Source organism: Natrix helvetica, assembly GCF_964273705.1.
Source record: "Natrix helvetica genome assembly, chromosome: Z".
Taxonomy (NCBI): Eukaryota; Metazoa; Chordata; class Lepidosauria; order Squamata; family Natricidae; genus Natrix; species Natrix helvetica.
The window spans coordinates 46,649,116-46,793,294 of NC_138554.1; the positions used below are offsets into that span (position 1 = coordinate 46,649,116).

Sequence of the window (144,179 nt, forward strand, 5' to 3'; positions counted from 1 at the left end):
GTAAAAGTCCTTCCCTACAAGTTGCTGAGCTGAAGGAAGCATGGTCTTTTCCAGGACTTCAGCATACTGCTTGGAATTCATGATTCCCTGCATGATTTGTATCCGACCAATACCAGAAGCAGCGATACAGCCCCAGATCATCATGTGCAATGGATGCTTCACAGATAGATTTAGGCAGTATGGCCTAAATTATTCAGCTGGAAATCTAAACAACTTATTGCACTGATCCCCAGTCAAGCAGAAATTGCTCTCGTCACTGAAGATGACCTTGGTCCACTGTTCGTTGGTCCACTTGGCATACTTCTTGGCCCACACATGTCCACGAGAGCGGTGAGCATCTGTGAGCAAAGATTTACCTTGAGCCCTGCAGCCTTTGAACCCTCTGGCAAGCAGTTTGTGACGCACTGTGCTTGTGCACACTGTTACATCACATATTTCACCCCAAATTCTTGTAATCTGAGGTGAGGCGAGCTTCCTGTCAGCCATTGAAATGCATTGCAGAGCCCGATCTTGCCGTTTTGTCAACTTTCTTGGTCTTCCAGAGCGGAGCCTGTGATCAACTGAACCAGTTATTTGGTATTTTTCAACCACTTTGCTCCCTGTGATGCGATGCATTTCACTCTCTTGGCTATTTCTGTACAGGAGTAACCCTCTTCATGAAGCACAATGATGCGATGCTGCTGCTCAGTACTGGTGAAAGCAAAGGCCTTCATTTTTGCCCGCAGCCAGAGCTAAATTAAATTTCTCGATGCTTTTTGTTAGATTCTGTGGCAAAAGACAAGACTCGTACAGCTGAGGTAACTGGAATTATTATTATTATTATTATTATTATTATTATTATTATTATTATTATTAACGAACAATTTATTAACAGGAACGGAACAGAGCACAACTATTTACAATTCAGCACCATGCCCTGCTTGACAGCTATTTATACTCAAGCTGTTAAGCAGGGCAGCCAATAGGAAGACGGCAGAAAACCTGCTCTCAGCTCGGTGCATAGGCGCAAGCCTCTGGTTGCTGGGCTGACAGTTGGGCTATCATTCGTATGTTGAGGACTTACGGCCGGTCGCAAGTCAAGGACTTGGGATCAGTCGCAAGTCGAGGACATAACACTCCTTCCCTCCCAGTGAGAATGCCTGCGTGGAGGTGGCGCATGTGTACTCACTTAAATGGGCAGGGTGCTGCCGGACCCACTCTGAACGCCTCAGTATCGGGTTGGCAGGTAGAGAGGGCCTGTTGTAGCTCCTCCCCCATGGGAGTGGAGCTCTGGGTGATATCACCTAAGCCCAATCAGGAGGCTGTCGTGGATCTTCAGGTAAGTGCTGGCGAGGCGACGTGGCGGATTGAGACGTGGATTGGTCCAGCTGCCAGGAGGTGGTAGCTTCGTAGGGCAGGCCTGACTGGGGGAAGGCCGCAGTGGATAGGCGGTGCCTCAGTTGGTCCACGTGGAGCCAACACACTCTCCCATCTGGAAGGCCGACTCTGTAGGAACAGGGGCCGGTTACTTGGATGATGGTGGCAGGCATCCACCAAGAGTCCCCTGAAAAATTCCCGGATGTCCCTGGATGGTGGCCTCAGTGGTGGTGGATGCCATGAGCAGGAGCTCAACCCACCGGGAGTAGGCATCCACCACCACTAAGAAGTTCTGGCCATGGAAGGGGCCCGCAAAGTCCACATGAACCCTGGACCATGGCCCTCTTGGCAAGTCCCTGTCCCTAGGAGGCGTGGCCGGAGGGGCTGGCCAGGACTCTTGGCATGGGGCACAGCAACAGACCCAGGTCGCAATGGCCTCATCCATCTTGGACCACGAGACATAACTGCGAGCCAAAGCCTTCATGTGAGCTTACTGACGTAAGCATGGCTTTGACAGCCGCAAATGCATGCGCTTCACGGATGCCCCAGCGCCAGGCTGCCGATCAGTCGAGCAACCGATGGAGCGGCTCAGCAAGTGATGCCTTGTAAGGTAGAAATGGTGTGTAAAAATTCAAGAGGCCAAGGAATGTCTGCAGCTCCACCTTGGAGGTAGGAGTGGGGGCGTTTCTTATGGCCTCTATCTTAGAGGGGGTGGGGTGGATGCCCTGGGCATCCACAAGGAAGCCTAGGAATTCAACCCTGGGCACAGCAAAGGAGCAATTACTGTGCTTCAGTTTTAAGCCCATGCCCCTAAAATGCCTGGAGGCGCTTGTTGATCATTGACTTATAGTCGGCGCAGATCCTGATGGACCCGTCAGCTTTAATGGGGACCACAATTGGGGTCTCCCATTTCGAGTAGTCAACGGGTTCCAAGATGGCCTGTGCCAAGAACTTGTCGAGCTCGGCATCAACTTTGGGCTTCAAGGCAAACGGCACCCTGTGAGCCTTAAGGAGGACAGGTGCAACATGGGGGTCTAGTTTTAGGGAGATGGGGGTCCCCCTATATTTGCCAAGCTTACCATCGAAGACATCAGCAAACTCAGCAATGATGCCTTCGACTGAGTCAAATGTAGGAGAGGTCTGGTGAACCCCAAGGAGGGATAGCCCTAGGGGAGGGAACCAATCAAAGCCCAAGAGGCCGGCAGGGGCTTCCCCACAACTAGAATGGACAGTTTGCTATGGAATTGGCCGTAGTCTACCCAGACAGTCATGATACGCAGGGTAGGAATCTCAGTCCCCTGGTAGTCCTTTAGGGTGGTGTCCACAGGAGATAGCTGGTCGCGAATCACATCTGGGCAGAGGTGGTTCAGGGTGTTCCAGAAAAGCAGGGATCTTGAGGATCCTGAGTCCACCTCCATCACGCAGGGGGCGCCGGTGGAGAGTGGCATTGCGGTTGGCTGCCATTTGGGTGGTAGTCAGCTGGGACTGGCGGCGGAAGGGTGGCTTGGCAGACATGGGGAAGGAGCCCTTTTTTATTGCAGCGGCAGCAAACCGCTGCTTTGAAAGGGCAGGCTGTGCAGGCATGGATGCTGCCACAGCCCAGGCATTGCCCAGCAGGTCTGGCAGGAGTTTGGGTGGCTCTCCTTCCAGGCTGCGCCCTAAGGCGATCGACCTGGTCCTCCTTTTTTTTTTTTTTAAGAATTTTATTGGTTTTTTTAACATTTATAAGGGAAAAGGTAAATGGAAAGGTATACAAATTTTGGCAGTTGCAAAGTGTGGCAGGCGCCCCCTCCCTCCAAACTCATAGAGTACATCTGAGTATAAAACATTAATACATAATCATATATAATCAGCATGTTAATTCTATTAATATTTTCAATCAGTTTATACATTGTAGTATATGTTCCACATATAATTCCATTACTACTTTCGGTCAGTTTATAACAATGAGATTTTCTTATTCATTTTTGTGATCTGAGCTTTCTTGGTATTGCCCCTTCTCCCCCCGCTGGCAGTGCTCCGGCCCCTCCCGTGTCCTGCATATCCGTTGTAGGATCTTCTGTTTTTTCTAGGTTTGTTTTGTTTTTTTCCATAAAGGCCTGTGCCTCTATGGGTGTGTTAATTCTAATTCTTGTCTCCTCCCAGAATATCAGCATACCTTCAGGCATCAACCATCTAAACCACACCCCCTTCTGGTATAATTTATTCGCCAATTGCGAATAATTTTTCCTTTTTTCCCCAATTTTCTTGGGGATCTGTTTCAAGATGGTTATTTCCCTGTCGTGGTATGTCAGTGCCTGCCCCCTTTGTACACCCAGAATTTCGTCTCTTGTGCTTTTTCTAAGAAATTTAATATGGACCTCCCTGGGTACATTGTGTGTTCTGGCATAAGCTGAGTTCACTCTATAAACCAGATCTATCTCCCATTCCATCTGTTGTTTTTCTTTGTGTATATATTCAGCCAAAATATTAGTCATAATGTCCCTTATATTTTCCCCATCTGCTTCTATGACATTTTGAAATCTAAGATAAAAGGACATTCTCTCAAATTCTGTTTTCATTTGCTGGGTATCAAGTTCTTTGTTTCCCTTCTGCACCGCTTCTACCCCCCCCCCCTCACCTCCGCCACCCCACCCTCCACAAGGTCCAGTCTCTGTGAGTTCTTATAGATTTGGACTTGATTCTCTTTAATTTGTTCCTTCATTTCCTTTAATTGTTTCTTAATTTCTTTCTGGCCCTGTATAAGTTGCTGAAGCATTTGTTGCAAATCCATCTCTGTACTCTTAGGTTGCATCAGGTCTGTGATCTTTGATTGTGTGGCAGGACTGGATGTTGCAGATGTCGGGGCAGAAGTAGCAAAGCCAGGTTTTCCAGGGGGTGGTCTTTTAGGAGACATAGTTTATAAGGTAGAGAGATCAGTCAGTATGGAAAATGGACAGCTGGAGAAGCAGAGCAGCCAGATGAGTCCAGGAGGCAGAAGATCCAGGCAGAAGAGAATTTCTCTAATCAGTCTGGCAATAGAGAAAAGTTTTTCCCCCAGAGAGTTCAAAGAATAACAATCCACAAGAGATTCTTCTGGGTGGCACGGAGACAAAGACCGGAAGCCTGAATTTTAAAGGTGGAGTCAGGTTTCACAGTTCATGAAGACAACGGAAGTGTGCCATCTTGCCCTGCCAGCTTTGGGCTCAGAGGCATAACAAAGTTTTAAAAGTTCCCAAAGTCTTCAGATCATCCATAAGTTATGGAGCTAAATTCAATGAAAAATCACTTTTGCAGGGGTGAGGCATCATTGGTTGGCTCTCCCCCCTCCTCCTTCCCCTGGGGCTGAGAGCAGAATTGTTCCAAGCCGCTTATCCAAGGGGGGGGAATCCCCCTCCCTCTAGCCGCGCCTCCAAAGAAATCCGAAAGTTAAAGTTTTAAAATGCTGAAAGGTCCTTCAAGTCAAGAAAGGGAATGAAGGGGGGAAGCGCCTCACCACACCGCCGCTTCCTTCTATTGTTTCATTGTCCGATCAGCCTGTTGCGAAGACGCGAAGCGCCCTCCGAAATTGCTCCCCGATGCCTAGAGCGAAGCGGGGGGGCCCCCCACCAGCCGCCGCCGATGCCAGGATCCCCCGCGAAGCCGCTCCTCCGGCAGGACGCCTCTCCGTGGCGTCCTGTGCCCCCCAAGAAGTGGGGAAGCCCACCGGGGAGCCGGAGCGGGCAAAGGACTTGCCCGTCGCCGTTAGCCGCCGGAACCGGAAGTCGACCTGGTCCTCCTTGAGGTCATCCAGAGGGGCCAGTTCGTTGATGAGGCAGGTGCACAGCTGAGGGGTGAACAGCTGCTGACAATGTTGTATCTTGGTAGTGGACCGTTCAGAAACCTCCAAAGCCCTGACTTCGTTCACTGCCGCTTGCTAGCCCGACTGGACTAGCAACCTCCGCTTGAGGCGGATGTCACGGACCCTAAAGACAAACTGTTCTACCAGCGAGTCATCGAGGTCGTGGAACTCGCATTGGATTGCAGCAGTGCGTAATGATTGTAGGAATTGGTTAACCGTTTCTGTGTCCTTTTGGACGCATAGATGGAACACATAGCGGCGGGCAATGTGCAATGGCATTGGTGCGTAGTGGTTTTTTTAGTTTTGAAATCAAGGTATCCCACGACAAGGCATTGACAGCCAGTGGTGAAGCGAGAGCTCTTGCGATGTTAAACATCTCCGGCCCGCAACAGCTGAGGAAAAAACTGCATTTCCTATCCTCTGGAAGCTGGTGGTAGTTATTAGCAATCAGGAAACATTTGAAGCATTCTAGGAAGCCGGCCCACTCCGTGGCGAAACTGAACGGTGCAAAGTGAGGCAATGAAGCCATAGTCACTACCAGCTGAGGAGATTTTAAAGAGAAGAGAGAGGAAAATAACCTTTTTCTTCTTCTTCTAGATCAGTGGTTCTTAACCTATGGATCGGGACCCCTATGGGGGTCGAACGACCCTTTCACAGGGGTTGCCTAAGACCATTGGAAAAGACATATTTTTGAAAAAATATGGAAAATATAAAATAATCTTATGGTTGGGGGTCACCACAACATGAGGAACTGTATTAAAGGGTTGCGGCATTAGGAAGGTTGAGAACCACTGTTCTAGATGCTGTGAGAGTGAGTCATCTTTCAGGATCCCACCTTCATCGCCAGTGTTAGATTCTGTGGCGAAAGACAAGACTCGTACAGCTGAGGTAACTGGAATGAACAATTTATTAACAGGAACGGAATAGAGCACAACTATTTACAATTCAGCACCATGCCCTGCTTGACAGCTATTTATACTCAAGCTGTCAAGCAGGGCAGCCAATAGGAAGATAGCAGAAAGCCCGCTCTCAACCCCGGTGCGTCTTAACCAATAGGCGCAAGCCTCTGGTTGCTGGGCTGACAGTCAGGCTGTCATTCTTATGTCGAGGACTTGCGGCCAGTCACAAGTGAAGGACTTGGGACCAGTCGTAAGTTGAGGACATAACACTTTTCATGCCTATATATAGTCAGAGAGTATGACAACATTAATTGGCTCATAGATTTAGCCTCTGGGCATTTTGATTGGTCAGCCAAAGCTTGCTTCTGATTGGCTACTTTTGATCCTAACATTCTTGAAAATTCAAGTTGTGTTTGTTTTAGCACATAAACTCACTCAAAACCTTCAAAAGGCTTTGGTTATATTAATAGAAATTATGCATCTTAATCTGACTATAGAAATTTTCATCAAAGTACTAATTTTGCGTGGTTTCTATGAATGAAAAATTGATTGAACATGTAAATACAGCTTAAAACTGAAAGCGTGCAGGACTTTTTCACCCAGCTGTAAATAGCCAGCTTCTGGTGCAGCCCATCAAGAGGGACAAGACTGCTTCCTCATAGGTAGTAGTCAAGCTGACCTTGGCTATTCCTGCTTTTTTTCTGCCCTACATGTTCTTTGATCTGGTGAAGACGGCAGTTCCTCCTCCTCATCACTAACTGGCTGCAGCTGTGTGCTTTCCCCACCTGAAGCTTCAGGGCTGTCCTGCTGCAGCTGTGCTTCAGCCCAATTACTCTCAGATGGCTGCTCGGCGTCATTGTCCAACTCCCATCCTGACATGCCTGGGACTGTCTCATTGTCCTCTGAACTGACATCTGGTTATCTGAGGATACGTCTGGAGGAGTCATCACAAATGGGTGTTGGAGATTCTGGTACAGAACTTCCAACTGTGGCATCACATTTGAGGGAACTCTGAATAAGATGTTTTCTTGAGGCATATTTTCTTGGCCACACTTCCAGACCACCTCCAAACCTCTAATGCTTTGATTTACTAACTTCAGTATCACCACTCCATCTGGCTACTGCTACTCAGAGTTTGAAAACTTTTATTGTTTAAATTGAATCACAACCCAGATATGGTCCCAGATGTGGCTGCATGACACTTACAACATACTACTTGATTCTAAGGTTGGTTTCATTTGTATCTAAGCCCTATGGCTAGCTGTAATAATGCATTTGTGCAATGAAGTTCACCATATATGGGGAAAAAGCTTTCTGCTCCTGGAGACATATTTTCCTTCATATTTTCCCTCTATCAGTTGCAATCTAGCAATGATGTGTCCTGATACTCAGAACCAGATTTTCTTTCCCCTGGTTGCATTCCAGATATAACCAGTTGCATGTTCAAATAAATTAAGTTAACCATATCCTTTTGCTCTTTCATGTCTACAGAATAGAGAAAGTAGAAGGAAGTAGCTGGCTAGGTATGAAATGAACTCATCTCTAGAGGGTTTAAGTAACTTCCTGATCCTATAGCCTGGGGATGCTGCTGCTTGGAAATTGGAGCTATGAAAAAAGCATAGAGATACTTCAGTGATGCTGGGGTTGGTTCAGGAGGATTTAGACCTAAAAAGAAAAATAGTGTGATAAAGCTTACAGTACATTTTCCCATAGCTATGCTGGTGTGAGCAAAACCGCTTTCTCTGGGGGAACATTTTCTATAATGCATAGAGCTTTTCCAGACATCTCCTAGGAATAGATTGCTTCTGTAATGGCTACTACCAGAGACTCCAGCCAGAAAGTCAGATGTCATCTTTAACACCCCTAATGCTGATTGATACTAATTCAGAATATTTTAGTTGCATCTATCATTTCTGCAAGACAGGGTGCATACAGAGGTTTTTCAACTGGTTTGCCATCCAAGCATTCCTGTCTGGACTCAGATTTATTTCTTTTCAGCAAAGATAGCTGTACTGTTTCTATTGTTGAGTTGTAAAATTGTTCAGAGCACTAAGAATTCTGGAATTCTACACTATATTTACATCTTCTTAATAGAATTATGCATGCATGCATGTATGTACGTATTTATGTATATGTATAGAGAGGGGGGAGAGGGAGAGAGGGAGATTGGATAGCTCTAGTACAACTTATACAATCTAATTATTTTCCAGATGTGTGGACAAAGCACCAAAATTTCCCAACCAGTATGGCCATTATTGAGAAATGTATGAGCTGAGTTCCACTTGTCTTGGGGGACATTCAGGTTTGAAAAGGCTTTTCTACTGTCATCGTAGAGTTCAGAAACGGGGGACAAGGAAGGCTCCCCAAATCTGGATTTCATAACCTTATTTTGATATTGCTTTATAATCACAGGCTGTCTGAATTTTGTACATGTGGGTTAAGCTTCAGACAGAATAGGAAAAAAAACATCCAGAAGAAATTTAGAAGAAAAAATATGAAAGCAATGAGTATTTCTTAGAAAAATAGGGTATTTTTTGCAGTACTAAATCATCTCTGAGGGTTCAAAAAAGTAGGTTGAATAAATCCCACCGGTCTACAAACAATATTTTCAATATTTAATTGTCTCCATATCCCTCCATTCTATCTTGAACACCAGGGAACCAGCAGATTCTGATTTGATTGGTTGATGATGTGCCATCAGATCGGTGTTGACTCTTAGCAATCACATAGGTTGATTTTTCTCCATGAAAATTCTAATTAAATGATAATTTAAAAATCCCACTCACTCTCCTTGCAAAAAATAACAAAAAATAGAAAAATCTATTAAATTGACAATTGCAACTGTAAAGTTTGATAAAATGTTTGAAATATTTACGGTAAAAATTTTTTTTTAAAAAAACCACACATCTTCCCACAATAGGATGGACCAGAGCATCTTTCCCCTTTCTGCTGCCCAGATGCTAAAGGTGTTCAGATACACATGCACATACCTTAGTTTTTAAAATCTATTTGATCTCACATTGAAAGATGCCTTCAAATAGAGAAATGCCACTTGGCAACTGTTCAGGCATGTTAATGCCCTCCGAGAAGTAGGATACTACAATTATGTCTACTTTTTTAAAGATCAGCTTCTAATTTTATGTACAACTTCTGAATGTAAGGGATAGTGATAGGAATTCCCATTTAATGGATTTTCTGGAGCCACCAAATAACTGAAGTCTACTTTCTGAACTGATGAAGCTACTTGTGATCAGAAGGGCTTATAGTGGATGAACTTTTGTTGTTGTTGTTGTTGTTTATAGCCCGTAGAGCAGTGTTTTCAAATTTGTAGGATGGTTAATTTTTGGATCTGAAGTCCACACATTTTAAAGTGACCTAGGTTGATAAAAATTGCTTTAGGCCATTCAAGATTTTATGTTTTATTACATTTGCATTCCACTTTTCATAAAAAGACCTCAAAGCAGCATTCTGCTTTGTGATTCTCTCTCCCGCTTCCTTGACAACATTGCCTCCCACATTTTATTCTTACCGCAACCTCCTGAGACAGGTTAGGCTGCGAGACAATTTTTCATTCAGAATCATACATTGAAGATTATGGTTGAGAGGAGATTTGAATACTGAGTCTTTCCAGCCCTATCTTCCCTAAAACAATATCTAGAGATGCCTCCTTTGACGTTTGCAAATTCCTGATCTCATTTATTAAAAGTTAACTTTGAAAAGATCAATAGGAAACCATATTTCAAACAAAGAAAGTATAAGCCTCTTTATTTTATGCTTTTATTGCAATTAGCTAATTAAGCAAAAATAAGAAAAATATTTGCATGAAAAGGTTATATAATATCAACATATACCATTTCTCAAAGGTAGGATTTGAAATTTATGTCATGAACAAGATAACCAAATTTCTTTGTATAGATGCCTTGAAAGTCTTACTCGTTGCTCCTTTGTTTTAAAAAACAAAAACAAAAATTCAACTATGTCTAATTTAAAAATTAATCAATTACTGCAAACCAGGTGTAGAATGTGTCTTTCCAATATTTTTTGAAAATCCCTGATCCATGTAAAATCCACAATTCTTGATGTCTTGATATACCTAAAATGCTTGGAATATAGCCAATTATAGGCATCCTTAACTAGTTAATGACTAGTCTAAAACCATGTCGGCAATCCTGTGAATTTCAGCCTAAGACGTAACAATAATAGCACAAATACAGTCTATGTGAGTTAATGATCCAAATTCTAAATTGTATCACCAATAGTGAGACAACTATATGTGGCATTTTATGGTCTTTTATTATCTCATTTTAAGAGAAAAAGGTTAATTTCACATTAAACTTATCTTTAAAAGTTTCCACTAATTCCAAACACACCTACTCATTTCTTTATCAAATCTAGGTACTGCCCATTTCACTCCTCAGTCTTATTATTCCAAAATTCACAATTCGTTTATAAAATATGTGGGCACCTATCTTAAGTAAATAATCCTGGGTGGCCCACAGCACAAAACAATAAAATAACATAAATCTAAACATAACAAATATAAAATCCCAAAGCTAAGGCACCTTTGGGGGTATCCTCATTCACAAATTCATTAATATCAGGCTCTGCTAACTACCAGCTCTAATGATTGTGGGAAAAGCCAGAGTTTTACAGCTTTCCACAAGGCCAGCACAGTAAATATCAATGTCATAAACTTCCTTCAATATCCTGTGAAAAGAATTTGGTAGCATAGTGTCAATCCCCAAATCCCAGGCATGATGAAAGAAACAAGATTCGTGAAGATTTTGATAAGGAAATGGAATGTAACAATTAAGATAAAGTACAAAAATCTTAGAAATGTGATAGGAATGACTAATCTTTATTTATTTATTGGAATGTTTTAGATCTCTTCTTTTGAGGCTTTTTGTAAGAGAGCAGCTATAGAAGAGATTAACTTCTAACAATCTTCTCTCCAATCTGTTGGCTGTTTATATTTAATATTCCTCCCATCACTCCCATTTATCAGAAGAACTCTCTAACTATTTGAAACTTCAGAGTTATCAATGGCATCAGCACAAAACAGCCCAAAATATTATAGCATAAATGGAAGAAACTGCCAAGCAACAATCTGATGTTTAACTGGTCCAAAGAAATATTATGAAAGACCCAATTTATCCCATAAACAGATTTGCCAGCTACTTTAAAACTTATTTATGTCACAGTGTATGTTTTTCACAGATAAAAGGATTAAAGTTATATCTGCAACTGAATATTTATTATATGCACAGGTATATGCATATACTGATACAACTCAAGTCAGTTCATTTTATTATGGGCATAGATCAGTTCAAAATAAATTCAAAAGTAAAACATATACAATAATGACAAGTGAAAATCAACAATAGTATACAAAATTTTGAAATCTATATATGGTCAGTTAATAAAACATAATAAAACTAAAAATTAGTTATTAATTTGTTTGGACAAAAAGACACATAAAAGCTGCTAAATGATATGCTATCATGGATACTCCAGATCATAAAATAGTATTTACAGTGGGGCAAAAAAGTATTTAGTCAGCCACCAATTGTGCAAGTTCTCCCACTTAAAAAGATGAGAGAGGCCTGTAATTGGCATCATAGGTAGACCTCAACTATGAGAGACAAAATGTTAAAAAAAAACCAATCAATCATATTGGCTGATTTGGAAAGAATTTATTTGCAAATTATGGTGGAAAATAAGTATTTGGTCAATATCAAAAGTTCATCTCAATACTTTGTTATATATCCTTTGTTGGCAATGACAGATGTCTAACGTTTCCTGTAAGTCTTCACAAGGTTGGCACACACTGTTGCTGGTATGTTGGCCCATTCCTCCATGCAGATCTCCTCTAGAGCAGTGATGTTTTGGGGCTGTCGCTGGGCAACATGGACTTTCAACTCCCTCCAAAGGTTTTCTATGGGGTTGAGATCTGAAAACTGGCTAGGCCACTCCAGGACCTTGAAATGCTTCTTACAAAGCCACTCCTTCGTTGCCCGGGCAGTATGTTTGGGATCATTGTCATGTTGAAAGACCCAGCCATGTTTCATCTTCAATGCTCTTGCTGATGGAAGGAGGTTTGCACTCAAAATCTCATGATACATGGCCCCATTCATTCTGTCCTGTACACAGATCAGTCGTCCTGGTCCCTTTGCAGAGAAACAGCCCCAAAGTATGATGTTGCCACCCCCATGCTTCACAGTAGGTATGGATGCAACTCAGCATTCTCTCTCCTCCAAACACGAGTTGTGTTTCTACTAAACAGTTCTATTTTGGTTTCATCTGACCATATGACATTCTCCCAATCCTCTTCTGGATCATCCAAATGCTCTCTAGCAAACTTCAGACAGGCCTGGACATGTACTGGCTTAAGCAAGGGGACACGTCTGGCACTGCAGGATCTGAGTCCCTGGTGGCATAGTGTGTTACTGATGGTAGCCTTTGTTACATTGGTCCCAGCTGTCTGCAGGTCATTCACTAGGTCCCCCTGTGTGGTCCTGGGATTTTTGCTCACCGTTCTTGTGATCATTTTGACCCCATGGGGTGAGATCTTGCGTGGAGCCCCAGATCGAGGGAGATTATCAGTGGTCTTGTATGTCTTCCATTTTCTAATTATTGCTCCCACAGTTGATTTGTTCACACTAAGCTGCTTGCCTATTGCAGATTCAGTCTTCCCAGCCTGGTGCAGGTCTACAATTTTGTTTCTGGTGTCCTTCGACAGCTCTTTAGTCTTCACCATAGTGGAGTTTGGAGTGTGCCTGTTTGAGGTTGTGGACAGGTGTCTTTATACTGATAACAAGTTCAAACAGGTGCCATTGATACAGGTAATGAGTGCAGGACAGAGGAGCCTCTTAAAGAAGAAGGTACAGGTCTGTGAGAGCCAGAAATCTTGCTTTTTTGTAGGTGACCAAATACTTATTTTCCACCATAATTTGCAAATAAATTCTTTCCAAATCAGCCAATGTGATTGATTGGTTTTTTTTAACATTTTGTCTCTCATAGTTGAGGTCTACCTATGATGCCAATTACAGGCCTCTCTCATCTTTTTAAGTGGGAAAACTTGCACAATTGGTGGCTGACTAAATACTTTTTTGCCCCACTGTAGCTGTGTTCATTGAGACAGAGTCAGACTGGTTGTAAATAAATATAAAAGGAATCTGAGCAAGCAGGATATCTGTCTGAGAATGGGGATAACAGATCCTGGAATGAAACTGTTAAATGGGAAAAGTACAATAAAATATGTCCTCAAATCTCAGTGTTTTTGATTAAACAGAATGTCTTGATATTAGTGACAGTTGTTAGTGACAGTTGTTCAATCTAGTCAAATCTAGTTAAAGAGAAAGTTCTCTGAAATGTAGGGGCTGTTATTTAATTAATAAATCATATGTGTTAGAATGGGTGAAAGAGATGTCAAAGCATAGGCATGGTTACACATTGAACCGTGAATGCAAGTTTAAAACTGGCACAATTTCAATATGTTACAGAAAGGTGTTCAAGCTGAGTCCCAAAAGAAGCAAATTCTGAAGCTCCTTATCGCAACAAATAACCAAGATAATATCCACTGTACCAGGTTGCCCTATTATGAGCATAGGCCACCAATCATTTTTGAAAGGCAGGTGTTAGCTTCTGCTTATTTCCAGAGAGTTGTAAATGCAGTCTCCACATGTATTCCTATCAATATTATTTTCCAGATTGTGTTGACTCAAGTGCTGCTATTTGCATTTTGATCAGGTACTTGTAAAGGACTGCAGGGATGACCTTGTGAAGGAATGGATGAACCACGAAGAGAGGAGAAACAGCAACTGAGTCCCAGGGAAGTAGGAAGTATGCGAGAGAGAAAACCTCAAAATAACCACATCTTGGTTTGTGGGTATAAAATGGGGAAGAGAGAAACCGACAAATTTTAAAGATTCTTTTATTATACCCTGCAATAATAAAGTAGCATTCCTGGAGCCCTTGCAATGTGTGTTTCCTAACCTGGCATGCTTTGAATGGCTGATACTATGGGGCAAAGTCAAAGTCCTTCAAAATGTCACTTTTTGTTCTCAGTCCTATGCTACAACTACTATGGTGACTCCAGAGTCTCAAAGCACAGTGCTTATAACAGTTGCTTGATATGTAGAATATTACTAATTGCAATTTTGTACAAACTTCCTTAATATTCTTTTTCTTTCCGTGACATTTTTTAAATTTTATTTTTTGTTCCCTAAGCTTTTCTATTGGCTTTTTTATCTTTTTTTTCAGCAAAGGTTATGAATGCACTATTTCATCATTTTCCCACCATATTGAATCTCTTGCAAGTGTGTCTTCCAAAGTATCATACCTTGGACAATTTTTTCTCAGAACTTAGCTGGTATTAGCATAGGACAAGAGTAACTTCAGGGTGGAGTGACGATTTGCTCCATATCAAAACAAAGTCCAATGATAAATTTTTAAAAATTAAATTTTCCTTCCAGAAAAAAAGTGCAATTTACATAATGAAGCCCTGAGGAATGCTCCATAATAAAAAATTATTTACAGTCCTATAAATTCACTCAAAATCATATGGAGAAAAAAACAGGAAGAACTCTTACCTCTGAATTATGTCCTTCTTAACCACATTTTTCCTGCCTTGTATATGCAAAAATAGTAGACCATTCATTTAGATCTTCTTTCATTTGCATTAATATTAAAAAGTTCAATTTTACCAACGAAGAAAGCTTTCTAGGAACCTCATATCAAATTACACACAGGAGTAATCCCTCCCCCAAATAATTCAGCTTGAAATATTACTGATATGCAGTGGCTTCTACTCTGATTTATTCCAATTTATAGACTATCAGAAAGGATACCACACTCATATATTAGCAAAATGAGATTAGGAAAGCTTTTAGGGCTGAGATTCTATTCTACTTTCAGATTTAATTATAGGTGTAGGTGTCTTGAAGAGAAAGATAAAATAAGCTTAATAACTGCTTCTGTAATAACTGTGGTAATGTCATGTTCTGATAATAAAATTTTTTCTCATCTGTTAATGAGAGGTTGGAATTATACAGTTTATAATAAAAAATTAAAAGTCATTGATAGATTGTACTAGACATTTATACTTTCCTATATGTATCACAGATAAAAGAGACACTACTACACTGTTTAATTTGTTGAAATAAGCAGTTGCTTATTAGATGTCTTTTTCTTTACCTAGTATTGTTATCTGGTACAATGTAATAATAATTCTCTTTTCTGCCATTTCATGTATTAAGTTCATATTTAGCAGAGGCCAAATAGCTATATAGTTTAGAAGATAAATGTGTGTGTGTGTGTGTGTGTGTGTGTGTGTGTGTGTGTATGTACATACGTATGTATGTATGTATATGTTTTTGTAGATTTTCATGGGTACAGGTATGCAGGTCTTGGTGTATTCGGGTCTTTTCCCGTGTAAGATTGACAGTATATTGGTGACGTTTCAACGAGGTCACACATAATCTTCAGGCTGGTGCCTTTGGCTTCGTGCTTGTGTGAGCAAAGCGTGATCGGAGCTGCTGTTTTTCTATAAATATAGGTGGGTGGGTGTGGAATGTTGGCTTTGTTGCTTTAAACAGATTGGTTGGCTGTGTTATCACATCTTGATCGGTTGATGGAATTGATGTTTGGTGAGGGTGATTGGTGATGGTGTCCTGTCTTCTGAGTCCTGTGCTGGTTTTTGTGGCTGGGACCTCAGTCAAAAACCTCAGCCACTGAAAGGATCCTGAAAAGAACTGAATTAGCCCTAATCAGAAACGAACTCCACAGGAAAAGTTTCCAACTAGACCAAACCAATAGGGACCTACTCACTCTTCACCTCAAACTCGGCAACAAAATCCAGCCAGCACTTTGGGACAAACCCAAACAACTAGCCCTCTGGAGAGCCGAAACAGAAACCTCCCACAAGACAGACACACACACTAACACACACTCCCTTTTCCAGCACCTTAAAGCAACAGGACATGAAATTGATTTTGAAGGAACCAAATTACTCTCCAAAACTGAACACTTCAACAAAAGAATAATTATGGAAGCTATCGAAACAGAGAAACACCCCCACACATGAATAAACGTGATGATACCTCCCACCTACCAGACATCTGGAAACTAGCCCTAGTCAATAAACGAGTCCCAGCCACAAAAAACAACACAGGACCCAGAACAACACAGGACACCATCACCAATCACCCTCACCAAACATCAATTCCATCAACCAATCAAGACATGACAACACAGCCAACCAATCTGTTTAAAGCAACAAAGCCAACATTCCACACACCCCCACCTATATTTATAGAAAAACGGCAGCTTTGCTTGCACAAGAACGAAGCCAAAGGCACCAGCCTGAAAATGACGAGTGTGACCTCGTTGAAACGTCGCCAAGATACTGTAAATCTTACACGGGAAAAGACCCGAATACGCCAAGACCTGCATATATGTATATGTATATTTACCTTTCTCTACTCTCGTGTATAATATTCTTTTCTATGTGTGCTTCAGGGCCCCACATATATCACAGAAATGTTCTCAGAGAATGAAACCAATAGAACTGAAACTTTTCTGCTAAAGCAAACGTCAAACATTTTGGTCTCACGATCTGTTTACGTTCTTAACAATGATAAGGACCCACAAAGTTTTAGTTTTGGTAGGGTATATCTATCAATATGTTTTAAAATTGTTTTAAAATTAAAATCTGAGAAATTTAAAAATATTTATCTATTTCACTTTGTGGAACTCCTGAAAGGGTCTCAGGAATCACACTTTGAGGACTGTGGTACTAGTGATGTCACCATTTTGTTTTTAGTAAATCAGTATTTCATATTGGACCAAACCTATTGGACAACCACTTTCAGGAATTAATTATAATTTACTAAAATTCCAGACATGCTCACTAGTTAACAAAAGCTAGAAGCTCCCACCAAACAATATACATAATGTGTTTTTGTGAAAAACGATGCTTAGACTTCTTCTGTTTGAAGTCCTTTGCTTCCCTCTTCAAACCAACTATTCTATAAGGGCGTGGAGTCACCCAACTGCCTGAATCCTATAGCAGAAATATACCTTTGCTCTGGAATAAATAAAATATACTCATGAATTCTGATGAGACAGAATGAACTAACTGGGGAAAAAAGTTAGATTGAATCACACAGAATCATATTAACTATCCTTGCTAACTATCTGTTAACCACTTTTTCCAGATTACTGTGGTATTGTAGATAGTCATGAATAGGCATAAATAGCCTCATGAAACTTTCGACTGCCAGTCCTCAAGCTCAGTGGTATTCTTATGCTACAAATTAAAGACTACAAGGACAATCATGTCACCTTGGAAAACTCAAAACCTATAGGCGAAAGGCTGACCTCATCATAAGCAGGGAAAGAGATTAATCCAAAGAATGCAGTCAGCGTCAATATTTCAACCAACCCATTAAGTGCAGTCAATTTTAGTTGGGGCTGTTCTACTCTAATGCATAATTCAGTAGTGCAGCCCTAGCAGGGGGTTATCTTCTCTGCAACCTTATGGCCTTTTAATAGAAGCACTTCATGCAGTGGGATGGGTGGCATGAAGAGTCAAAGTATAAAACTCTAGATTACATTAAGCGGCACATTTCGTGAGTAAACCACATGGCATTGGGGAGAATACATGCTGCCTCTTTGCCCACAAAAGCCATTCCAACCTCTGAGCAAAAGCTTGCCTAGCTTAGTAAAAAGCACAACTGTTTGATGACTAGCTGTGCACAAAGGAAATTGCTGCCTTTCTTTCATCAGACAAAAACGGTTCTTCCTCCAGGGAGATTTGGTTTGATGGTTAAGGGTGGGAGATTTCTAGAAGGGCAGAAAATGTCTCTCTGTATGTGCAAATGATAGTAAAGATGGCACAGATGAGGCAGTGTTAGTAAATGAGGTGGAACAGTGTGTTCATTAAAAGAAACAAACTAGGAATGGCAAGAAGAAATCTGAATTCTGAGAAATAAAATAATTGAGATCACTTAACTGATTTGCCACTTAACATTTAATTACTGTGTTTCCCCGAAAATACGACAGGGTCTTATTTTCTTTTTACCTACAAAATATGGCTTGGGCTTTATTATGGGGGGAGGGTTTATTGTTTTGGGGTTGCCGGGTGGCTGCTCTCTTGCGAGCGGGCTCCCAAAGAGCCAGGCACAGCCTCATGGGCGAATGACTGTGCTGCGCTGTCGCAGCAGCGCAACACAACAGCCATGAAGTGACCATGCTCATGAGCAGCCATCCGGCAAACTCCCTTTGCAGCCAGGCACAACGCCATTCACTGACCTAGGGGTATTGCCAAGCCGCGTGAGCGCCTGTTCGCCGCTGCCCGGCTCCTGAGCCTTGGCGCCTTCCAAATGCCAGTGAATGGCGCTCTGCATGGCTGCAGAGGGAGGTTGCGCGAGTGGCTGTTCCGCTCTTGTTCACCCACCTCCCAGCCTCACAATGCATGGCCCAGCTCTCATTACAGAGCCACGGCACCTCCACCACTGCCACCATCCCAGCCTGGCTTTTTCCATGGTTTTCAACCTGAGTCTTTCGGCAGTGGCCGCTCTGGATGCACACTCTATGGTTGTGGGCCAGCTGCCTGCAGAGCATACAACCATAGAGCGTGTGCCCATAGCACCCCCTGCTGAAACACTAGGGTTGGAAGCCGCGAAAAAAGCCAGGCTGGGATTGCAGCGGCAGAGGTGCTGTGGCTCCGTAATGACAGCTGGGCCATACATCGTGAGGCTGGGAGGTGGGTGAGCGAGAGCAGAACAGCCGCTTGCGCAACCTCCCTCTCCAGTCACGCAGAGCACCATTCACTGGCATTTGGAAGGTGCCAAGCCGCGGGAGGCGGGAGGCAGCAAGCAGGCGCTCACACGGCTTGGCGATACCCCTAGGTCAGTGAATGGTGCTGTGCCTGGCTGCAAAGAGGGTTTGCCGGATGGCTGCTTGTGAGCGTGGTCACTTCATGGCTGTTGTGTTGCACTGCTGCGACAGTGCAACACAGCCATTTGCCCATGAGGCTGAGCCTGGTTCTTTGGGAGCCCGCTCGCAAGAGAGCAGCCACCCGGCAACCCCCCTCTTCAGCTGGGCACAGCACCACTCACCAACCTGGTGGTATCCTGAAAGCGCCAAGCAACGCGATCACCTTTGCCTCCTCCCGGGTTCCCGTGGCTTGGCACTTTCGGGATACTGTTAGGTTGGTGAGCAGCGCTCTGCCTGGCCGGAGGTTGGGGGTTGTCCAGGGGGCTTATATGCGGGAGGAGGGCCTATATTTTTGCCCACCAGAAAAATGTAGCATGGCTGTATTATGAGGACATGTCGTATTTTCGGGGAATCACGGTAATAGATAAGGGCTAGAAACAAACAGAGATTCTGCCATTTGGGAATCTTCACAAATCCATCAGAATGCAATATTAGCATCTTTCTCAGAATTTCAAATGTTATAAGGAAATAAAAAGGTAAAGGTTCCCCTTGCATGTGTTCTAGTCATTCCCGATTCTAGAGGGCAGTGCTCATCTCACTTTCAAAGCCCAAGAGCCAGCGCTGTCCAAAGACGTCTCCGTGGTCATGTGGCCAGCATGCCTAAATGCCGAAGGTGAATGAAACACTGTTACCTTCCCACCAAAGGTGGTTTCTATTTTTCTACTTATATTTTTACATGCTTTTGAACTACTAGGTTGGCAGAAGGTGGGACAAGTAACAGGAGCTCACTTCATTACTTGGCGCTAGGGATTCAAACTGCCGAACTGCCGACCTTTCTGATCTACAAGCTCAGCCACTGAGCCACTCAGCCCTTTTATAAGGATATAAACATACCCATGTTTCCCCTAAATAAGACAGGATCTTATTTTCTTTTGACCTCCGAAGTAAGCACTTGGCCTTATTTTCAGGGAAGTCTTGTTATTTTTGAGGTGCAGGAGGTGGTGAGCATGGTCACCTCATGGCTGCTGCTGTGTTGCAATATTTTCAGGGGAGGGTTTATTTTAGTGCATGCCCTTAAAAGCATGATTGGACTTATTATCCAGGGACATCTTATTTTCAGGGAAACAGGGTAGGATATAAACATAGACTTTTCTTTTAATTTGCATCGTATCTGAACTGTAACCCCTTTTTTTTTGTTTCCTCCCCTCAGACTCATTGCTGCTAATCAAGGTGGAGGATGACAAAAGTGTTAAAATACTTATGAACATTCATGCAGGTTAACATTACTGATCAAAGAGACTGGAGCCAGGTCTTTTATTGGTTGCTGTACACATGTAAAACTTGACTTAAAGGATTACCACAGTAACAATACAACACCAGAAGCATGCATAATTCATTGATTATAAACAAGAATTCAATCCACTATACTGCTCCCTACAAGGCATAGATGATCTTTTATTTATAGTCTAGATGTTGAACTATTGGCAACCATGCAGCAACTAGCAATTGGTTGGGCAATGATGATAGCTCAAGAATTGCAACACAGCGAGTGAAGGAGGAGCTGACGTAACGACACAATGTGCGATCTTGGAGTGCTAAGATCGCAGTCAATACTTTTGGTGCTGGACAGTCCTTTTGGACCTAAACCATCCCAAAGAGATGGTGACAGGGAAGAGTACATCCTGCTGATCTGAGGGACACCACCTGATTGATTCAGGAGAATCTCTTTTTGCCGGTGACAGAAGCGCAGCCGTTGAAGCTGCTGAAGTTGGGACAGCTCCGGAACGGGAGGAAAACGGAAAGGGAAAGTGTCCACCTGGAGAGGAAATCTTATTATTATAAAAGAGACTATCCCCCCAAAAAATAAAGCTAAGTTAAATTTGAAAACAGAAGAGAACAAGCTGCGAAATTAAGCTACATTAGACAGTGTGTTATCCTTTTTTAAAATTTTCTTTTACGGATGGAACTTTTGCAAACGTTTCCTATTCTTTAAATTGAACTGATTAGTTTTTCTTCTTCTACTTTTTATATTTTTTTTACACCTATAGATTAAAATCTTTTTCCTTATTTTTATAATGCTGGATTGGATGGGTATTTTTTTTTTTTGCTCTATTTAAGAATTTTGTTTTCTTTAAGCCTGGAATATAAAGAAGATATAAAAGGAATAGAAGGGCTGTAATAACAGAGGGAAAGGAAGTAACACTGCCATTTGGAGGCTGGAGGCTTGGAAGGCTTTGAAATATTTTTTTCTTTTTTCTCTTTGATCATTTGACTCTGTATTTCAAGGTTTCTCAGCTTGTTTACAGAGCATGATAGTGAGAAGAGCATGGGTTGTTTATACAGGTGCTCTTTGTGAGCTTTATTGGCAGCTGGAGTGGAGTGAAAACAAAGCCTTGTCTTGAAAGATTATAAATGAACGCTTTAAATTTAATAAAAAGTTTTGAATGCCAGAGTGGCAGTGTTTACAAGTTGGAAGAATGGCGCAACATGAAAAAGAAACCTTAATATAGCAAAAGATTATGTTTGAAATTCAAAAATTATTAGAACAGAGAAAATTGAGAAGAGATTGGAGAACATAGATCGTAGAACAGTAAAATTTGATGGGAAAATTGGAAATTGAAAGAGTGGAATATGGAAAGGGGAGATAGATGGACTGGAGCTCTACCCCAGATTTCAAAGTATAGAAGAAGAAAAGAGAGAAGAATTGATGGAACTGAGAGAATTTTTGTCAGAAGCACTAGTGATAACCATAAGCTGATCAAAGAAGCAGATGGAGGGTTTCAAGCTTATACAAGATATGCAATAAGCAATAAGTTGCGAAGAGAAGTCCATACAAAACTTACTAAGGAAATAACCAGAATACTAATGCCACAAATGGCAAGAGACATAAGACTGCACTATTACTGGAAAGACACAGGTTGATGTAATGAAAGCTTATAATAAAAAATTAAGTCAAATTTAGTTAAATTTAGAGCATTATGTATAAAATGAAGTGATAATGAATACAGTTAAATGATAATAATGCATATATATGTATTGGTTTGATAAGAGGAAATTTGATATAAATTGCAAATGGTGACTACGAAAGGTTTAGAAACTGTTATTAAATATAAGTAATTTTTATTTAGAACATGTTATAAAGATGTAATGTTACTGGATGATATTGGGGAGAGCTAATGGAATGCCATTATGTGGTTTTGCTTTAAATCTGGAATATTTTATATAAAAGGATGTAAAAACAATTATAGTCAAATGAAGGTTGAGGTATAATGATAGTAATATATATATATATATATATATATATATATATATATATATATATATATATATATATATATATATATATATATATATATATATATATATATATATATATATATATATATATATATATATATATATATATATATATATATATATATATATATATATATATATATATGATTTAAAATATATGATTTGATATGAATTGTAGGTGATGACTGTGGAAAGGATGCACAGAAGATTTTGTAAGCAATCGACACACTTTCTACAATTTGTAATGGAAGATGGTTTTGTGGGGTTTTTGTGTGTGGGTTTTGTCTACTTGTGTTTATTCAAAAATAAAATAAAAATTCCTTATAAAAAAAAGAATTGCAACACAGCTTCCAACACTATCAGGAAGTTCTATATCTCTCATTCTCTAGCTGATCAATGTGTCATGAATGAGAATCAGAAGATTGTTCATCCTGTTTCAGCTATTTGTCCTGAATGCTGGCTCTCAAATTAGGGATGAAAGATCAATGTGAATGTAATACAATCTAAGAAAACATCACTTTTAGGTTGTTGTTGCATGTACTATGTTGCAATGTGATTTGCAAGTGTTTGATTATATAGGCATTTCTTACAAATATTAATTCTGAAACATTCTTCAGTCTTTGAATAATCAGTCCATTTGTTGATGTTGATGTTACAGGTAGTCCTCAAAACTATAATTGAGCCCAAAGTTTCTATTGCTAAGTGAGACAGTTTTTAAGTGAGTTTTGCCTTTACAACCTTTCTTGCCACAGTTATTAAGTGAATCACTGCAGTTGTTAAGTTAGTAACATGGTTGTTAAATGAATCTGGCTTCCCTATTGACTTTGGTTGTCAGAAGGTCGCAAAAGGCGATCACACGACCCCAGGATATAGCAACCATCATAAAGATAAGTCAGTTGCTAAGCATCTGAATTTTGATCACATGACCATAAGTATGCTGCAATGGTTGTCATAAGTCATTTTTTTCAATGACATTGTAACTTTGGATGGTAATTGTTTGATCCGTAGTGAGGAGACTGAGGCAGAGGTCAGTTCAACGGATTTATTCAATAACAGGTTAACTGACAACGGACAAAACGCGAGCCGGCTGACAGCTATTTATACTTACAGCTGTCAGCCGGTAGAACCAATAGGGAACCTTGAATTCTCCCGCCGGCTGGAGCGCGCGCCTTGGCCAATCAGAGGGCTTCCTCCGAACGCCCTCTGCTGGCCAGGCTCCTCAGTACTCAACACCCCTTTCCCCCGGATTGCGCATGCGTAATCTTCCAAATATTTTGGTCGTCTGCGCACGCGCTGGGAACGCCTTGGCATAGTTGGTGTGGCGTTCGAAGAGGAAGGAGTGTCGGCTCCGCCCGTGTGACGAGGCCCTGGAGGAGCGGCCGCGACAGGCCCAACCCTAGGAGATGGATGCGTCAGAACAGGTAAGGAACCAAACGCACCGGGGGCAACGTGCGCCGACTCGGAGCTAGAGTTTTCTGTGCTGTTGGGCCGGCAGGCGGCGTTGTTAGGGCCTGGCTGTTTCTGTCCTCTGGTTGCAATTTCGGGAACTTCTGCCGGTCGTCGCCGCAACAGGTCTACATGGCGCCTCCAAGATCTCCCATCGTTGAGGAGGACCCTGTAAGAGCAGGGCCCTGTTACGTCTGAGATCTTTCCAGGCACCCATTTGGGATCCCCCGCATAATTCCGGGCGAAAACTTCCTCCCCCACTAGAAAGGATCTCGGGGAGGTGGAAGGGTGAAAGGGGGGGGAAGAACAGAGGGGATGCAGGCGGTCTAAAGTAGACCTGAGGCGGCGACCCATGAGTAGCTCGGAGGGGGCTTTACCCGTGGAAGCACAAGGGGTGGTGTGTTGGGTGCGGAGATACGTGTGAATGCGGTCCGGCCAGGGTAGTGCAGCCATACGGGCAAAGGCATCTTTTGCAGAACGCACCGCACGTTCCGCCAGGCCATTGCTGGCCGGGTGATATGGCGATATTGGGGCATGGCGGATGCCCAGGGAGGTGAGGAAGGAAAAGAATTCGGAGGAGGCGAATTGGGGCCCGTTATCGGAAACGATAACATCGGGCAGCCCATGGGTTGTAAACAGGGAATTTAGGACGCGGATAGTGGCCGCGGAGGTGGTAGAGGTCATGGGGAATAACTCAACCCATTTTGACCATGCATCTACCACAACTAGGAAAGAATGGCCATCAAGGGGACCCATGAAGTCGACGTGCAATCGACTCCATGGGCCTGAAGGTTGTTCCCACTCGCGAGGAGGCGCAGTGGGGGGGGCGGCCTGTACTCGTTGGCAGGCAGAACAACTTTGGACGTAGGAAGTGATGTCCGCATCCATAGACGGCCACCAGACATATCCGCGGCCAAGGGCCTTCATTCGGACAATGCCTGGGTGGCCGTCATGGAGACGAGACAGCACAGAGGCCCGCATGGACGAGGGAATTACGACGCGGGAGCCCCAAAGGAGGCAATCCTGCATCACTGAAAGCTCGCAACGGCGGCGGAAAAACGGCAGGAGGAGGGGGTCAGTAGAGTAGGCTGCCCATCCACGAGTTACGGCGGCCATAACTCGGATAATGACAGGGTCGGTAGCAGACGCCGCAGCTATGTCCGAGACGGACATGGGCAGGGACAAGTCATCAATTAGTGATACTTGAACAGTAGGAGCCGGGTCAAGAATGGGCAGTGGCAAGGGGCAGCGGCTCAAAGCGTCTGCGTGGGAGATATGGCCGCCAGGGCGATAGGCAAGATTATAGGAATAGGCAGAGAGGAATTCAAGCCACCGTAACATGCGTGGGGATAGGATGGGAGGAGTGGGTCGATCCCCGGCAATGATACCTAGAAGGGGCTTGTGATCTGTAATGAGGGAAAAGTGACGCCCGTATAGGTAGTGGTGGAAGCGCTTTACTCCCGCAACGGCAGCCAGCGCCTCCTTATCAAGCTGGCTGTAATTGCGCTCAGGCCTTGATAAGGTGCGGGAGTAAAACGCTATGGGACGCTCAGAGCCATCAGGGAAGGAATGACTTAGAACAGCGCCCACCCCAAAGGGAGAGGCGTCACAAACCAAAGTTAGTGGAAGGGACTCGTCGTACTGGACGAGGACTGGAGGAGTAGTGAGGGATTGCTTGACAGCCGCGAGCGCCTGCGCTTCGCGGCTGCTCCAGCTCCAAGGGACTTTGGTGTCCAGGAGGCGGTGAAGAGGCTCGGCGAGGGAAGCTTTGTGGGGAATGAAAGAAGCATAAAAATTTAGGAGCCCCAAGAAAGCTTGTAGCTCTGCTTTAGACTGCGGTGGGGGGGCAGCTAGGATGGCGTTAAGTTTATGTGGGTCGGGGTGGATGCCCGCGGCATCGATGCGGTAACCTAGGAAGGTTACAGCAGAGACCCCCAGTTGGCATTTTTCGGGCTTTAAGTGGAGGCCCGCAGCGCGGAAGCGCTGTAGAACAGCGCGCAGCGTCTGAACGAGGCTCGCAGTGTCGGGGGCTGCAATCAAGACATCATCGAAGTATGGGGTGACCCCGGGAATGGCATGGAGCAGACGCTCCATTAACCCTTGGAAAATTCCCGGGGCCACGCTGACTCCGAATTGCAGCCTTCGACATTTGAAAGCCCCGCGGTGGGTTACGATGGTTTGCGCAAGCGCGGTGGGCTCGTCAACGGGCAGCTGCTGATACGCCTGCGCGAGATCTAATTTTGCGAAAATGCGCCCGTTGCCTAGTGTGTGCAGAACATGCTGCACCACGGGCACAGGATAGGGATGTGCTTGCAGGGCTTTATTTAAGGTAGATTTAAAGTCCACGCAGATCCTCACGGATCCGTCGGACTTAAGGGGAACTACGATTGGAGTTTCCCATGGAGAAAAATCCACAGGTTCCAATATGCCTTGGCGGAGAAGCTTATCTAATTCCGCGTCCACCTTGGCTTTAAGAGCCAGCGGCAGACGGCGAGCCTTCAAGCGTATGGGGGCTACAGAAGGGTCGAGGTTCAGGGAAATGGGGGAACCTGTATAGCAACCCAGGGAGGGGCTGAAAACGTCAGCGAATTCAGTTAGGAGAGAAGAGAGAGAATTAGAAGAGGGGAGAGGAGAGGGAAGTAGGGAATGCACCCCCGCTATAGAGAGCCCTAGTGCCCTAAACCAATCTAAACCCAGTAAAGATGACAGAGGGTTTTTCACTATGAGGAGCGGAAGCCTGGCGTGGCGGGAACCGTAGGCCACTTTAAATCTGCCACAGCCCAGCAATTCAATGGAGTTCCCCTGGTAGTCGCGTAAACGACAGTCTGGGGGCGATAGGCTAGACCGGTGTATTTTAGGTAGCAGAGAGTGAAATGTGTCCCATGACATGATGGATCTAGCCGATCCCGTGTCCACCTCCATGGAAGTTGTCACTCCCTCTAGGGTAATTGGAATGTGCAGCTTACCTCGGCCCTCCGCAGAGGAAGAGGCCGAGTCCACCAGCCATTCAGGGAAAGCAGCGGCCGGGTCGCCAACGGTGAGGGAGTTTTGGCGACGGCCAGGGAAATTGGCTGGATTGCGGTGAGTGTGAGGTGGTTGTTGAGCAGGTCTTCTGTCAGAAGGCGCGGAGCGGCACACGGCAGCCAGGTGGCCCTTGCGGCCGCAATTGTGGCAAAGAGCCTGACGGAATCGGCATTGGGATCGTTGGTGGCGGCCGCCACAACTCAGGCAGTGACGTCCGTCTCTGGTGGTGAGCGACTGGAGGCGGTCAACGGCCTGATCGACCTCATTTCGGAAAGCAGATTCTGTAGAATGCGCGTATGAGGCGGTTGAAGGCGCGTATGGGGAAGGCGGTACATATGCAGCGTGAGGGTGCTGGCTGAGGTGGCTGAAATCTGGGGTGGATTGGTCAGCCATCTCATAGGCTCTGGCATCATCCACCGCGATTTTTAGAGTCAGTTCGGGTCGTGCGAGAATGCGGCGATGTAATTTTACATCGCGGAGCCCGTAGATGAACTGCTCCAGCAGCGCCTCTTCTAGGTCGCTGAACTCGCACAAACTTGCCTCAGCCCGAAGAGCAGCGATGTACTGGGCAATGGTTTGGCCCTCTTTTTGGATGCAACGCCGAAAGTACTGTCAGCGGGCGAAACGGGACGGCGCGGGCTCGTAATGATGCTTGAGGCGAGTCATCAGGTCTTCCCATGGTAGCGAATTTGCTGGTTCTGGGGCCGCAAGAGCCCTAGCCGTGGCGAACATTTCCGCGCCACAGTAGTTGAGGAATATGCCGCGTTTTCTCTCCTGAGAAAGGTTTATGAGGTCATGGGCTATGAGGAAGCAATCGAATCTCTCTAAAAACGCTTCCCAAGCCTCAGCCTCTGGCCTGAAAGGCGAAAAAGCGGCAGAGGTAGCCATTTGTGGCACGACGAAGGGGTCCGTGTCGCCCGTCCTCGTCGCCAGTGTTTGATCCGTAGTGAGGAGACTGAGGCAGAGGTCAGTTCAACGGATTTATTCAATAACAGGTTAACTGACAACGGACAAAACGCGAGCCGGCTGACAGCTATTTATACTTACAGCTGTCAGCCGGTAGAACCAATAGGGAACCTTGAATTCTCCCGCCGGCTGGAGCGCGCGCCTTGGCCAATCAGAGGGCTTCCTCCGAACGCCCTCTGCTGGCCAGGCTCCTCAGTACTCAACAGTAATTAAATGAACTGTAGTAAGCCGAGGACTACTTGTACATTATATGCCTGGTTGTTGTTTTTTTAGGAATGTATGAAAAGATTCAGCTACAAATATTATTATATTCACTAACTGTTCTGGAACATCTGGTTCTTGCAAAAGGTCATTTCTAAATCTACAGTGTGAGTGACTAATAAAATAATTGCAAACACTTCTGGATACTCTGAATATGCATTTATTAAATCTAAAAATTAAATCTAAACCTGTAAATGGTTTTACAAAGTCTTTATGAATTCTTTGGGTCAAGACAAGTCCCATTTATGTGTGAGTGGGACTGGCATTGCAGATATCTTAGCAACCTGAGAAAATCCTTGCAAGGTATTAAGTGTTTTAATCTACTCCCACTTGCAAAACAAAAGTACAAGTTAGTGCCTTCATCTTTACTCCAACAAGTACTTACTGCAATAGTTGGTCTCTCAGCTTATTAGAATGACTTTCAGTTGCCAGATAATACAAATACAAAACTGTGTAACCTGAGATTTTTTTTTTTTTGCACTGTATTTGCCCAACTGTTCTGGGTTGCTCCGTAAACTTGAGACACTGTTGGTGTTCCAAGTTTCTCTTTGGATCATTTCAGCTGTGATGGGAAGACTCTTAATCTCTGTGAGATAAACATGTCAAAATGATTTTTCAGATTCTTATCTTGTGAAGATTTGTGTGACTTATGCCCTTTGGAATTTGATTTTGTATTTGTGCTGCCCATGGAACAAAGCCCAAGTCTACAACTGAGCAGCTGCTGTAAGAACATCTCTTTTTGTGGGCAGTAGTGAGAATTGACACTAGTGTCGTATGACCAACAATGAGAGTAAACACTTCTGTGCAAGTATTGGTTGAAATATTTCACAGCTCAGAGGAAGCTCAGCAGTCCTGTCTGTTTTTTTTAAAATAATGTTCTCTGTGACAGTGATCCAAAAGCTATCAGGCATTCACTGCCATCTTTCATGAAGTGTGACATAACTACACCGAGGCATATTGGGTCTTCACAAGCCAGCTTCACTGGAACTGTGATCTGAGCACATGTCAGATGTCACCATTTTTTTCTATGAAAACTTAATCATGTGGTTGTCTACTGCTAGACCTTTCCCATTAGTAAAGTGTAAAAGAGTATTGCTAAATTTATGGGATAGTTACAGTTTTTACTATGAGTCTGTCATAATACTCAGCAAAATGATTTTTTTGCCTCAAACCTATTCACACTTTTCTATATATATAATGTGGTATTATCAAACATTTTAATTATTGCAATAATTTTCCCCTTTGTCTTCACTAACTGTGATCAATTTACATGTAGCACTGTTTTCTTTGTTCTGTTTTATTAGCCTTTCTCTCCTTCTGAAGGTAAAGCAAAGCTTGAAAGGCTTTTTAAAATTATCCCATTTTGTGGTCACTGTTATGACTTTTCCAAAACAAAAAACTCACTAGAATCAAAAAGTTAGGTCTTTTGATGCTTGGCAAGCCAAGATAAAGCAGTAAGAGTGAAAGGTGATCCACATGCTTTATCAACCAGTAGCAACAACCGTATAATACACTACAATAATTTCTATGGAAAATAAAAGATTGGTGAGGAAAGTGCTAATAGCATGGTTTGGGAAATTCTTTCCAATCCTCTACCAGCAGTGGATATAGGAGGTATCTATATTTTCTTCTGTGTAATAAAATAATGTATTTATATCTATGTGTGAGGCTCTCATCAGCATTACTTCATAACTTTCTGTTGGTTGGAGAGAGCAGCAAGAGAGTGAAAGCCAATAGAGAATGACTTCTGACATTCTTTTCAAGGCCTTTACCACTAATGGCGAATAGAGATATCTGCACGTCTTCTATGTAACACAGAGGTGTCAAATCAAGGCCCGCAAGCCAGATCCGGCCCACGGAGTGCTTAGATCTGGCCTGGAAACAGTGAAGGTCCAGCACGCGGTGCCTCTGCTAGCGAAAACAGAGCTCAGGCGGGGCCCACGTCCATGTGCCTCCGAGCTCCGTTTTTACTGGAAGAGAGCTTCAGGAGGTCATCGCAGCCAAAAACGGGGTCCAGGAGTCCATTTTCACTGGCAAAGTTCTCGAGCCACCATAGGCGCCCCCAACACGAGTGATGTCATGCTGGCCATGTCCACCCTGGCCACGCCCCCCCATCCGGGAGGTCTAACACAATCCTGATGTGTCCCTCCATGAAATCGAGTTTGACACCCCTGATGTAACATAATAACCTGCTGCATGTATAGGTAATTCTCGACTTATGACCACAATTGAGCCCAAAATTTTTGTTGTGAGCGAGATAGTTTTTGAGTTTTACCCCATTTTATGACTTTTCTTGCCACAGTTGTTAAGTGAATAACTGCTGTTGTTAAGTTAGTTAACATGGTTAACTGAATCTGATTTACCCATTGACTTTGCTTGCCAAAAGGTGACCACCTGACTCCGGAACACGGCAGCTATCATAAATATGAACCAGTTGCCAGTGTCTGACCATGGGATTCCTGCAACGGTCATGTGAAAAATGGTCATAATTCACTTTTTTCAGTGCCATTGTAACTTTGAACGTTCACTGAATGAATGCTCATAGGTTGAGGATTACCTGTATATGTATCTCTATGTGCACATGTTTGGAAGTGTAAGTACATGGGCAAGCCCTTTTGACACAGGTACTAATTAAGGTTTGTACATCTTGGATACCCATTAGTATCTTTATCTGTCCCTATAAGAGATTGGTTAGCTCAAATACGTATGGCTTGCATCCATATGTCAATCGCATCTTGCCAATCCTTCAAGGTAAATTGGATAAAAAACCTGAATCCACAAGATCAGAACCCTAATTTTAAAAAGATGCTATAATAACAGAATCTTGCAAGTCTGTCTGTATCTTCTCTGCCCTTCTTCTTATGCATTTCTAGATTTCTTTTTTTTTTTTTGGTTCTCATTCAGTAAAGATGTCCATAGTTAAAACCTAACTATGCCACTTTCTTTTCAGTTGATTATTTATTAAGCTGGCTCTATCATTAATCCAGATGAGGACACTGCCTTCTATGGCAGATGCTGAGAAGCAATAATGCCAAGCCTTCTGGCCATTTCTCTCCATATTTATTTATCTATTTAATTATCTAATTTATACGGCCACCCATCTCAAATATATCTGATTGCAGGAATCTTATTGGCTGAGTTCTATTTGCCGTATTGCAATGTGCTATATCTATGACTTGCAGTTTGTCTGAATCTTCAAATGGAAGCAATATTTCTACCAAATTTCTATTTTATTTCTCCGTGCGGCACCGCCTTATCTTTTCTTTTACCTGTAATGGCAAAAATATTTTTGTGTCAACGTTTTCACTACTTACGACGTTTTTTCTTAGTGGAAATCTCCTCATTCAGACATTATTTACAATGTATACCTTTTATCTGAAAATATTGAAAGGAGTTTGATGGGGGGAACTGCTTAACTTTTCCCTTCCTGGCTGTTTCTCTTTTGTGAACTCTCATCTCATATATTGCTTTTCAATATAAACTGAAAAAAAATATAAAATCATATCGTTTTTCCTGTAGGACAAAAAACAATGCATATGATGGTATGCTTTTGAATATATCATAATCCCAATGAATTGGTCACAGATTGGATTATATGGTTTGTTTATTTATTAAATTTCTATGCCACCCATCTCTCTAATATAACAAGTCTGGGCCAGTGGTGAAATTCAATTTTTTTTACTACCGGTTCTGTGGGCGTGGCTTGGTAGGCATGGCAGGGAAAGGATACTGCAAAGTCCCCATTCCTTCCCAACTCTGGGGCCAGCCAGAGGTAGTATTTGCCTGTTCTCTGAACTACTCAAAATTTCTGCTACTGGTTCTCCAGAACCTGTCAGAACCTGCTCAATTTCACCCCTGCTCTAGGCACCTTACAATATAATAAAAATAACAAAGTAAGTAAAATTATAGCCTCAGTAGGCCAATTGCTACATTTTTATTCTCTTGATTTGGATTTGAAGAAAATTATCCCATTCCAATAGACTTAATCAAGCCAAGCATAAACATGCTATATACATTCTGCATTATGAAAAGCAGAAAATAAAGTTCTACGTGAAGAAAAGCTGATTTTATATATTATGCAAATTGACCTTATTTTGCATTTAATCTGTTCTACTGTGGCTAATCATCAAGACAACAAAGGATTCGAAGTTATTGAAGCTGTATGTTACTGGCCACCAAAATATCTGTTCATGTTTTAGCAGAGGCACAGAACTGGCTCTGAGATTTTTGTCATCTTTTCCCTTCCATCTTGACATCTAGAAAAGCTGAGGTGAGAAATTCTTTGAAAGAAAGATGATGCTGAGTTTTTCAGAATGCTGAATTCATCATCCAATAACAAGATTTGATTTATGCCACAATTATAAGTTCCCCACTTCTCTGATCCAATACTTTTGAAGGGAAAAGTTAAGATTCCAATAAAATTGCTGAGCCAATCACAACTAGACTGGTTTAACTAGTCCAAATGGCAAAGAGGAAATTCATGATCCTGATGGACTTGACCCAACTCAAATGGAGATGTTTTGCAAAACACTTGGAATCTTGATCACTTTTAGTAGAGAGGCCAAATTTCCACACACATTGGTTGCATTCCTAAATGCATTACTAAACTAATCAATTTTATTTTTAAAAATATAATTAAACTATACACTCATCAAATGAGCAAGATCTTTCCACAGCTAAATTAAACTCACTGTGTGAATTTATTAATTTAGATCACCCAGGAACAGACAACGTGCAACTACTCTTCAAACAAAAGCTGGGAATCCAGTAACTCTCAAATCACACCCTGGTTCCATCAAGAGCACGGGTGTCAAACTTGTGATGTCACGTGATGTTTCGTAACATTTTTCCCTTCATGGAGCTAGGGTGGGCGTAGCCTGTGTGTGAGCCTGCGGCATGCGGGTCATCAGTTTGACACCCCTGATCTAGAGTAATGCCAATCCATCCATAATTAATAATAGAAATCACCAGGTCCAGGAGGCCCTTAAACTGAAAGCCACTTTTGCTAGAGCTGACCTAAAATATGCTTATCTCTGTCAAGACCACAATGGTCTCCAGGCACTGAAATATAACTTCCACAGCAGCACTTGGCCAGCCAAGGGCAGGAGTACTGAGTATCATCAGCCTATGGATGATGTCTCACTCCATGCCATTGAATGACTTCTCTCAGTGGCTTTATGTAGAAGTGAGGGAGTGGGAGGGAGAAATACACTTTCTAAGAGAGGTTACAGGGAAGATATTTTCCCTCCCTTCAACACTGACTGGATCCAACCCTGGAAAAAGGAGATGGGGTTGCCACAAAGAAGAGGGAGTCAAGCTATTCTCCAAAGCACCTGAGGGTAGGAGAAGAAGCAACAGGTGGAAACTAATCAAGGAGAGAAGGAACTTAGAACTAAGAATAAAATTCCTGACACTTAGAACAATTAATCAATGGAACAATTGCCTCCAAAAATTGTGAATTCTCCAGCACTAGAAGTTTTTGGATAACCATCTGTCTAAAGTGCTGTAGGGTTTTCTGTCTAAACAGGGGGTTGGACTAGAAGACTTCCAAGGCCCCTTCCAACTCTGTTATTCTAGATATTCTAGATCAACTACTGGTAATATAATACTGTGCTCCCAACTCCCAAACTGGTCCATGGTTGGTTAATGATATTAAAATCCAATGACAAATCAACCAAAGCAAGGATGAATGTACTTCCCCTACTGGGTTTCTTTCAGAAGTCATCCAAAATTATAATAAATACTGTCTATATACCATACCATGGCTTAAAACCCAACTGGAAATGGTCCAGAAAATCCACTTCTCTGAAGCTGCAAGGCAAACATTTTTTTCAATTATCTTCCCTAAAAAGAAGAGATTGGAAATGGGGAAAGGATGACTTCCTAAGAAGGGGACACGTCACTGCCCTTGTAAATTAAATTACTCTAACACAAAGGTGTGAAACTCAAGGCCTGCAGGCCGAATCCAGCCCATAGATCAGATGGTGCTTAGATCTGACCTGCAGGGCTGCCCTGGAAACAGTGAAGGACTGACCAGCGGTGCTTCTGCCAGTGAAAATGGTGCTTGGGAGGGCTGTGCGTGGCCCTCATGACCTCCATTTCAGCTGTGACTGTTTCCTGCATCCCTCTGCCAGTGAAAATGTGCAGTTCTCCCGAGTTCCATTTTTGCTGGCTGAACACTCACGCCACCACAGGCGCCCCGACACAAATGATGTCGAGCTGGCCATACCCATGCTGGCCACACCTACCCGCCTTCCAAGGTCAAATATAACCCTGATGTGGCCCTCAATGAAAAAGAGTTTGACACCCCTGCTCTAAGACTATAAATCTGAGCAATTCCTTGGCTAACCTGCCACAGTAAAGCTCAGACTGGAAGTTCATTGCACAGAAGAGAGGCTGATTCGGAAGCAAAAATCCCATCTGTCTGTAAGGCCAACACTGCATCCATCCAGTCACCTGTGAACATCACCAGAGTCCTGGAAGACCTGAGATGCTCTGTTCCGCCTTGCCCTGGGATTAGAGCTGATGTCACACCCAAAATCCAGACAGTCCCATCGTAGGGAGCAACTTCTCCCTCAGCACCCACTCAGGACTGGGTAACTCATGCCAGGTTTGTCCTCATGGAAGAGAGATGTTATTACAGGCAGTCCTGACCTTTAGCAGCAGCAGAGAAAAACATGGGCATCCATATAATGAAGTCTTGACTGAATAAATTTATATATCGCAACTCTACAAATAGAATTAGTGTCTATTTGTCTACTATGTTATTTTATCCAAATTTTCTTCTGCAAAATAGTTTTCCTGCACCTCTTGCAGATCGGCCACAAAAGCTTAAGGCACTGCTGGAAATGCTCAGGATGGAACATATCTTCAGGGTATAGGCTCCTTTTATGAACGCATAGGTCAATGTTGCTGATAGGGATGCATTGCCATCCCATCCCCCTTCCACCCACCCACCCATCCTGTACTAAAAGTACATTTGCAGCTGGCATCCAGGATCAGTATTACCGAGCACTGCCCCCCCTCCATTCCTACTCCCCTAGGCTTTCTGCTTGATTGTTTCCTCTTGCTGATGCTATCTGTCTTCTCCAAGGAAGAAAATAGTCAGAAGAGCCAGGAGAAGTAGCTGCCTTCCTCCCCTTGTTCAGTGTTGCAGTGATTACACTCAGAGATTCAGTCAAGTGAACAGGCAGCAGCAACAAAATATGGGATGGTGGTCTTAGCTAGGGAGTGGTCCTACTGAAAGCATCTTCTCATGGCATTGGAAAGAGCACTAAGCAAATCCTAAGCTATCCCCCCATGTGAAAAAGACGGGTAGTTTGGCGCAAGATGCCTTGCCAAAAGCTTGTGACATGTGAAAAATATGGCAGATGGGCAGAATCTGTTGCTTGTTCTGTCTGTCTCTGTCTTGGGAATGCAGGGTGTAAAAATAATGTGCTGTTCGTGAACCTCACTTAAGAGGCTGGAGTTGAATGATTAACTTGGAAATCCCGATTTCCCAATTCTCTAGCAATATAAACCGGGGCAAAGTACAAGGAAGAAGCTGATAGTGCTAACGACAGGAGTGGGGGAAGCTAAATGATAGATTTAAAAACCATATTTTACAGTAGAATGGGAGCGGCAACGATTTCAGCCCACTCTCTCTGTTTAGCTCTGAATAATCAAAGTGTCGGGGTTGGGAGAGGGGGTGGGGAGACACGCTTCTGCAGGGCTTGAAATTCTTTTGATCATATCCGGGAGCCGTGGCAGAAGAGTCGCCCAACCCAATTATTACAATGCCTTCTCCCCAGCTAGCAGCGAGCGCCTTGAAGTTTCAAAGCGCTTTGAAGCTGTGCGAGACCCACCGTGCTCCCCGGAAGAAAGGGGGACGGCTCTCTGAAGATCCCACGCCGGACTGCTTTTATCTTCCAGACGCGCACACTGCCCAGCTGTCGCATCGCGGCTCTTGCTCTGTGCCATAATGAGCCGCGCTGCCATTATTTATGCATTTATTCCGCGCCCTTCTGCCGTCGCCGGGAGAAGCGCGTTAGAAGAGTTCAAAGCCACGTGGGCCGGGCCGAGAAACCCGTCAGGAGAACCGCAATACATAAGAGCGGGGTTGGGAAGGAGATGAAGCGTTCGTGAAATATATTTGGGAAAGCCTCCCAAAGAAGTATGCCCCACTGGATCGCGGAGGGAAAGCTCCACATCATTTTGTGATCCTATCCAGGATGGACCAGTCACAACCAAGTGCCTGATTCCTTTGGCATCAGAGGTGTGGCTGTGAAAACCAGGAATCCCTTGAATCAATAGAAGCCAAGTGCTGGGATGGCAAAATGGTTTTTAGGCTTGCAATGAAAGTCCTGTTTCGACATGCTCAAGAAACTGAACTGAGACACTGCCTATTTCTCTGCCCCTTTTTCTCACGCCTCTCTGCCTGTCTCTCTCTCTCTCTCCCTCTTTAACATCAGGTTTTTAAAGATTTTTGAAAGTAAAGGTAAAAAAAGACCATATTTTTGGGATGTATGATTCATCATCCTAGTTTAGGTAGGAAAGCCTGGCAGGTTTTAAGTTTGTTTTAGAAACCTGAAAGACCTGTAGCAAAGCCTTGTGGCCAGATGGGTGGCAAACAGATTTAATAATAATAATAATAATAATAATGACAACCAACTGTGGCAAAAGCAAGCAAAAGTAATACTAATAGTAATAAGCGCCAGGTGCAATCCCAAAACAACTAGAGCACCATTTGAACACCATTAGCATTGACAAATGTACCCTCAGTCAATTGCAAAAGGTGGCTTTATTTGGAACAGCTCTCATCCTGCAATGATACCTGTAACACAATCAAACATCCAGATCTGCCTTTGCACTAAATTGGAAAAGTGAAGAGATTCCTACAGAGGAGAATGTGGTTAGGAAAATATTAAAATGTGCAGAAATGAACAGATTAACATTGGCAATTAAAGATAAAGAACAAACTAATTATTACACTATATGAGGAGCATTTTATCGATGGCTAGAGAATAAATATAAAAATTAGAAGTTAAATTAGTTGTGTTAAAATGGATTAATTAGAGTTAACAAAACTAAAAGAGCTAAATAAATTAAGAAGAAGGGTGTTATAATATCAAACATGTAAGATATTGGCATTAAGTTAGAATAGATAAATAATGAATATGACTGCAAAATTTAATTGTTATTGCACAAAACGTACCCAGACAACACACTGCTTAATAGACTGTTTGTATTAAGATAAAATAAAAACTTCACAAACAAAAATCCAGATCTGCCTATTCCAGATACTAAGTAGGAAGACAATCCAGTCTAAATATCGGGTTGACTGTGCAATGAACCAATAACAGCAGCAACAGCAACAACAACAACAACATTAAAAGTCACAAAAAGGTGGCTCTCATTTCTTTTTTGCCTGCCAAAGGATTTTGCCCTCCAGGAAGTGTTGCATTCCCCTCCTTTTTTTCCTTACCTGATGGTTTATGATTATGATTGTTAATCCATGGTCAATAAGTATCTCTTCAAATTAATGTACCCATACTATAAATGTAAGGTAATGCTTCAGTAGATTACAGCCCTGACCGGCAAAACCTCATTGGAGATTAAATTGTAACAGTACTGGCAGCAAGAAAAGAGCTGAAAAATATTTTTAAAATAATAGAAGAAGATATTACAGTTCTTTAATGACACAATTGTGCAATTTTTGCAGTCTGAAGGCCATATTTAATTGATGGGCATGGCCACGTTATAAAAATAGGTAGGGCCATGATGAGAAAGATAGGTGTGGAAATGAAAAAAAAACCATAAGTATGGTACAGAGGACATTGTGCCAATTGTTTGCAGTGCATAGGCTGTATTCCCATCACAAACCCCCTGATCAGTTTTGCTACAGGAACTGCTGCAGGAACTGCGTAGGTTCCCAATGTGCTTCCAAGTAAAAACATTACATGGACTAGAAGTTTAAAGATGAAAGAACGATTTTAAAAAGCAGCAGAAAGAATCATGTGGTCATGCAGTATGAAATAAGGATTGTCTGAATATTAAGGCTAAAATCAGCTTGGGGAATAATATCATCAAGAAATAGATAAACTATACTTGGGGGTGCATCTACATTGTGCACATCAGCTTTGGCCTTGGGCATCTCTGTAGCAGATTATGCTGCTCCACTGTGGGGCATATCTGCATATACAAAACAAGTTGGTATCACCATCAATGAAGCAGTACAGTGACAGGCGGACTCAAACCTACACCAATTGGAGGGGGAAAAGTCCTCTTGCTGGCATTACCCCACCTAAGATTAGGAGAGAAATAGCAGCGGATGCTGAGCAAGAGAATTATCCTCACCATCCTCATTGGACATGTGACCCAAACCTGCCAACTTAGATCTAGGAAGAGTTTTGTGGCAAGAACAAACATTCTTGAAGGTACACACAAGAACAAAAGTGAATTAAAAGATGGAGGAAGGGGACCCTTGAGCAGGGAATAACATTAAAGGAGGACATAGCTGACGGATCTGACCTCTGTTATACTACTTGGAGGATCCTGAATAGGTTAAGAGTTGGAGTGCCTAAATGTAAAGCCAAAATGCTCAAGTGGAAGCTCTTAGCAGTTAGCAACATGCTATATGAATGTGGAGAGACACAGAGCCCAGCCTATCTGCTGGTATGTCAGCTACTTTACCAGAAACATACAATGATTTATTTTTTTGTGAATGACAAAACCAAGAAAGTGGCTTCATTCTGGAAATTTAAAGTTTGATGTAGACATGGAGGAGGAGGAGTTAAGGGAAACCATTTTGAATATGGTAAGCTGGTGAATGAATGGACAAAAGGGTAATTATTGAAATTATTTTTATCTTCATATTTTGGCTTTTGAGAAGCCAACTGTCTGAAATCCTTCTGATCAGAAAGCTATATGTTGAAACATTCCAAATCAATAGCCACTATCGGTTTGTCCTCAAAAGATATTATTTCTGTATGATTAACCCTCATGTTTTGGGGTTGACACTGAAAAGTTGAAAACCAGGAGCTCTGATGAGCAACCTTGTGGATTTTTTTCATGTCTGTCTTGAATTAACATTGAATGGACTAGGGAAGATGTTAGACATTTGCATAAACTGTTGTAGTCTCCACTCAGGTCTGCCACCAGGGCGGGAACAAGGGGTTGTTCTGATTGGACGGGAGGTCTGCCAGCTCCCCATAAAAGGGGAGCTGCACGACCCCGTATTCAGCTGGATCACTACTACCTAACTAATAAAGAGCTGTTGTCATAATCGTCTGGAGTCTGTCCTCTCGTTGCCCGAATCTAACACTGGCGACGAAGGTGGGATCGAGAGGCAGATAGGACGAAGATCTACTAGCAAGCATCTACAGAATCGATCCAGCCCCGGGAATCGGCGGGAATCCCGGCAGCCATCTCAGCACGGCAAATTCAAACGACAAGATGGCGATGCACGCTCCACCAACCCCATACGACCCAGTAGCCAAACATTGGGAATCCTACATGTTGAGATTTGAATGCTTTCTCGAGGCAAACGATCTCATGGGAGTACCGGACTCCCGGAAAAAGAATATGTTCCTGGGATACTGTGGTCGAGAGGTCTTCGAGACGGCCAGGGATCTGTCGGAGCCAACCCCCATCCAGGCGGTAACATGGACGGCGCTACAACAGATGCTACAGATGCACTACGCGCCAAAACCTTCCCTCCACGTTCGGCGCCACGAATTCCACATGAGGAACCAGAAAGCGGACGAATCCATCAACCAATACGTTGCAGCGCTTCGAAAGGCAGCAACGTATTGCGAATTCAGGAATCTGGACGAGCACATCCTAGAACGCCTCATATGCGGAGTGCGGGACATTTCTTTGCAGAAACGGTTGTTGGCAAAGCCCAATTTAACCCTGCAAATCGCACTAGATGAGGCAAGGGCATCGGAATCGGCGGACAGATCAACAGAAACGCTGCAACGCCAGTATGGCGCACCCCAATCCGGGACCAGACAGACCCGGGTGCATCACGAGGCCACCGACCAGGAGACCGAGGACAGCGAGTGCGAAGACAGCCATCGCATGCGCAGTAGCCACACAAAACCGGCACGAAAATTCGAATCCCGTTTGCCGCCATGCGCAAGCTGCGGAGGGAAACATCCCCGATCTACCTGCCGTTTTAGAGACGTTGTTTGCCAGCGCTGCGACAAAGTAGGACACATTGCAAAAGTGTGTCGGAGTGAAGTACATGCCACAACATGGCAACCGCCATCTTACCGCCAACAGAAGCCCATTCCAGGGGCTTGGCGGAAAAACAAAGGGCACCCAGAAAGAGAACCAAGGGAGTCAGCCGAGAAAGAGTATTCGCAGAGAGAACCACTAAGAACCTATCTCACAACGATAGGACAGGTCTGCACAAAGCGACCTAAAAAGCTGAAACTCACTGTCCTCTTTGAGGACTCCCCATGCGAGCTAGAATTCGACACGGGATCGTCACTAATGATCATCTCGTGGTCAGCCATGAAAAAGGCGATTCCCAACCTAAAGAAGCACCAACTGTGGAAACCAGACATCCTGCTTCGCGATTACCAGGGGAACAGGGTCCCCATCGTGGGTCAAGGCACGTTCCGAGTCCAGTTCAAAAACATCTCAGCCCAGCTGCCCGTGACCGTAGCCAGCGCGCTACTGCAAAGCCTCCTGGGGCTGGATTGGTTTGAAGCCCTGGGACTGGAAGTCACAGGCATCAACGCCGTGGGCAACAACAGTGCCGAGGAAATATTTAAGGAGTTCGAGGATGTGTTCAGCCCCAGCCTTGGTACGTATGTGGGGACACCAATCTCATTTAATTTGGATCCAAATGTGGCGCCCATCAGACTCAAACCCAGGAGAGTGCCTTTTGCGCTCCGACCCAAAATTGATAAGGAGATAGATAAGCTGGTCGAGGAAGGAATCCTTGAACCAGTTGACCACGCTCGTTGGGAAACCCCAATCGTGACCCCGGTTAAGCCAGATGGGTCTGTCCGCATCTGTGCGGACTATAAATGCACAATTAATGTCGCTCTCCAACAGAGCGCATATCCTGTGCCCATCGTACAACACCTCTTACACTCATTGGGGCCAGGAAATATTTTTGCAAAATTAAACATGGCACAAGCTTACCAGCAGCTGCCAGTGGATAGCGCCACGGCGGAGGCCCAAACTATAGTGATGCACAGGGGTGCATTAAAATGCAACCATCTACAATTCGGCGTAAGTATTGCTCCGGGACTATTCCAGAGCGTCATGGAACAACTTTTGCAGGGCATACCAGGAGTCGTCCCTTATTTCGACGACATCTTAGTATCTGCTGCAAATGAGGAGCAACTATTAAAACGTGTTAGGATTGTTTTGGCCAGAATTCGAGAGAAGGGTCTCTGCCTGAAAAAGGAAAAATGCCAAATTAACGTGCCCAGCATAGAATTCCTGGGTTACAGGATCGATGGACTGGGAATACACCCGACATCGAAAAAAATTAAGGCAATTCAGGACGCCCCCACACCACGAAATCAGACCGAGTTGCAGGCCTTCCTCAGACTTCTTAACTTCTACAGCGTCTTTCTCAGACAGAAGGCTACCGTTGCTAAACCGTTGCACCTACTTCTAGCAAAGAATGCCAAATGGACCTGGGGACATCCCGAGGTGGCCGCTTTCGCCACAGTCAAGCGCCTGCTGACGGCCGACTTGCTGCTAATTCAGTACAGCCAAAACCTACCTCTGGTTTTAACTTGCGATGCCTCACCTTTCGGCGTCGGCGCAGTACTCAGCCACAGAATGCCAAATGGAAACGAAGCCCCCATCGCATTCTACTCAAGGACATTATCATCAGCGGAACGTAACTACAGCCAACTGGACAGGGAGGCATTGGCCGCTGTGGCGAGAGTCAAGCGTTTTCATGAATATCTCTACGGCTGCGATTTCGAACTTGTGACGGACCACAAACCATTGCTGGATCTACTGGCGGGAAACCGACCCACACCGGTCTCCCTATCCCCGCGCATGACCAGGTGGACTGTTTTCCTGGCTGCGTACTCCTACAAACTGGTACACCGACCGGGTTCTACATTGGGACACGCGGACGCGCTCAGCCGTTGCCCGTTACCAGAACTGTTGGCCGACCCCACTCCGGAAACACCGGTCCTTTGGATTGACTGTTTGGACACAGGACCGGTAACTTCTGTGGACGTTGCTAGATTTTCTGCTAAGGACAACGTAATCAGACAAGTGCAAACTTGGGTATGGAGGGGGTGGCCCAAAGGGATTGTGGGACCCGAATTCAAACTGTTTTGGTCTAAGCGGGATGAACTGTCAGTTTTGAAAGGTTGTTTATTGTAGGGGGATCGAGTTGTTATACCGCACAAACTGCGGAAGAATGTACTAGAAGCTTTACATGTGGGGCATCCGGGTATTGTAAGGATGAAAGCATTAGCAAGGAGCTACGTTTGGTGGCCTAACATGGACAAGGAGATAGAGGAATGGGTGGCCACTTGCAATCCGTGCCAAGAGTCCAGACCAGCTCCCCCTGAAGCGCCTGCTACGAAGTGGGACAAACCGCAGGCACCCTGGTCGAGAATACACATAGATTTCGCAGGACCAGTTCAGGGCCAGACGTTTTTAATAGTTATGGACGCATACTCCAAATGGTTAGAGGTAGTCCTGATGACCTCGATCACGGCAGAGGCGGTCATCAAGGTACTACGGAGACTTTTCTCCACGCACGGCCTGCCCGATGTTCTAGTCTCCGACAATGGGCCCCAGTTCACGGCCATGCAATTCGAATCCTATTTAGCTAGTCAGGGAATTCGGCATGCCCTCGTCGCGCCATTCCATCCAGCGTCAAATGGTCAGGCAGAGAGAATGGTGCGAGCTGCAAAAGAAGCCCTCGCTAGGATGGGCCCGGGTGATTGGCAAACACGGGTTGACCATTACCTCCTAATACATCACATTACCCCTAGCGCCACGACGGGAAGGAGCCCCGCTGAACTCCTCATGGGTCGCTGGCTGAGATCTCACCTAGACCGGCTACACCCAAATTACTCTGCCACATTGCCCCCAGACTCCACAAGCAAAATCCGGAATTTTAGCACAGGGGATTCAGTATACGCCCACAACTATGCAGGGGGGACGCTGTGGATTCCAGCAAAGGTAATAGGCATCACCGGGCCTCGTTCTTACTTGTTAGAATTGGAGGACGGTAGGAACTGGAAAAGACACATCGACCAACTCCGAGGTCGCCTAACTCACTCCAGTCTAAGGTCACCTAACGAAGAGCTCATACGAACGGAAGGATTGCCGACACAACAACCCTACACACCCATCACAGACGACTACAGCACCGAGGGTGGAACCAGAGGCCGGCGTAAGAATGGAGCATGTCCCGAGCGAGCGGAATCAACAATCCCCAACCAGATCGGAGGAACAAAAAGAACACTCCGATCAAGCACCAATTCAGGCGCAACCCGAATTACGCAGGTCCACCAGAGCAAGGCAGAAACCCGCTTACCTACAGGACTTTGTAACAAACAGGAACACTCCATCTAAGAGGGGAGGGGTGTTAGATATTTGCATAAACTGTTGTAGTCTCCACTCAGGTCCGCCGCCAGGGCAGGAACAAGGGGTTGTTCTGATTGGACGGGAGGTCTGCCTGCTCCCCATAAAAGGGGAGCTGCACGACCCCGTATTCAGCTGGATCACTACTACCTAACTAATAAAGACCTGTTGTCATAATCGTCTGGAGTCTGTCCTCTCATTGCCCGAATCTAACAGAAGAGAGCTGCTATGCTCCCTCCCCACTGTAGTAGGGCCCTGCCCCTCCCTGTTCCCATTCCTTAGTTTCAGTGCTTGCAGCCAGAATACAAAAAATGCCATGTTCAGCAAAAGAAAAGTAAGGATGGGCAAGGGCGTTGGCACCAGCAAGCTTGGGAGAGATCTGGCTTGGTTCTGTACAGTATAGGCAGCAACTCAGAGGAAGGCCAAACAAGCTGGCACCGCCTTGCCCTGGAGCTCCTGGCATCTCCAGCACCAGAGCAGTTAGGTATCTTAAGCTTCCACCTTCAATTCCTTGATGTTCTACTTGCCTGGTCCCCACCCTATTCCTTACCCAGTTGGCTCTTGTGGCCATCTCACAAAATGCACGGCAGGAGTTTCCTTTCTTGGTGCTTGCATCAGAAAAAGTGAAGGTCTACTAATAGACTTTCCAGCCTAACAGAGCCTGCTTTGACATTTCAATCCCGTTTTAAAATATCTGATTAAAACACCCATGCTGTGGCTGTTTCACAAATGGCAGGGTACACTGCTTTTCAGTGATCTGAGAGCTTTTCCTTTTTTACAAGCTGCCTGTGTGGGGCATGCACTTTCGCTTTTTTATCTATTTCCTGCCATGAACTGGCAGGAAATCCTGAAGGTGGTTTCTTTGCCAATTGTTATTGAGTGGAGGTTCGAAAAATAAAATACTTCCTCTTCATGAACTTGGTCAGGGCTCAAGATGCCAATATCCTATTTCATCAGAACGGCAAGATAACACTTTTCAGTACAGATTGGATCCAGCTTTTGGCTTGCTTTCTGTGATTAACTGACAATGAGCACCCATGTTCAGTCTTACAGTGTATTAGTTACTGAACCTATTTTGGGCTTCTGAGCAGGAAACAACCTCAATGTTGCTGGCAGATGACCTCCTTAGCCACCTTTATACTTATGATAAGGGTATAGGAATTTCCAGAAGTGGAGTCGTTCTTCTTCTTTTATCCCTAAAATGATAAGCCTTGACTGCCTAAAGTTTCTATGTTGTGCTACTAAAGGCAATCAAAGCCTGCCCTTCCCTGCCTCTGTAGTTCCTTCCCAGCTGGCAAATTAATACATCAATTTATTGTGAATATCCAGCCAGTTATTGTGGTCTTAGAGAAGGTATGATGGGGATTATGTTCCCATGCAGAATTATAGGATTTATTAGAAATCAGGCTTGGTTATTTTCTGTCAAAGTGGGATGCTAGTGTAACAGACTGGGAAGGGGTAGAAGTTCCAGGAAGAGAATGCCAGCAGTAAGGACCCAGTTATTGCTGGTGAGATCCTGGAACCACATTTGTATGTATCCTATAAGCAGCAGGGCTATAGAAAGCATAGTCTAAAGCAGTGGTGGGTTTCAAAAATTTTTGGAACCTACTCTGTGGGTGTGGCCTCCTTTGTGGGAGTGGCTTGCCGGTCATGTGACTGGGTGGGAGTGGCTTGTCAGCCATGTGACTAGGTGGGAGTAGCTTGCCGGCCATGTGACCGGGTGGGAGTGGCTTTGCAGTCATGTGACTGGATGGGAGTGCCAAGACGATGTCACTGAATTTTTTGCCCCAATGAATGATCTACAAAAAGAAGATATAAAAAAGGAAAATTATTATTTTGTGCACTTACTACTTAAATAAGATTAAAATAAGTACACAAAACAATAAAAGAGCTACTTACAGAAGGTAAGTAGCTTACTACTTACTACTTGTATTTCAAAGGGAATAAATACATATTTAATTTTACACATGTTAACAGCTATTGGAATTCTGTTTGCACAACAGTGGAAAAAACAAAGATATGAAAATGAATAAATATTAGAATGTGCAAGAATGAATAAACTGACAATTAAAATCAAGAAAGCTTCGAATACTTTTTCACGTGGAATTTGTTTTATCAATTGCTAACTAACAGAAACAGCAATTAGAAATCTAAAAGTATGAATGAAAACACCAATTATGAAAGGAAAGGTCACTAAAATGTATAAGGAAATATTATTAGTACTTGATCATTATTAATGTGTAGATAACTGTGGGACATTACACCCCCCCACACACAAACTATGACAGTGCCAGGAAAACACCAAAAAATAACAATTTCCCCCCAAAAGACTGCAGATGAAACCAGTTTTTCCCCTAACCCTAAGAACAGGAAAGACAAAGCCACTGGAATAAAACCCATCAAGGCATTGTGGGAAATCTTATTTCCCGCTCTTATTCGCGCTCTCCTCGGCTCTTCACGACTGCAATAGGTGTCCAGAATTGGCTTTTGGGGCTAGGGTTTCTGGCCCCCGCTGCTTCTGGATGTCTATTGCCATCGTGAGGAGCCAAGGAAAGCACGGAGAAGAGCGCGAAGGTTCTTGGCACTCCGGAAAGCTACGAAAGTGGCTGGGAGAGGCGCGCGGCTTGGTTTAGCCTCCCTGGACATTGCAGCAGCAGCCCCAAGTGCGCCGATCTTGCCATTTTTTGCATCGGGGCATGCTGCAAGGGGAGGGGGAGTGAAGACCTTTTCCAGCTGGCGCAAAGGACTTCCCCTGCCCGCACCTCCACCATCAACAATCCCGAAAAGGTCTTTACTCCCTCTCTCTTGCAGCAAGCCCCGATGCAAAAAATGCCAAGGCCTTGCAAGGTCCCCGAACTTGGGCTGGCTGCGCCGCATAAGCTCCTGCCCCCACCCCCGCACTTTCTGGCGGCCCTGCGGCCCTGCGTTATAAGCGAGCCCAGGATCCTTGCAAGGCCGCAAAAGGTCACCGGACTCACTTATAGTGCAGGGCCACGGCAGCCCTCCCCCCGCCCCACGCTTAGTTGCAGCTTACTTACCTTCTTGAACTCAGCAGGCAGCAATAGAGTGCCAAACAGGAAAAAAGGTAAGTGGGTTTAGATAGGGTTCTTAGAGGCGGGCGAGGTGATTGGTGAGGTAGCCAATCAGTGAGTGGTGGGCGGGGCTAGGATAGTGCAGACGGGCGGGGGGAGCGAGCAATGGAGCGGCTTCTGGCTGGGTGGGGGCAAGCGAGCGAGCGAGTGAGTGACAGGGGCGGGGCAGGAACTTACTTCTGGGTTCGTTGACCAACCAGTTCGCCCGATCCGGTGCGAACCGGCAGAAACCCACCACTGGTCTAAAGTAAAAACATAAGTGGGGAGCAGATCAGAGGTGATATTCATCAGGTTCTGACCATTTCTGGAGAACCGGTAGTGAAAATTTTGAGTAGTTCAGAGAACTGGTAAATACCACCTCTGACTGGCTCTGCCCCCATCTATTCTCTGCCTCCCGAGTCCCAGCTGATCGGGAAGAAATGGGGATTTTGCAGTAACCTTCTCCTGGAGTGTGGTGGGAATGGATATTTTACCGTATCCTTCCCCTGCCACGCCCACCAAGCCATGCCACACCCACCAAGCCTCACCCACAGAACCGGTAGTAAAAAATTTTTGAATCCCACCACTGGAGCAGATGCCTTTCCTATGAGCAGTGTGAGGGAGTGTTTGCACTGAATGGCTGTCAGCTTGTTTGCTGTGGGATTGGAAGGCATATGGGTGGTTTGTGTATGCACTAGAAAGGTTTAGGAAGGAGCAGACCAACTAGTGGATTGCCAGGTTATTGGCTTCCAGTTGATTGTTTGGCTAGACGTCTATACAATTCATTTAAAAAAATGTATTTTACTATTTGGGATCATTACTTTCCAGTCTAGATCATTATATTATTTTGTCATTATCATTGGTTAACTGCTGCTCCCTATTTTTGGGAGGTTAGCCCATCGGATTGGGGTATGGAGGTGGGGAAGCTATATTGATCCTAGTTGTTATGGGCTGATGGAGATATGGCTACTTCAGGGGATGGAGGCTTCACAATTTGTTATATTTGCTCCTCTGGCTCAATTCCTGGCAACCTCAGCCTCGAGCTTTTGATAGGAAATGCTGCTTCTATTTGTAACAAGGCTCTACTCATCCATGATTTAGTGGTTGATGAGCAGGTAGACCTGACATGTATTATCAAAACCTGCTTGAGTGGCGGCAATGATGTAATCCTGTTAAGACATTTGCTTACTTTGATTCTAAAGTCCTTTACCAGCCTCATTGCAAAGTCTATAATGACATTTTGCTTGTGATTTGAGATTCTTCTGTTGAGGTAACATTGTGCAAAGGTTTGTTTATTAAGTTGGGCCATAGAGACAAGATTGGAGATTCCACTAGTATAACTGACCTTCTGCTCAGTACAATCTGTAAACTGCTGGACTTGGTCTTGGGACTTGTGTTGGCATCTTTAGGCCATTTGTCTTTGGGGAACTTTAGGTTCCATCCCCTTCATCTAGAATAGTTTAGGCTTTTATGTAATCCTTGGAAAACACAGCTTTATCCAGTAAGTTAAAGCCTAAATTAAACATCTGGCTACATATTGGACTTCATTTTTAGTTCACTGAAGTTGTGCAGTGATTTGGATATGGATGGTATAACATCTGATCCTTTGCCATTGTCAGATCACTGTTTTAGATTACCACCTAAGTGACTGACACCTGAGACCTCTGTAGGTCAATTTGTCAATTTGTATTATTTGCCCTAGGTATCTTATGGATCTGGATGGATGATCTGACAATAGAAGTCAACTCATGTTCTTGAGCTGATTGGCCTTGAACAGCTTCCATCTTCAATCTTGGTGAGCCTCTTGGTTTATGGAGCATCTCTGAGATGTAGAGGCAGGAACAATGGCTGAACAATGGTTGAGGAAAACAAAAAGTGAACCTGACCAGTTGGGTACAAACCTTGATTTAACTTCTATTGTGACAGGAAGCGGGAGATGGAATGGCCTTATTTAAAATTGCAAGTTTCTCTTTAGGGAATGTTGAGCAACAACTAAAGGCGTCGTTCTGGATCCAGAAGATTGCCAATAGCTCTCTGCTGAAGAACATTCTGGAAGCATTCAAACAGACAGTCATACTCTCCCACCTAAAGAGGTATTCCCTAGACTAGAGTTAGCAATATTTTCTAATTATAATGTTGGCAAATCTTCTAGAATAAATGATTATCCATTGTAGTCATTTATGTTGGGATTCAAACCTGAGCACCAGATAAAAGTGGCATTGATCATATTGGTAGATTTTCTTTACAGGTACTAGGTGGAAGTAGTGCGGCTATTCTGGTCCTGATTGAACATTTAGCAACCTTCAGCATGATCAACTATGATCATCTGAATTGATGGCAAGAGGCACTGCTTTATAGTGATTTTACTCTGCATAATTCAGAAACAAAAGTTGGCTTCATGGCTCTTTGCGTGAGAGGAACCTTAGATATTAGTTTTCTTTGAAATACCATTAGCTATCAACATGAAACCACTGAGGGAAGTCATCCATCAGTTAGGCATACAATATCACCAATATGTTGATGTCAACCTTGCTTTGCTATCGTGGCTGTACCACTAATGATACAGAAGTCTTATCTCAGTGTCTGAGATGAAAAGAAACTGGATGAAATGAAACACAAACAGTATGATGATTATGATGCTTATTCAGTTCCAATGTTGACTCTCAAAAGGATAGCACTGTTCCTAAAGGAAAAGATGCATGACTCGGGAATCCTCCTAAACCTGCTGCATGAGCAGGTAGAGATCATGGCCTAAAGGTTGCTTGCTTATTCTCAGCTGCTATGCGGCTTGCAGCCCTATCTAAATTGCAGGGATCTTGCAAGTGTAATTGGTACCTTTAACTCTTAAGGATTAAACTGCTGCTATTGCTCTACATGTACAGCATCGCAAGACCTTAGATACAGTAAGTTCCCAATTGATACAAAATAGTCTGATTATTGATGGGCATTGCTTACCAAGATGATTATCACATTCACATTTTAGGTCCTGCATTGGTTGCCATTAGATTTCTAGGTACATTTCAAAGCACTCTGGTTTAACTTATATGGCTTGACACAAGGTACTTGCAGGATCATTTTCACTTACTTGAATCAGCATATCCAGGAGAATATTTTATTTATTTCCACCTCTGTAAAGTTATAGAGATTCCATTTCTCTATTGCTGCATCTGACTTATTAAACATTCCCCTCTTGAAATAAGGATGTGCACCATCCATCTTAATAGTCTGGAAGCTGTGAACAGCATCTAGTGATATCATCATCATTATTCTTCATCCCACAGTAAGCCAGATTTCAGTCTCTGTTTGGCATTTTTGTCTATCTATCAAGTCCTCACCAAGGACCTGGGATTGGCAAATCTGGATGTTTGATGGTGTTAGAGATATCATCGCAGGATGGAAGCAGTTCCAAGTAAAGCTGCCTTCTGCAATTGACTGTTGGTAAATTTGTCAATGCCTATGGTGTTCAAGTGGTGCTCCAGTTGTTTTGGGATTGCACCCAAGGCACCTATTACTATTGGCATTACCCTTGCTTGCCTTTGCCATAGTCGTCCTATTTCTATTTGTAGGTGTTAGTATTTTGTTATCTTCTCCAGTTCTTTCTCTTCCATTTTGCTGTCTCCAGGCACTGCCACATCCACTATCCAGACTTTTTTGCCATTGTCGTTGTCGATGTCGTCGTCGTCATCATCATCATCATCATCATCATCATCATCATCATCATCATCTTGTAGTATTTATATCATTGTATTTTTTTCATTTTACTTTGTATTTGTTTGTGTTATTTGTTGTTACTACATACTGATTACATTTCTTTTTATTTTAATGATGCTTACCACGTATGCTTTACTTGTTTGTAGATTTTTTACTGGGTTCCGATAAACCACTACAAGTCTTTATTGATTTGATAGTATACAAATAGATCAAATAAATAAGAAAAGAGGAAGTGGGAGAGACAATAAATTTATCAAGGAGTCCTCACTGTAGAAGAAAAGAAGATACAATAAAGAGCAGGGTCTAGTGGGACTTTTAAAAGTCTGTAAGATTCATCTTTTACAGCCTCCTTTTTTAGATGGTTATAATACTGGGAAAAGTAGGAGGAAAAGGATGATCAGAAGAGGGTGATCAGCAGCTGGCCTTGTTACAGTGGTGTTGGAAAATCTGAAATACCAAATTAGGAACAGATCGTCATCAAGAAGAAAATTTGCTTATTGTTCGTGATTGCTAGAGGTCAAAAACAACTGTGGGACACATAATTGTGGCATGTGTGTTTTAGTGGTAAAACACTAGATAGCATTTTATAAATAGGACAAAATTCATGGATGATATTATTTTCCTTCAATAATAATTGACTTAGGGCGGTATATGCCCACAGAACTGTAGCTACAACAAGATCCCTGAAAACAAGAGGAAAGTATGAGCATGTTCAAGAGGTTCTTTAAGTTTACAAAAGTAAAATATTATCGCAAAATACAATTCAAGGAGTATGGAACATATTTAATTGGCACATAAGGTTGATGAGATGTCCTGGATGAGTTGCCTACATCTTGGGTGGGTCTTCCAAATTTTGCTGAACTACGGCTGCCAGAATTTCCCTCCATCGGCTATGCTGATGGGGATTGCTAAAATTGGAATTTCTCCACCCTACTATACAGGTTCTAAGTAAGTGTATGGCAAGCAGACATAGAATTAACTGGAAGCTTCAATACATCTCCTGCTGGAAGCTCACACTGCTACTTTTTGATGCAGTTTTCCTGTGTCTATCAATAGTGTTTAGCCTTGATAATTACATGAAAACAGAAGTACTGGCCACAGAGGACAACAGATATTCTTAGCAGCATTCCTTAATTGAAAGCACTTGAAGACACCCAATATGGCTATTACGAAGCGTGTCTAAAGCAAAACATTACAAAAAAGGCAACAACAATTTAAAATTCCTCGAAAGATTTATTGGTTCGTTTTTGTAGCAATTCCTGGAAAAATTGTGTTATTTTTTAATTAACTGCAAACGAGGTGCAGCAGCAGAGACCAACTTTTCTCCTTTTATTTTCTTAATGAATTTCTACTTCTGAGACCCTCCAAGGAGTCACTTGATACATGGAATAGATGCTCCTTTAACTGCTTTGGTTTTAGGGTAATTAGAGGTTTAAAAAGTGGAGTGTACCCATAAGAGGATATCCAGCCTTGTCAATAAAGTGCTTTTAAAATAGATGTAGGAGCATGAGCATAGAAACAAACAAATTAAAAGCTTAGCTGCCATCTCTTGCAAAAATTAAACTTTTAAGTCATCTTCAAAGGCAATCTGGCATTATAGCACGTGCCAATAATCTACTTAAATAATTTTGCCAAAAACAAATAGCAATCTTCCCATTAAAGCACACAGGAGCCTTATCCATGAAGTTGAAATTCCCAGATGCAATGGGATCACACATACTGGTATTTCCAACCTCAACATACCTGAAAAATGCTATTTCGGAGAAGGCAGCTAAGTAAATATTACTTTATAGACGTACTAAAACCATTAGAGTTGGCTCTTGTTCTTTGGACTGCATCAAAGCTATTAAGCGTGGGTGCCAATCTTCCAAACCTTCCCTCCCCCTCCCCCATTTCCACCCTGCCCTGTCAGTTCTGGTTTCCAAAAGTATGGAGATCTGGTAGTAAATAATCTTAAATAATTCCATGATGTGAACTAGTTGAGATCACTACCCTTTGGGAGGATTTGCAAAAGCAATAAGAGCAATAAAGGTGAATTTCAGCACACCTGCCTAACCTCTGGAATGTTCATAAAATGGTTGCTAAGGTGTGGTACACAGTTGCTAGGTGGTGCTGAGTACAGGTGGAGCCCCTGTGAATCATGTGACAGACAATGAATAAGCTCAAGTGTTGTGGTGCCAAAGGGTTTCAGGGAAAAGTAGGTGAGGCCTGTGGGCGAAACTGGAAGAGTGGGAGAGAAAGCAGAAGGCAGCAGCAACTTGTGTGAGAAGGTGGGGGAGAAAGTGTCTTTCAGTGATTTTCCAAGAAGAGACCAGCTCAGAAAATAAGACAATTTATCTATACTGAGTATGAAATCAGTGACCAATACTGGTTTACTCCCTTGTTATCTTGATATTCCAAAACATGATTGTACATGCATGCTTATATACACCTAATGGCCGCTCAATTTTCTTAACATTCCATTTCGTATTTCCCCTGAAAAGAATTAATGCATTTGGCTGACCTGAAAATGTTTTCTGATCTGGCACTTCCCTTATGTCAATAATCTTTTGATGTTAGTGTCATTGGGAAATGATTAATCTCTAAGCAGAGTTTCTCAACCTTGGCCATTTAAAGATAAGTGGCATAAAGTGAGCCTCGATGGGGTGTGCCATTCTAAAGGTGGCTAATGGACTGAGGGAAGATTCTACCTCCTCCCCTTGCTCTCCTCCTTGCCACCTTTCTCAATTTTAATGTTAATATTCATTACCATAATACTTTAACGCTTTGGTCTGGGGCTTTTACTTGTCAGCAATCTAGAGTTGCCTCTAGGTGAGTTAGGCAGCATATAAATTTAATAATAAAATAAATATAATTTATTTTAAATAAATGTAGAATAGATTCCAGTAGATTCTAATAAATCCTAATAAATCCTAATTTATTTTATCCAGAATTACAGGAGTTAAAAGTCCACCCATCTTAAAATGGCTGAGGTTGAGAAACACCGACCTATTGCATGAACCAACCTGTTTGTCAACAACTTAGATATATACTATTATTATTCCTTTGAGCAAACTGGTCTTTATTCAATTATGCAGGTTTTCCTTGCTTAATATCAATTGTTCAGCGGTGTTAAAACTTATGATGATGCTAATCTGGACTGATCCCTCGTGATCGTGATTTTGGGATCTTTGCCAGCTTCCTCCAAGTAGTTAATGAGGAAGCTGCCCGGAAGTCACAAAATGGCTGCTCCATTATGTCCTTGTTTAACACCCTTCAGCCATTCACTTAACAACAGCAAGTGGAAGTGCTGGAATATCCAGTAGTAAGCGACATGGCATGCTTTCTGACAACATTCTGGTCCCAGTTGCTGTTAGCTGACTACCTGTATTCAACTTGGATAATATGCATTATAACATTTCATGCCCTATTCCATTTAGTTCAGGAAAGTTGGTTCTGAGAGCAAAAGGGAGTTTCAGTGATTCATATGTGGTATGACTGTTACAGGATTGCTGTTGGAAAGAGGAAACACAAAAAGCTTTCTGTGAATTTCCTTAAGTTACCGTAGCTTATCAACTGACATAGTTTGATAATTTTTAACCTTTACTATTCTGAGTCTTTCTCTTTAGATGGAAATGCCAATGAGTGCCAATGAGACAGCTTTGCTGTGTTTGGGGTGTGCCTTTCTACATCTGCTACGGAAGGCCATCCAAAATGGATATCTTTGAACAAATACCTCCTCCTCCTTAGCAGGGACCAGTGATTTTTCACATCTCAAATCTGATGCAGATTACTGTACAGGAATGTGGCAGGTATCTTTTAGAAAAAAAACCTTCCCAGTTCCCACCAATCTGAATCCAGTTCACAGCAAAACCTGGAACAAAAATGAGGCCCTGAAACTTTTTGTTCCCACCATGCCAGAAATATTTAGCTCTTGACAGTTACACACTACAGTAACAGTGGTAATAATAAAGGTTGAAATATACAATAGCTTTCATAACAGCTTATGTAAAGCCCAAACCTGCCACCTACTGGAGAATCCAAAGTGTGTTCCATTAAAAAGGCCACAGTTAGAAAATCAGTGACAACGAAGAAAAAGCAATGAGGTCATGGCTAGCGTTGTGTGTGTCCTGAACCTACAAAATTGTTATCTTCTCTCTTTTATTTCTGAATCAACCATAACTATTTATTTCTGAAGCTTAAACGAGTTGCCCTACTCAAGCTAAAGCTTAGAATGTATGTAGGTAACATACTACTAACTAAAGCAGGGGCCAGCAACCTTAAACACTCAAAAGAGCTTCAAAGGTCCTAAACATAAGCCCCCTATTCAATTCTGGAGCCAACCGGAAGTCTGGTTCTCCCTCCATAGAGTCTTCTCTTAGTGCGACATCCTTTTTCCTCTACCACTCCTAACCCGAAAGCCCTATCAATTATGGCGCCAACTGGCAACAGGGAGCCACAGCAGAGCGGTGAAAGAGCCACATGCGGCTCCAGAACCGCAGGTTGCTGACCCCTGAACTAAAACATCCTTTAACACTCTGGAAGCCTTCAGAAGTACTGCAGTACAATTCCTTGCCTGCTTACCAGGAGTCCAAGAACTTCTGGAGCAGTGGGTCTCAACCTTCCTAATGCCGCGACCCTTTAATACAGTTCCTCATGTTGTGGTGACCCCCAACCATAAAATTATTTTATGTTTTTCGTATTTTTTTTGAAAATACATGTTTTTCGATGGTCTTAGGCGACCCCTGTGAAAGGGCCGTTCGACCCCCAAAGGGGTCCCGACCCACAGGTTGAGAACCACTGATCTGGAGGAGGAAGTAGGAAGTAGGAAGACCAATACAATGAAATACATCATGGCCTTAGGTACATATGCTTATATCCATGTTCTCTAAATAAGAAAGACAACCATGGAGCTCTTGATGTAAATGGCATCTGTCTGGTCTCAAAGCTCATAAATTCCAAACAGCTATCTATATTAACAAATGTGAATTTCTGCAATTCTTAAGCTGGTTCACAAATACATGCATCTTAATTACTCCTTTTAGCATATGGCATTTTTCAGATAGCTGTATAGCTGGGTCTGCAAGGAGATGTTTAAAAATCCATGTAACACCCCAAAGCAATTTAGAGCCATGATAAGAAGCTAAGCTGTTGACTCCAAGCTTGTGCAACAGGATAAGCTCACTGTGACTCAATAAAATTGGAGGGGAAGACCACTGAGCTCATTAGATGAGCAACCATCACTGCCGCTTTCTATATCTATCACTCAGTGACTCAAGGCTGAATGTAGAGATTTTCTCTATTGTTGAGAAATATTATGATGTAAATAGAAAAACTGTGGCTGAATCCAGATTTGGTCACATAAAAAAGCTCAGTGAAACTAGACAAGTTATTTCTTAATGCCAGGTTTCATTGATTTCACTGTCAATTCAAGCTGCATCCAATCAGCTAACTATAGCATTGGATATATAATTTACCACCTTTATAGATCAGTTTCTCAGGTTGAACCTATAATACAATACAATACAATAGCAGAGTTGGAAGGGACCTTGGAGGTCTTCTAGTCCAACCCCCTGCCTAGGCAGGAAACCCTATACCGTTCCAGACAAATGGCTATCCAACATCTTCTTAAAGACTTCCAGTGTTGGGGCATTCACAACTTCTGGAGGCAAGCTGTTCCACTGATTAATTGTTCTAACTGTCAGGACGTTTCTCCTCAGTTCTAAGTTGCTTCTCTCCTTGATTAGTTTCCACCCATTGCTTCTTGTTCTACCCTCAGGTGCCTTGGAGAATAGCTTGACTCCCTCTTCTTTGTGGCAACCCCTGAGATATTGGAACCTTATGGGGTTTTTCTTCTTTTTCTTTGAAAATGTTTTGCTTCTATTTAAAAAGCTTCTTCAGTTCTTCTTGGATGAGAAGTGAAATGTTTTCATAGAAAAAAGAAGCCAAGAAAATCCACATATCAAGTCCTTCCCAAGGAATTGGATTAAGCAGATGTGGATGTTTGGTGGTGTTAACAGATATTGTTGCAAGATGAATAAAGCTGCCTTTTGCAATTGACTGATGGTGAATTTGTCAATGCCAATGCTGCTGCAATTATTTTGAGGTTGCACCCACAGCATCTATTACTATTGGCAATAACCTTTGCTTTCTTTTGCCATAGTCGTTCTATTTCTATTTGCAGGTCTTTGTATATTGCTATCTATTTCAATTCCTTCCCTTCTATTCTGCTGTTTCATGATACTGTTTATTTTCCACCTTTCTCATCATGAATAATTGTCCATCTGCAGACTGACATCCTCCAAATGTTACTACACCAGCACCCAGAGTTTCCCAGGCAACAGTGCCTCTATTTTTCCAGAAAACCGTTCCTTTCTCAGGAATTACAAAAGCATGCTTTCTCAATATCTCAAGGAAGAAATTTGGATGACAGCAGCAAAAACTTAACCAGAAGACAGACAGACTAGGAGAGATTTTTATTAAAATATAGCTACAACTAATTAAAAAAATATGTACAAAGTAAAATGTTTAAATAACTGAAAAACAAAGGCAGCTCTTTGAATGTAAAAAAAAAATATCTTGATGAAACTGTTTGCTTTCAGAAAAGTTAAAGGATAGTCCATTAACTGCAGGTTTTCAGTAGACACATGGGGAAAGGGAAATGTCAGAACATGAGTTTCTTGGAAGTCTGACTCTTTAAAAGCCCAAGGCAAGGTTGAACACAAGGAAGACTGGGATCTGTTGGAAGATTTGCAGCTGACCTGCATGTATTTTCACCCTCATAAAAAACAATTGTAATAGTACAAAGAACTATTGCCCAGTTTTGTGAGATGAGTGATGTACATAAAGTTTTATGGATAAGTGAAGGGCAGGAGTAAAAATGCACAAAAATGACATTAAAGCAACTCATCTTGAAACCTAATTATTAGCTGAACATGTCCCCAGTTCTAAAAGTACAGAGCTCTCTTCATCAAGCCATATTTCTGCATGCTCACTTTTCATGTTTCTAGTTTAAAGTCTGCTGACTCCTAGTTTCGGAGATAAGTTCTGATTGTTTGAACTTTATTTAGTTAAAAGGAAGTTAATATTTAATTTAGGATGGTTTGCTCCATGGCCACAAAAGGGAAAGTGCAAGCACACATGCACACACACTGCAAAGGTTCTCTTCCTCATCCAGCCAGTCTCCATTCTATACAACTGCATGTGAAAGCTTGTGAGTATACACACAGATCAAAAGTTTCCGTGACTACGAAATAAATTATCAGTTAAATTGCTAAGTACTTAGTAAAGTAAAATAATATAACATTAACTTCCTATGTGCATATTATGACCATTCTATTTTTTCACACAAACCACTCTCATATGCAGAACCACATAAATACATTCACACACATTTACACCTTCCTTTTTCCAGTAACAGGAAAAACAGAAAACAATGAGAAGATGGGAAGGGAAAATAAAGAAAAAGAGAAGATAAAAACTTCAGAGGAAGGAAGAGCCTGCCTTCCCAAAATGAGCCAATAAAGCAGGAGAAAGAAAGCTATGATAACACTGCCATTGCTTTTGTCTGAGAGCAAGAAGTCAACAAATATGAAGGGAGAAGTCTCATTCATCCATAAACCTCACGTACAAATAAGACAAAAGGCTCTTCTCTGCATGTGAGAGGAAGATGCCCAGAAAATGGCCAGCATCTATGCTGCTTTCGTCCTGTCTCTTTAAACCCTCTCACCAGCCAGTACAGAAACACTGGCTATAAAAACTGTCCTGAGAGGCATTGGGTGCAGATGATGGTATGTGGGAAAGTGAAGAGGAAAGTAGGCATGTGATGATGTGAGAAGGTAAAGCAGCTAGAAAGACAGTTCTCTCTAGCAATACTCACAAGGAGTAGGAGTAGCAGAACTCACAAGGAGTAGGAGTTGGAATAGCATGAGTAGAAGTAGCAGTGATGAAGAATGGACTAATGATGAGTAGTAATTGTGTGAATGTTTGTGTGTGTGGTCTAGGGATCTATATTGTTGTTGACCCTTTTGTGTTTGGAGCCCACTAAATTGAGTACAGTTAAAAGAATCCATGACACTGCAGATAGATTATAACTTCTCTGCTGTACACACACTTAAAAGTTAATTATTGGGGAGGGGAGTTGTCCTGCCTTTGGGCAAATAGGGCATTTAATAAATCTGAATATGGAAAATCCAGTTATGCACACACTACCTTTCACAGATGGGTAAGAACTTTGGTTCCCAACATATATGAGGTCACAAAGCAGAATATATAAAACCAGAAATAAATGCAACATTGGCTTCTTTTTTTGTCCTTTGTGTTGAGATATTTTTATTCCAAGCCCATTCACAGTACTTTTTAGAAATGTGGTTCCGTTGGGAAGTGGGAAGGTTTCCTGGTTTAGCTCAGAGCTGTTCTTGTTTTATCAATCCATTTGCAGGAGAGGATCTAAATATTCTGCATAGAGGTTCTGCTGGTGGAACTTTCCCAGTCTTTGGAGATATTACTGTGAGGTTCAAAAGGCACAGAACATGCTGTCAAAATTCATCTTGCCAGTTCCAAGTCTACTTTGGTAGGTCCAAGAAAAGAACAATGGCTCCCCTTCACCTGCAGTTATTATGGGAATCGTATTGCTCAATCAAGTCTCTCTGAGAACAAAGAAGATTAAAATATATTACTGCAGCCTTTTTACAGGGACCATTTGTAGATATCTCTGCCACCACTAGGAAAATCAATGGGGAAGGGGGGGGGAATCCATTTGCTCACTGCTGCCTCCTGCAGGATCTATGCAACATTCACAATAAGCAATTGCAAACTACAGAACATTGTAATGAAAGAGGAAGAAGAGGAGAAACATATGGTAGTTGTGCATAGTTGAACAGAGCTCCCGCAGCCGAAAGATCAGGCAGATACACTTCAATATAATCAAACTAAAGGCAGGGGAAATGAGACAGCAAGTAGTGATCTCTAACTCAATGTTAGAGATACAGACAAGAATGAGCAATGGAAGGTGAACAAACAGTACTTCAGTTTTATTGTCAATTACCTTCGTCACCTTTGTCTCCTTTTGATCTGGGTTCCTGCCACCATTCAGACAAAAAACCCTCTTCATAGTCACCAATGTCTTCAAACTCAGCATCAGATGGCAATGCAGGTTTTTTTACCCCATCAACTCCTTCGTCTACCTCTCCCTGAAGTAGGATAAAAGAGCTAATCAGAAGCAAAGCAAACAAGAACCGAGACTATTCCATCTTCTGCACATGGACCATTTCAAATAGAGTATTTGATACAGAATCCAACATTAAAAAAATAACCATATACTAGGATTTATTCCTGAAAACAAGAGGAAAGAGTGCAGAGAAGAGCAACTGGGTATGTCTAGTCTGATGAACAGAAGGACTAGGGATGAAATGATAGCAGTGTTCCAATATCTCAGGGTTGCCATAAAGAAAAGGGAGTCAAACTATTTTCCAAAGCACCTGAGGGTGGAACAAGAAGCAATGGGTGGAAACTAATCAAGGAGAGAAGCAACTTAGAACTAAGGAGAAATTTCCTGACAGAACAATTAATCAGTGGAACAACTTGCCTCCAGGAGTTGTAAATGCTCCAACACTGGAAATTTTAAAGAAGAGATTGGATAACCATTTGTCTGAAGTGGTGTATGGTTTGCTGCCTAAGCAGGGCATTGGACTAGAAGACCTCCAAGGTCCCTTCCAATTCTGTTATGGGTAATGCCGGGTAAAAGCTTAAAATCCTGATGGCAATCCTTAGGTAGCTAAATCCTCTCTTTCCAGCTGAGAAAATCTGAAAATGAAACATTTCCCTTTTGTCTTTCAGATTTATCTAGTACTTGCCATCCTCAAAGTAAATTAATGGGGCAAAGCTGGACTAAAGGAAACAAAAGCTAGCTCTTAATTTATCACATTTCTACCTGTTTTCCAAGTTCTCACCTCATCATCTGGCTGGAGATATTGTCTGGCAAACTCCAAGAGTTTCTTCTGTGTGGATGTCCAGTTATGATAACGCAAGGCCTCCTAAGAATACCAGAGAGAAAAGAATCAGCTAGAACAGGTGAGAGAGCAACAATATTTGTACTTTGTACAACTGGAGCCTGTGTTGGTGCCAGCTGAAGAAAGGTACAATCTACCAAGTAGACCCAAGCATGCAAACATTTGTCTGCCCCCCAAGTTAAACTAGCTCTGGGGATTACTGCAGCTGCAAATCATGTAACTTGAGGGCTCGGGCACTTCCAGTTGTAAAGCTGCAAGCGGCAATGAAGTTGTTGCATGGGAAGGAAAAAGTAATGGAATAGTTAGGAATGCATCTAACACGCACCCCTCCTGACAAAGTTTCCATTTGGGTACTATAGTGATATCAATATAGAACAAAGAATGAGAGGCCTTGCTGTCAGTTACTGTAATTTCACTATAATTATTCAGTTTATCTCAAATTTCAAGATCAAACTGTTGATCTTCCCTCTTAAGTCATAATCAAGTAATCAAACTACTTCTACTCACTTCCGTTCTCCTTGCTTCTCTTGGGGCTTGTTTATTACAACCAGAACCATAGACAATTATAGCACTATACAAAAATTATCCAAAATGGTTATTCTAAAGCATTGTGGACAATCTACTTTGTTTTATACCACTGGGGAACAAGAACATCAAGCCCCCTCCTATCAGAAACTAGAAAATGTGACCTTCCAACATTTCTGCAGACTCCCGATGCTTCAATTTCTCATCCTCCCCAGCCACCATTGTATTCCTTTTACAGATTCTCAAATAACTAGATATGAAGACTAATTGTTACAAGTTCAGAAGGGAGGGGAGATTGATACTAGGGTTTCTCCCCCCCCCCCCCCGAGTTTGGAGTTGTGTCTTTCACAATCAAGGGGAACCTAGAGAATCACATTGTTCCTGGGATGCTGTTAAGAATCCCACAAGACTGCATTCAAAATATATCAGTGCTCCAAAACAAAATAGTAATTCTTATCCCAACCACCGTTCCGGTTCATACTGGTCGTGGGTTGAAGTCCTCCTCTTCCAGATGCCAACGTTCACGATAGAAACGATAATAAACCAGATTTTGCTGCATGACTTCATCTCCAGGATCAAAGAGCATGTAGCTAGCTACACTCTGTACTGCATTCTTAATATCATTCACTGTGCAGAGAATAATGTACAAAATTAGCAGGAGAGACACATCTTAAGCACATGAAAAATAGGGAGGGAAGAAAAAAAACCAGGAAAAATAGTCTCTCACCAAAACAGTATGTCTTTATAAATATGGCCTGAAAATAATATTAACCTCTACTGGCCTTATCAAATTTTAATCAGAATGTACTCAAAAAGGTTGCTGCACTTTCTTGAAAGAGAAGAAAAACGATTTGAGCTTCAGTGGCGCAGTGGTTAGAGTGCAGTGCTGCAGGCTACTTCTGCTGCCTGCCGGCTGCCTGCAATTTAGCAGATCAAATCTCACCAGGCTCAAGGTTGACTCTGCCTTCCATCCTTCTGAAGTGGGTAAAATGAGGACCCAGATTGCTAGGGGGCAATATACTGAGTCTGTAAACCCCTTAGAGAGGGCTGCAAAGCACTGTGAAGTGGTATGTAAGTCTAAATGCTATTGCTATTGTCTCTGTATTTCCAGGTTAGGGCTATTTGGAGCTTTGAACTTAGAAAGGAGATCATAGTTCACTCAGAGAACCATTTTTTACAAGCTGAAAAAAACAGGTCTAATCTTAAGTACAGCTAGAAAACTCATGTTTTAAACTTTGAAGCGTCAATGTCAGATAGCATAGATGAGGCCAGATGGAAAAGCAATCTGACTTTTCCAAACACCAGATTTTCTGTTTTTGCTACAGGCAACATTATGTTCAATTTGTAGTAGTAGTAGTAGTAGTAGTAGTAGTAGTAGTAGTAGTAGTAGTAGTAGTAATAATAATAATAATAATAATAATAATAATAATAGTAATAGTAATAGTAATAGTAATAGTAATAGTAATAATAATAGAAATTCGTCTAGTCGGGGATAGGAGACAAAGGTGGAAAATAGGAAAATGTCTACTGTCCCATCCTCTCTCAAACCAATGGATTTTGACCCAATGCCTCCACAAGGTGGCACTACTTCAAATCCTCTCCTCTCCATGAATCAAGGCTCCCAAATCAAATCAAGGACTCACATTTGTAATATGCAAACTGAAGATAGTGATACATCGTGGCCACAAATTTCTCCACAAAATAGCCACCAACATTTGGGGTCAGGTCAACTTCACAATCTACTTTACATTGCAGGACAAAAACAAAACGATCTGGGGAGGTAGAAAAAAAATAAAGAAAAGTATTTAAAGAAAGTTAAGTTACTATTTCATTATCACTTAAGAGAAACAGCTTTTGTAACCCAACTCCATTCATATTTACATGGATTCAGTGATCAGTGTATTCAATACAGCAGCTGTAATTTCTTATTAGCTTTGGCGTTGTCTCTCTATACTTCCAGTATTTCCAAATTTTTAATATTTTTTTGAATTTGGCTTTACCTTTCCTAACATTTTCATATCATCTAGATGGCCTAAGCAACCATTTTCTTTCTTTTTATATTAGAATAGAATAGAATAAATAGAATAAATTTAATTTGTTAGCCGCTCCCTCTCCAGAAGGACTCGGGGCGGCGTACAATAAAAACCCATACAAATATACATATACATACAATACATATACACATACATACAAACACATACACGTACATGTACATGGAGGAGGTAACAATCGTTAAATGCATACAATAATAATAATAGAATTAAAATTAACAATTAAAATACCCTCAGTTAAAATTCCAAATTTAAAAAAGACTGTCAGGAGCAATGGGATAAACCAGTGATGGCGAACCTGTGGCACGCGGAGCCATTTGTCAGGGCATGCGAGGTGCTGCCCTGTCAGCTGGCTAGCACGCATGCGCGGGCTGGCCAGCTGAGTTCACCTTTTTAAAAGCCATTTTTCGCCTTCCCCAGGCTCCAGAGGCTTTATAGGAGCCTGGGGAGGGTGAAAAGAGTCTCCCCCCCCGGAGGCTTCAGGGAAGCCTCCGGAACGCTTAAAACCACCCTCCGAGCAAACCAGAAGTGACTTCCGGGTTGCTCGGAAGGTCGTTTTAAGCGTTCCGAAGGCTTCAGGGACCGTCCGGAGGCTTCCCTGACACCTTCGGAGCACTTAAAACGACCCTCCGAGCAACCCGGAAGTCACTTCCAGTTTGCTTGGAGGGTGGTTTTAAGCGCTCCGAAGGCTTCAGGGAAGCCTCCGGACGGTCCCTGAAGCCTCCGGAGGGCCTCCGGGGGGCGGGGGAGGCTCTTTTCGCCCTCCCCAGGCTCCTATAAAGCCTCTGGAGCCTGGGGAGGGCAAAAAAAGCATGTAAAAATGGGGGAATCGCGTTGTGCGCGCATGCACACTGGGGGATCGCCCCTAGCATTATGGGTGCGGCACGCCCGCACACGACCCCCCCGCGCTCCCCCCACTTGTGGCACGCGAGCCAAAAAAGGTTTGCCATCGCTGGGATAAACTATGGTTGAGCCAGGCCAGCTAATTGGAAGAGGTGGGTCTTGAGCTTTACACGGAAGGAGCGGAGATCGGAGGTAATCCTGATGTCAAGGGGGAGGTCATTCCACAGGGCTGGGCCCATCACAGAGAAGGCTCTGCTCCTAGGCGTCGCCCCCCCGACACTGTTTGGTGGACGGCACCTGGAGAAGTCCCTCTCTGTGCGAGCGGATTGGTCGTAGGGATGTATGGGGCAGGATGCGATCCCGTAGGTAACTAGGTCCTGTGCCATGGAGCGCTTTAAAGATCGTAATCAGAACCTTGAAACGCACCCGATAGACCACAGGAAGCCAGTGCAGCTCGCGCAGGAGAGGTGTTACATGGGAGTATCTAGTACTCCCCATAATCACCCGCGCGGCCGCATTCTGGACCAACTGCAGTCTCCGAGTGCATCTCAAGGGAAGCCCCATGTAGAGAGCATTGCAGTAGTCTAGGCGAGACGTCACCAGCGCATGAGTGACTGTGCGTAAGGCATCCCGGTCCAATAGGGGGCGCAACTGGCGCACCAGGCGGACCTGGTGGAACGCCCCCCTTGCCACGGCTGTCACATGGTCATCCATGGACAGCCGGGCATCCAGGAGGACGCCCAAATTGCGCGCCCGCTCCACGGGGGCCAGTTGCACGCCCCCAATGGCCAGAGATGGAAGCAACTGGTTGAACCGGGGGACCGGAAGCCACAGCCACTCCGTCTTGGAGGGGTTGAGTTTGAGTCGGTTGTCATCCATCCAGACCCGTACGGCTTCCAAACACCAGGACATCATTTCGACGGCCTCGTTGGGGTGGTTCGGGGTGGAGATGTACAGCTGAGTATCATCAGCGTACAGATGATATCCCACCCCGAAACCATGAATGATCTCGCCCAGTGGCTTCATATATGTGTTGAACAGGAGTGGCGAGAGAACCGACCCCTGTGGCACCCCACAAGTGAGGGGGCTCAGGGCCGATCTTTGCTCCCCTGCCAACACACGTTGCGTCCGGCCGGAGAGGTAGGAGCCGAACCACCGTAAAACAGTGCCCCCAACCCCCCAACCCCTCCAGCCGGTGCAACAGGATACAATGGTCGATGGTATCGAAAGCCGCCGAGAGGTCTAATAGGACCAGGATAGAGGAACAACCCCTATCTCTGGCCCTCCAGAGATCATCAACCAACGCGACCAAGGCCGTCTCTGTGCTGTGCCCGGGTCGGAAGCCGGACTGGCGCGGGTCTAGATAATCATTTTCCTCCAGGTGTCGTGGAAACTGATAGGCCACTACACTCTCTACAACCTTCGCTAAAAAGGGAAGGTTGGAGACCGGACGATAATTGGCTAGCTCCGTTGGGTTCAGGGAAGGCTTCTTGAGTAAGGGTCTCACCACCGCCTCTTTCAAGGCGGCCGGCAGAGACCCCTCGCCCAACGAAGCATTCACTAGGCCCAGGAGCCAGTCGCGTGTAACCTCCCAGGATGCCAGTACAAGCCAGGAGGGGCACAGGTCCAATAAACATGTGGTAGGTCGCAGACGTCCACGTAACCTGTCCAAATCCTCGATGGCAACCGAGTCAAACTCCTCCCAGAGTGGTCTCTCAAGACTCGCCTCGGACGTCTCCACTAGACCACTGAAAGGGACCCATTCCCTCCGGATTTGAGCGATTTTATCCTGCAGATATTTCCCAAATTCCTCTGCCCTGCCCTGTAAAGGGGCTTCCCGCGGCCTCTGAAACAGAAGGGAGCGGGTCACCCGGAACAGGGCGGCAGGGCGGTTCTCTGCGGATGCAATGAGAGCGGCACAATGTTGACGTTTGGCCGCTCTCAATGCCACAAGGTACGTCCTTAAGTGGGTTCGTACTTGTGCTCAGTCAAATTCGGAGCGGGAGGATCTCCAACGACTCTCTAGGCGTCTCTTGTGGCGTTTCATCACCCTTAGCTCCTCGGTAAACCAAGGGGCCAGGGTGGTTCGCAAAGGCGCCACTCGGTCTAGGGCCCCGGCAGTCGCATTATTCCATGCGGCTACCAGGTCCTCTACCCGGGGGCGGGTCAGGTCTACAGGAGGTGGCCCAAGCTCCATCTGGAATTTATCTGGTTCCATCAGGTGCTTGGGGCGGAACCATCTAATATCTTCTGCCTCTGCCTCCCCGCAGCGGGGGGTAGCACCAGGGAAGTCAAGTGGGAGAAGTGAGTGATCTGACCATGACAGGGGAGTGATAGTTAAATCCCCTACTCCCAGATCACTCATCCATATTATTTATTATTCATTATTTATATTATTTATATTATAAATAATATAATAATATATATTAATTATACCTATTAACTATTTTACAAGGCAAGATTGCATTTGCATACAATTTATTGGCATTATGAAGTTATCCCATTTTCTGTCAGTCAATGCAATTGGCAGTTCTCTTTTATACAGTTGATGAGGGCTCATGTTTTGGAAGTGAACAGAGGGCTGAATGTATTTACAGAAAGAGGTGCTAGGGGTAGGTAAAGGAGAGTTAGCATTTCAGAAGTACCTCTCTGAAAAACCAACAGGTGAGGTGGGTTAAGATGGTATTGGAGATTTTGCAGATATGGTTACAACATCAAAACAAACAATGCAGAATTTTAAAATGTGTATCACCGAACAGAATAGCTCTGTATCCAAATGAACTTATAGTGATGTAATACTTGAAGTAATTCTAAAGTATCTCTTTTACTCTGTGCAATAGCTCCATATTAAATCCTCTACTTGTGCCAGTCCTTGCTCCACCCAAAACCAATTAAAAATGAGGAGAAATGATTTTATACATGTTGCATAATTGACATTTCAAACTTTACACCAGAAAAAAAAGGACAGTGGATCAGCATACTGTATGTATGATGGCTGATCTCTCCCTGATTCCCTTACCTGCTATGGCTGGATAGAAATCCTTAAATTCAGAGACTTCATAGCTACCCTCGCAGCCAGCTAGGCAATTTTCATAGGCCTCATAGTATTTGGACAGTGCATGCTCCATGTCAGCAATGCTACTCCTAAAATCTCCACTATTGTAAAGCTTCACTGCTCTGACAAAAACCGTCTGCAAAGAATAAATAAAAATTAACAGGGTGAGTATATTTTATTTTTATTTAGGTCTTTAAGCTTCTTAAATTTAAATTAATAATTCTCCCTTCCTTGATCCTGCATTTCTTAAATTGACTTAAGAAAGTCAAATTATTATTATTTTTTTAAAATGCTGGCAGGCTACACAAAGTTGCTTCATGGGCCATATGGATAATCAGGAGACCTCAGAAAAATTTGCAGGAAAGCCAGCAAGAGACATTCCCTACTCCCTCCCACTGATCATTAGCACTATGATATCTAATTAATTCATCCTTGAATATTTAGGGCAGTATTCCTCAACTTGGTACCTTCTGCTTATTGTGACTGCAACTTCCACAACAGAAGTTGCAATTCCAGCTCTTCTGGAGGACATCAAATTGAGGAAGACTGATATAGAGTAGAAGACATCAATTTAGCAAACAAAGATTCCTAAAATAACTTTTTCATACATGTAGCAGAAGGGGGAAAAAACATACAAGAAAGAGCATTAAAGTGCAATCTTCTAACATCAGTCTGTTTCATGTTCAAAACTCATTGGACTTATCTTTACCAGGTTTTTATTGATTTTCTTTGGTGATAGATACAACCTTCATTTTGGACTCCAAAAGACTTCAGAGAACTACTGAAGAAGCAGATTTTCCAGCTCCTATACAGTTGGGGTTCAGAACTGGGCATAAGAAAAAAAAACTGTATTTATGATGTTGGTTGATGGCCTTATTGGGAAGTGGGCTCGAATTAGATTTCTTGGCTGCCTTTGACACTACTGTGTTTCCCCCCGAAATAAGTGCTTGGCCTTATTTTCAGGGAGGTCTTATTATTTTTTGAGGTGCAGGAGGTGGCGAGCGTGGTCAGCTCATGGCTGCTGCTGTGTTACAATATTTTCAGGGGAGGACTTATTTCAGCGCATGCACTTAAAAGCCCGATTAGGCTTATTATCTGGGGAGGTCTTATTTTGGGGGAAACGGTATCAACCATGAAATCTGTGAGGATTGGAGACACTATATTTGAATAGTTTCACTCCTTCCTTCGTAGCCAGTTCTAGTTGATGGTTGCAGAAGAGAAGTTGGTACCATCTGGCTTACATGTGGAGTCCATGTAAAGCTTGAGCCTCTCCCCACTTTTTAATGCTTACATGAAAAAGTTGGGATTGTTATCCATTAGTTTAGGTACGGTATCATCACTTTGGTCCACTCTGACAATACAGCTGGAATCTCATTCCAGTATCAGAAGGTATGAGTAAGTAGGAATGAGCTGAAATTAAATCTAAGCAAGTGCAATTACTATTTCTTCACTGATGTTCTCTGCTAGCTCTGATGATATTGCATGAAGGGATGGTATTATTCCTGGAGCATGTCTATGATTTGAGGGCCCTTCCCACAACTAAATAGATAGGCGGAGGCCAGAGCTGGAAGGAATTTTATTCACCTATCTGAAATGGCTTGGTATCACAATTTTAACCTCTTGTTACCTGGTTGGACTACTGAAGTGTGCACTACAAAAGTTTGCCTTTGAAGACCACACAGGAATTATACCAAAATATAGTGATCCTCATGCTAACTTATAGATAGGCTCTAGAAGCATATTACACTTGGGCTGTGGGTCTGTGTTGGCTGCCAGTATCTTTCTTCCCACGGTTTAAAGTGCTGTTCGTAGGTTATCAAGGCCTATAAGGTTTGACATCAAAATATTTTCAGGGCCATTTCCTTCAACCAAAATGAATCCTTCAATACGACAACTCAGGAATTTTCTTTAGTAGTTCTCCACTATTGTGAAATTAGGTGGGCTGAAGCTAGGAGATACTTCTGTGTTTCCATTTTGTAAAACAATCTTCCAACAGACATTACACTTACCTGCTAATTTTTCTGGTAGCAGATTAAAAGCAAGGTCTTCCAAATACCATTATGTTATTATATCATGGATATTTAATAATTTGTTAGTTACTTGACCATGACAGTCTAAAACAAGATAAGATAGGTAGACAGACAGACAAACAGACATTCATTCATTCACTCACTACAAAGAAGCCTGCAGACCTTAATTATAGAGCAAATTGTACTAGCAACTTTTTAAAGCTTTCAATTGTAGCCCCATCCTGGGGATAAATTTTCCTCTCCGTAATATTCCAAATACATACCTCATATGGTTGTGCTTCCAAGTCTACAAGATATTCATCTATATCCACCATAGTTTTGTAATAATTGAGGTACTTTTGGGTCATCTCATGCTTGGGATTCTTCTGTAGGAATGTGTGGGCAGCTGATACAGCTTTCTCAACTTTGTTTGTCTGGGAAAAAAATATAACAAAAAAATAGAGAGCAGGATTTGAATTTTGAATTTTTTGAATTTTATTGAATTTATAGACCGCCCCCTCTCCCCGAAGGGACTCGGGGCGGTGTACAGACAGCAGTTAAAAGACCATATACAAAATAGAAAATCTTAAATACCCCTAAAAACAAATTAAATGTAAAGCTGTACAATAATAATAAAAATTAAAAAGCAACCTAAGGAGGATGAGGCAGACTGTAGGCTTAGAGAACTTACTTTATTCTTTTGTTTCCACCAGAACTGCATATGTTTAGAGTTAAAGGACTTTAATTGCAAGATTTTGTTCTGAGTTCCAGAAACCTAATTGTTCAGCACAAAAATCCACTACTGGTTACCACAAGTATTTCAGCAGCGAGCCATGTCACGAATCAATCAAATGATCTAGGCTTAGTTCAGTATGCACTTTGTCTGAATATCCCAATGAGATTGGGAGGAGCTTACTTAAATAAAATGTATTTAAAACAGAGATATTAGGTTGTTTTTAATAACTGCAACCGCTGTGGAGGTACACTTGCCAGAAAGTTAGTGTTGGTGGTATCAAAAATACTCATTTTTTTCCATCTTCAGATATGAAAGTTTACTTTGAGCCAGTTAACAGGATTATTGTGGGGGGAAATGGGAGGAGAAAGCACTAGTATGCTGCCTTGAGCTGCTGGATAAAAAAAAGAAAAGAATGGATAATATTTTGTTCCACATCTCACAGTTCAATCAGGGCTAACTGCACGTTTAAAGATTGAAACGTTGACCAGACTTGCATAAGGTGTGATCCATTAAACTGAGCTCAGCCTATTAAACCATATCTGGCTTGGATAAATAGGTCATTTTTGACTGCTGTCTGCAACTGTCAAACATTCATTTAGAGATAAATTATTTCATCAATGAATCTCTCACACTTTGCCCAATTTTAGAGAAGGCCTTTTATATTCATCAAGCTAACCTTTATCCCTCCTCCACCCTCATTCGCCTCTTCTCTGAAACTGAATCAGAAAATAAAAGTGGAGATATGTATGCATACTTATCAATCACCTTGACTTTTTTGATTGTGGTGAGATAGACATGTATCACTAATAACTTATAAGTCTATAGTGGGATCAACAGCTGGTAGATGCTATGTGGTTCTGAATAAAATACTCCAAACAAGAAATATAAAAGGGCAATTCAGAATGAACAGGGACTGGAATATTAATACTGACAAAGGATCTTAGGTTTAAGCCTTTCGCCTTTAATAAAAGGCTAGTGAATGGGACAAAAAGGAGCTATGCTGTAAATCCACAGAAAAATAAGGAGGGAGAACTTTTCTTCTTTGTACTGTAATATTGGAATGTTGGAACTCAAAAAGAAGGAGCCATTTAGTTTCTCAGAATCATTGAGTCAACAAGTGTTTGCCTATCTAACCAAATCTGGTCTTGCTCTGACTTTGATCATATCAACATCTACTGAAATTTCAACAGCAAGACAAGTAGATTTTGAAAGGGAAGAATTCTTTGTTCTAATTTGGGGGATTTTCCTAGATAGTACCCAAATATTATTTCTTTTTCAGGTGAGCACTGGCATCAGGGGTAGGCTGCTGAGGGGCCGCAGGGGTTTAGGAGAACCTCTAGCTAAGATTCTGTGCAGTTCGGAATCCCACTCCTGGCTAGCCCCACCCACCTCAACCCTCCCAGGAGTCCCCACATGGCCTACTTTTGATGCAGGTGAGTGCAGGACATGCATGGAGGCTCGGGAAGGGTGAAAAACAGGCCTACCAGAAGTTCTGGAAGATCGGAAACAGGCGTGTTTCTGGCCTCCGAAGGCCCTCGAGGCCGTTTTCGCTCTCCAGAGGCTCAAGAAAAAGCCTCTGGAGTCTAGGGAAGGCAAAAATGCGAGTACTGGGGAAGGCAAAAACGCAGGAGGCCAACTAGACCACACCCACCCAGCAATGGGGCAGACAATCCCTTGCTAAAATTTTTGAAGCCCACCCAATTGTCTTGTTCCTTTAAAATGAAAGGCTGCCAATCTTTGCAGGAACAAGAAACTTTTAAAGGATATTGCAGGGGTCTCTCAAAAAAGATTGTCATGGAGAAAAGGTAAGTAGCAATATTTCAAAAAGAGCAAAGCAGCCATCCACTATTTCTATTATTTAATAACACTTAGAGGTTTGTTTAGTTATATATCATATTTACAAAAAAATCAAAAAAAAATCAGATGGTGCAGGAATTTTGAAGACAGTGCCCATGGAAACCTAACAATAGCTTATAAATATGAGTAGTTACACTATGTTATACAGTCCATAATCAAGTATTTATTTTCATAAAGAGGAAAAATTCACTTAGTGGAAAGACTAATATTTAACTACTGACAAAATGAAGATGAAATTATTTTCTCTTCAGGCTAGTCATAACCATCTGGTTCCAACACTTTCCAAAGAATAAAAAAATGGGACCACTTGAGAGAGTTGATTGAATCTGAAAATCTTATAACACAAAATTTGGAGCATTTATTGAACCTTATAAGCTGTTTGTGAACTATCCAATAACACAAAACAGTAAAGAACTATTTATAATTTAAAAAATAGAATGTAAACACAATAATTGATATGCAACAGTGAGACTTTCAAAGGAAGAAAACATTAAATTTATACTAAATATTATACTTACAGAAAAGTATTATATTTTGCTGCTGATATATTTAGTATTGATCACTTAAATGAAAACTGAAAATGGAACGACCAGCTTCCATTGTTTTTTCAAATACTGTGGCAAATTTGTAAAGCCCAACAATTTGGGAAAATGATATATAAACAAATACATTCTAAGAGCTGAATTTCCTTCTCAACTTATTTCTTTATTAAATATTGCTAAAGAAAGTATAACATATGTGCCAAATGCATTTTATATGTGGTTACTGCCACAAGTACATTTTATGCTTCTTATTGGAAAGTATGCATAATTCCTTTGCAGATGAATGGCTAATTAAGGTTATGGGAGTATGCCTCAAGCCAAAGCCAATGTTTCCGCCTTTGCGGACTAATGGGGGGGGGGAATAGAGGGGATGGTTTCACGTAAGTGGCAGGTGAGCACACGGCTCCATTTGTGCAAGCAGTGGACATGCATGCCTGCCCCTTGTACAAATGAAGCTGCGCACACGTGCACATGCTGGCTACTCTCACAAGTGGAGCTGCATGCGCAAGCTCACTCACCACTTCCACGGCCCGGTTCCAAATGTGCCACAGCCTGAGGATTGGGAATCCCAACCTTAATCCAAAATAACTTCATATTCAATCTGGCACATACTTTAATTCAACCTGAAAACCGTGTTTGGATTATATTTTTTATATAAGGGCTTGTACTACACATTTCAAAATCTATGTTTCTATTAAGATAAAATCTTAATATGCTAATATTTCAATGATCTGTTAAATAACAATGGATCTTCCAGAGTTTGAACAGAAGGTACTGTAATTCCTTATTGTACTTATATGATTTATACTAGTGAAAATTGCATTAGTACTTGTATTTGCAATTTTTTAAAGTTCATTCTTAAAAGATCTGCTAAACCAGAAGTATAAGATTGGCATCTATTGTGCACTTCCTGGTAATTACATGGGGTGTAATTAAACCTAGCTTCAACAAACAAGGTAGTAAAGAAGGATGTGGAGTACTGATTAAATTTTTTTTTTCAAGGGACACTGGAATAAAGTAATCATAAGAAACATACTGCCTCCTTCTTTTGAAAATTAAATGGAGGCAAACAGAGATTCTCATAATGTAAACTTCAATATGTAATAGTAATAAGGTGCAGTACTCTGCAGTACTACCTTTTCACCAGCTGACTTGTTTCTTCATTAACACTGAGAACCTCTGAGGTAGTAGCATGAGTCAAACTATCTATGACTGAAGACATCTGCCTACTACCAAATTTTGCTTTGCAGTCTATCCTAGACATGTTGGAGAAGTATTTGCCTCTCGTTAATTATCTCATCGATTAAGCTTCTCCAGGCCCCACAATGTCTGTTTCAGTCATCATTGTTTAGAATATCAGGGCACTATGCGGTAAAGGAGGCTGGTGCCTGGAAGCATCTCATCTGCTCCAGGCAAAGAAAGAAACTATTGTCCTCAGGATGGCAGAGCATAGAGGCAGCTGACCTGTTTTGCTTTAACGATTCAGGGAGGCTGGGAAGGGTTTTATAAACAGTGTATGTGCACATTAGTCCTTCCTTGGCTACCTTTTCCTTTCCACTGAAGTGTTAGATATATCAATATATATGGATTTCTCAACAATAATGGAGTCATATGTCAAAAGTGGTGGAACTAGAAATATATGGGACTTCCTTTAAGACATTCTTCTGTAAGCATGGCTTCAATTCCTCCTCTGAAGATGGCTTCCTAAAGCACTGTAGCACTGTCATAAGGGATGCGGTGGCTCAGTGGCTAAGACGCTGAGCTTGTCAATCAGAAAGGTTGGCAGCTTGGCGGTTCGAATCCCTAGCGCCACGTAACAGAGTGAGCTCCTGTTACTTGTCCCAGCTTCTGCCAACATAGCAGTTCGAAAGCACATAAAAAATACAAATAGAAAAATAGGAACCACCTTTGGTGGGAAGGGAACAGCATTATGTGCGTCTTTGGCGTTTAGCACACTAGCCACATGACCACAGAGACGTCTTCAGACAGCACTGACTCTTCGGCTTTGAAACGGAGGTGAGCACCGCCCCCTAGAGTCAGGAACGACTAGCACATATGTGTGTGGGAAACCTTTTTTTACTGTCATGCAGCAATCTATCATGAGCCAATGTTTGAGTAAAGAATACTAACTTCAAGGTATGGCTGAAAGTACTACTTTCATCTGGGCATCAGGATGTTTAAAAATAAAATGAGTCAGTTTTTTAAATCAAATCTTTTATTTCCTTCTCTTCCCTCTAGTCTTTTTAAAAATGTTCCTCTGTATTGTTTCAGGTGCTTTAAAATGCCTTCAATACATTTTAAACACCTTCCTCTATCTTGTCTTCATCTGCCCATTCCCCACCCTGCCCCAAATTCATCATTATGTGCATTCAATAGATTACGAACATGCCAAGAAAGTCAAATAAATGTACCTTTTATCACAATGCCTCAGTATTATAGCACAGCTTTGGAGAAATAAGGGAGACAATTCCCCCTTTGCATATTGCAAAACGTGCTCGTATATTTATGAGTGAATGGACATTTTATCAAAAATATGAATCAAGGATTCTCTGTATGTTCATAGACTAAGCCAGCATTGTTTAACAAAGTGCTTCCAGATGTTTGAGGCTTCAATTCACACTATTTTAATAGACATTAATGAAGTCCGTAGAAATCTACTTTAAATTTTGAATTGTAAAAGCATGGTGCTTATATCTCTGGCTTGTAGGACATGTGTGTTGGCTTGCTAGACAATTTCTAAATTAGAGATCCTGGCTTGCACAGAATAGCATGAGCATGCGCATTCAAAATGTATATTCTGGTTCCTAGTGTTGAGAGTATATAACTGATTTTGCAGAACTTGTGTTGGTGACCAATGAATTTCTAGATGAACAATAACATGCTAGTTTTGATTGATATCATGCTTTATGATTTGCAGATACCTGCACGACCTTCTATTCCAATTAATACTGGTGTGACTTTCATGTCAAGAGAAAATGCTAGCACCAATGTCACAGAACAGACAGTTTTCAGAGATTAAGATAGTTTTCCCCTTTGCTGATGTTGCGAAAATGACTGAACACAGTTTTTGGAATCTTTCCCTGATTTTAAAATGTCATCTTTAATTTTCATTTCACTTTTATATTTTTCTTTGATGCTGTCATGAAGTTCTTAACATCATTTTATATCCTTCTACTGTTTTATGAGACTTTCAATAAGACGGCTATTAGTACTTGAGCATTATCTGATAATTTTAAACTTTATACCATCAACATTGAGAAGGAGATTTTTCTTTTAAATTAATCTACTCAGCATTAATATCAATTCTGGTTTGACTGTGACAAGCTAAGTTATTGCAGAAGTGCAATATACTGATAACAAAGAATGTAAAATAAGCACGGAACTCTCGCTTTTATTTTAGCTTTCCCAACCGTAATATAGATTACCAGTTAGTAAAACTGAGAGCATTTATTGCAAAATGATGGAAGAATGATTGAGAATATAATGTGAAAGAAGGCTGATATTAGTATTTAAATACTCAAAATTGTCTCATATGAGGTGGCTATTGTTGACCAGGATTAGAACCAGAATCTGGAATAGCAGTAGAAATGGGAAGCCAATGTCAAAATCACATATTTTTCCCCTCTTACAGGATCCTTATCTGAGAGCCTCATCTCACTGAGATCCTTACTTAACTGAGGCCTAAAGATTAAAACATTAGGCTAACTAGCAGGAGGTCACAATTCACCCAGGTGGATGACTTTGGCCAGTCACTCTCTCAGCCCAATTTACACCCCAGGGTTGTTGTAGTAGAGAAAATAAGAGGAGGAATGTGTGTTGGATAAGTTTGCTGTCTTGATTATTTGTAAAAATAGTACAGGCAATGTTAGATCGGGCAATGAGAAGGCAGACTCAGGGTTAACGCAACAACAGCTCTTTATTCAGACAGACAAGTATGTACAATCCAGCAACTGTTCGGTCTGACAGCTCTCCTTTTATAGGGAGCTGTCAGACCTATAACCAATCAGATTAAACCTCTGTTCCTGCCGGAACAGAGGACCAGAGTGGAAACTATGGTAGCTAGTGTTAATATCAAACACCCCTCCAGTGGCGTAGCGTGGGGGGTGCAGGGGGGCCGGCTGCACCGGGCGCAACATCTGGGGGGGGGGCGCTCGCAGCTCTCTGCTGTTGACTTGCATGTATTTCAAGGCTGAATTTGAATTGAATGAAGCCGAGGAACGCTTCCCACGTTTAATACAAAAGAGACGCGAGCAGGTCTTCCCCGGGGTCGAGAGCACGAAAGAGGGCCAAAGTTTTCTTCTGCAGATCTGGGTCTCTTGAAGACTGCTGGGCAGGGTGAGGGACGTTAATAACGTGATACGGTTAAATTAGAGCAAGTGAAGACCTCGGGCGGCTTTCCTTTTCCTATTTTCCCAGAACCGAGGGAAGAAAATGATTCTGCTTCGGGCCTATAGAGGGCACTGCGAGCTTTGCTAAGGAGGACGGCTGCTTCAGAGCTTCATGTCCCGAGTCCAGTGGCGTAGCGTGGGTTGCCACGGGTTAGGGGGCGCAAATTACTTGCCTTGCCCCGGGTGCTGACAACCCACGCTACGCCACTGCACCCCTCTCCTCTTGGTTGGGATGTTCCTATTGGTCACATAGTCTTTGAGGTAGGCGGGTCTTTGTTTCGCTGTACCAGATCTGCGCAGTTCATTTGGAACCGGTTCTTCAGGCAGGTCGGACGGACCTGTCTGCTCTCCAGCTCCGCTCTGTGGAACCTGCTGGAACTTACCCCAGGCCCTATTTCCCTGGCTTTGCTCATTTGGAGCTTGCTGTGGGCCTGCAACAAACTCAGATAAGTTTTCCGGTACCTGCGGGTTTGAGCTGGCTGTGGAAGGAGTGAATGTTTGCTCCTTTTGGGTAGGGCCTTGGCTGCTTTGTTTCGGAATTTATAATACAATAATACAATAATACAATAGTAGAGTTGGAAGGGACCTTGGAGGTCTTCTAGTCCAACCCCCTGCCTAGGCAGGAAACCCTATACCGTACCAGACAAATGGCTATCCAACATCTTCTTAAAGACTTCCAGTGTTGGGGCATTCACAACTTCTGGAGGCAAGCTGTTCCACTGATTAATTGTTCTAACTGTCAGGAAGTTTCTCCTCAGTTCTAAGTTGCTTCTCTCCTTGATTAGTTTCCACCCATTGCTTCTTGTTCTATCCTCAGGTGCCTTGGAGAATAGCTTGACTCCCTCTTCTTTGTGGCAACCCCTGAGATATTGGAACACTGCTATCATGTCTCCCCTAGTCCTTCTTTCTCTTAAGCTAGACATACCTAGTTCCTGCAACCGTTCTTCATATGTTTTAGTCTCCAGTCCCCTAATCATCTTTGTTGCTCTTCTCTGCACTCTTTCTAGAGTCTCCACATCTTTTTTACATCATGGCGACCAGAACTGAATGCAGTATTCCAAGTGTGGCCTTACCAAGGCATTATAAAGTGGTATTAACACTTCACGTGATCTTGATTCTATCCCTCTGTTGATGCAGCCTAGAACTGTGTTGGCTTTTTTGGCAGCTGCTGCACACTGCTGGCTCATATTTAAATGGTTGTCCACTAGAACTCCAAGATCCCTCTCACAGTTACTACTATTGAGCACGGTACCACCTATACTGTACCTGTGCATCCGTTTTTGTTGCCTAAATGTAGAACCTTACTCTTTTCACCATTGAATTTCATTTTATTAGATAGTGCCCAATGTTCAAGTTTGTCAAGATCCTTCTGTATCTTAAGCCTATCTTCTGGAGTGTTGGCTATTCCTGCCAGCTTGGTGTCATTTGCAAATTTGATGAGTTCCCCATTTATTCCCTCATCCAAATCATTGATGAAGATGTTGAAGAGTACTGGGCCTAAAACAGAGCCTTGGGGTACTCCACTGCATACTTCCCTCCAGGTAGATGCAGTTCCATTGAGGACTACACGTTGAGTGCGGTTGGTCAGCCAGTTATGAATCCATCTGGTGGTGATGCTGTCTAACCCACATTCTTCTACTTTATCTAGTAGTAGGTTATGGTCTACCTTATCAAAAGCCTTACTGAAGTCCAAGTAAACTATATCAACGGCATTCCTCTGGTCCACTAATTTTGTCACATTATCAAAGAATGCAATAAGATTAGTCTGGCATGATCTGTTTTTGACAAATCCATGTTGTCTTTTGGCTATTACTTTGTTTGCTTCTAGGTGTTCGCAAATTCGTTGCTTGATTATTTTTTCCAGAATCTTTCCTGGTATTGAGGTCAGGCTGATAGGTCTGTAGTTTCCTGGATCTATTTTTTTCCCTTTTTTGAAGATGGGAACCACATCAGCTCTTTTCCAGTCCTCTGGTAGTTCCCCGGTGTTCCAGGATCTCTGAAAGATATAATTCAGTGGTTCTGAGATCTCGTCTGCTAGTTCCTTCAGAACCCTGGGGTGTAATCCATCCGGTCCTGGTGATTTGAACTCATCTAGGGTAGACAGGTGCTCACTTACCATTTTCTTCCCTATTTCAATTTGTGTTCCTAATCTGATTTTTGTGGTGCTGCTTTTGACAGGTTGGACTGTTTTATCCCTTTGTGTAAAGACAGATGCAAAACATGAGTTAAATAGTTCTGCTTTCTCCCTGTTGTTTGTCACCTTCTTGCCACTTTTTCCTAGCAATTTCATCTGGTGCTCTAAGATTGGAGTGGGAGAGGCGACCACGGAGTTGGTCAATATGCCTCCTCCAATTTCTACCATCCTCTAGCTCTAATAGATAAGAGCGAGGCCCGGTAATGCCTATCACCGTAGCAGGAATCCACAGGGTTCCCCCGGCGTAGTTGTGGGCGTATACTGAATCCCCTATGCTAAAGTTTCTAATCTTGCTTGTGGAGTCTGGGGGCGATGTGGCAGAGTAGTTTGGGTGTAGCCGGTCTAAGTGGTACCTTAGATGGCGACCCATGAGAAGCTCGGAGGGGCTTCTCCCGGTAGTGGCACTTGGCGTAATATGTTGGATTAGTAAATAGTGATCAACCCATGTTTGCCAATCACCCGGGCCCATTCTGGCGAGGGCCTCTTTAGCCGATCGCACCATTCTCTCCGCCTGACCATTGGAAGCTGGGTGGAATGGCGTGACCAGGGCATGCCGAATTCCCTGGCTAGCTAAGTAGGTCTCGAATTGCATGGCCGTGAATTGGGGCCCATTGTCTGAGACCAAGATGTCGGGCAGGCCGTGCATGAAGAAAAGTCTCCGTAGCACCTTGATGACCGCCTCTGCCGTGGTAGAGGTCATCAGGGCTACCTCTAACCATTTTGAATATGCGTCCACAACTATGAGGAACGTTTGGCCATGAATGGGGCCTGCAAAGTCAATGTGCACCCTAGACCAGGGTGCCTGAGGGCGCTCCCACTCTTTAGCGGGTGTCTCTGGGGCAGCTGGTCTGGATTCCTGGCACGGAGTGCAGGTAGCCACCTACTCTTCTATCTCCCTGTCCATGTTAGGCCACCAGACGTAGCTCCTAGCCAAGGATTTCATCCTGACAATGCCAGGATGCCCCACATGTAATGCTTCCAATACTGCCTTTCGCAGTTTGCTTGGAACGACCACCCAGTCCCCCCACAGTAAACAGCCTTTGATTACCGACAACTCATCGCGTTTAGTAAAAAACATTTTAAATTCGGCCCCAACAGGCCCCTTGGGCCACCCCCTCCACACCCAGTTCAGAATCTGCTTAATAGTAGAATCTTTAGCAGAAAAACGGGCAACGTCATTGGACGAGACAGGTCCAGAGTCCAGGCAGTCAATAAGTAGAACCGGTGTCTCGGGAGTGGGGCCGGCCAGCAGTTCAGGTAGGGGACAGCGGCTCAAAGCATTGGCATGTCCCAACGTGGAACCAGGGTGGTGAATTAGTTTGTAGGAGTAAGCAGCCAGGAAAACAGTCCACCTGGTCATGCGCGGAGACAAAAAACCAAGGTAGGTCGGTCCCCAGCCAGTAGCCCCAACAATGGTTTGTGGTCCGTCACAAGTTCGAAGTCTCGGCCGCAAAGGTACTTGCGGAACCTCTTGACTCCCGCTACAGCAGCCAAAGCCTCTCGGTCCATTTGGCTGTAGTTCCGTTCAGCGGAAGACAAGGTTCGCGAGTAGAAAGCAATAGGGGCTTCTGTGCCATTGGGCATGCAGTGGCTGAGGACAGCACTGACGCCAAAGGGGGATGCATCGCACGTTAACACCAGCGGCAGGGTCTGGCTGTACCAGCAGGGAGTCAGCAGTCAGAAGGAGTTTTACCGCGGCAAATGCGGCGGCCTTGGCTTGACCCCAGGACCATTTGGTGTTCTTGGACAGGAGGCGATGCAAGGGCTGAGTGACGGTGGCTTTCTGTTTGAGAAAGACGCTGTAGAAGTTAAGGAGCCTGAGGAACGCCTGCAGCTCAGCCTGATTTCGAGGTGTGGGGGCTTCCTGGATAGCTTTTACTTTTGGGGATGTCGGGTGGATGCCAGAGCGATCAATCATGTACCCCAGAAATTCTACCCTGGGCACATTAATTTAGCATTTTTCTTTTTTGAGCCGGAGGCCTTTTTCGCGAATTCTGGTCAAAACAACCCTAACTCTTTTTAAAAGTTGCACCTCATTTGCAACTGATACCAATATGTCGTCAAAATAGGGGACGATTCCTGCTATCCCCTGCAAAAGCCATTCCATGATGCTTTGGAACAGTCCAGGGGCGATACTAATTCCGAATTGCAGGATGTGGCATTTGAATGCAGCCCTGTGCATCATGATGGTTTGAGCCTCCGCTGTGGCGCCATCTACAGGCAGCTGCTGGTATGCCTGCGCCATATCTAATTTAGCAAAAAAATTTCCTGACCCTAGCGAATGTAGTAGGTGCTGTACAATGGGCACAGGGTAGGCGCTTTGTTGTAGCGCGTTGTTTATTGTGCATTTATAGTCCGCGCAGATGCGGACTGACCCATCCGGCTTGACCGGGGTCACTATAGGGGTCTCCCAGCGTGCATGGTCGACTGGCTCTAGGATCCCCTGACTCACCAGTTTGTCAATTTCCCTATCGATTTTAGGGCGGAAAGTGAAAGGTACTCTCCTGGGTTTTAGCTTGATAGGTGCTATGTTGGGGTCCAAGTTAAAAGAGATTGGTGTCCCCACATACTTACCGAGACCGGAGCCAAAGACGTCCTCGAACTCCTTAAAAATCGCCTTGGCACCGCTGTCTTTTATGGAGTTGATTCCGGTGGCTTCCAACCCCAGGGCTTCAAACCAATCAAGCCCGAGGAGGCTATATAGCAGTGCGCTGGCCACGGTCACGGGAAGCTTGGCGCTGATGTCTTTGAACTGCACTCAGAAGGTGCCTTGGCCCAGGATGGGGACTCGGTTCCCCTGGTAGTCACGCAAGCTGATGTCTGGGGTGCGAAGGTGCCGTTTCTTCAGGCTCGGGATGGCTTGCTTCAGGGTCGACTAGGAAATGATCGTTAGGGACAATCCAATGTCGACTTCAAGCTTGCAGGGAGTGTCCTCAATGAGGACTGTGACTTTCAGCTTTTTTGGCCGCCTGGTGCGGACTTGCCCTATCGTGGTTTGATAGGTCACTTTAGGTTCTCTCTCTGGGCGCCCTTGAGTTTTTCACCAGGCCCCTGGGTTGGGCCTCTGTTGGCGGTTTGGGTTTGGTTTTGGCTGCCAAGCGGTGGCAGGGAATTCACTCCGGCACACTTTGGCAATGTGCCTCTTCTTGTCGCAACGCTGACAGGTAGCGTCCCGAAACCGACAGGTAGACCGGGCATGGTCACCTCCGCAGCTTGTGCAGGGCGGCAGGCATGAGTTGAATCTTCGTGCCAGTTTTGAGTGGCTACTGCGCATGTGGTAGCTGTCATCGTCTTCGCTGTCATAGGGTTCTTGTTCAGCGTCCTCGTGATGTACGCGCGTTTGCTTCTGCGTGGTTTGTGGCCCGTTGTGTTGGCGCTGCAATGCTTCCGTGGACTTATCTGCAGATTCGGGCGCCCTGGCTTCGTCAAGTGCGATCTGCAGAGACATATTTGATCTGGCTAGTAGACCTCTCTGCAGATTAATGTCCCGCACGCCGCAGATTAAGCGGTCTAAAATTTGGTCGTCCAGGTCACAGAAATTGCAATATGTTGCTGCTTTTCGCAGGGCCGCAACATATTGGTTTATGGATTCTCCCTCTTGTTGGTTCCGCACGTTGAATTCATTGCGGCGAACGTGCCTCGATGGTTTGGGCGCTTAATGAGTTTTTAGAGTCTGTTGTAACGCCGCCCAAGGAACTGCTTGAATCGGAGTTGGCTCCGATAAGTCCTTCGCTGTTTCGAAGACCTCTCGGCCGCAGTAGCCCAGGAAGAGGTTCTTCTTGTGGGAGTCGGGAACTCCCCTAAGGTCGTTAGCCTCGAGGAAGCATTCGAACCTTAACATGTACGATTCCCAGTGTTCGGCCACCGGGTCATACCGAGTTGGCGGGGCGTGCATAGCCATTCTCGGATGAGGCGATTCGACTTTGCCGCTTAAAATGGTTGCTCGATGTCGCGCTGAAACTCCGGGCTGGATTTACTTGCTGGATGTCTTGTTGTTCGTTTCTTCGCCTATCTGCCTCTCAATCCCACCTTCGTCGCCAGTGTTAGATCGGGCAATGAGAAGGCAGACACTGGTTTAATGCAACAACAGCTCTTTATTCAGACAGACAAGTATATACAATCCAGCAATTGTTCGGTCTGACAACTCTCCTTTTATAGGGAGCTGTCAGACCTCTTAACCAATCAGATTAAACCTCTGTTCCCACCGGAACAGAGTGGAAACTATGGTAGCTAGTGTTAATATCTAACAGGCAAGATATAATAAACAATAGTAGCATTAGGAGTAGGAATGGATTTCCAGAGGAAGAAAAAACAATTGCAGACTATAAGAACCAGAAGCACTACTCAGGTAATCCCAAGGAAAGGATGAACTTCTAAAACAGGGGTGTCAAACTCGCGGCCTGTGGGCCAGATGTGTGACACTCTGGTCACGCTCACCCCCAGTTTAGTGAAGGGGCAAAAGTTGTGATACATCATGTGATAACGTGACATCATGAGTTTGACACTCCTGCTCTAAAAGAATGACCAGATTAAATGCAAGGAATATAAATCCTTCCATTTCTCATTAACATGTCAGAGCTGAAGAAGCGTCTTGGATGAGAAGTGAAATATCTTCGAAGAAAAAATAAGAAAGTCCATTGCCTCCTGAAAAAGCACCTTTGGGACAACCATGACCTGGATGACTGAGAATCTCTACAGATTTTAACACTTTTAGAACCAGAGGCTGTTTGTATTGTGGCTAGGCCCTACCAAAAGCCCCCCACTAGGTCTCACATTCCATGCCAGCAATCCAGGTTTTTTTACCCATTTAAAGTCAAATAGGTTGACATAGTTTCATCCCCAAAATCTCTAATTTAGTTTGACCAAATAAAACTGCAGAAGCCTTGTTCCCTCAAATGCCAGCTATCCTGAGGGAAACTTTGGAGGGAACCAGCCAGAGGTGGTATTCAGCAGATTCTGACTAGTTCTTGAGAACCGTTAGCAGAAATTTTGAGTAGTTCAGAGAATCGGTAAATATCACCTCTGACTGGCCCCAACCCCATCTATTCTCTGCCTCCTGAGTCCCAGCTGATCGGGAGGAAATGGGGATTTTCCAGTATCCTTTCCCTGGAGTGTGGAGGGAATGGAGATTTTACAGTATCCTTTCCCTGCCACATTCACCAAGCCATGCCCACAGAACTGGTAGTAAAAAAAATTGAATCCCACCACTGGAACCAGCTACTAGATCAGGGGTGTCCAAACTTGGGAACTATAAGACTTGTGGACTTCAACTCCCAGAATTCCCCAGCCGGCCAGCCAGCTGGGGAATTCTGGGAGTTGAAGTCCACAAGTCTTAAAGTTCCCAAGTTTGGACACCCCTGTACTAGATAGTTTGAGTAGTCTGTATACCCACATCTGATAATTGATTTGTATGTCAGGCCTGCTCAGACCTCAACCCAGAGTTTCCTCTAGCTTTGTCCTGCCTATTCATAGTACACCATCTTTTGGGTCCCTCTACACATGGTCATGCTCCATCTTCCAGACAGGATGGGTGCGATTGGGTGGTGATGTTCCATCTGCATTAGATCAAACTAGAGCCAGCTTGACTAGTTGTTAAGGCCTGAGGCTAGAAAGCAAAGACTGTGAGTTCAAGTATCATCTTGGCCATTAAAACCAGCTGGATGACTTTCCGCCAATCACTTTCTTTCAGTCCAACCCACCTCACAGGGTTGTTGTTGTTGGGGGAAACCGCCTCAGTATTTGTTTGCTGCCTCAGTTATTTGTAAAAAATAATAATAAAGGTGGTATACAAATATTATTTGGCACAAACTTGTAAACACAAACACAAATGATGATGAGATAGCCACATCTAGGTGCATCTAGGTGCAAAACAAAATCAGATCAGAGAATCTGATTAATATGTATACAGAAATTACTATCCACGACAGAAAAGAATAATAAACATTATAAAAGTAAGATGGAATTCCCCATAACCCCATGTTAGTATGAATAAGAATAAAGAACTTGAATGGGAAAGACTAAGAAACAAGCAATCCAACATACACAAAGAGACCGGTGTTCATTGCACTGCACACGAAAGCTATTTTCATTTGACAGTTTCTTCCCTGGAGAAACCTCATGTTAATTTAACACCAAAGTACTCTGTAACCACTGCGGCATCTATCATATAACTTTCTAGTAAGAAAAAGAGCAAATGACTTCTGAATTCAATAAAAATCAATTAATTTAACAGGAGGGAGGGAGGGAGGGAGGGGTGAAATGAGTACGGAAACTCATTCGTTCATACTCTCTATGTCCACTTGAGAAAGTCGGGGATCTGTATACCAGAGAGACGTGGCATTAAATGCTTTTGGTATAGAAGAACTCCTACTTCGGGGAAAGAAGCAGGGAGGGAGACAGAGAAAGAAAAAAAGAGAGAGTAAGACAAAGAGAAAGAAAGAGAAAACCGAAAAGACTAGTAGCTTCTGCTTCCTCCAGATTTAAAGAGCCAGAGCTCTTCAAAATCATTTAATCCCAGAAAGAACCACAATGGAAAAGGAAAAAAGGAATGCACCTTTTTTGACTGGCAAATGTCTGTAGCTGCACAAGAAGCTAGAAAGAGACAAGAAGAAAATGATTCCACTCTGCTTCATAGAGCCAAAGGAAAGAGCCTCAAACGCAACAAGGAAAAAAGCCTGGGATGATATAAGCATGACTCCTCTGCTCCCAACCCCCATACTGACCCTCAATTCCAGTGAAGTTTTTAGTTTCATTTGGAAAGCATGTCATCCAAGGGAAGACTGTTCAATATGGAGGATTTACATGTTTCATGATCATCCCTCCATAGAAACATGTATTTTGGAAGGGTCATGGAGTTTGCAGGGATCTAAGTGAGGAAAAATGTACTATATTTCCAAGAGCAAGCTGAGACTCTGGCTAGTGTAATGGCTAAAAGGGAGCTGCCAAATGGGTTGATTAATATGGAATAATGTACTATCTTCCTATGCAGACTTTTGTGCATTGACAACAGAGCATTGTTAAGTCAGAATAACCCTGAGCTCCCTGGAGTTGACATTTTTTTTTCTTTTTTCATAAAAAATAAAATACAAAACAATAAAACAAATAAAATGAAACAAAACAAAAGCATGCACTCAACTCTAACAACAACAACAAAGAAATACCGTGCAAGAGAAGAAGATGTGATCACTACTTTTTCTTTTCTTTCAGCACCCAGGCAGGGTGGATCCTACATGTTAAATGGAGTTCTCGTTTTTTCTGATCGCTTTGCCCAAATCAGAACTATTGCATCATTTTGAATTACTTCATTGGGTTTTTTTAAAGATAAAAACTGGTTTAATATATCAGCTTTCTTCCCACCAGCCCCTGAATTCCATTTCTGATCTGTCTGCTGTAACAAGAGTCTTGGTGATTAATTCTACAGGTTTCTAAAATTGAGAGCCGCAATACAGTCTCCATACCTTCTGTGCATTCTATAATTGAACGTATCTACTTTGGGCAAACTGGGCCTGATTGAATGGGCACTTAAATTATCCCACTGGCATTGATGGAATATGAAGATGGAATAAATTAAGATTAATTACTTAAATTAGGCCTGACTAACCTGTCTTCTTTCTGATATTGTTACAGCACAACTGGTCAGGTCCAAGGAGATTTGCCTTAAATAAAGTCATTCAAATGAACAGTAGATGGAAATGAGTACAGCCCAAGGGATACAAGAACCATAGTGGTAGTGATTTGTTTCCAAAGGTTACTTAAATACAAATATTAATGGCAATATTATTCTTTGCAACACACATCCATTTTAATACTTGATAAATGGAAACACTTTACACACACACAAAACCTACTACAGATACTCCTCGACTTACAACAGTTTGTTTAATGTTGTGTTACAATGGTATTGAAAAATGTGACATGACCGTTTTTCACAGTTACATCATTTGCAGCATCCCCATCCTCATCATGTGATCAAAATTCAGATGCTTGGAAATTGGTTCATAGTTATGACTGTTTCGGTATCCCAAGGTTATGGGTTCCTCTTTTGCAACCTTCTGATAAAGTCAATGGGGAAGCCAGATTCATTTAACAACCAGGTTCCTAACTTATCAACTGCAGTGATTCACTTAACAGCTGTGACAAGAAAGGTCATAAAATTGGGCAAAAATCATTTCACAATTGTCTCACTTAACAACAGAAAGTTTGGGCTCAACTGTGTTGAGGACTACCTGTAGTTACTGAGTAAGATAGAAAATGAAATTTCTTGCCCCAGGAGTACATCTGCCTATTCTTAAATGACCGTAGTACAGCAATCCTCACTTAACAACGGTCTCTTTTAGCAATTATTTGAATTAAGATGATGTTGAAAAAGTAATGTTACAACTGGCTTTCAAATTTATGACTCTCTCAGCAGTCCCACAGTTACATGATGGGAGATTTGGCGCTTCGCAACCACCAGCAAGCATTTTTAGTCATGACATCTCTCCTCAGTACCATGATTGTCACTTGCATACCTTACAGCCATCTTCTGACAGCTGGTCAATGGAGAAGCGGCAGTAAAATTCAAGCCACCGTCATGAGAATGTCCTGCTTAACCAACACAAGGTCGTAAGGCCATGATGTCTTAACGATTGTGTTGCTCAGTTATGAAGTTGCCCGTTCCAATTATGGTTGTTAAGCGAAACTAAATGCTGAGGCATCCATACTTACACTCAGTCTGTACACACAATACTCTTGGTGCTATCTTTTTTCCTATAGTAAAGTGACTTTTATCTATGCATCATTTGAATTGATACCAGCCAGGACAGGAGGAGCTTCATCACTGGAAGCTTTCAAGAAGAGACTGAACTGCTGTCTGTCAGAAATGGCATCTCCTGCTTGGAGGGGGGGTTGGACTAGATGACCTACAAGGTCCCTTTCAACTCTGTTATTGTGTTCTCTTAGAACTGAAAAGGGATTATAAGAACCAAATAGCATCGATTAAGCTCCGCCCACGGTATCAAGAACTAAGCAAACGGCTCACTGGAACCGTCCATACTTAATGGTACAAAGCTTCCGCGCTCCCCACCTAATCCCACACTCACCTTGAAAAGCGCGTAGTGAAGATACTGGTAAGGAGTGCGCCGCTGAAAGTCTCGCAAAGTCTCGGTCGGCGGGTAAGTGAGCTGAAAGACGGGAAGGTTGCCCTTGCATCTCCGCAGGCAGGAGGCGCGCTGGAGGACAAGCCCGAAGTATTCCATCTCCTGGTCCTGGAGAGCTTCCCCGGGCACGATCCCCGAAGCATTCACGCCGCATCCCGCGCTACCTTCAAGCCCTGCGAGCGAACCGCCTTTCAGAAGCAGCTCCGAAGGAGACGGGCTGTCCCACGCGCCCTTGGGAAGCTCTGCAAAAAGTGGCCCGGTATCTAACGTCTCGCTCCCCGCGCATTCCTTATGGCAGTGCGCCTCGCTGTCTTGGAGCAGGCGGTGAAGGCGCAAACTCGCCTCCAAATAGCGGATGCTCTCCCTCCAGTTCTCGCCCTCGTACTGCTCTAACGCATAGGCGTATGCGCTCTGCAGGGGCATCAGCTCAGCTTCTGGGAAGCCGCGGAAGCTGTATTTTTCGTATTGCGCGCCCACTATAGGCGTCGACGCTACGAAGAGTAGGAGAGCCAGCGGGAACCCCCGTCGTCTCCGCTCCATGCCGTCCCTGCGGCCGGCGACTCTGTTCCTCTGACCAGACCTGCAACTTGGAGGCCCATCAGGAGTCTCTGGGAAGCAGGGGGAAGGCAGACGGGACAGACCCATTTGGATTCCGCAGGGTCTTAAGCGCGCCCTGATATACTTCCTATATTAAAAAAAGGGGGGGCGGGGAGCCGTTTCCACCAATTCTTTCCTTTTAAAAGTGAAAAAAAGCCTGGTTTGTTTGTTTGTTTGTTTTTAAATCTATGGGTAAAACGAGGCAGAGAAAATGTGATGATTGTTTGGCTTCATTATGAACCAAACCAAAGTGCAAAGAACTCCAACTTTCTTCAGGCTTCAGGGAAGGCACACAAAATGTGTTAAAAAGTATCTATAACCTTTTCCAAAAAATCAAAATAAGATAAAACAGTTAAAGTATAAACTGAAGCAAGTCACCTGTAAAATAGAAACAATGACAGAAAACAATATGAAAGGTAATATTCCCCAAAGTCTGAAGATATACACTTAATAATAATAATAATAATAATAATAATAATAATAATAATAATAATAATAATAATAATTTATTAAATTTCTAGACCGCCCCCTCTCCCCGGAGGGACTCGGGGCGGTGTACAGGAATAAATTTAAAAACATACAAACAATCATATACATAGCTAAAAATCAAATTAAACAACCCCTGTACGAATTTATAAAAAATAAAAACATTAAAAACAGACCCTAAAACCAATCCTAAAAATTTAGAAATAAAACTGAGGTGGGAAAGATGGAATTAGGCCAAGCCGGCTAGCTGGAATAGGTGGGTTTTAAGTTTCTGACGGAAGGAGCAGAGATCCGTAGTCATTCTAATGTCGGGGGGAAGGTCATTCCAGAGGGTCGGGCCCATCACAGAGAAGGCCCTTCCCCTAGGCGTTGCCCGCTGGCACAGCCTAGTGGACGGTACCCGGAGGAGTCCCTCTCTGTGTGAGCGAATCGGCCGAAGGGATGTATGGGGCAGGATACGATCCCGCAAATAACTAGGTCCTGTGCCATGGAGCGCCTTAAAAATGATGGTCAACACCTTGAAATGCACCCGAAAAGCCACAGGCAGCCAGTGTAGCCCGCGCAGGAGAGGTGTTACGTGGGAGTAGCCAGAGACTCCTGAGACTGCCCGCGCGGCCGCATTCTGAACCAGCTGCAGCCTTCGGGTGCATCTCAAGGGGAGCCCCATGTAGAGAGCGTTACAGTAGTCTAGCTGGGACATCACAAGCGCATGAGTGACTGTGCGAAGGGCGCTCCGGTCCAATAGGGGACGCAATTGGCGCACCAGGCGAACCTGGTGGAACGCCCCCCTGGCCACGGCTGTCACATGGTCATCCATGGACAGCCGGGTATCCAGAAGAACGCCCAAATTGCGTACCCGATCCACGGGGGCCAGACGTTCGCCCCCAATGGCCAGTGATGGAGTAAGCTGGTTGAACCGGGGCGCCGGTAGCCACAGCCACTCAGTCTTGGACGGGTTGAGCTTGAGTCTGTCACTTCCCATCCAGATCCGTACGGCTTCCAGACACCGGGACATCACTTCGATAGCATCGTTGGGGTGGTTTGGGGTAGAGATGTACAGCTGGGTATCATCCGCGTACAGATGGTAATCTACCCCAAACCCACGAATGATCTCGGCCAGCGGCTTCATATTTGTATTGAACAGGAGAGGCGAGAGGACCGACCCTTGTGGCACCCCACAAGAGAGCGGCCTCGAGGTCGACCTCTGCCCCCCTGCCAATACAAATTGCACTCGGCCAGAGAGGTAGGAGGAGAACCACCGCAAAACGATGCCCCTCACCCCCAACCCCTCTAATCGATGCAATAGGATACCATGGTCGATGGTATCGAAAGCCGCCGAGAGGTCTAATAGGACCAGGATGGAGGAACAACCCCCATCTCTGGCCCTCCAGAGATCATCCACCAACGCGACCAATGCCGTCTCCGTGCTGTGGCCGGGCCGGAGACCGGACTGGCACGGGTCCAGATAATCATTTTCCTCCAAGTGGCGCGGAAACTGTTGTGCCACCACACTCTCTACAACCTTCGCCAGAAAGCAAAGGTTGGAGACGGGACAGTAGTTGGCTAACAGAGCTGGGTCCAGGGAAGGCTTCTTGAGGAGGGGCCTCACCACCGCCTCTTTCAGGACGGCCGGCAAGAACCCCTCACTCAAAGAAGCGTTAACTAACTCCTGGAGCCAGCCTCGTGTGACCTCCCAGGATGCCAGTACAAGCCAGGAGGGACACGGGTCCAGTAAACATGTGGTGGCTTGCAGTCACCTACGCAACCTGTCCATATCGTCGGAAGTAACAGAGTCAAACTCCTCCCAGAGTGGAGCCTCAAGACCCACCTCCAACGTCCCCTCTAGACCACTAGTACAGACCAACTCGCTTCGAATCTGAGCGATTTTGTCCTGCAGATACTCCCCAAATTCCTCTGCTCTACCCTGCAAAGGGGCTTCCCGCGGCCTCTGTTGAAGGAGGGAGCGGGTTACCCCAAACAGGGCGGCAGGGCGGTTATCTGCAGCCGCAATAAGAGTGGCACAATACTGACGCTTGGCCACTCTTAACGTCACAAGGTAAGTCCGTAAATGGGCTCTCACCTAAGTTCGGTCAGATTCAGAGCGTGATGATCTCCATCTGCTCTCTAACCAAGGGGCCTGGGTGGTTCGCTGCCACAAGAGAGGCCGCAAAGGCGCCACCCGGTCCAAGACCCCGCGGCCGCACTATTCCATGCAGCCACTAGGTCCTCCGATCGGGTATGGGTCAGGGCTACAGGAAATGGCCCGAGCTCCGTCTGGAACCTGTCAGGTTCCATCAGGCGCCTGGGGTGGAACCATCTTGGGCAATCTGGTTCTGCCTCCCCGCGGTGGGGAGTAGCGGCTGGAAAGTCAACCAGAGCAGTGAGTGATCAGACCATGACAGGGGAGTGATAGCTAAATCCCCTACTCCCAGATCACTCCTCCATTGGCCAGAGACAAAAATAAAATCCAGTGTGTGTCCTCCCTCATGTGTGGGGCCCTGAATTATTTGGGTCAGGTCCATGGCTGTCATGGAAGCCATGAACTCCCGAGCTGCTTCGGATGCCTCCCCTACCGATGGCAAGTTGAAGTCACCCATGACCAACAGTCTAGGCGTTTCAACTGCCATCTCGGCGATCACCCCAAGGAGCTCGGGCAGGGCTGCTGATGCATAGCGAGGAGCCAGGTATACAATTAGCAAGCCCAACTGCTTCCCTGGGCCCCACTTCACACACAGGGACTCACAACCGGTTATCTGTGGCACAATGGTCTGTCTCGGCTCAAGACCTTCCCTCGCAATGACCGCTACCCCACCAGCCCTGCCTAGTGCCCGTGGCTGATGAAATGCGCAGTAACCTGGCGGGCACATTTCCATGAGAGGGAGGCCTCCCTCGTGGCCCAGCCAGGTCTCCGTAATTCCTGCCAGGTCCGGCTCCCCCTCCGACACCAGGTCGTTAATGAGGGGGGCTTTGTTGACAACGGACCTGGCATTGCATAGCATCAGCCTCAGGCCCTGGCTCTGTAGGTCCTGACCACCTAGATTGCGGGGGTTGGGACATATGACCGGCCGAACCCAACGACTGCGGTCTCCCAACCGGTGATGCGATCTCTGTCTACCCTCGCACCTGCCCCTCCCCACGACCGTTGGAATGAAAAGACCCTCTTCTGGAATATCGCTACTCCCCCCCCCTTAATGGCTCCGCTCCTTTCCTTGCTAACTCCACCCGCCGGCTTGGCACTGGTCCCTCCCTCAGCCCGGCTAACCCCTCCCCCCACCCTAGAACCCCCTAAAAAACGAATTAAAAATTTAATTAAAAACCCCCTGAGGCCACGCCTCGCCCACCTCTCTGGATTAATGTATCCCTCATCGAGGTGGGCCCTCGTAAGAGCAGAGGGGCAGACCTGCGAGAGGGGGGACTCCTGCAATAGAATTAGGTCTGCCCTTGAGTACATGGCACATCTCCAACCGGGCCTGCAGAACACTGAGCTGGTGGGTCACGAGCCAAGTCACCAAGTTCCTTGTTGATGCATTTCAGCGCCATCCTGCCTTCTGCGCGGGGGGAGCGTGGCGGTGCGGGTGGTGGTGGTGGTGGGTGGCCGCGCGGCCGGGGGTCACTCGAACTGCGCCTCCTTCGCCTCCACCTCGTCAGGCCTATCTGCGCCGCTGTCCAATATTCAAGTGTGTTAGATTACAATAGATCAATTGGCAATGCTGATTGTGAATTTATTTATTTATTTATTTATTACTTGAACTTATTAGTCGCCCCCTCTCCCCACAGGGACTCGGGGTGACGTACAAAAGTATTATATAGCGTACAGAGGAGGTAAGAATAAATAAATAAGTTACAATACCTAAAAAAGTTAAAACCCCAGTGAAATTAACCCTTAAAAACTAAAATTACCAATTAAAAATGCCCTGGGCTGGAGAGATTGTAGTGAATGATGGGAGATGCTAGCTTGATACATGATTAATCAGACAAGCCACTATTTTTCAACTTTTTTTTTTCTGAATGGACATCCAGACATGGTTGGTATGTCTTGGCTTCAATTATACTTTTGAGAATTCAAGATGGTTTTGCCAGAAGCAAAATATATTTTTAATACAACACAAATTGAGAGCCACAGAAGACCATGAAAATAAGATAGGAGGACAATTTTAAATCATTCTTGGATGCTTCATAAACTTTATAATGTAACTTTTGCAATAAATTGCCATATATATGTATTTTTGCAAATACCTTAAATTACAAATTGTAAATCAGCGTCCATAATATTTTCAGGTTTCTCTCATTGTGGAGCTAATTTAGCACAGCTACCCTGCCATAAAATAAAAAATTTCCAGATGTAAAAACCAAAGGTTGAATAGTTATATGCATAACTTCTATTATTTAGAGCCCTGCAAATTTTATCATTTCACTTTGACTTCAAAGTAATAAAAATAGTTTCTGGTAAAACAACACAAGTAAAATAAATATATATGTGGGAGATAGCTGCAACATATGGCGTTTCATGTCTTCTATAAGCTGTTAAAATTAATCTAACAAATCTATCTTAACCATGTACAATCAAAGTAAAACAGGTGCATACCATTCAAGTGAACCTTGAAAACTGAGGCAAGGCATTTGGTCTAGTTGCAAATGGTAGTGGTCAGAATCCTGGTTTGAATTAATGCTTTTCTCAGGTGTCCCTTACTTTAATATCTGCTCCACTGTTTGCTTTGTAACACTCCTTTAAAATAAAAATAAGACATGTCAAACATTTGTGGACATTTCAGCAATCCCCTACTCAAGTGTATGGCCCAACAATCATAAACATTCTTGCAGCTGCTGTTTTTATGAAAGGCAAAGCAGAAATCCTGTTTTAGAAGACATTTATTATAGAATTTTGCAATCAGGAAATTCCGTCTTAGTTTAAGTTTGGATTCTTACTGTAAAGCTTCCAGCCATTGGTTTTATTTAACTATTGGGTGCTCTGGCACAGTGGTTCCCAACCTTTCTGGCTTTGCAGACTGGTGGTGCCAGCGGTGAAGGCAAGGAGGGACAGGGGGGGGGGTTCTGCACAAGTGATGGGTAGGTGTCTCCACCGCTTGCACAAATTGAGCATTGCGCATTTGCTCACTCACCCATCGTTTGTGCAACCTGGTTCTCAACGGGCTGCATACTGGGCCACAGCCTAGGGGTTGGAGTCCCCTTCTCTGAGAATAAATGCACATCCTGCCACCCTCCACTCGGTCACCCTTTTATATGGGTGATCATGTTTTCCCTTAGTCTTCTCTTTTTTAAGCAAGTTCCTTTTACTCTTTGGAGATTAAGCTTCCAAACCCATATCATTTTTGTTGCTCAATAATCCAGACATGGTCTGACTAGTGCAACATACAGTGGTGCTATCACTTCCTGTGATCTTAACCCTATACTTCTGTTGATGCAAGCCAAAATGGTTCTTTGGGCAACTCCAGAACATTGCTGGTTTATGCTTAATCTGTGACCTACTACTGTGTTTCCCCGAAAATATGACATGTCCTAAAAAGAAGGCCATGACATCTTTTTTTGAGTGGGCAAAAATATAAACCCTCCCCCAAAAATAAGTCCCTTAGACAATCCACCCCCCTCTGGCCAGGCAGAGCACCACTCACCAACCTAGCGGTATTCCAAAGGCACCAAGCCGCGGGAGCTGGGGGAGGGCAAGGTGCTCACTTTGCTTGGCGCCTTTGAGATACAGCTAGGTGGGTGAGTGGCACTGTGCCCAGCTGGAGTGGGGGATTGCCAGGCGGCTGCTCTCGCAAGCGAGCTCCCAAAGAGTCCGCTTGCACAGCCTCGGGTGAATGGCTGTGTTCTGCCTACCCCCCAGCTCCCACGGCTTGGCACCTTCGGGATACCCCTAGGTCAGTGAATGCTGCTCTGCCTGGCTGGAGGGGGGGTGCATGAGCACCTGCTCCTTCCCCAGCCTGCATGTCTCCCAGCCTCACCATGCCCTGGCCCAGTTCTCCCTGCAGGGCCAGGGCACCACTGCCGCTGCCCTCCCAACATAGCTTCTTCTCCAGCTTCCAAACTCCGAATATCAGCTGCCAAGTCTTCCAGCAGCAGCAGCAGCTCTGGGAGTGAGCTCTATGGTTGTGGGCCAACTGCCAGAAGACTCTCTGTCCCACCAGCGCAACACCATCATTCGCCCTGAGGCTCTTTGGGAGCCCCCTCGCAAGAGAGCAGCCACCCGGCAACTCCAAAACAATAAGCCCTCCCTGATAATAAGGTCCAAGCCATATTTTGGGGGTCAAAAGAAAATAAGACCCTGCCTTATTTTGGGGAAAACACAGTAGGATATCCAGATCCTTCTTGCAAATACTTCTAAGGCAAGTAACTAACTACATGTATTTGCACATCCTTTCCCCCCCACTTTCCATCGTTGAATAGGATTTGTTGGTTAGGGTCCAATATGCAAGTCTATCAAGACCCTTCAGAATCTTGAGCCTGTCTTCTAGGATGTTAGTAATCCCTCTCCTGCTCAGCTTTATGTCGTCTGTAAATTGTATAAGTATTTTTCTATTCCCCCATCTAATCCATTTATGAACAGGACTGGGCCTGGGACAGAATCTGAAGTATCCTATTGCAGAACTCCTTTCAGGTAGACATAAACTCATTAAGGACTATATGTTGGCCTCAGTTGCCCAGCAACTGAGAATCCATTGAGTAGAGAGGTTATCATCCCACATCGTTCCAGTTTATTATCAAGTCAAATGCTTCATCCCACATTGTTCCAGTTTATTATCAAGTCAAATGCTCAATAACCTCTAAATACATAACATCCGCAGCATTCCCTTGCTCCAACATCTAATCACATTGTCAAAGAAAGCATTAAGATTTGTCTGGCAGGGCCTCTTTGTGACAAAAACATGCTAATCACCTTGTTTGTATCTTATGTGCAAACAAATCCTTTTCTAGGATTTTCTCAATTATTAATATCAAGTTGATATTTTTGTAGTTTTCTTGGTCTACTCTTCCCTGGTTTAAAATAATGAAACAATATTGTCTTTTCTCTAGTCTTCGGGTAATTTATCCAGGCTTTTTCAAAACTTTGAATCAGTGGATCCGAAGTGACATCTGCCAGTTCCTATAGAATCATGGGGTATAAACCATTTAGGCAGCAATTCATTCAGTGCACCTGAAAATTTGGGATTTGCCATTGATATGCAACTTTTTTTGTCTTACTTGATTGTGCATTTGGAGTTGAATGAAGGGAAAACAGTAGAGGCTTGGTTGTTTTCTGGCAGATGTTTCATGACCCAAACTAGGTAACATCATCAGTGCTAGCAAGAAAAGAAACATCTGCAAGAAAACAACCAAGAGTACCAAGGACCCCTCTCCCTGCAACAACACCCCCCCCCCCCCCACAACATACTGAAACATTTTAGCTTTAGTGCACTATTGTGCAGAATTGGCACGTTGATAGGTTTCAAGGGGGTCTGTTTTGGATAATTTTGGATATGAATTGGGATTTCCCCCCCTCTCTTCCCCCAAACATTCCCATGCTTTATAGTGCTTTGCTGTTTGATCTCCATTTGATAGTATGGAACAGCATGCTTTACTTGGATTAGTAGGAAACTGAAGTTAGAATGGTCATGTATTTTTCTCTAGTTTGATTAACTTCAATTGCTGGTTAAATCAAATTTGGTTGGTTTCATGCCACAGACAATTTTAGCAAGTTGTACGAACAAAGCATTTGAGAGGCTGTTTAAAGACCTGTATGTGTCCCTATATCTGATAGATCCACTTAAGTCCAAAACTATTGGTAGTTCATAAAGAATTTTTAAAAGAAGTATTAAAAGTCATTTACAATTAGACTTGGATAGCAGACACTGGAGTTAGCAGGCATTTAAATTCATATCCAAGTATATCAAATAACATAAATAAATATCAACATATTTTATATTTCTTTTCTCTTTTTTATTAACACATAAGCAGGTGAGTGAAGCTCAGGGGTTAAAAAATAGAAGGTTTTTGGTTTAAAAAAGAAAAACAGAAGTTATTTGGTTGTATGAACAATATAAATGTGTTATGTTTTGCCATGAAAGCATAAATAGTGTATGTTAAAAAAAAGGGGGGGGGGTGCACAATAGCCTTCCCCTGAGGCTATTCTATTATAACAAAATGAGAATTTATACATACTGAAACATGCAATTCAAGGGCAGGTAGTAAAATTAGGCCACTTGTTCAATAATTACGTAAGTCAGCTAAATGTTGGCCAACTTTCATTTTGACTTGATTCACAATTTACACTAAACAGTAGTTTTTTAAACTGTGACAAATGGGTTCATACAAATATAGAAAGTCTGCTAATTAGATGCAATTTTATTGGGCTCAGTTCCCTCTCTTGATCTATCTTCTATAATACTTGGCAGCTTTTCCAAGACTAGTCCTGTGTTATCAGCGTACCTACTTTCTTCCCTTTATCTGTCCACTGTCTTCCATTAGTGCCACTTTCCTTAACTATGCCAAGCGTAGCGGTTGTTTTCTAGGCTGCCATCTGCTTGAACCAGATGGACAGAGTATGCGAGTCTTTATCTACCTCCTCAAAACTGATTTACAAGTGGGACTGGAAGTCTATAGCAGTCTTAGTCCTCATGTCCAGATTCATAATTGGAATCGCTATGAATGAGAAAGCAGATTGAGAACTATGACTGAGCTTCCATTTCAGTATGCATGTACTGAACCTATATACTAAATACTATAACCTAAGGATTTTTGTGAGGAAGCTGCAAATTCAGGTTTTGAGAGAGTGAAAAAACTGTAGGTGGGAAAGTTTAGAAGAAAATCAAGTGAGAAAGCTGAATTGGTACTGGAAGCCTGTACTTTTTGGTAATTTTATTCTGTAACAATTTCTAAACTATAGGTACTTGGGATAAAAAAGAATGGAGATTCCGTGTTCAGTTTTTCACTTTTAATGACTTTATGTTTTATAACTGAGATATTTCAAATGTATAAACACTGGAGTGGAGAAGAAAGCTCCATCAGATTCCTTCTCTTTATTGTAAATTCTGCATATTAAGAAAAAAAAACCAACTGATATTAATTGTCAAGTTTCCAGGCAGAACCCTAAACTCTTCCTACCCACATGGATGCACACAAACAACTTTTATCTGTGTATAGTGCAAGGGAATTTTTAACCCATAGTAACAAGAGCCCTGGGATGATTCACATATAATATCAAGGCAGCATGTAATTTATGTTGGGTTTAGTGTGCTCTGTGATATTAAGGCTGCTGTTCTTTTCACATCTTCAGATGAATGAAACTAGAGCTTAAAAATCCAATAACTCTCCCATCTTTATCTATAAACCACACAATCCAGTTATCAGTAGCTGTAATATCATTTTTATTGGCGCAAACAGGCATGAAAACCTTATCTGAAAAATGGACAAAATGATTATCAAATAACTATTAAGAATTTGTGCTTTTGCCTCTGTCTACCAGACATTTGCCTGGGGCTTAAACTACCCCTGGCTCAGGATAATTTAGGCATCTCCATCCTGATCTTCAGAGCTTCGGCGTCCAAAATCCATCCAGTTTGGAAAATGGGTATCGTCCTCATTCAGATTATTTCCCAAAGCAGCAAGTTCAGCTGTTGGAAAATAGGCATGTGTTAATGGAAAGTGGGTGAAATGGTTCTAACTGCCCTGAATCTTTGGAATGAGTTATTTGACTCTCCATATCCCAGAAGATAATACTGTAGCGTCTTTGTCATCTTTGGGTTTGCCTGTCTGTATGGTAAAATGGTTAGGGCACTGATGGTATTGCCTACGTAGGTAATGAAATGTCTGCAACGAACAGCCAAGCTCAGAGAGCACTAAGGACTCCACAGTTCAGTCCTGAGTTACATATATTTTATTCTATTGGAGTAATACTGTCATTAAGAACTTTAGTTTCCAAAGTAAATTTTTGGAATAGAAGTGGAATTTTGACAAAGAAAGACTAAATTTTTCTTACCATGTGCAGTGGTATCAGTTGCTACTACAATTTAGTTTCTGCAATGAATATACTCTGAATTTTATCCTCTATCTGCTGTTCAAATGTCTACTTGAAGAGACAAAATTAATGTTGGGATTTTGAAAATTAAAACTAATAAGAGACGTTACCTGCCAAGGTGATAGTGGGGCAAAAATTCCTTCCCTCAAAAATTACTCAGGCTAGTTAATTAATATACTAAGAAAGCTGCATTAAAAAATAGATTGACAGTAGCAGAAGTTGGTTATTTGTCAACTCTATATGAGATCAACTGTAATCCTCCTGTGCAGGATATTTACACTTAGAAAAAATAACCCCTTCACTTTTAAAACAAGAGCCCAAACGCAATAAATTACTAAATGCATGAAAATACAATACAAATAGAGAATAAGCACGATAGGAGGGAAATGACTGAAAGCTGAGCAAGAATTTGATTTATTGCTATCCTCCAGTCATCATTTCATCTGTAAAATCAGATTTTATTCCACTGCCTGAAAGAATCACATTCACAATTCGGGTGTTGCTAATACAATTTTTTAAAAAAATGCTTATTTTCATTTTTTTCCAAGCACCCTCCTTAAGAATAGCCCAACTCATTATTAAGAAAGTCCAAGAGAGTGGAAAAGGTATGTGCAATTCATCTTACAGTCATACAGGTGAGGCAAGAACTGGGAGATCAAATGTTTCTGGTCCTGTGTCAGCTGCATTGGCCAGTCCCGCCGGACAGGTCCCCCACCTCTTTGTATCCTGTCTGGCCCTGGAACAACCTTTGCTTGAGATTCAGATCTTAAAAAGCTGATGCTGAGAAGAATGGTCAGAAACAGGCCAGCAAACATCTTGGCATGCATATCTAGGGAAAAAGTAAGAATGGTGTTTGTTGAATAGCTCATCTCCTCCGGTTTTTTTTCCTCTAACCCCAAAACGACTCTTCTGTCAACTCTCCAGAATGATAATTTGCCTAGATTTTTTAAACTGTGCCGTGGAAAAATGCAATTTTTGTTTTCATTCTAGTTAATCATTCATGTAAAGAATTTTTTAAAAAGTTATGGCCAGCCTTAAAGGTTATGAAGCCCCTTCTACTATATCACCATGCTTGAATTTCAAAAGTGGCTGCAAATACTCCTTCCACTGCATGAAAAGTCTGGCTGAGTATTTGCTAGTTACTTGTTCTGCTAAGGCAAAAATAAAAACAAGGGAAGAAGAACATAAGGAGATATAACTAAGAGTGGACTAATCGTCTGGACCTATTCCAGAAAGAAGGTGTCTTATTTTAATAGCATGGCAGCACTTATTTGAGCTTGGCTGACTTGCGGGGAGATGGAATTCAAAAGATTCAGAGGAAAGTGATAGCAAACCATATTATTTCCCATAAACATGTAAAATGCGTGAATTGTTTTGTTGCACTAAATAGCTTGCTTAAGGTGGCCTTCCTTGAAAGCCTAATAGTTTATCTTGTTGCAGCAACAGTTGAAAATATAATTGTTTTGATCAGGTTTAGGGAAGTAAAAAATAGTAAAACAAACAAACAGCCAAAGCTGAAGGGGCTCTGGGTGATGCTGGGCATGGAAATCTGTAGTAACTGTAATTCTGAATCAAGCAGACTAGAGGGAGGGAACTAGGTAGATTGGGGCAGATAAGTCTCTGGAATATGTTATGCTGAAACATCAGTAGGGGTGACTGAAGAAAAGGCAGAAGCTAAATTGGATTTCATCTGTCTCAGAAAAATTGTAGGTTGAATAAAGTAAAGGTAAAGATTCCCCTTGCACATGTATGCTAGTTATTCCCGACTGGTGGGGGGGGGGTGTCAACTCCATTTCAAAGCCGAAGAGCCAGCACTGTCCGAAGATGTCTCCGTGGTCATGTGGCTGGCATGACTAAATGCCAAATTTTTCTATTTGCATTTTTACATGCTTTTGAACTGCTAGGTTGGCAGAAGCTGGGACATGTAACGGGAGCTCATTCCGTTACACGGTGCTAGGGGTTCGAACCGCCGACCTGCCGACCTTTCTGATCGATAAGCTCAGCATCTTAGCCACTGAGCCACCACGTCCCTCTACAATACCACTACCTTAAAAAAGATCATGGTCAATACAGCATTTCCTAGTTAGTGGGTCTTATTGGTATTTGTTCTGATTAATTTAAATTTAATTGTTTTGAATATTGATGGTAGGGCTGTATTCAATAGTAAAGCACCAGCCTTTCAGGCCTAACATTGCTGCTTCATTCCATACAATCAAATAAGAAATATGTCCGATTAAAATCTGCAGAACCACTGCAACTCAGCATATGGATAATATTGGACTAAAAAGACGAATGGTGGCTTCCCATAATCAACAAAACTGTAGGCTGTTTAATTTTGCTCTTTTTGATGGATTTTTGGGTAAGAAAGAAGATGGAAAGAAAACTGGTGAGAAGCCATAGGAGAATTACAAATACAAGATAACATCTTAAATCCTCATCAATTTTCTGTAAGTAAGACAGTAGATTAATAATCATCCATTACTGAATTAGAGCCACCATATTAAACCTACAGTATTTCTGATTTATCTTAATATTCTAAACGGGGAAAAAACTTAAAGAAAACATTATAATTTATGCAGATACGTCTGTCTGTCTTTCTATACATCAACAATATTCTTCATCATTTTTTCCTGTTACTTGTGAATATTTTCTTCTTCCAGAGCTTCAGTTCTTTAAATCATGTTTGCCCAATCTGATATGCTCTGGGTAGGTGTGAGACAATTCCCATTTTTCTTACTTGGCATGACCAATTTTATGATGTGGGATTAGCAGGCTGGAGTAAGGTTGCATTTAAACACCACTCTAATTGTCCTGGGAACATAGAATGATAAATATTTAAAACCAATTCATATTTTCCATCTTATTTTGCTTTTTAAAAATCAATTACTCATTCACAGTTTTCTACCAGGAGAGCATAGAAATGTGTGTGCCGGTTCGGTTTAATGAACCAGCCTAATCTTTGAAAGACAGAAAAGAACCCCATGAACATAGTTAATATGGCAAGGGAAGGAATCTTCTAAATTAAATTAGCACTTCTGTGGAGAAATAAGATAGAAACCCTGAAACAGCAGGAGAAAATATAGTACGTCTTATGGTTTTAGTCTGGCAATTTGCCTAGCCCAGAAATTCTATTATCTTACCTATAGGAAGGTTCGCTCCAAGCTGTGCTTCACTTGCAACAGAAATTCTGCTTCTTCCAACATTGCAAACTGCTCTTTTAAAGAGCAGGGATTTGGAATGGCCCCACCCACTCAAGAAGAACCTCCCATGGTTCTCCAGTGACATCCTCTAATGTCAACATTGCCCCACCCGCCCTCCTCCTTAATGTTTTAATGGTTATAGATGAATGTTGCTTTCTGGATAGCATGATTATTTTAATTAAAATTATTTTTCTTGAAGCCAGCAGATCTGCTGGTTTTGGGGGATTTTTGGGCACAAAAATATTTTGATGATAGAATAGAAAGGCAGATGGAGGCCAAGGTAACTGGAATGGAATGGAATGCCAGGCTGTACTTTAAAAAGTAGCTGATAGGGATATGATAAATACAATCTGATTTAAAGTTAAATTTAATCATATTAATAATATTATTATTCTCCAGCCATTCAATTTCTCTTACATTAAACATTACAATTTAGTGGCAATGTTTGGACGTATTAGGGGTTTTTATGTGCACCTACGTTTTTGGGAACCAAGAAGCCCTTGTACAATATACTATGCCATAAACTTTGGATTAAAAAAAAACACCACTGAGAGTTTATTATGGAAGTCAAAATTAATCAACCTCTAGGGAGACTGCTCTGCTGGATGGACATTTGTTGGAGGTGCTGTGGTTTTCTCCACTAGATTGGACTTGGCCTAAATGACTCAATGATCTTATGGCAGCTTACATCTGGATTCATAAATCATGCTAAATCATAGTGTTAGATACTTGCTCTAACTACAGTGGTTTCTACCAAGGTCCTCTGTTCCGGTGGGAACAGAGGTTTAATCCTATTGGTCGAAGGGTCTGACAGCTCCCTATAAAAGGGCTGCTGTCAGACTCAACCTTCGCTGGATTGTTCTCACTTCTTGTACTTAATAAAGAGCTGTTGTTACCGTTAAGCCTGTGTGTGCCTATCTATTACCCAATCTAACATTGGCAACGAGGGTAGGATTGGAAGGCAACTAGGTGAACTGAAAAGAGCATAGCAATCCAGCAAGTACATCCAGCCCAGAGCTAAGCATGGTTTCGAGCAGCCATTTTTGAGCGGCAAACTCAAAACACCCTCTGAACACAAAATGGCCATGCACACCCCACCGACTCTGTATGATCCAGTCACCGAGCACTGCTACATGCTACGATTTGACTGCTTCCTCGAGGCAAACGACGTCATGGGCCTTTCTGAAGGCCGCAAGACGAACATGTTCCTTGGGTACTGTGGCCGGGAAGTGTTTGATACAGCCTCTCTGAGCCGACACTGCTACAATCAGTTGCCTGGTCCGTGCTTCAGCAGACGCTGAGGACATACTATGCGCCCAAGCCATCCAAGCACGTTCGCTGGCATGAGTTTAACATCAGAAACCAGAAGGAGGGCGAATCAATTAACGAGTATGTTGCGGCGCTCCGCAAGGCCACAGCATACTGCGAATTCTGAGACCTGGACAAGCTGATTCTGGACCGCATAATTTGCGGTGTACGTGACATTAACCTACAGAGGAGGTTACTCGCTAAATCTAACCTCACTCTGTAGATCGCCTTGGATGAAGCCAGGGCATCCGAATCAGCTGTCAAATCTACTGAGACTCTGCAGCGCCAAAGTGCTCCACAAGACGCGCAGAAGAGCGCACGCTTACATTTCAAGGCTGTAGAGGCCAAGAGCTCAGAAGGCGAAGAAGATGACAGCTGCTGTATGCGCAGTAGCCGTGTCCAGCCGGCGCGCAATCACAAACCATGTCTCCCGTCTTGCGCTAGCTGCGGAGGAGACCATGCCAGATTGTTTTGCTATCTCCATGATGCTATCTGCCAGCGCTGCGAGCGAAAGGGATACATCGCCAAGGTTTGCCGAAACAAGCTCCTCCCAATGACCTGGCAGCCACGAAGCCGACCTAACCGCCAGTAGAGGCCCGACCAAGGGGCATGGCGGCCACCATCACGGCACTCAGAGGGTGACAACAGAGTCACCCATCACACCTCAATCGACCAAGCCCGCACAAGGCAAAGAAGCTGAAGGTCACAGTCCTCATCAAGGGCTCTCCATGCGAGATGGAGATCGACACCGGGTCATCACTGACCATCATGCTGTAGTCTACCCTGAAGCCGGCTATCCCTAGCCTGAAGAAACAACATCTACGCACCCCCGATATCCACCTTCGCGATTACCAAGGGAACTGAGTCCCCATCGTGAGACAAGGCACCTTCCGGGTGAACTTCAACAACTTCAGTGGCCAGCTCCTGGTGACGGTGGTCAGCAGAAACCTGCAGAGTCTCCTGGGACTTGACTAGTTCGAAGCCTTAGGGCTGGAAGTGACTGGTGTCAACGAGAACACCGACAAACTACTAGCAGATCCTATCCCTGAGACACCAGTTTTTCACATTGACTGTTTAGAGACTGGTTCAGTCTCGCTTAGTGACGTTGCCCGCCACTCTGCCAGAGGCTCCACAATCAAACAGGTTTTGAACTAGCTGTGGAGGGGTGGCCCAAGGGGCCTGTTGAGTCTGATTTCAAAATGTATTATCATAAGAGAAATAACCTGTCTGTTGTTAAAGGCTGTTTACTGTGGAGGGACCGGGTCGTTGTTCCACCCAAACTGTGCATTGCAGTATTAGAGGCTTTACATGTAGGGCATCCTGGAATTGTCAGGATGAAGTCTTTGGCTAGGAGTTAGGTGTGGTGGCCTAACATGGACAGAGAGATCGAAGAATGGTGGCAACCTGCACACTTTGCCAGGAGTCCAAACCAGCTCCCCTAGAGGCACCCACTAAGGAGTGGGAGCGATCTCAAGCACCATGGTCTAGGGTGCACATTGACTTTGCTGGCCCAGTTCATGGCCAGACGTTTCTCGTAGTTGTGGACGCCTACTCGAAATGGTTAGAGGTAGTCCTGATGACCTCCACTATGGCCCTGGTCGCGCCATTCCATCTGGCCTCCAGTGGTCAGGCGGAGAGAATGGTGAGATCTGCAAAAGAGGCCCTCTCTAGAATGAGCCCAGGAGATTGGCAAACACGGGTTGACCACTATTTGCTAATTCAGCACATCACACCCAGTGCCATACAGGAAGAAGCCCCTCCGAGCTTCTCAAGGGTTGCCGGCTAAGGTCCCACTCAGACCGGCTACACCCCAATTATTCTGCCTCAGCATCCCAGACTCCACAAGCAAGATTCAGACATTTAGCGTAGGGGATTTGGTATACGCTCACAACTACGCTGGGAGAACTCTGTGGATTCCTGCCACAGTGATAGGCATCACCGGCCCTCGCTCTTACCTCCAAGAGCTCGAGGACGGTAGGAATTGGAGAAGGCATACTAACCAACTCCGTGGCCGCCTCTCCAATCCCACTGTTAGACAACCAGAGGTAACTTCTGCACGAGTTAGCCAAAGCCCTACCCTACCGAGATGGAGCAAACACTCACTCTTTCCATGGCCAGCTCAAGCCTGAGGGTACCGGGAAACTTATCTGGTTATGTTGCAGGCCCGCAGCGAGCTCCGAGCGAATCGGGTCTAGAAGCTCCAGCCGCGGCCTGTGAAAGGTTCCAGGAGCTTCTACCAAGCGGAGCTGCGGAGCAAACAGGTCCATCCGACCTGTCCAATGAAACCCCTCCTACTGAACTGCGCAGGTCAGGCAGAGCTACCCAAAAGCCCGCCTACCTGCGTGATTAAGTAACGAGTAGGATTGTTCCATCTAAGAGGGGAGGGGTGTTAGATACTTGCTCTAACTACAGTGGTTTCCACCAAGGTCCTCTGTTCCGTCAGGAACAGAGGTTTAATTCTATTGGTCGAAGGATCTGACAGCTTCCTATAAAAGGGGTGCTGTCAGACTCAACCTTCGCTGGATTGTTCTCACTTCTTGTACTTAATAAAGAGCTGTTGTTACCATTAAGCCTGTGTGTGCCTATCCATTACCCAATCTAACACATAGTTTCTTGAAAATCCACAACAGTGGATTCACAATGATGAATAGTAGTTTAGACTGTAAGGTAAAATAAATGAATCCCCTCTGTGACATCACATGATATGAGAACTTACTGACAGGCTGAACCAAACCATGTCCATTGGTTCTTCTTGGTTCCTCAATGCTTTCCCTGCTTTTCAGGCATCTTCCACGCTGCCTCCCATAACAGAATTGTCTCAAAAATTAAAAACAAACAAACATCAAACATCAACATTTAGATGCAATGAGAACAATACATATGACTAGAGAATATCACAATCAAACAAAAATCCTTTTGAATACAAAAGTAGCATGAAAGGACTTCAGCCGCAAACATTGTATGTTTTAAGACAATATTCAGGACTCAAATATAATATTTTGATTATTTTTGCTTCACTGTCATCATTATAATTTTCTAGATTCCTCTGTGGATGGAGCATTTCACGAATATCTAGATAGATCATTTAGAATTTTGTTTTTTAAATTATTGTTATGTTCTGATAAACTCCTAGATTTTTTATCAGACTGCTGCTATGGAACTATTAGAGCTATAAGGTACTATATTTGTCCCTGTCCGTTGAATGCTGAGATCCAAAGGATTTCAGAGAGCAAGGGAAGCAGGGAAAAATATAGCATTGTATTAACACAATTTCCCTTTGTACATGCATTGTGTTATTGTATATGTATATAAAAGAGTTAGAGTTTGTGTTCTGATGGTGCCACGTTGCCTTCACCTTATTAATGAAAGTGTTGGATGCCATGGATGTATCAGATGCAGACACAAGATTTGTTTTTATATACAACTACTCTGAGTTAAAAGAGACAGTATAGGACCACTGTCCCAGCTGAATTGCCAGTTTCATTCAAGTGTAGTGCCACACTGGGGCTTGGTTTTAGAAAGTAGGCATTCTCATGATGGCAGTGAGCTTTTTCAGAAGAGACTTTATGTAATTTCCTCTTGATCCTGATGATCTATAATGGCTTCAACCTTCTACATTTTTCCCCACTTCTGGCCAGAGGTGGTATTCAGCCACTTCTGATAGGCTTTGAAGAACCAGAAACAGAAATTTTGAGTAGTTTGGAGAACCAGCAAATAGGTTGGGCCTGCCCCCACTGCCTCCCAGTTGATCTTCTTTTGTTGCCCTGATCAGAAGGACGGAGCTGGAAAGTAAGCTAGTGGGATGAGGAAAGAATGGGGATTTTGCAGTATCCTTCCCCTACCATGCCCACAAAGCCATGCCACGCCCACAAAGCCATGCCCACAGAACCGGAAAAAACTTTGAATCCCGCCACTGCTTCTGGTCCTTTGCTGCCTTTGCATGGCATATCGGATTTCAATCCAGATTTTTCTAATCCTTTGTTCCTGAAGAATCCAGTGTGGCTGGAGCATTAAACTAGAAAGTTGTTTGCAACCAAAAATAGTACCCAACATTCCAGTTAGCACAAAAGCTAAATTTTCTTTGTGTAATGGATTTGAGGAAAACGTATATTTTTCACTGTCTATTGGGAACATGAAGGTTTTCATTCGTCCTGGTCCCTTTGGTGTAAAGAAGTCACAAGTGAATCCACCATCCTGGATCATATGAGCTTACGGAACTAAGCTCAGCAGCAGCTGTTTCCTGTGCCCCGAGGATATTCTTCCCTGACTGACACACTTTTCAGGAATGGGCCTAGTTACATTTATTTGCGTGGGCAGCTTACAACATTCAGACAAAGGAAATACAGTAAAATTAATAAAACACTAAAAGATAAAAGATGACAAGCCTGATGAAGTGAATTTTCCCCTGCCAAAGGCTTGGGTAAGAGAGCCAGTTCTTCATGGGTCTTCTAAACACCAGCACAAGGTTGTTGTGATGAATGGTGTTCATCAACTTTGGCAACTTCAACTTGAATTCCTATAATTTTGCGACCATCAGATCCCACCCCCACCCCCAAATGCTGAACCATATCATTAAATATAGTAAAAGCATCAAATTTTCAATAAGGATCATTATTACAATGTTTTCAAAGAGAAAAAATATGAACACATTTCTACCTATTGTTTCTGTAACCAAAGAATAGGCGACTTTGCAAACCAAATACAGCATTGTGATGCCAGTAATTGATTTCTTTCCTGCACATTTTATTTTATTTTTTTATCTATCTTCTCTCCTGATAGAGTTACTTATCTAAAAAAATATTTAGATCTGGATTTTTCCCTTTAAGGCCCATCTGAAGTGACTGTGCTGGGTTCAGAATCATATACAATTGTACGAAAACAGTGGGGGAACTTCAACTACCATACTGTCGACAGATTCTGAGAATAATTTATAACTGATTTTAGAGTATTTTCCCCATCTTGAATTACTTTCAAGAAACTTTTTAAAAGTTTTGTCTACTTCCTTAGATCTTTTTCAACAAAGCTTGGTTTCTCTACTCTATTGTATTATTATTGAAAATTTATAAGCTTCCTCAATCCTAATAAATTTTAGGTAGCAAACAAAAGGTTTTAAAAAATAAAATTACAGGAACCAAATATGAAAAGATATTTCTCTGAGCATATGGATTGGATTCAGTAAAGAATTTTCTCTCTGCAGATTCAATTACAATGAAATGGCCCAGAATTGTTAATGAAAGCTTCCTCTTTTTTAATATGTGTTGCATACATCATAGATCAATAAAAGAAGTGAGGTCCCCATTGCCCATGACTTGTGCCTGTCATTTTGATGCCTCGACTCCCCTCTGTGGACTTCCCTGCCTTAGACTACAGACAGCATGACTAATGGACATTTAACAAGTCATATATTATGTCTATGTTGTTACATTTTGGACCGGAAACCAAGGTCTTAGTTGAACTGTCCACCAAATCCGTAGATTTGTTTCAGTTGTTAGATTCCCAATCTTGTTTCTTTTACCATCATTGATCTCTTTTTTCATTGGTTCCTCTGAGAATAGCAACCACCAAGGATGTCTACAGGTATGTTAAAAAAAGTCAAGATGGTAATTGCAATGGTACAATTGAAACTCTATCCTACAACACATGCAAACATAGGTGGGATTTTGGTTGCATCACAATTACCATCTTTATTTAACCACACTGGTTATTAAAGATTTAACAACCAACCTGACAGCAATGGAAGAACTGAAGATGCCTAAATTTGTCCTTCCACAGAACTGGCTTTGCAGAAAGATATTTCTCTCTTCTCTCTCTCCCCACCTCTTGTTTTTTTTAAATGCCTAGCATTTATCAGTGTAATCAGAACATTTTTAAAATCATTGCTAGAAATGGTTCCTGATATAAGGAAGCATTCGATATTTTAGAATTTTTTTTTTTTGCTAGAAACCAATCTTTTAAGCCAATTTCCAGCTAAAATGCCCATAAGACTTGACTTGCTTAACCCATCATGGTATTTACTTATGGACCACCATAAAAAGGTTCATAAAATTGAGTTGGTCTCATGGGTGCCTCAACTTATGATCGCCATGACTAATGATGAAAGGACTCCATTATGATTGTAACTTGAGGATTACTTGTGGCAAAATAGTATTTTTCATTTTTCCCACCATAAGTAAGATTAGTACTTCTTCCTTCCACCATCTTACATAGCACACGTCAGTACACACACTGCCCTTTCATACTTGGGAATAATTAGAATTTAATACTAAAGGAAAAGGGCAAGTAGATGGAAAAATGGCCATTTCATACTTATCAGAGATTGTTCAGTTCTCGCAAGGTGAATGCAAACAATTTATTCTGCCATTACCAAATGACCAGGATGTGCAGAATTTGTAACTAAAAACATGCATCTATTTGTGTTCAATTTATCATTTTCCACCTGAAGGCCCTTTGTGGTTTTAATAGTTTCTGGAGTAGAGATAAAACTGCCACCTTTTCTCCCTGACTGAAAGCACAGTAAGTGAGTAATCAACCCCTACACCATTTCATTAATGTATTCTATCATAATAGAACATTAGAAATATTTTCCCCACAGAATAAAACAGAGCATTAATTTGTAGGAGATAATGATGGGGAAAGCAACCTTTAAAATGTGTCAGTTTAATTTCTGGTAATTTCTATGTGTCATGCAAAGTGCTGTTAAAGCCAGAAACCAACCAGGAAAAAAAAAATGTCAAGAGCTGTGAAGCATAGTTCACTAGAATGAACTATTTCTTTTTCAAAATAATGACAAGCGCATTCTCTGAATTTGGAAGGTATGCACAATGAACAAACCACAATAGAACATTCTCACACCATTACAAAAAGTGTAATGAATTTCCTAGAAATTTGGTTATTGCTAAATTTTGGTTGTTTTTAATCTGATGGAATAGATCAGGGGTTTCCAAACTTGGGAACTTTAAGACTTGTGGACTTCAACTCCCAGAATTCCCCAGCCAGCCAGGCTGGCTGGGGAATTCTGGGAGTTGAAGTCCACAAATCTTAAAGTTCCCAAGTTTGGACACTCCTGGAATAGATGAAAGCTTTCTGGTTTAATTATCTTATAGCCATTTCTTCTCATTTGGTTCTACAGTATTCATTCATTTATTTATTTTGTTGTTTCTTTCAGGGGTATATTTCTGCAACTCATTGCAGTTTATAAAACCTTGCTATATAGCTTTTTTTTTTTTTAAAAAAAGAAAATAGTATTTGAAAAGATGCTCCTGAAATCTTGATTTTGTGTGACTATTCTTTTTGTGTGACTATAAGCACAGTTCTATTATTTTACAATGCCTATAACACGAAGGGCAAGTTCAGCTCGATGGGATTTGATGTAGAGCAACTTGTGAAAGCGTATGCCTTATATTTAAAATATGTTAGTTGTGAAGGTGCTACTAGGTTCCTTTTGAGTTTTCAGAGGAATTGCTTCCTATATTAAAATAACTTTGAGTTCAGAAATCACACTCATCCTAAAGTTACAAAGTAATGTTTCACAAAGTGCAATTCTCAGAATTCCTCAAGCAATTGCCAAGTTTAAGAAACGTTGTTATAAAGCAGAGGTGTCAAACTCAAGACCAGATCCGGCCCATGGGATGCTTAGATGTGATCCACCCTGGAAACAGCCCATTTTCGCTGGCAGAGCTCTCGGGCCACCACAGGCACCCCTGACATGAGTGACCTATAGCTGGCCACCCCACCCCACCTCCCGAGGTCAAACACAATGACCTTCAATACGTCCCTCAATGGAATCAAGTTTGACACCCCTGCTATGAAGTGCCCCAAAGGTGTTTTTCAACAGGCAACTAGGGAAGAGGTTTCTTGGATGAGAAGCGAAACGTTTTCAAGGAAAAACACAAGGAAATAAAGGTGTAATTTAGAAAAGCACCTTTGGGACAATGATCTGGATAATTGAGAATTTCCACAGAGGTTGCTAATACAATGTCCCAGGTTCTGGGCACTAGGCACCCTCTTGTGTTCAAACAATGGTATTACAATGATGTCATCTTCACTACTGTGTTGTAGGTGCTTCAATACAATTTTAAAACAAAATGAGTGCAAGCCCATGAAAGCTTTTAAATAAAATTAATTAGTTGAAATAGGTGCTGCCAGACTATTCCTGATTTTTTTTGCTAATCTGTGTTGCCCCAGTGCTGCTCTTATGCTGCCTGTTCCTATACTGATCTTGTTAAATAATGTTTTAATTATTCAAGATCAACGGTAAATGAGAGATGTGATATTATATCCCTCAACACCTAAGAGCAGGGGAGGGAGCAGAAATGCTAATATAAGTCCAAACCTCAAATTTGCAATCCTTTTATTAAGTTTAACATTTGAGGATGGAACAGTGACAGCCGGATTTTAAATTATTTTCATGTACACCACCCATAAATTGGGAAAAATTATGCTGTTTCTGTTTAAAATAAAATGATATTTTAATATGGTAATACTTTCTGGATGACAGAATAAAGCCTAAAAGCTAAACTTTACGAATTATTATTATTTTTGCTTTGTGAAACAATCACACATGCCTCCGTTTGAAGATCTAGGTTCTGGATGCAGAGTGTAAGACCATCATGGAAGGATGGAATGAAGCAGCATTAATTTTGTAGTTGCTGTCTGGAAAAACTCATCCTGCTTTCACACTTGCAAGAATAGTAGCCCCAAAAATTCAGGAAAAACAACCACCACCATCCAATTGAGAATGATATGCAATTGGAAACGATAACAGAATTACAGGTAGTCCTTGATTTACACTATTTGTTTTAGTGACTGTTCAGTTACAATGGGAGTGAAAAAAAAGTGACTTATTGCCTTTTTCACACCACCTTTGCCTTGGTCATTTGATCAAAATTCAGATACTTGACAACTGTATCATATGTATGATGGTTCCAGTGTCCCGGGCTCATGTGATCACCTTTTGTGACCTTCTGACAAGCAAAGTCAATGGGGAGGTCAGATTCATTTTAAGTCGTGTTACTAACTTAACAATTATATTGATTCAACTCTGGCAACTAAAATGGGGCAAAACTCACTTAGCAAATGTTGGGCTCAGTTGTGGTCATACGTCGAGGACTACCTGTAGTAGAAATTGATTGAGATGGTATTAAGGTGAAGTCAAGTTTCTTTGTTTCTTTTTTGGTTTAATGATTTAAGGAGAAAAATTCTAAACACAAAATTACCTTTGCATGGAGCGTCTCCCTTTTTGGGATGAATTATCCTTATCTCTCAAGTCATAACACTCTGGCAACATATAATTTAACCTTGAATGTATAAAATGGCCCCAATATAGATACATCACACTACATCATCACAGTGATTAAGGCACACAGCTGTTGGCTGGTGTTGAAAAATTGTGGTATTACAGTTAATAAAATTGGAATTAAAAAATCCCATCCATCTGTTAAGACAGACAGGTTGATTTATAATGGAAAGCATTAGCTGGTTGCTAACATATAAAAATCCCATTCGTTTCCTAACAGAAACAAAAGATACCAATGCAAACATCAATTGATGAGAAAAGCCTGAATGAGCCACTGGCTTATATTTCTTCTTTAGAAAAAGTATGAACAAGCAATCAGTTATTGAAAGTCTGTTGACAAGCCAGAAGTAGATGTAATAAATAAGGTACTTGGCAGCCAAATCAATTTTCAGCCCTTTTACAGATGCATTATCAACCTTTCTAGATTACATCCTGTCAAACATTTCCTTATGGTAATGTGCAAAAGCTTTGCATACTTGATTTTAATAACCTGAAAAACATACATTGGAAAGTAGATCTCACTGACGCATGTGGCAATTGTGCTGTTTGGAGGCCCATCCCCACTCCCTTGCCCCAAAGAATTCTAGGCTACTAGTAGGTTAGGCCCCAAATTAAAAACACACATTTGTTTCATTGATCTTGTCAGATTTATGTTCATCTTTATTAGAGATTATTCAGAAATATCTTTTTATTTTCCGCTGTCAAATGCTTTTCGTGACAGCCATGTCAGTTTTTAAACTTTTTTTTTCTTTCTATAACAAGGATTACAAAGAAAAATGATCAAAGTGAATGTCTTTGTATCTTTTTGGGCAAAATTCAAAAATAAGTTTTCTTAAGAGTTTAGAAATTAATATCCAATAATTGCAACTAGACAACCAGATCCCTTGGATCATTGTTTAATGCCTTCAATAGTGGCAGTGTTTCTAATGTATTTAAGATACTGAAGAAATGTGCCTTGAAAGTAGCCCATGGAGTTGGGTAACACTCAAAACATCAGTTCACCACATAAAACATTTTGCATTTTGCACTAAGGAATAAAATGGCTGGTTTGTATCACGCTTTATAAAACTTGCCAAATTTTAATTTCAGTTATGAGGATTGTTATTGGATTTTGGATGCATTCTCTAAATTAGCTCATTAAAGGGAACTTGGTTCAAACATTTTGCCTTATGATGCACTGTTTCAGTTAAGGATTACAGGACAATTAGAATTTTAATAGTACGTATAAATCCTGCTTTTTAAAAATAAAATGCATGGGATTTCTAAAAAATGATTTCCCAGATTTATTTGGGGTATGGGTTATACTTTGAATAAAGTGCTTGTCTTTATTGGGAAAGATAAATTTCTATTAATAGAATTAAATAATTTTTCAACTTATTAAGCACTTGTATTACTGAACTTGAAATGTATCGAGTATTTTAATATTAGAACTTTTAATGTACATACCTAACTTTTGGGAATTGTGTTGTGTAAAGTTGTAAACATGATTAGTGCACTTGGATTAATGATGCAGTATTTCTTGAGATTATTGGAGGAACAGAAAAACGAAGCTGGGAATAGATCATGAAGAATCTGTATGAGGTTGCTAGAAGTCAAAGATACAGTATATCAGAGTACACCCCTCACATTTTGTAAATATTTAAGTATATCTTGCCAGCAGTTTAGACATTAATGTCTGTTGCATTATTTTGAGGGGACAGCACATTTATACTGTTATACAAGCTGTATACTTACATTGTAGCCATGTCATTTCTTCAGTTGTCACATGAAGATATCCTTAAATATTTACGAAATGTGAGGGGGTGTACTCAGTTGTGATATACTGTACATGACCAAGGTTTTTGTAATTTTCTGTATTATGATGCATAATCACATTGAGAAGTAGAGCACAATTTTGTGGCATTCAGACTAGCTGAACTGATGTATTTCTAACATCAACCAGATTCTTTTTTAGAAGCACTTTCCATTTTTTTAAGTCTGGTTTAGAGTGGACACATTTTTATTTTAAAACATTAACTACTTTTAACAGTGCATTAAAATACAAGGCAAATATTTCTGAAAATCATTTTTATTTAAATAAAAGTTTAAATACATTACACAGAACATCAGGATTCCAACCGAGATATCTGTTGCTTCACACAGCTGTTAGTTGCTAAAGCAGCACTTTGCAATGACATTCTTTAAAAACTGCACCTTTTAAGTTTAAGCGAGATTGAGCTAACACCTTTCCTGAATTCAGTCACCTTAGTGTCTATTTCGAAGGGACTTTGATTTATATAGCCCCAATACCTTTGCACAAAGATGCGTTCAGGTAAACAAAGGTGAGACTTAATCTTTCACAGTTTGTTTGTAGTTATTTAGCCTCAATTTCTGTGACAAAGGTGGCTTAAAATGTTAGATGTCTCTAAAACAGCCAGAATATTTAAATTCTAATCAGCAATGTCTATAAACTAAACTTCTGGCATGACACTAATGCTACCAGATCTGGTTTAAATGAGGGACAGCAACACAACACAACACGAGCTCTTGTCAGTTTATTACATTGCCGAGTTACACTAGTCCAGACTAAAAGGAACCTGATGTGATTACATTATGCAAGCTGGCTTGGTTAAAACTAATGAGGCAGGACACAAAGAATCTTTCATCGCAAGGTAGTCATCGCCCTTGAAACTTTGGTGGCCCACGAATCTTAAAACCCATGGACTTTCAGCTGGTCGTCTTTAGCCAGTCCAATCTGGAAAAAAAAAGTTTTTGAGTTATAAATATTCAGAATGTGACCTATTCCAGTAAAATTAACAGCTGTATTTATTTTACCCTGCTACCAGGGTAAAACCAGCTATTTCTTAACAAAATCCTTTGGCTTTAATTTAGTAGCAGAAATCAAAAATATTATATGCACAAGTCCAATAATAAATTGAGCAATAAAACCTATACATTTTAAATGGCTGTGTTTACCTCAATGAGGAATTGGCATATATTCTTCCGTTGGTCCCCCTGAAGCTGAATCACTTCTCCATACTCTGGATGCTCAATCACAGTACCATTGCAGGCAAATTTCTACAGAAACAAAAAAAAAAGTAAAACATTAACTATTTAGTTTTAAGCACTTATTAAGGGTAAAGCAGTTACTGGGGATTAAGAATTTCACAAATACCTTCTTGAAGGCCTTCACCAGTTTCTTTTTATCATAATCATCGGCAATGCCTTGGACTGTGGTGAGGGTTTTTCTGCCGTTCCTCTGCTGGATCCTTATATGGATGTAGTCCTCAGTCCCAGCAGGAAGTAAGTCATCACCCTTACTTGCATCAGCAAAGGGGTCTGAGAAAAGATGAAAATTTATGTATATTAAAACAATAAAAAGGTGCAATTTCAGTCAGGTTTAAGGAATTATCAATGTTGTGTGAACTCAAATCACCTTCCCAAACTGAGCAAGCCCTGTTGGAGAAGGGGAAGAGTGATTGACAGCTTTTAAGGTACGAAAACTGGCATCTTCAACGTACATATTTCAAGTCCAACCAACTCTTGAGCTTGAAAGGATCTCCCGAAGTTCCCCGTCACCCATTTCTGAATCAGTTAAAACCTCAAATCTCTTTGCTCACTCTTCTTGTTAAAGCAGGAAAAATAGTTCTTCCCCCACTTCCTGCCCAGATGTGGAAACGAGGCTGCTTCCAGCGGATAAAGCAACGGAGGCAATCTTCGTTACCACGTGACTAGGGAGAGCCCGCCCACTTGCAGGGTGACGCAACCGCCAGGAATTCGCAAGTGCGTCAACGGTGGGGGGGAAGAGAAGGAGTAAACAAGATGGCGGACCTTCGTAACAATGCCGTCTTTTTACGTTCATCCTTCATAGTTATCGGTATCCATCTTTTGGGCGCCTCCCCCCGTTTCCTATCCCTTCTACGAGGCGCATTTTAGGTCAAGCTAGGCCAGGACGGCCTGCTCCCCCTCCCCCCACCGAGTTATTGGTATCGCTGGCTTCCTTCCTATCTTGGGTTTGACCAATGAAATCGCTTCCCCCCCCCCCGCTGCTGAAGTGACTCCTGGCAAGACTTTCCCTCCCCCCCGTCGAAACTCCGCCTCCCGCCGCAGCCCTCCGCCTTCGTCAACACCCCTTCCCCCGTCCGAGCTCTGAGGACAATTGCTTCCCCTCCCCCCTCATGCGTTCTCCAATGACCTTCCCCCTCCTCCCCCATCTATCGGGGCCCAAGCGGATTCCATCTCCGGCCTGACGCGGCCTCCCACACCGTCCATTTCCCACTCCGCCATTCCCGTAGGCCCCTCACCGAAGGAGTGGAGGTTCTGGATAGCGGACATACGACGCGCTTCGCTTCCCCTTTTCCCCGGGTCGGAAGCAACAACAGCAACGGCGACAGCAAAAGGCGGGGCGCGGCAACAACAACAGCAGCGACAGTGGCTCCTCAGCCTCTCCGAGACGCCTAAAAAAGGAAAAGGCAGCAGGAAGGGCGGGTTTAAAACGTCCGGCGGGTTATATAGCAGTGAGGGGTTTATGACGTCAGCGCGCCTCGGGAGGCGGGCACAAGGATTGGCTAGAAAGAGAAAAACTTGAAGGAGGGGATGGGAGAGGTTGGGCTGTGGGCGTGGCTCTGTCAAGCTCAGCTCCTCCCTTCTCCAGCTTCCGCATTTTATGATGCAGGCGGTAGCGCAAACTGGACCTAACTGGCTCTCCTTGTGACGCCACGGATGTTGCCGGGGATTGGATGAGAATCGCGGAAGGAGGGGAAACGGCCGTACGTTGCAGCGGACGCGGGGAGTCTGCACCATTTTCAAGAGACGGGAGGGGCAGTTCAAATACTTCCACAAAGGAAAGCGGGCAATCGGCGCATGCGCGTCAGGTCTATTTTCAGTGCCTCCCTTCCAGTGTTTTCGATAGGGATTAATTACATTAATAATGCTTTATTTCTAAAATAAAAAGTACTGGGATCTTGGCATCCCCCCTCTCCAATGTTAAATACATTTTCTTCGTTAATTATTGCATATTTAGTAGGCACACAGATAATAAGGTTTTTTGTTCATTTTTTGGGGGGAAATACTTCCAACAAAATCTATGAAGTAAAATCCATTTTCTTAAACATTTTGTTAAAATCCATTTTGTTTTGGTGTCTTTTGCTTTGAAACGCAAAAGTGAAAATGGTTGCAACAGTTCACAGCCTATAAATGAAAATATTAAATATAGCAGTATATTATCTCTTGAATTGTTATAATTAGACTGTGTTTTCAAAACATATTAAGTGTCCCTGTGCTGCCTCTTGCAGGCAAAACTGAAGAGTAGTTTAAATTCCCCTTTTCTGCTATTGTTTATGTTAAGTCTTTAACTTTGGTGGATTACCTCTAAATTGATTGCACTTATATATAATATTGGCAGCTTCAGAGAAACCTGGACAGAAACAAAATCTGCATTTGGATGATCTCTGTCAATTGTGGAATAAGGATATAGAGCAGAGATGGGAACCTATGGCACGCGTGCCACAGGTGGCACTCGGAGCCATTTGTCAGGGCATGCGAGGCGCTGCCCTGTCAGAGTTCACCCTTTTTTAAAGCCATTTTTCGCCCTCCCCAGGCTCCAGAGCCTTTATAGGAGCCTGGGGAGGGCGAAAAGAGCCACCCCCCGACCCCCTGAAGGTCCTCCGTAGGTTTCATGAGCTTCCCTGAAGCCTCCGGAGCGCAAAAAAACGGCCCTATGGGCAAACCGGAGGTTCAGGAAGCGTCCTGAAGGTCCCACAAGCCTTCGGAGCGCTCAAAACGACCCTCCAAGCAAACCGGAAGTCACTTCCGGTTTGCTCGGAGGTTCGTTTTGACTGCTCCGGAGGCTTCAGGGAAGCGTTCTGAAGGTCCCTGAAGCCTTCGGAGTGCTAAAAATGAGCCTCCGAGCAAACCGGAAGTCATTTTCGGTTTGTTTGGAGGGTCGTTTTGACTGCTCCGGGGGCTTCAGGGAAACGTCCTGAAGGTCCCTCAAGCCTCTGGAGGGCTTCCGGGGGGGCGGGGAAGGCTGTTTTCGCCCTCCCCAGGCTCCTATAAAGCCTCTGAAGCCTGGGGAGGGCAAAAAAAGCATGCAAAATGGGGGGAGCGCATGTAGTGCATGCATGCGCACTGGGGGGGGTGTCGCACATTGCATTATGGGTGCGGCACGCCTGCACACTACCCCCCTGCGCTCCCCCCACTTATAGCACTTTAGCCAAAAAAGGTTCGCCATCGCTGATATAGAGCATCCTTTCTTGCTATCTTTGACCTCTTGCAGTAGCTTTTGAAACCATTGACCATGGTATCTTTTTGGGCTACAGAGTTTGGGGCTGGGTGGCACACTAGTCTTGTGCTGGTTTCCTCCCTTCTTCAAGGCTGGTCCCCACTGGTGTAGATATGGAGTCAAAGATCCAGTCCACAGCCGCCTCCGTTGTGTGCTGCAGAGCTCATTTCTCTCTCCATTCCTTTTACAGTTTACATGAAACTGCTGGGTGAGTTTATCCTTGTTAGTTAGTTAGTTAATTAGTTAGTTTACTTTATTGTCATTGCACCTCGTACAACAAAATTAAATGCCATCTTCAGTGTACATTATACATAAAAAACAAAACACACATCCTTCACATTCTATACAATTGAATTGGAAACCCCATTAATATTGCACTATACAGTAGAATTTAATATAAGTACTGCTCTGGGATAGAAGCAGTGGTTGGCTGCTGCGTGGTTCCGCAGATTTGGGAGAACCCTTAGCTTTGATAGCTGGCTAGACCCGTCCACCCCCCGCACACCCACCTGCCCTTGTGCTAAGCTATCCATTTATAACTTAACTTTCTGGCTTGTTCCCTTAACCCTCACTGCCCAGCTGAGTTTCACGCAGTCCCTGCTTAACTCACTGGAGCTGCCTGAGTTGATGACCTGCTTCTTTGAAGCTCCATTTCACTCCCACAGGGGCATGTGCGTGCGAAGCTAGTGCGCATGTATGTATGCTCACAACCAGCAAACCACCTGTGAAAGTAAGTGCAGCCCACCTCTGGATAGAAGGTGTTTTTCAATCTATTCTTGCTTTTATTGTCCTGTACCATCTGCCAGATGGTAATAGTTCAAAAAAAGGTTGCTCAGGATGAGATGTATTTTTAAGAATGTTTTGAAATTTCTTAAGGCAGCAGGATCTATAAAACTCTAACAAAGAGAGCAACCAATGATCCTCTGGGCAATGACATTAACCCTCTGGAGCTGCCCTATCTATCACTGTGCAATTGGCAAACCATACACAGGTTCAGTAAGTTAAAATACTCTCTATGGTGCAGCGGTAGAAGGTCACCAGCAGTTTTTCATTCAGTTGTTTCTTCCTGAGAAGAAAGTAGATAGTCTGCTGGGCCCTTTTGACCAGTGCTGCAATGTGGGTGCCCCAGGTCAAGTCCTCTTGTATGATAACACCCAGAAAGTTAAAACTAGCCACTTCCTCCACTTGGTCTCCCTTGATAACAATGGGGTGGATTTCTGATCTATTCCTTCTATAGTCCGCTATAAGCTCCTTGTTCTTATTGGTGTTAAGGACCAAGTTATTGTCCCCACACAACCAAAGCAACCGGTCCACCTCATCTCAATAGGCAGACTCACACCCCCACCCCCGGAGATGAGTCACACCACTGTTGTACCATCTGCAAATTTAATAATAGTATTACTGGCGTGAATGGGAATGCAGTCATGTACATAAAGCATATAAAGTAAGGGACTCAACACGCAGCCCTGTAGTGTACCAGTGTTAAGAATGAGGGCTGAGGAGATATGATTACCTGATCTGACCTTCTGAGAGCGGCCATAATCCAAAGGAAGATTGAATAAGAAAGCTCAGACCCATAAGTTTAGACATTAGTCTATGTGGCAGAATTGTGTTAAATGCAGAGCTAAAATCTACCAAAAGCATGTTAATGATACTCAAATTTACATCTACATCTCGGGTGATCAGAGAGATGCTGTTGCTGCCTTTTTGAAGCACCCGGAGACTGTGAGGGACAGCAGACTTTGGCTGAACCCTGGTAAGACCAGGTTATCTATGGGTGTGTTGAGATATAGATGGAATTGCACTACTCCAGATTGTCAGGACTGGAAGCCACCACGTTTCCTAGTGTGGTAAACTGAGAGGGGGGATTGTATGGAGCATGGGTGATACATAGTTATAATAACATTCCTTTCTCAGAAAGTCAAGGTTAAATGGATTACACCTGGGAGGCTGGGTCTGGGAGGCATCTTCAGTTGGGATGGTGCTATGAGTAGAGCATGTGATGGACTTGTGGGTATTGGGCAGGGATTTGAACTTTCCTTTGGGTGGGGAAACCCTGAAAGCTTTCAGACTCGGGTTTCCCCAGGTGTGCCGATATGACATCTCTAATAAAATATATCTTTGAGGAAATCCAGGCCTCGGAGTTTTGTTTTGTTGGGGGTGTTACTTAGAACCCTGACATTAACCTGAATCTGTCTCAAAGTACTTACCAGCTCCCCAAACTCTGGGGTGCTGTTCGGGATCCTGAGCCCCAAATGCCATCTCGATACCAGGCGGTGTGAAGACTCAGGGAAGATGGACCATAAGGAAAGACTGGGTGGTAACTATGGGAACTGCCTGAGTGAGCAGCAAAGCCCCATGGATTCCTGGCGGTGGGATGGATCAGCAATGGAGGGTACATGGCTAAGATGAACGCAGCTGGCACCCGGCGATCCAGGCCTAGCGGAGGAAACCCCAGGTCGAGCAAAGGGAGACACCTGCTTCCATGACTAGTCCTGGAAGTTGACGGGGAACACACCAATGGTTGCCACAAATCAGGATGCTGAATGTCACTCATCAGTCATGGGTGAGTTGAGACCACTCAATCCCCTGATGCCTACCCACAGCCAAGACCTAGGATTTCTCCTGTGGGGCTCCAGCGGTGAGAGCCACAGTCCCCCTTACCTACTGCGGCTGCCGGGGCTGATGTAGCTGAGAATGAGCTACAAAGCTGGCTGCGGCTGGCTCAGCTTGCCGGGGCTCCTCGTCCCTTTGCCACTGCCAATACAACCCGCAGGGATTTACGGAATGAGCTACGGCTGCCTAGGTCCATCAGTGTTCTTCATTCCTCAATGGCCACAAACCCTGGAACCAGCGCAGCCTGGGAGGTGCTGCAATGCTGGCTACAGCTGGCTCGGCTCATCGGGGGCATCTGCCCCACAGCCACTGGTGCCAACTCAGCGTCCCTATTTGTTGGCTGCTCCCCCCATGACCCAAACAAGCCCACAGCCGAAACGACAGCTTGGCCGGCACTTTCCACTGCGACCTGGAGAAACTTCCATTATGGCCATGAGGCGAACTGGCAAGGGCCGCGAAAGTCCCAACCAGCAGGGCTTCAATGCAGCGAGCCTTGAGAGGAAAGAAGCCAGAGTGGATGCTTTCCCACCTCATTCTGCCGTCATTCTCCCTTTGCCAGCAGATTACTACATCAGCTTGTGAGGAATGTACCTCATTGGAGAATGTGATTTATGACAAAGACTGAGGGGAGGGAAGAAACAGAGACAAAGTTCAGCCGTAATTTAAATGAGGTCAGATCTGACTGCAATGGGGTATTGCCGAAATGGTGTTCCTAATAAATGACTGGATTCCTTTTGAAACTTGGCTTGATGCTCATGAATTAACTAGGGCACCTTTTGGAAACCCGACAGACAGTCAGATCTGTCTGTTTTTAAAATCTATCAAGATTACCATATCTCTTGAATCCTGGACTCTCCAATCTCTCCTCAATATCTGGGGTGCCTGGAGGCAACCATGGCAGAGGGCGAGCTATACGAAAAGAGCCTGATTGCAGCCGAAGTGCTGTCTAATCTCAGACATCAAAGCTGAGATGCCTGCTCCAGCAACCAAAGCAAGAGATGAGTATTTGTGGAAGTTAACCCCTAAAGCAGCTGAGGTAAAACTCCCCACCCTAATGCCCTGAGCGAGTTGGGAATAGTGGAGTAGATGTTGGGCTGGAATCAAGCCAGGCTCCCAAAGCCCCTGATGGAGCCCCTTGGGAGTTCCATAGAGCAACTGAGGGAGGAATTTTACTGGGCTACCCTCTGTGAAGAGGGGCCATTATGCATGCCAAAAGAGAGGGGAAGAGCAGTGGATCTTCCAGAGCCATAGTGAATACTATCACAGAGGGGCTAGAGGGAGAAGCAGGGGAATGGCTAGCAGCCCTCCATAAGAGGAGAGCCCCCCAACTGCAAGGCATAGATTACTTCCTATGACTGCTAGAGGTCAGATTTGAGGAGGTGGAGGAGGACCAGTACGTGGAAGATGAGCTCAGTGACCTAAGACAGAGGGGCCGCCCCCATCAAAAGCACATCTGCAAATTTAGGAGAGTCATTGGAAGGCTACACCCTTTACCAGAGTGGCTATTAGAGCATTTTTTCAGAACAAGCCTAGACAGGCAGATTGCCCAGGTAATAGCCTACCAGGACATCCTGAACCGACTGTCTGAGTAGTTCTGAGTAGCAATAAATGTTGATGGTGGATTGCGCGCTAACAACATGAGAAAGCCACGAAAAAAAGTGGTCAACCTGACCTGAAACTGCCCAGCCAACTGGGACCCATAGCAACACCGCAGGCCCCCAAACCAGCCCCCCCTTGAAGTATGCTGAAATGCTAGAGATGTGGGGGGAGGGGCGCATGGCATCTGCATGCATGACCCCAATCCTGACGCGAAGGCCAGAGCCACCACCCAGGGCACGACTGGAACAGGGCTCCAAATGGACCACGAATGTGTCCTGGAAGGCCCTCCAGGCTGCAGAGCAGGGGTGAAATGCTACCAGTTCGGGACGTTTTGCTTGAACTGGTAGTAAAAATGCTACTGGTTCACAGAACCGGTAGTAAAAAATACTTAAAAAGGGAGGGAAATGTTCCGATGATTGCACGTCACACAACTGAGCTTTGAAACTTTTTTTTTTTTTACTTTTTAAGCATTTTTTACTACAGGTTCTCTGGAAACACGGGGTGGGGGTGGGATCCATTTTTGCTCCCAGCAGCTTGCTAGACCCAAAATAGGGTGTGTGTATCCGTTTTTGCTCCCAGCAGGCTTCCCTGAAGCCTGCTAGGCCAACAATGGGGGTGGGGTGGGGTGAGGGTTGCTGAGAAAGAAAGAGAAAAAAGAAAGAAAGAAAGAGAAAGAAAGAAAGAAAGAAAGAAAGAAAGAAAGAAAGAAAGAAAAAGAAAGGAAGGGAAAAAGGAGAGGAAGGAAGGACTACAAACCTGACACTAGAAACAGCTTCAGATGATAATCTTGAAAGGGATCTGGAGGTCATCTAGTCCAACCCTGCTCCAGCACGACATTGTTAGTTTCTATCTTTTGATCCCCCATTTACATGACTAAATAGCCATGCCCACCCAGTCACATGACCCCCACCAAACCATGCCCACCAAGCCACACCCGCAGAACCAGTAGTAATTTTTTTTAGATTTCTCCACTGCTGCAGAGGACTCTCCCCACCTAGATGAAGGGGGGGGGGGGACCCCAGGCAATGACAACCAGTTGCTGGAATCCTATGACAGTGATGATGAGAGCAAAAATGACCTAATGTTGAGAGGACCAGTTCACCCTTTTGTTTTCCCAATATGCCTCAAAGCCCCAAAAATGGGAAGCCAGGGCACTTTTTGAGCCCTAATAGACTCAGGCTGCACTAGATGCTTGATCAAACTGACCACAGTCCTGATACTGGGGATTAGAGCAAAAAGACTGGCCCACCCAATCTGATTTGAACAGGTCGATGGGCCCCTAATGGAGGGAGTCTATGCCACCCACCTGATCAAACCAGTGAGACTAGAGCTGGGGGATCAGTGAGAAGTAATTTGATTCATAATAGCCTCCAAAATGACAGATGCAGTCATACTAGGACTCTCCTGGCTAGACAACCATCTGGTGGCAAGGAGCTACCCACAGACTTAGGATAGCAAAGGGGCCCCAACCCCTTTCACACCAGCAAGCAGAAACACCACCCAAGCAGGGAACCCACCAAAAGAGCCCACCAGAACAATTGGCAACCACATCCGACAAAACCCCAGAGACCAAACAGATCCCAGGGGAATATCAGGACCTTGCAGAAGTATTCAGCAAGACCAAGTGCGATATTCTCCCCCCCCTCCTCACCATGAGGCAGATAGCACCATCGAAATCATTCCCAGAGCAAAACTACCCAAGGCCAACTGTACGTCATGATGCCCTGGGAAATGCAAGGAATGCGCAAATACATAGACAAAAACCTTGCATGGGGGTTCATTGAACCAGCCAAGCCACAGGTCACAGCACCAGTCCTCTTCAAAGAAAAAAAAGGTGGAACTATGAGATTATGTGTGGACTTTAGAGGAATCAATGCTATGTGCGTACACAACCTATACCCTCCCCTCCTCATGAAGGACATGCTATCTCACTGGCCAAAGAAAGAGTCTTCACCTAACTAGACCTCAGAGAAGCATACTACCGAGTACGCATCAGGGAAGGAGATGAGTGGAAAATAGCATTCAACTGCCCCCTAGGCAGCTTCCAATTCAAAGTGATGCCTTTCAGATTGCAAGGAGCCCCAGCGGTGTTCATGTACTTAATAAATGAGGTGCTGCACAAGCACCTCTACAAGGGGGTCCTCATCTACCTGGAAGACATCCTCATCTACATAGAGACCATGAAAGACCACATACCCTGGTCCGACAGGTACTGGAAAAACGTCAGCAGCAACCTGTATGTCAAGCTATCAAAATGTGAATTCTACCATGCACGGCTAGACTACCTGGGTTACCGAGTGTCAAATGAGGGAATAGAGATGAACCCAGCCAAAGTACAAGCCATACTATGCTGGCAACCCCTTCACACCCGCAGATAGTTACAAAGCTTCCTAGGATTTGTGAACTTCTACGGGCAATTCATTCCCTCCTTCATGAAAATTGTCAAACCCATGACAGACCTCCTAAAGACAGGGAGCCCAGGAACAAAACCTTGCCCGGGACAACCTCTACAATGGGACCTAACCTGCCAAGAGGCATTTGAAGCATTAAAAAATGTTTGCAGAGGAACCAGTGCTGAAACATCCTGACCATGAGCAACTCTTTGTTATCCAAGCAGACATCAGTGACGTGGTAGTGGAAGTAGTGCTGCTCCAAAGAAACAGCCAAGGAAACCTACAGCCCTTTGTCTACACCTCCCACAAGCTCACATACAAAGAGAGATGATGCACTGCATGGGAAAAAGAGGCTTTCATTGAGATGGGTACTGCTAACCTGTGACATCTGCTAGAAGGTGGCCAGAAACCATTTGAAGTCTGGACTGACCACAAAAATCTGGAGGCTCTCAGGACCCCCTGGAAACTATGACATAAACAAGTCTGCTGGGCTTAATTCTTCAACCGTTTCAAGTTTGTACTAAAGCACATTCCAGGGGGGAGGAACTTTCTAGCTGACGTCTTCTCCTGCATGCCCCAGTACAAATATGAATGGGAGCAGATGATGGACGCCATCATTTCCCTTACTCAAATAGCTGCCCAAGTGGCCACTAGATGCAAAACAGTGACTGGCAAGACCAACCAGCAAGCGGCCTAACCATGAGACTCAAAACCGAACTGCTAGCAAACCCCTGGTTCTGAGACAACCAACACAACTTGACAAAAAGTGATGACCTTGCATAGAAGGAGACAAAACTCTATGTCCTGGAATCCCTATTCACTCTCATTCTCCAGAGGAGCCACAACACCAAACTGGCAGGCCACTTTGGGTTACTAAAAACTTTACACTTAGCCCGGAGGCAGTTCTGGTGGCCCAGCATAAAGAAAGATGTGGACATTTATGTGAAAAGGTGCACTATCTGTGCCACAATGAAGAGACAACTGGGAAAAACCCCTGGACTGCTGCAACCAGTAGCAGAGTCAAGGAGGCTGTGGGAGGAGATTGCAATAGACTTTATAGTAGAGTTGCCAAAAAGTGGGGGAAACACAGTGATTTGGACTATAATCGACTTGTTCTCCAAACAGGCACATGTCATACCCTGCAGCAGACTACCCCCAGCTCACCAGCTGGCCAAACTGTTCCTGAAGCACATCTACCACCTGCATGGAGTACCTCGAAGAATTATCTCAGACAGAGGGGTCCAGTTCATGGCTAAGTTCTGGAGGGAGTTTCTGTGGTCCATTGGGTCATCCGAGGGCCTTAGCTTGACTTTTCACTGAGCACCAATGAGTGGGGGGTCAGAGAGACTGAATGCCATGATAGAGCAGTATCTGAGGTGCTACGTGAACTATCAGCAGTCAAATTGGGCAGACCTCCTGTCTTTTGCTGAGGTCGCGTAAAATAATGCTGTTCACAGTAGCACAGGACTAACGCTGTTCAGAGTAGTGAGCAGCAAGGACTTCGTCCCAATGCCTGAGTATCCAAGGGATCCCCCTTCCTCAGTCAACTTGACCAATTGGATGTCAATACTGAAAGCAATTTGGGAAAATGTCAAAAAAGCGCTAGCTAAAGTGGCGCAAACATATAAGAAACAGGCAGATAAACACCGAGCTCTGTAATGGCCATTCCAGGTGTGAGAGAAGATCTACCTCTCCACAAAATATTTGAGGTTAAAATTCTCTAGCAAGAAACTGAGGCTAAAATTTAGGGGATCATTCCCCATAGTAAAGATCATCCAGTCACAGTGCAATTGAAACTATCCCAACTGGTAAGGAAGATACACCCAGTATTCCATTGTAGCCTCTTAAAACCTGTGGTTGGATCGACCCTGAGACTACTACCCCAGGAGCCCCTGGACCCTGTGATCATAGGGGGCCAAGCCCGTTATGAAGTGCAACGAATCCTTGATTCAAGGTGGCATGGGAGACAATTCCAATACTTAATCAAGTGGAAGGGCTACTCCTTGTCAGAGGCATCTTGGGTAAATACTAGAAATATCCAGACTGATCGCCTTATAGCAAAATTCCATGCAGAAAATCCAAACAAGTTGGAGGGGGGGGGGGGGGGAAACGCAGCCTTAAATCCTATAACTGTACTAAAACTGTTTTTGCTTCACACAGGTTGCTTTCAGAAAGTGAGGGCAGCTGAATGTCAACTCATAAAGCATTTGTATGTCTGTTATCAAGTTGCCATGGTGAGGAAAGGGGGGGAGCGCATTCCGTACATACCTTCAGTTAGAGTCAGATCTCAGTTTACAACAGCAGGCTTGTGAAGTGTCCACCTCATTGGAAAATGTGATTTATGACACACACTATGGGTGGGAAGAAACGGGCAAAGTTCAGCCATCATTCAAATGAGGTCAGATCTGACTGCAATGGGGTATTACCAAAATGATGTTCCTAATAAATGACTGGATCTCTTTTGAAACTTGGTTTGACATTCATGAATTAATTAGGGTACCTTTTGGAAACCTGACAGCGCCAGCTGCAGTGACACCGACTCTGTAAACCCCTGCAGAAAAAATGGAGGCAGCACTAGAGAAATCAGTCAAGGGGGAGAACCCTCCCTCGACAGACACTAGCTGGGTCACCGATCCCAAACCAGAGGAAGCACAGCAGGTAGTGCTGAAGGGGAATCCCTTCTGGCCTACCTAGGTACATGAGAGGCTGCCCTTCAACTGAACCCTTGCCTCCCACACCAGTCCCGCCACCAGTACCAAAGGCAGAACTCCCTGATTCAACTGTGCAAAGCTGTAAGCCGTAGGTGAGAAGGGAGAAAGGGAGATTTGCCAAGCAGGCTGTAGAGGCTCCACTCCTTCCACCAGAAGTCAAGGGAGCTCCAGCTAAGGAAAGCTTACCAGACCTAGTCGAGGGAAGCACTGCCTGACTGTTGGCGCTATAGAGCTCGTGCCTGGGGCCAAACTGCCCAAGTCAAAGATGTACTCCATGACTCCCAGGGATACGGAGGAGCTGAGAAAGTACATCAATGCCAACTTAGCATGGGTTTTATCCAACCTGCAAAATCCAGAGTGGCAGCCCTGATACTGTTTAAAGAGAAGAAAGATGGGGATTGGGGGTCTGTTAAGGCTTTGCGTGGATTTCTGGGGAATTAATGCCATGTGCGTGGAAAAACCTATCCACTTCCACTCATGAAGGACATGCTAAGCCATTTAGCCAAATGGAAGGTGTTCCCCAAACTGGACTTAAGGGAGGCATATTACAGTATTGGAATCAAAGAGGGAGATGAGTGGAAGACAGCTTTTAACTGCCCACTTGGCAGCTTCCAGTTCAAAATCATGCCATTTGGCCTGCAAGGAACTCCAGCAGTCTTCATGCAACTAATCAATGAAGTCCTGCATGTAAACAAGGGGGTCCTTGTGTACCTGGGTGATATTCTCATGTTCAGTGAGACCCTTGTGGAGCACATAAAATTGGTGCGACAGGTGCTGAAAAAACTTCTTGTAGCTAAGCTCTACACAAAGCTGTCAAAGTGTTAATTCCACCAGACTTCCCTTGATTACTTAGGATATCGGATATCCAGGGAAGGAGTGGAAATGGACCCAGGAAAGTAAAAACTGGTATTAGACTGGCAGCCCCCATGTACCCGCAAACAACTCCAAAGCTTCCTGGGATTTGTAAACATTTACAGACAGTTCATACTGGCTTTGCAGAAGTTGCCTGCCCCTAACAGAACTGTTAAAAATGGGGCCAAGTCCTGTAAAGCCATGACCAAACCAACCACTCCCCTGGTTGATGGACTGTCAAAAAGCTTTTGAGAGATTGGCTCTTTACGAACAGCTGATTCTCCAACACCCAGACCCAGAGCGGCAATTCATCCAGGCAGACGCCAGCGATGTGGCAGTAGCAGTCGTACTCTGACAGAAAGAACCATAGGGGCAACTTCTGCCCTGCACATAAGTGTAAAAGAAACTCACTGACAGAAAGGAGGTGGACCATATGAGAGAAAGAAGCCACTGGGCTCTCCTCTCTTGGAGATATTTTCTAGAAGGGGGTAAGATGCCCTTTGAGGTATGGACTGATCACAAAAACCTTGAAGCTCTAAAAACCCCTAGGAGGCTATCTCCTAAACAGGTCTGCTGGGCACAATACTTCAAATGATTCAGATTTGAACTGAAGTACGTACCAGTGGGAAAAAATCTCCTAGCAGATGTCCTATCATGAAAACCCCAATTTGACAGCTGCAAGGAAGAAGTCATCCACATCGGAATTCCCCCCTTGCAGACAGCTGCACAAGTCACCACCAGGGGGCAAACCAGACAACAACCAGACCCCAACCAGGATAAGCTGATGGCAGTCTTGATGGCAGCACTCCAAACTGACCCATGGTTCATAGATAATGAAGACATCTTGATCAAGAAAGAGGGGCTGGCATGGAAGGGATCAAAACTATATGTCCCCGCCAGCATGAAACTGAAAATATTGCAAAACGGTCACAATTCCAAGCTGAGTGGCCATTTCGGATTCTTGAAAACCCTGCATTTGGCCAGGAGGCAGTTTTGGTGGCCCAAGATGAAGGTGGAAGTAGAGGATTACTTTCGCAGCCATGACTCACAGCTGTTGGTTCAGTTCTGGCTGGCAAAGACACAGTGGCTGGGAGGCTTCTCACACCAAAAAAAGAAGTGGTAACTACAGGCATCTTGTGACAAGGGAAGAGAGATACAGGCTGGTGAAGAGCCCAGCAGCAACAGCTCAGTCCTGGCTTGCCTTCCCCTCTGCCATCAGCCACAGGAGGAAGGTAAGTCTGAAGAAATAGGTGCTCGTCCTGCAGGGAGATTGAGTAATGGCTGGGGCCTCTGAATGAGGGCAAACAGGGTGATGCATGGCAAAGGGTGTGAATGGACAGCATGCAGGAGGAGGCCCCAGGAAGGGCCAAGCCAGGGAATGGCATGTTCCCTGACCCAGACAAGGTGAACGGTGAGCGGCCAGAGGCTCTGGCACCTTGAGGAATGGCAATTCCTGGGCCCCGGCCCCCAACCCAAGGCAAAAAGCAAGTGGGCAGCATGCTTACCTTTGGTGAGCTGAGCAGACTGGGTGAGGTGCGGAGGTGACTGGTGAGGCAATTAGTTGGTCCTGTGGCTTATTATTCTATTCAGCTGGGGAGCTCTTCCCTGCTTAAGGGCAGTTGTAGCAACAGTAGAACTAGTCAAATGATCAAAAGACCTGGTTTAAGGGCATTCTCTCACTTTAAGAGTTCCCCATGATGTGGAAAAAAGCCCGAATAAAGTTTAAACTTGTACAGGACCTGAGAGCTAAAGGAGGATTTGGCCTTCCAGATTGGGAATTATACTATCAAATGGCGGCAGCAACTTGGCTCAAAGACTGGGTCCAATTAAATAATAAGAGGGTATTAACACTGGAGGGCCATGATCTTCAGTTGGGATGGCATGCATTCCTGTAGGAAGGGAAAAATAAAATTCACATATACTTTCAGAGGCACCTAGTGTGAAATGCTTTGTTAAATATTTGGGATAAAATTAAGAAAAATCATTATATGAACGTTCCAATTTGGATATCAACAATGGAGGCAATAATTTATCCAAATGTGTTAGACATAAACAAAGTGATAAGGTATTCAGAACTATTGGATGAACAAGGAAATTTAAAATTGGAGCAAGATCTAAAAAACCAAGGAATAAAAATTGACTGGTGGCCATACCTGCAAATTAGAACAAAATATAAAAAAGGATCGGGAACAATATGGCATTTATGGGGAGCAATTGGAACTTGACAAAATACTATTAGCAACAGGGCAGATAATGATCACTAAAGTATATAATTTTTTATTAAGATTCAAAATGGAAGAAGAAAATGTGAAAGAGACAATGATCAGTTGGGTGAAAAACTTTGGACATAGTATTCAATTTAGACAGGAAGGATAAATTATGGGAGAGATAATTAGAAAAACTAAATTATGGGAGAGATAATTAGAAAAACTAATGATGTCAGCTGTTTATAAGGAGAACCTCTATAAAATGTTTTACCAATGGCATCTACCACCAGCCAGATTGGCTAAGATGTTCTCAAATCGATTGCTGGAGTGCTAGAGATGTGGGCATAGTAGGGAATGTTCTACCACATGTGTTGGACCTGCCCTAAGGCCAGAAAATATTGACATAAGCTGGAAGAGATCACTGAACAGAGGATAAAGTTGAAGCTGGAACTGTTTCTCCTGGGTATTTTTGATAGGAAAATGGGGAAAAAACTACAATATATAACATTACATATTCTAACTGCAAGTAGAATCGTGTTAGCAGAGAATTGGAAACAAACAGATACTCCTCCAGACCCGATTATAAGAAGAAAAATTTATGAATGTGCAGAAATGGATAGACTGTCTATGGAAATGAAGGAGAGGGAAGAAATCTGGGATGGTATTCCTGGCTTGAGAGTAAACGTAAAACTTAGGGTATAAAATGTTAAAGCATAATATATAGCAGTGATGGCAAAACTTTTTTGGCTGGTGTGCCATAAGTGGGAGGAGCGCAGGGGGGTCATGTGCAGGTGTGCTGCATCCATAATGCAATGCGCGACCCCCCAGTGCGCATGCACACACTACAGGAGTGACCCCCCATTTTTGCATGCTTTTAAACCCCCCCCAGCTCCAGAGGCTTTATAGGAGCATGGGGAGGGTGAAAACAGCTTCCCCTGTCCCCCGGAAGCCCTCTGGAGGCTTCAGGGACCTTCAGGAGGTTTCCCTGAAGCCTCCCAAGCAGTCAAAACGACACTCCGAGCAAACCGGAAGTCACTTCCAGTTTGCTCAGAGGGTCGTTTTAAGCGCTCTGAAGACTTCAGGGACCTTCAAGAGACTTCCCTGAAGCCTCTGGAGCAGTCAAAATGACCCTCCGAGCAAACAGGAAGTCTGTTCCTAAATGTCCGGTTTGCCCGTAGGGCCAGTTTTTTGTGCTCGCTTCAGGGAAGCTCATGAAGCCTCCGGAGGGGCTCTTTTCGCCCTCCCCAGGCTCCTATAAAGACTCTGGAGCCTGGGGAGGGCGAAAAATGGCTTTAAAAAGGGTGAATTCAGCTGGCATGCATGCTGGTCAGCTGACAGGACAGCGTCTTGCGTGCCCTGACAAATGGCTCCACGTGCTACCTGTGGCACGCATGCCATAATTTCGCCATCACTGATATATAGAATGTAAAAGATATAGGAAATAGATGATATTGACTTGATGCTGTTATCACCTAAATAAGGATATAATTTAGGTTAGTGAAATGGAGATAGAATTTTTGTGAATAGGATTGTTACGAAAGATATTGATACCAATATGAAAAAGCTGTTATAAGTGTAAATTTGTGCTTTGTGTTTTGTCTTTTAAATATTGGAAAATTCAATAAATACTATTTTTTTAAAAAGAGTTTCCCATGATGTGTTTGTCATACTCTTAAAATAACAACGAGGTATTAATTCAACAACATCTAGCTCAATATGAAACAGAATTATTTATTTCAGAAAACATTACCTTTGAGCAACCCTGTTACCTAGTAATCTGTCAGAGGAAGTATTACATGATTACTTGCATTTACTGAGTCCAATGCTGAACTCAGTAGTAGAACAAAATAGGGGATTGAAGGAAGGCCCCCTCCCCAAATAGAAGAAACCATGAGGCAGCAAATTATTGAAACACAATAAAAATAAATCAAATACAAATGATTAAATCACAACAGTTTAAAAACTTTAAATCCTTTCAAACTAAAACACTAGCCTTGCCTGACTCATTTCCAGAACTGACAGCCCCAGGGGAGCTAATGAGAGAAACACTTAAAACTAACAAAACCACCAGAATGTAGCAACAAAATAGCCAGACAACACAGTGGCTGATAGTACACGGTAGCGATATCTTGTTAAACCAATTACCATCTTGTTAAACCAATTACCAAGATAAACAAGGCACAGGAACTAGTCAGATTTCCCAACTTTATTTCTTTTCAACAGAGAGAGACCCTTTTTCCTTCCAAACAAAGACAAGCTAAGAAAAATTATCCCATCAATAGATGTAGAATGAAAACATCACCAAATACAGGATTTAATTATCAAAAGCATGTGTTACGTTGAAAGGCTCAGAAAGAATATATAATCTCACATTTAGATGTCAATCAGCCTAGCTAGCCAAGAAACTTTGGTGAATGTCACTTGTCTTGGTTTCTTGTTATTAAAGATTGCTTTCTAGCAGCTATGCTTCACTATTCCATTTGTTTTTCCCAGCTAGAAGAATTATCATTGGGAGGCATTTCCCCACCCCCCAATAGTTTCTTATTTATTGTTTTAATGTTTTATTCAATGTCTGTAAATTACCTAGAATCACTATTGGCGAGATAGGCAGCACACAAGTTTGAAAAGTGTCAATATATGCAACCCAATAATGATCCACCCAGATGGCAAATACCTGAAATATTGACTCATTGAATTATTCTTTTAGCCTACAAGGGCATTTTCTAAGCAGTTGAAAATAACAGATGCCTCAAATAAATACCATCTTGGCCAGCAATAAATTAGTAGATGGAATGATGCAACGTAAGGCCAGAAATAACAGAGAAGTACCATAAAATAGTTTCTGATATTTTTATGACTAAATGCTACTCACTTCAGATTAAATTCCAAAGAGTCTGTAATGTATTCTCAATCCAAAACAGTTTGCTTCTTTTACGTCTTTGGATTCTTGAACTGACTTATATGTAATTGTTCTGAAAATGTGTTCTGCCTCCGAATCAGACACCATCTGGAGATGCAGGTCTTTGCACCCTGTACTTTATCCCTGGGATGAGATTTTAAGTTTTTTTAAAAAAGCGTAGTTTGGAATTGAACAGTTGCTCAAAATTATTAAGTAGGCTTTTCATTGTGGTGTTATGGGAGTGCCTCACCTGGTACAATCCACGTTAGCCATGCTGGTGGTTTATGTATATAATTGTAGTTTAGATTGATTGCTGCTTAAACTTCACAACTTGTTTCCTATAGACAATTGCTGTATTCTGTGTGTGAAATAAAGAAAAACAGGGACATGCCTGTTATGAAATAATCACACAAATACTATGATCTAGGTACTTGCATTAAACATCATAACACAAGTATATGGTTTGGTCATTCAGTTTATGAAGTCATTGTGCATGCATTATTTTAAAATCATGATTTGCTCCAAGTGCCACTGTAATTTTTCTTGGTATTGGGTTTGATTCTAGGATTGCTTGACTCTCTATAATAAAGCAATGAACAGAGACATCTGGCTATTTCTTTCAAAATACCATCCACCATGGCACAATGAATACAGACTTGCTAAAACCTGATTCTTATTTTGTACAGCATGCAGGGGTGCACAAACAAGCCATGAGACATTGAGTGCCCTTGTATTTAGTTTTCTCCAGAAGAATGCAGCCTAGTCAGTCTTTATAGGTTAAAGGGTAAGAATGAATTAACACTTTCTGTTTAGAATAGATTTAGATAGGTGATGTTAGTTTTTGCTGTTTGAAATATGATTTGCAAGGTCGTGTGGTCATGTAACCACAATTAGTTATTGTTGTAGCATGAGTTGCAATGGTCATTTGGAAGAATGGATACCACAGTAAAAAAAAAGTGGTGTTATTAGCCATCAAATCTCAAAAGTATCCTTTTCCCAAAAGGTTTCCACAATTTTGGCCACTACTGTAGTGTAGTATTCAGTGACAGCCCTGGATCCATCTTTGGTCAGACTTTACAAGGCTGCCACAGTGGGAATGGAAGAGTAGCGAAGGGAGTAAAATATAACATTATTTCACATGAGATCAAGATTGGGTTGCTGGCACCTGGAGGGGAATGAATGAAGTTTGGTGGCAGCTGAGACGGGATTGATTGGGCCATGTGATATGAATGTCACTGGACAGGGCAGGGTGTGAGTTTTAATATGGGTGGGAGAAGACATGGGATTTCAGATTCGGATTGTGCCAATATGACTTCTCTAATAAAATCTTACTTTGATGGAGTTTGTCTTGAAGTTCTGAATTGCAATGAGGAGTTACTTGGAATGCTGACATTAACCCTTATCGGATTTAAACTAATAAAATTTTGCAGCAGCTTCTTCTAAAATGGTGCCACTAGCTGAGTTCCTGAGCTCCAGCCGCACCCTGATCTACTGGGGAGTGCAAAGACTCAGGGAAGATGGATCAAAGAATGGCGACTCCTGAGGGAGCCTCCAGGTCTGTTTCAGAAGATGTTTGTGAGGCCATCTGCTATCCATCGGTAGTGTCAGCTGCTGAAGCTGAAGCAGCGGAGGCCAAGTTCTGGAAAGGTGCCTGGTCCAAGGAGCCAGCGCTGAGGCAGTCCCAACAGACTGGCCTAGTCCTGATGGGTGAGGGAACTAGATTAGCAACCCCACTACGTTTGGAAGCTGCAGCAATGACCCAAGTGCCTCCAGGACAAGTGAAGGACCAGTGGCGTAGCGTGGGTTGTCAGCACCCGGGGCAAGGCAAGTAACCAGCGTGCCCCCTTTCAATGCGGCCGCCCCCCCCTGCACCCCCCACGCTACGCCACTGCTGGCACTCCCCCCCCTCCACAGTGGGCGGCGACCCGGCGGCTCGGATTGGATTCGCACAGCCAGCACTGCAGTGAGAGAGAGAGAGTGAGCCAGGCAGGGGCAGAGAGCTGCGAGTGCAAGCGCCCCCCCCAGATGTTGCGCCCGGTGCGGCCAGCCCCCCCTGCACCCCCCACGCTACGCCACTGTGAAGGACAATGAAGCCCCTGGAGCTGAGCAAGTCCATGGAATGGGGACTCCAACCTGTCAGCCATCAGGTTGCCAGGACTGCCAATTGGACATGGTCCATCACAACAGGGCTTATTTCCACCCGTTTGTTGCACTGGGTGCCTTCAGTCTTCAGCAGTGTGCCGCTCCAGAAACCTCCAGCTAGGCAGGCACATCATTGCTAGCACACTGACCCAGGGCCTCCAGCTGGTCGGCGTGTCATCATTGCTAGTGTGCCTCTACGGGAGCCTCTACCTGGCAGCCTCAGTTTTGCTAACGTGCCACCCTGGGAACCTCCAGCTGGCCAGCGTGCCTTCACCTATGGCCTGGGGGACACATGGACCTAGGACAACCTACCAGGATGTTCCCCTTCATGGACAGGTTACATGGATGCTGTCATGACCAATTGGGCAGCTGAATATTGAGTATGTCTGGAGCTGTATCATCTGTGCCACCATGAAAAAATGTCTGGGAAGCCTCCAGGGCTCTTACAAATGGTGGCGAGCCCCACAAGACCATGGGAGGATCTAGCCATGGACTTCATTGTAGACCTACAAGAAAGTCGTGGTAATACTGTCATCTGGACAGTGATTGACCTATTTTCAAAGCAGGTCCACTTTGTGGCTTGCCCAGTCTCCCGTTGGCTACGAAGTTAGTAAAACTGTTTGTGACACACATATATCGCCTGCATTGCGTACTGACACGAATAATATCTGACCGGGTGTGTGTGTACAGTTCACCACCAGATTTTGGCGCAACTTTCTGAAAATGGTGGGGTCCTCCCAGGGTCTGAGTTCTGGGTTCAACCTGGCAACTAATGGAGCCTCTGAGAGAACTAATGCAATGGTGGAACAGTACCTCCACTGTTATGTGTAATATCAACAAACAGACTGGCCTGAGTTACTGCCATTTGCCGAAGTCACATATGACAACATGGTACACAGCAGTACGGGGTTCACCCCTTTCCGGGTGGTGAACGGAATTGACTTTGTACCAATCCCCGAATGCCCACGGGAGCCATCAGCTGACATAAACTTATGGCTTGCTAACATGAAACTGGTGTGGGAGCTGGTGTTTGAACAGCTTTACGGGCAGTGGCAGACACCTACAAGGTGCAGGTTGATAAGAAACGGAGGCCACAAGCTCCATTTCACATAGGGGACCAGGTTTATCTATCCACCAAATACCTCCAACTCAAGGTGCCTGGCTGGAAACTAGCCCCTAAGTTCCTCTGACCATTTGCGATTGTTAGTTATTAACCCAATTACTGTGGAACTCAAACTCGCTCCACTATTGGCAAAACTCACCCAGTCTTCCATAGTAGCCTCCTCTGGCCAGTTAACACAGCAACCTTAAGGGATCCCCCAGCCCAGGCACCTCGACCAGTACAGGTGGGAGGGGAACAGCACTATGAGCTAAACCAAATTTTAGACTCGCATTACAGGGGGCTCCTACAATATCTGGTGTTATGAAAGGGTTACCCCCTGTCAGAGGCCGCATGGGTGCGATCCATGGATGTGAGCACACTCCACTTGGTGACACAGTTCCATTGCCGTAACCCAGGCAAACCAGGGCGGATGGTGCTAATGGTGTGTTTTGCCTTCTAGATGTCGTCCCAGTGATAGGGGAACAGCATGTCAGCCCTCGGGTCATCAGAGCTGCCAATCGGATGGGGTCTATCACAGCAGGGCTTGTTTCTACTGGTTCATTGTACAGGGGTCCTCCCATCTTCGCTGGCATGCCGCTGCGGGAGCCTCCATCTGGCTGACATGTCATCATCACTAGCTCACCACTCCCGGAGCCTCCAGCTGACTGGTGTCTTCCCCTGCACCCTGGGGGATACACAGACCGGGGACAACCTACTAGGATGTTCCCCTTTATGGACAGACTGCATGGATGCTACCAGACCAATTGGGCAGCTTGATGTTGAGACGTGCTTTGTGATGACATCATTACTGGAGGACACCACATGAGGGGTGGGATGAGGAGGGGTGGAATCCATGAGTGGATCCATATGGGTGGGGCAGAAGTTATGTAAAGGGTAGAGGAATTAACCACATTAGGACTGACTTTGCTTATTTATTGTTTGTCACTCTGTGCCGGTTATCACAACTTCTTGGGTAAGATAAAGTGTATTAGTTAACCAACTTTTGGTCTATCTGAATTCCTTGGTGAACACCAGAATGTGACACAATCTTCTTCACGAAGCTAGTCGCTTGCTGGGCTACCTGAGAGATTCACACAGCTGAGTGTGGGGACCACTGCCCAAGCTCCCCCACACTTGATCCAGCCAGGTTGGAGCCTAGCCCAGGCCACATTCTTTTTTCCAGGGCAAGGGAGCATGGTGATTCAAAGTGGGACCTTGGATTCATTCCACTCAGTCCTGAATGAACAAAGATTCAGTCTTCCCCCTCAAATCTGATCCATCGGTGTGGCAGACCAGTAGGGTGCAGCAGCTGGTCAACACCCTGGGTCCCTGGGTCCCTCAAGCCTGGGCAACTGGGGAGGAATGATGAGGTTACCAAGGCCCACCCATCCTTTTCTACCAGCATCCCTCAGACTGCTGCCAGTCAACCAAATTCCACTAGGATGGGCCTTCTATCCAGGCCAGAGGTAGATTTAATGCCAGTGGATACTGACTCCAGCCCAAGCATTGGTTCCACCAGCCGCAGTGGCACTGCCACCATTGCTCATGGGTACCTTCAATGGCACCCTGGGGAAGCTACCTTACTTTTTAAACCACATCTGGGCCCACATCAATGATTATGGAGCTCAATACCGATGAGATCAGGAGACAATCTCAGTCATTGTGGACAATATGAGGGAGGGGGAAGCAGCAGATTAGACTGCCCAACTCCACAATGAAGGAGCACCCGAGTTAGAAGATGCGGACGATTTTGTGCAGTCACTGAGGACTCAGTTCGAAGACACAGCCGAGAGGAAGCTGAAGCAAAAATCAAGAGATTGAAGCTGTGCGTGGGAGTTTATAGCAGTACCCAGCAAACTACGGGACTGGCCTGAACGACTTCATCCACTACTTCAAAGAGGCCCTGGATCAGGACCTTAGGCAAGCATGCACCTGCAGGGTAGTACCAAACTTGGTCCAAGATTGGTATCGGATAGTGGTAACTATGGACTTAGAGATTCACTCCACTGAAGATCCATGCCACAAAAGGTCCCCAAATGACCATTGGGGTGTTGAATTGCCACTAAATAGGCAGTGGAGATAAGGCAGGCAGCCAAGCCAGTGATGGGTTTCAAAAATTTTTGAAACCTCTTCTGTAGGTGTGGCCTGCTTTGTGGGAGTGGCTTGCCAGCCATGTGACTGAGTGGGAGTGACTTGCCAGCCATGTGACTGAGTTGAAGTGGCTTGCCAACCATGTGACTGAGTGGGAGTGGCTTGCCAGCCATGTGACAGGGTGGGAGTGGCTTGCCAGCCACGTGACAGGGTGGGAGTGGCTTGGAAGTCATGTGACTGGATGGGAGTGGCCAAGACGATGTCACTGAATTCTTTGTCCCAATGGATGATCTACAAAAAGAAGATATAAAAAAGGAAATTTATTATTTTGTGCACTTACTACTTAAATAAGATTAAAATAAGTACACAAAACAATAAAAGAGCTACTTACAGAAGGTAAGTAGTTTACTACTTACTACTTGTATTTCAAAGGGAATACAATACATATTTAATTTTACACATGTTAACAGCTGCTGGAATTGTGTTTGCACAATAGTTGAAAAACAAAGATATGAAAATGAATAAATATTAGAATGTGCAGGAATGAATAAATTGACAATTAAAATCAAGAAGGCTTCACGTGGGATTTGTTTTATCAATTGCTAACTAACAGTAACAGCAATTAGAAATCTAAAAGTATGAAAGAAAACACCAATTATGTAAGGAAAGGTAACTAAAATGTATAAGGAAATATTAGTACTTGATCATTATTAATGTGTAGATAACTGTGGGATATTACACACCCACACACACAAAATATGACAGTGCCAGGAAAGCCCCCAAAAATAACAACTCCCCCCCAAAGACTGCAGATGAAACCAGTTTTTTCCCCTAACCCTAAGAACAGGAAAGACAAAGCCACTGGAATAAAAACCATCAAGGCATTGTGGGAAATTATAAAGGACAGTGCCAGGAAGCTCACAGAACCAGCAACCACCTCACGATTACCTAAAGAACCAGGTATCACACAGAAACACACAAAATCTGGCAAAGCTGCCTTGCATCAACCTGGCCTGCCCATACAAAAGCAACCACCTTGAGACACATAAACCATGCACCAACCTGCACATTTAAAAGCAACATATTGCATCACAAATAAAACATTTGCAAAAAGGAATAACATTTATTGTAATAAACATATTCTATAAATAATAAATAAATAAAAATTCCCTAAAAATAATTTAAAAAAAGATATTCTACACACAATAAATTAAAATAAAACTGTTGTATACCGGCGAGCCTGGCCAGCAGAGGGCAGTCGAGAGGAGGCCCCCTCTGATTGGCCCAGGCGCGCCGGCCAGCCGGCGGGAGAAATCCTTTGTTCCAATTGGTTCGTCGTCTGACAGCTCCTGATATAAATAGCTGTCAGACGACTAGTTTGTGTTCCTGTCAGTTCTTTGTTGAATAAATACGTTGGCTTACATTCCGTCTCCGTCTCCTCATTCGAGTCCACAACACTGGCGACGAGGACGGGCGACGTGGAACCCTACACCGTGCCTCCAATGGCTTCTCACGCTGCCTTTTCGCCGTTCCGGCCAGAGGCTGAGGCTTGGGAAGCTTTTCTCGAGAGATTCGAGTGCTTCCTCATAGCCCATGATCTCGTCAGCCTCTCCCAAGAACGAAAGCGTGGCATCTTCCTTAATTACTGCGGGGCAGAGATGTTCGCCACCGCAAGGGCTCTCGCTGCTCCTGATCCTGCCCATTCGCTGCCCTGGGACGAACTCCTGGCTCGCCTCAAGCACCATTACGAGCCCGCGCCGTCCCGTTTTGCCCGGCGGCAATATTTCCGCCAGTGCATTCAAAAGGAGGGCCAAACCATTGCCCAGTACGTTGCCGCTCTCCGCGCTGAGGCAAGTTTGTGTGAATTCAGCGACCTGGAAGACGCGCTGCTGGAGCAGTTTATCTACGGTCTACGGGACGTTAAACTCCATCGCCGCATCCTAGCTAGACCTGAGTTAACCTTGAAAATTGCGGTCGATGATGCCAGGGCATACGAAATGGCTGATCAATCCACCCCGGATTTCAGCCACCTCAGCCAGCACCCGCATGCTGCCTACTTGCCGCCTTCTCCCTACGCGGCGCCTTCCTCATCCTACGCTCCATCTACTGCTGCCTCCTTCCGCACTGAGGTCGACCAGACCGCCGACCGCCTCCAGACCCTCTCCACCCGAGATGGACGCCAGTGCCTCAGTTGTGGCGGCCGCCACCAATGCTCCCAATGCAGGTTCCGGCAAGCCCTCTGCCACCAATGCGGCAGGAAGGGCCACCTCGCTGCAGTTTGCCGTTCCGCGCCTCAGGACTGCCACAGCCCGCTACCTCAGCCTCCTCCGCCCCGTCAGCTGGCTTCCATGGCTTCCCGCCGTCAGCACTCCCTCTCCGTGGGGGACCCTGCTGAAGCCTTCCCTGAGTGGCTTGTAGACTCGGCCTCCTCAACTTTGGAGGGCCGGGGTAAGCTGCACCTCCAAATCTCTATTGAGGGGGTGCCCTGCCCTATGGAGGTGGACACAGGGTCGGCCCGATCCGTAATGTCGTGGGCCACCCTTCGCTCCTTACTGCCCTGGGTCAGGCCCCACCATCTGAAGCCCCCTGACTGCCGGTTGCGCGATTATCAGGGCAATGTCATCGACCTGATGGGCTGCCGACCCTTTCATATTTCTCTTGGCTCTCGCAAGGCAAAACTTCCCTTACTGATTGTAAAAAAAACCCTCGCCTCCCTCCTTGGGCTGGATTGGTTTAAGGCCCTCGGCCTGTCTATTGCTGGGGTTCACTCTCTTTCCCCCCTCCCTCCTGCTTCCTCCCTCCTTTCCGAATTCTCCGATGTGTTCGCTCCCTCTTTAGGCTGCTACACGGGCTCTCCTATCTCTCTGAACCTCGACCCCTCCGTTCCACCCATCCGCCTAAAGGCCCGCCGGCTTCCCTTTGCTTTAAAAGCAAAAGTCGACGCGGAGCTGGACAAACTAATTAGTCAGGGCGTATTAGAACCCGTTGATTTCTCCCCCTGGGAGACGCCCATAGTAGTGCCTTTGAAGTCCGACGGATCTATTAGGATCTGCGCGGACTTCAAATCCACTCTCAACAAGGCCCTCCAATCACACCCCTACCCTGTGCCCGTTGTGCAGCACGTCCTGCACACTCTAGGCCAGGGTCGCATCTTCGCTAAGCTGGACCTCGCGCAGGCGTACCAGCAACTGCCTGTCGACGACTCCACTGCGCTTGCGCAGACGATCGTTACTCACCGCGGCGCATTCAAATGCCGCCGCCTCCAGTTTGGCGTGAGCGTGGCCCCGGGCATTTTTCAAGGGCTCATGGAGCGTTTGCTCCATGGCATTCCCGGGGTCACACCCTATTTTGATGATGTTCTAATTGCTGCCCCCAACCAATTAGAACTCATCAAAATTCTGCGCTTGGTCCTGCGACAGTTCCGTGCCGCCGGCCTGCACCTCAAACCCTCTAAAGTCCACCCTGACCCCTCTAAAGTCGAAGCCATTCTCTCCGCCCCCACCCCTTCCAACAAAGTGGAGCTCCAAGCCTTCCTTGGCCTCCTAAATTTCTATTCCTCCTTTATTCCCCACAAAGCCTCCCTGGCCGAACCCCTGCACCGCCTCCTAGACTCTTCCTCTCCATGGGTCTGGACCAGCCGCGAGGTGCATGCGCTCGCGGCTGTCAAGCGCTCGCTCACTGCCCCACCAGTCCTCGCCCAGTATGACGAGCGTTTCCCTCTTACCCTGGCTTGCGACGCTTCCCCCTTTGGCGTCGGGGCTGTTCTTAGCCATTCTTACCCTGATGGCTCTGAAGCGCCCATAGCCTTTTACTCCCGCACCTTATCCAGAACTGAGCACAATTACAGCCAGCTGGATAAGGAGGCCCTTGCTGCCGTTGCGGGAGTAAAACGTTTTCATTATTACCTCTACGGCCGCCCCTTCTCCCTGATCACCGACCACAAACCCTTGCTGGGCATTATCGCGGGGGACCGTCCCACTCCCCCCATTCTTTCCCCACGCATGTCCCGTTGGGCAGAATTCCTGTCTTCCTACTCCTACACCCTGTCCTACAAGCCTGGCGGCCACATTGCTCACACTGATGCGTTGAGCCGTTGCCCTCTGCCTCTTCCCGTCACTGATCCAGCCCCTGTCCATTCTATTTGCCTCCTGGCCGACCTCACCCTACCAATGTCCGTTTCGGACATCGCTCAGGCCTCCCGCAATGACCCCATCCTTCACCGCGCCATGACCGCTGTCACTCGGGGCTGGTCCGCGGCCTCCACTGACCCCCAACTCTCCCCCTTCTTCCGCCGCCGCCTGGAGCTGTCCGTGATGCAGGATTGCCTCCTTTGGGGAAACCGCGTGGTTGTCCCATCTTCTTTGTGGCCAGCTGTCCTGTCTCGCCTCCATGACGGCCACCCCGGCATAGTCCGCATGAAGAGCCTCGGCCGCGGCTATGTCTGGTGGCCGTCCATGGACGCGGATATCGCCGCCTTCGTCCAACGCTGTCCCCCTTGCCAGCAGGTGTGCTCTGTGCCACCTTCTTCCCCCCCCAGGGAGTGGGACCTCCCTATGGGCCCATGGAGCCGGCTCCACGTCGATTTCATGGGGCCCATTGACGGCCGTGTCTTCTTCCTCCTGGTGGATGCCTGGTCGAAGTGGATTGAGCTGTTTCCCATGCCCAGCTCAACCTCTTCGGCCACTATCCGCATCTTAGACTCCCTATTTAATACCCATGGCCTCTCG

The 144,179-nt window shown here is 43.9% G+C and overlaps 3 protein-coding genes across 4 annotated transcripts; all 3 read right to left on the reverse strand.

Annotated features, from left to right (window-relative positions):
* Nucleotides 1-50,506: 50,506 nt before the first annotated feature.
* On the reverse strand, nucleotides 50,507-88,285 carry P3H4 (prolyl 3-hydroxylase family member 4 (inactive)). Of its 2 annotated transcripts, none has more exons than XM_081971007.1 (8): nucleotides 87,624-88,285; nucleotides 69,111-69,260; nucleotides 66,782-66,953; nucleotides 62,512-62,640; nucleotides 61,350-61,495; nucleotides 60,284-60,367; nucleotides 59,380-59,524; nucleotides 50,507-50,801 (listed from the first exon to the last, which is right to left on the reverse strand). In XM_081971007.1, exons 1-8 carry the CDS (start codon nucleotides 88,218-88,220, stop codon nucleotides 50,782-50,784), a joined length of 1,443 nt encoding a protein of 480 aa, XP_081827133.1. In that variant the 5' UTR covers nucleotides 88,221-88,285; the 3' UTR covers nucleotides 50,507-50,781. The 2 variants fall into 2 exon arrangements, with proteins under 2 accessions (XP_081827133.1, XP_081827134.1); XM_081971008.1 differs by lacking the exon at nucleotides 50,507-50,801 and adding an exon at nucleotides 56,795-58,981.
* A 9,866-nt stretch (nucleotides 88,286-98,151) lies between these two features.
* LOC309401784 (gastrin/cholecystokinin-like peptide) lies at nucleotides 98,152-106,095 on the reverse strand. Its single transcript, XM_081971021.1, has 3 exons — nucleotides 106,000-106,095; nucleotides 99,401-99,604; nucleotides 98,152-98,371 (listed from the first exon to the last, which is right to left on the reverse strand). The coding sequence occupies exons 2-3, from the start codon at nucleotides 99,600-99,602 to the stop codon at nucleotides 98,265-98,267; spliced, it is 309 nt and encodes a 102-aa protein (XP_081827147.1). The 5' UTR covers nucleotides 99,603-99,604; nucleotides 106,000-106,095; the 3' UTR covers nucleotides 98,152-98,264.
* Nucleotides 106,096-114,628: 8,533 nt separating this feature from the next.
* On the reverse strand, nucleotides 114,629-117,050 carry EIF1 (eukaryotic translation initiation factor 1). Its single transcript, XM_081971017.1, has 4 exons — nucleotides 116,862-117,050; nucleotides 115,733-115,896; nucleotides 115,534-115,635; nucleotides 114,629-115,312 (listed from the first exon to the last, which is right to left on the reverse strand). Exons 1-4 carry the CDS (start codon nucleotides 116,890-116,892, stop codon nucleotides 115,268-115,270), a joined length of 342 nt encoding a protein of 113 aa, XP_081827143.1. The 5' UTR covers nucleotides 116,893-117,050; the 3' UTR covers nucleotides 114,629-115,267.
* Between the last annotated feature and the right edge of the window lie 27,129 nt (nucleotides 117,051-144,179).

Coding starts and splice junctions, on each gene's coding strand:
- LOC309401784 (XM_081971021.1), bottom strand. CDS start 99,602: ATGCATGCCAAGATGTTTGCTGGCCTGTTTCTGACCATTCTTCTCAGC. Junction 98,372..99,400: donor CTTGCCTCACCTGTATGACT/GTAAGATGAATT, acceptor ATTTTCCAACAG/CTGAACTTGCTGCTTTGGGA.
- P3H4 (XM_081971007.1), bottom strand. CDS start 88,220: ATGGAGCGGAGACGACGGGGGTTCCCGCTGGCTCTCCTACTCTTCGTA. Junction 69,261..87,623: donor TTCACTACGCGCTTTTCAAG/GTGAGTGTGGGA, acceptor TTTTTTTCCCAG/ACAAACAAAGTTGAGAAAGC. Junction 61,496..62,511: donor TCAGTTTGCATATTACAAAT/GTGAGTCCTTGA, acceptor TTCTCTGCACAG/TGAATGATATTAAGAATGCA.
- EIF1 (XM_081971017.1), bottom strand. CDS start 116,892: ATGTCCGCTATCCAGAACCTCCACTCCTTCG. Junction 115,897..116,861: donor CCAGAACCTCCACTCCTTCG/GTGAGGGGCCTA, acceptor ATCTTTTCTCAG/ACCCCTTTGCTGATGCAAGT. Junction 115,636..115,732: donor TGGTGAAGGCCTTCAAGAAG/GTATTTGTGAAA, acceptor TTGTTTCTGTAG/AAATTTGCCTGCAATGGTAC.